Source organism: Chlorocebus sabaeus, chromosome 2, assembly GCF_047675955.1.
Source record: "Chlorocebus sabaeus isolate Y175 chromosome 2, mChlSab1.0.hap1, whole genome shotgun sequence".
Lineage (NCBI taxonomy): Eukaryota > Metazoa > Chordata > Mammalia > Primates > Cercopithecidae > Chlorocebus > Chlorocebus sabaeus.
Genome location: NC_132905.1, coordinates 59,479,493 through 59,623,671, shown reverse-complemented (window position 1 = coordinate 59,623,671; position 144,179 = coordinate 59,479,493). Strand labels below are relative to the sequence as shown.

General features: G+C 42.6%; 1 long non-coding RNA gene across 1 annotated transcript; it reads right to left on the bottom strand.

Annotated features, from left to right (window-relative positions):
- Positions 1-66,304: 66,304 nt before the first annotated feature.
- LOC140709576 (uncharacterized) lies at positions 66,305-114,224 on the bottom strand. The gene is made up of 4 exons (XR_012090075.1): positions 113,932-114,224; positions 69,872-70,005; positions 66,943-67,087; positions 66,305-66,810 (listed from the first exon to the last, which is right to left on the bottom strand). It is a non-coding gene; the product is annotated as an uncharacterized lncRNA (long non-coding RNA).
- Positions 114,225-144,179: the final 29,955 nt, after the last annotated feature.

Sequence of the window (144,179 nt, the reverse complement as noted above, 5' to 3'; positions counted from 1 at the left end):
TAGGTGGCCAGAAATAGAAGGGAGCAATGCTTCGGAGTTTCTTCGATCCACAGCCTTTTTGAGTCCCAAATCGCTTCCAAATGTGGCAGCCCAGCAAAGCGCCAAGAGATCGCACTGCCTGCAGCAACTGCACATTGGAGACATGATGAATTGGTGGGACCCCAAGGCAGGCTTTGTCAGTGGAGCCGGCCAAGAGGCTGTTACTGCCTGGGGGAGTTAGGAAACAGCGGGACAGGCTGGGTTTTCACACCATCTCAGCCCAGGCCGGCACTCTGCAGCACCGACAGCTTCCAGTGGGTGTTGCCTCCTGTCTGACTGGAGAGAAGCTACACAAGACCAAGTGTCTGAAACAAACAGTAGATGCAAGAGTGGGGAAGACGGGACAGGCATGAGCAGTAACCAGAGAGCAAATCCTACCAGCTGCCTGGGATTTGTTCTGCATCTGGGGTACCCTTCTCAGTTCAGGCCTTAGAAAAGTGTGTGTGAGTGGAGTTCAGATTGGCTGGCCTGAGACAGGATTTCTCAACAGGCTACAGGCATCCACATCTCTGCAGGTTTCAAGGAAGGGAGGGAGGCCTGGTGGCTGAGGCTACTGTGAGCTACAAGCCTCCACATGGGCTTCAGTCTCCTCTCTTGACCTCCCAGGCGTCTCATCTGCTGGGCAGATGACGGTCATTCTGTGTGCATTTGGTGGGTGGGCTACTTAACCTGTCCTGGGGGTTTTGAAAGCAGAATTATTATAATGCACCTTGGCTTCTTGAGAATCCAGAGCTGATTCCTTTAATGATTTCTTTCCTATGGAGGTGGCCGTCATCAAAACCAGCCCTGCAGGGGGAAGCAATGGTCTGGAACTGGGTGAAACCCCTGTCAGGCTCATTTTATTTCAATCTACACGTTTTGAGGGAGAGGCAGCCAGGTGGGGGGATACAGTGTTCCAGTCTCACTCCTGACACTTACTTCCAGCTGTCCCTGCAGTCCATTAACAACCTGGCACCTCCACTCCCTCATCTGCAAAATGGGAGTAATACAGTGACCACCCATGGATAAGGCGGTGGCAGTGAAGAATATGTAGGCTACCGAGTTTAAAAAATCATCATCATAAACCTAGTCTATTGACAGAACATGGGATTTTCTAAGTGAATTCATCTCAAACTCTTGAAAAGTAAATAAATGGAGTATATTTCAAAGACTTGAGTGCCTTTGCATGATGGTGACATGGACATATATTTATTTCATTTTGGTGACCCAAAGCTCTTAAGAATTCAATCTTTCTTTTTTTTTTTTTTTTTTTTTTTGGCTTTTTGTTTTTTGTTTTGTTTTGTTTTGTTTTTGAGATGGAGTCTCACTCTGCTGCCCAGGCTGGAATGCAGTGGCATGATCTGGGCTCACTGTAACTTCTGCCTCCTGGGTTCAAATGATTCTCCTGCCTCAGCCTCCTGAGTAGCTGGGATTACAGGCACACACCACCATGCCCGGCTAATATTTAGGATGTTTAATAGAGAAGGGGTTTCACTATGTTGACTAGGCTTGTCTCGAACTCCTGACCTCAGGTGATCCACCCACCTTGGCCTCTCAAAGTGGTGGGATTACAGACATAAGCCACCACTCCCAGCCCTTTCTTTTATTTTCAATAAATAAATCTATTTCCTTTCTCCTCCCATAAGCCTATATTATAAACCAGCCTATTCTTCTATTGTGCCCTAAAAAGACTGGGGAGACATTATTCTATACAGGTCCTAGAGAGCATACCACATCATTTTTCTCTACCCTGTTAAGTGGTGCATTCCGGAAACATTTTTAATCTATAGGAATGAACTAACCATTCCATCCTCGAGGCATACTAAGTCTCAGGGAAACACTTAACTTACATGCTGTCTGTGCCGCCACAGACCATGTCATACATGCTATCTGACATTGACAGAAACATTGTTACATAGCACATGACTGTATAGAAAATTGTTTAAACTGTGGAACAGTGGAGTAATATGCAACCAAAATTAACACGATATCAAAAAACTAACGTGGTAAAAAAATCAGAGCAGTCCTTTCTTGAGAGTGGAGTGGGGGTTTGACCAGGAAGAGACACGGGAGAACTTGTAGGTTGATGATAATGCTTTATATCTCGACAGGGGTGTGTATTACCCAGGTGTATGCATGTGTCAAAATTCTTCGAATTGTTTACTCAAGATTTGTGCATTTCAGTGTATGTAAATTTCCTTTAAGCAAAGAGCCAAAAACAAATATTGAGTTCTAGTTAATTGTGTGCATGCTGAAGTGTACTGGTTTCTGCAACTTACTTGAGGTTATGTTCTAAATGTATGTGTGCCCTGAACGTTCATGTATTGCAACCTGATCCCCAATGTGATAGTGTTGGAGAGTGGGGCCTTTGGGAGGTGATTAGGTCATCATGGGGTCCCTGCTGTCTGCTCTCATGAACAAGATTGGTGTCCTTGTATAGGAGAACCCAAAAAGACAGCTAACCCTTCTACCATGTGAGGACACAGCAAGAAGGTATCATTGATGGACCAGAAAGTAGGCCCTTACCAGACCCTGAATCTGCTGGCATTTTAATCTTGGACTTCCCAGCCTCTAAAACTGTAAGAAATAAATTTCTGTGGTTTGTAGGTGACCCAGTCGGTGGTATTTTGTTACAGCAGCCCGAACAGACTAAGACTTTTGAAATCTGTTAAACAGAAGATGGATTGATGGATGGATACAGTGATGGAGAAATGAATAGATATTTAATAAAATAAATGTAGCAAAAGATTAGTAATAGAATATAGGTGGTGGATATGCAGGTGTTCTCTGCCTCTAATTTCTGTCAACTTTCTGTGTTTGAAATTGTTATTAAAATATAAGGAACAGGATGACAGAGCATATTTAATGATATTTCTCCTGATATTTAAATATATTTCATTCCCTTTTTTGTGAAAATGTCAAAAGGGGTTATTTCTAAGTATTGGAATTAGAAATGGCTTGCTTATGTTCACATTCTGAGAAAATGTGTCATTTTGAATTAGAAGGTGCTTTTTATAACCTTGCTTCTCTCACTGCTCTAAGTGGAAATTGAGGCCAGTGTTGCCAGGGGGAGTAGACAGGTTCTGCACCTCCAGCCCACCCTGTAAGGGCCACTCAGGACCTCTCCCAAGTGTGGTTCAGTAGATTTTGTGATCACAACCACAAATAAATGTGTTTGTCATGCAGTTTCTAAAGCTCAGAGGTGTATTGCTCAATTATAAATTGAGGCCAAACTTTCTTTTCTTTGAGACCAAACTACAGATGGCTTGAAGATGACCATCAGAGGTGATGTGATAATCCACTTGGTTTCCAAACAGCTCCATGAAGTTGTAAATCAAATCCCAGTTCTGTTCTTTCCCCAATGCTTGCTATGGGACTGATAAAGCCTATTCAATGTGAAGGGAGGGGTGGATCCTAGAGCTATTGTGGCAAATGTGCTAAGTGAGTCTTATACCCTCACTATGTGGTGAGAAGTAGATCTCAGAATAATTTACCAACACATCATTTTTGATGAACTACTGAAGAGAACATTTGTATTATTTTCTGCCCTGACACTGTTAAGTAGACATGAAAGATTTATTTTCTTATGCCCTTTCATTCTAACTTTTGAAATTTTTCAATTTACATACAGTGAAATTCCATTTTCTTGGTATACAGTTCTATGAGTTTTGACAAATGCATAGTCATGTAACCACAACCCTAATCAGGATGTAATCTTTTCTCCCAAGAAGCACACATATAAATATTTGAGCCTCTGGCTGTGGCAATGGTTTGGAATGTTGTTTCAGTTCTTCATTTTTTTAGAGGTGGAGTCTCACTACGTAGCCCAGGCTGGTCTCAAACTCCAGGGCTCAAACAATCCTCCTGCTGCACTCTCCAAAGTAGCTGGGATTACAGGCGTGAACCACCACATCTGGCTCAGTTCACTTTATGCCTGGAGAAATAGAGGCTACATAAAGATTATGGAAACTCTTTGCTGAAAAATGGCGTTTGAACATTTTGAACATTTATCCTCTTCTTGAAATAAATCAGATTGTAGGAAAACTTGAGTATGGTGTGGAGTCGGGGGAACTCTGTATGAGTAAATAAGGTGACATTTTTTGCAACATGAGTTCAAAATCAAAACGTGGAGCATAGCTGGATGGTGCAGGAGCCAACGGTGATATTTAACTAGGGCATGGCTGCTGATGCCAAACTCCCTGGGCTCAAACCTTGCTCTGCCACTTGCTAGCTGTGTGACCTTGGACAAAATACTTCCTTGCTCTGTGCCTCAGTTTTCTCATCTGTAAAATGGGTCATAATAACATTAATCACATAAGGGCACTGTAAACGTTAAATGAGGATTTAGGTACATAGCAGGCAATTGATAAACTTTTATCACACAATCAGGAAATCCTATTTCTATGCATATAATTCTATTTCAAATGTATATGCTGGACCCAGTCACATGGAACACAAAACTGAAAAGGTTAGGAGAGGGGAATGTACCTCTGACTTCAGGCAGCTTTTTAATGGAAAATTCTACCAAGAGAGAAGGCTGGTGAAGAAAATCCCAAAAGCTTTTGTTCCAGGGAAGATGGGAAGCCAATTGGGAAGACATTCTCTTTAAAGTAATTGACAAGCCACACTTGCCCACTACACCTGCCCACAGTGCGCAAGACATGGGCTCAAGAACATCCCACATTGGGATGCCTTTCCCCACTGCATCAGACTGAAATGGGAAGGCTCTGGGGATGCCTCTTAGGCAGGGCACCTCTGCGTTGCCTAAAAACTCTGGCTTTGAACAAGAGCTGTCTGTGGTTTGTCAGGCAGGTCCGCCATCAACAGACACATTACACCCCTGCTCGGGCCTGCAGGCCTGCTCACCAGCACGCCGCTGTTGAGGAGATGAGGGGGATGTTGTAGTCCATCCTTATCATATTTCTGTAGACGGTGGAATCTCACATCTCACTGGGGATTCAAAAATAGTTCCAGGAAATGGCTCTTGGGGAGAAGAAGGCTCTCATCACCTGTGTTTGTGGAGTCACTGATTGGGCTGGCTTGAGCCTGTCCTGGTTCCCATCTCTTTCTGTCATGCTCTGAAGCCTGGTACTGTCCCTCCCACTCACCAGCCTTGCTTCCCACTACTCCCCAACCCCAGTGGCTACTCCAGTCCCGCTCTCCTGTCACCGTCACTCCACTCAGCTCGTGGCCCAGGACTCCAGCCTTGCCTTCTGAACTGGGTTTTCTTTCTGAAAATAGCTCCCCTCCTCTCTCGCCCTAGCATCCCACATGTCTCTTCCGTTCTACAATCCAATTACACGGTTGAACTGACAACTCAAGTCTCACCAGACCCTGTGTCCATTGAATCTCTCTAAAAACTGAAGAATAATGTAGGGAAAAGCACAGTGAAGAGTTCACCTGAGGGCAGAGAACTAGAGGCTACCCATGGGGAGCGGGGGACAGACTCTGGACGTGGCACGGCAGAGGTGCTGCTTCAGATGGGTCCAGTACTTTGTTTCTTTCTCCTAAATTCTGGTATTCGAAGAACTTCTACTGAGGAAGTCATATCAGACACAATCAATTCCCCAGAGCGCTAGCATTGAGAGAATTTATGACCTTGATGTGTGTGTGTGAGTGTGTGTGTTTGCTTTGCATTTCTGTTTACCAAATTCCTTTTTCAAAAAAATAAGGATTACCTTAAGGTAATCAGAAACTCTCCACAATGTGAAATTGTGACATTTTACTTTAATTTGAAAAAAACATTCAAACTGATTGCAACAGTCTAAGCAAGAATGGCCCCCAGTGAGGGACAGAGCAGCCAAGTTTTTGAGTGTTCTGTTAAAGGTAGATTGGCCTAAATTTGCAGATACACGTTGAGCATTGAGGGTTGAGGGAGGTTGAAGGCACTGGGTATATCATGAGGTTGAGAACACACTGGCAAGAACGATGCCATCCCTGCTCTTCTGTGATCCCACCCCAAAACTTAACAGTGCCAAAGAATACCCATCTGATTTCACCCAAGGTTTCTGTATGTCAAAGTGGTAAAAAGGGAGAGTGGTTGTCTCTGCCCCTCCATGTCTGAGGCCTCAGCTGGGGATACCTGACTGGGAGTGACTGCACCTGCTGGAATCATCTGGAGACATCTTTACTCATATCTGTGGTGCCCGGGCTGGGGTGACCAGAAGAATGAGCCTGCTGACTGGAGCGCCAACACAAGGCCCTGCACATGACTTGGGCTCCCTCACAACATGGTGGCCTCAGGATACTGGACTTCCTACATGCAGCTTAAGACTGAGATGTTCCAGTGTCCAAGTTGGAAGCTGCATGGCCTGTCATGACCTTGCTGCAGAAGTTCTGTGACATCACTTCTAAAAAAAAGTATATGTGCAAGTGTCCTTTGCTGGTGTGTTGCATATTCACTCCACTCAGATGTACAAGAAAATGCAACTTCTTTTTTTTTTTTTTTTTTTTTTTTGAGATGGAGTCTCCCATGCCCCCCAGGGCTGGAGTACAATAGTGTGATCTCAGCCCACTGCAACTTCTGCCTCCGGAGTTCAAGCAATTCTCCTGCCTCAGCCTCCTTAGTAGCTTGGATTACAGGTGCCTGCCACCACGCCCGGCTAACTTTTTGTATTTTTAGTAGAGATGGGGTTTCACTATGTTGGCCAGGCTGGTCTTGAACTCCTGACTTCATGATCTGCCTGCCTCGGCCTCTCAAAGTGCTGGGATTACAAGTGTGAGCCACCACGCCCAGGCCGAAAAATGCAGCTTCCTTACTTTCCGTCACTGCTTCCATCATTCTCTGGAGCCCCACACCCCCAGTGGGGAGACATAGGTTGCTAATTTACAGTATTTTTGCCTTCTTTGGTTTAATTAATTACCTTCTACTTAAAAGAGACTCCATCCATGAAATATTCAGTATGCTCAAATGGCAGCACCCTGCCTCCTTCCCAAGATGTCACCTGGCGCAACTGAGAGTCCCCCTGGACGTTGCAGCAGGACTCCCTGGACTCCTATCTATCCTCGTGGAGACATGGCTGACGGGCAGTGGGTCTGGTCTTTGAGTGTGTGCAGGCAGGGTTTAGCTGAGGTGTGGCTCATGTGAGTCTGTCCCGGGGAACCTCGCTGGTGATTTCTGCTGGCCTCTGCACCTGGAGAACGCATGGTCTTCTCTCAGCTCTCTAAGGGTCAGGTGATTTCCTTTATTGAGTCACAACACCATGGCTCTTACATGACATCATCACTGCAGAGCCCTCCCTGCTCCTAATTGGTCTTCAGCCTGGTTACCTTCCCTGGAGCGTTCAGATACTAGTATTTTCCCCTGGCCATGTGGTTCGGAAGCCACACTCTTAGACACGTTGTTAAAACATAGCTGCACATTCTTTAACATTGTTTCCATTGAGAAGTGGTGTTTCTGTACTTTCTATTTGAATCTGGAAGACTTGTGGATAATTTGACCAATAGATTATGACTGAAGTAAAGGTATATGACCTCTGAAGCTAAGGTGCAAAAGACTATGAAAGTTTCTGCCTTGTTTCACTGGAATGCTCTCTGTTAAAACTGTGAGCTGCCATGTTAGAAGTCAGCTGCCCTGTAGCGGTCTTGTTGAGAGGAAGCCCAAGCCACATGGAAAGGTCATATGTGGGTGCTCCAGTCAACAGGCTCAGCTGATCCATTCTCCAGGCATTCCAGTCCAAGGACCAACCATGATGTAAGGTGCTTTGAGATGATTCCAGCCCCCTGAAATTTGAATCTTCCTAACCGAGACTTCATTATGGAGCAAAGACAAGTCATTCCCACAGTGGCCTTTCTGGATTCCTGATCCACAGAATCATTGAGCATAATAATATGGTTGTTGTTTTTATACTACTAAGTTTTGAGATGGTTTTAGGGCAGCTAAATAAAGATAACTGAAGCCATTGTCATCCCTCTCAGGCATGTGGCTCCTTCTGTGCCACATGTGAACCATGAGGGGATCAGAATACTAACTCTGGTTCATCTGTCTGGCCACCTCTTTTCTTCTATCATGGCACCGTTCCTTCCTGCACTCATGGAGTCCACACATCACCCTGTGAGTGAGCTCCTCCTTCCAAGACTCAGAGCAAGCAAGGGCAATCAGTCCCCCTGATTTTACTTTTAACCCTTCAAAATATCCAACACATCCTTTGCAGGATTTTGGTTCAGAACCAGAAAACCAGAGCACATGCACATCTGACCACCTGCCTTTCCTGTTGTACCAAGTCCAGCAGGTACTTCATCCATTTATCTTTTTTCTAGGTGGCATGGGCTTCTCTTACTTCTTGTCTTGAGATTCCCTCTATTCCTGACTCATAGTAAACGTCTTGATATTGCCCACAGTGTTGGGCTTTTGATATTAGAAAATACTTTGGTCTCTCTCCAAAGCCTAGCTTCCAATATTAAAGTTGAGAACTAAAATAAAAAAATAAATAAAATTTTAAAAAGAAACTCCCTTTCTATCTCAAAAGTTAGGCATAGATTCTTGTCTTGGCATTCTTGTTGTAATGATCCTGTTCCTCCTGGAGGCAACTGGGGGGAAGCCACAAAGAGCAAAGACAGTAATATATTCACAAACATTGTCCCTAATACTTCAGTTATGCCTTAAGCATAGATGGATACTCAGACTGATCATGCGCTCTAATGACAATAATAGCAAGATCCTACATTGTGAATTGTACAGTTTGGAATGTAATTTCTTCGACAATAACTTATCGCATTTTCACAGCCATCTTGTGACGTAGCAGGGGCAAGTCTCACTACTGATGAAGAAACCAAGGCTCAGAGAGGTTCAAAGACTCTCCTTGGGACAGGCAGCAAATAATGTGAGCAAGGGAGCACATGGATTGCTTGAGGCCAGGAGCTTGAGACCCGTCTCGACACCATGACGTAAACCTGTCTCTACAAAAATATTAGCCAGGCATGGTGGTGCCTGCCTGCAGTTCCAACTATTCGAGAGGCTGAGGTGGGAGGATCACCTGAGTCCTGGAGATTGAAGCTACAGTCAGTCATGATTGGGCCACTGCTCTCCAGCCTGGGCAACAGAGTGAGACCCTGTCTCAAAATAAATAAATAAAAATAGATGATAAAGGTGTCTCTGAAATGTTACGGTGTTGAGTGGCCTTTCTTCTTAAGGGTGGCAGAGGATTCCCGAGTATAAAGAGGGGATACTGGAAGACATTGGCAAGGGTGGCACGATTTTTGAAGCCTTCCCATTGTACCCTTCACAACACACAGAAATATTAAAATGGAGAAACCAAAACCCCAGGAACCTGAAAAATACCAGCAGATAGAGATGAACCACCCAGTAGCTACAGGGTCAGCATGGGCTCTGCAAGGGGAAGGAGAGGGAGGTGGGGGGGGGGGGGCGCGATTGAAAACCCTCAACCCAGTTTTCTCCTCAGAGCCGGGAGGCATTTGCAACAGTGCTTAGTTAAGGTCTGAGGGGCTGGAGCAAGCAATATGCTCTCAAAACTGATCCCTCAAACTCTCTCAGAATAAACTGCAGAGATGAGAATTCAACCTGAACAGTTCGGGTGCAGAAGAGACAGCAGAAAGGAAAAGTCCAGAAAAATGTGGAAGAGGCACAGACCCAGAAGATCTCAATACCAGCCCCCAGGCTTGTTCACATTCACATGAATAAGGGAAGAGCCTTCGGGAACCATGACGTTAGAAAAGTATCTCAAAGTATGCTTCCCTTTTAAAAGCTCCAAAAGTCTAATTTCATGGAAAAGTAAGAACCAAAAAATAATTGAAGTCAAATTCGACAAAAAATTATTATAAGAAAAAAGAGAGGCTGGGCGCGGTGGCTCAAGCCTGTAATCCCAGCACTTTGGGAGGCCGAGACGGGCGGTTCACGAGGTCAGGAGATCGAGACCATCCTGGCGAACACGGTGAAACCCCGTCTCTACTAAAAATACAAAAAACTAGCCGGGCGAGGTGGCGGGCGCCTGTAGTCCCAGCTACTCCGGAGGCTGAGGCAGGAGAATGGCGTAAACCCGGGAGGCGGAGCTTGCAGTGAGCTGAGATCCGGCCACTGCACTCCAGCCTGGGCGACAGAGCCAGACTCCGTCTCAAAAAAAAAAAAAAAAAAGAAAAAAGAGAAGAAGGTAAAGAAAGAAAAGGGTACACACCAACAAAAACTCACACTTCAAAAAGTCTTTACAATGTAATTTACATCAATACAAATATAACTTTACAGTAATTCCTAATGATGTTCAAGTGATAATATATTTTAACAGCCTAAAACAGGATAAACAATAACTCCCAGGCATGTGGAATTTATCCTCGTAACCATGAGCAAGGCAGTCATCAGCAAAATTGTCCTCATGCTAGGCATGGTGACTCACGCCTGTAATCCCAGCACCATGGGAGGCTGAGGCTGGAGGATCACTTGAGCCCAGGAGTTTGAGACAAGGCTGGGAAACATAGTGAGATCTCAGCTCTACAAAAAAAAAAAAAAAAAAAAAAAAGGTATGGTAGCACATGCCTATAGTCACAGCAACTCAAGAGGCTGAGATGGGAGGATCACTTGAGCCCAAAATGTAAAGGCTGCAATGAGCCATGATTGTGCCACTGTACTCCAACCTGGGCAACAGAGAGAGAGAGAGACCCTGTCTTTTAAAAAAAAAAAAAAAAAAAAAAAAAAAAAGGGTTCTCAGTCCATCCTGCTTAGGACCACACTCACAGAGATGGGAGTCAAGTTCTGGCTTATGTCAGGACCCATGGAATCAAAGGGAGGTGTGAGTGTGTGTGTGAGAGTGTGTGAATGTGTATGTGTGGGGGTGTGTGTGTATATGTGTATGTGTGTGAGTGTGTGAATGTGCAAATGTGTGTGGGGGTGTATATGTGCATTGTGTGAGTGTGCAGTGTGTGAGTGTGTAAATGTGTGTGTATGTGTGTGTAAATGTGGGTGCAGGTGTAAATGTGTGTGTATGTGTGTGTAAATGTGTGTGGGTACATGTGTGGGAGTGTGTATGTGTGTGTGAGTGTGTAAATGTGTGTGAGTGCATGTATGTGTGGGAGTGTCTATGCCTGTGTGAGTGTGTAAATGTGTGTGAGTGCATGTGTGTGGGAGTGTGCGTGTGGGAGTGTGTAAATGTGTGTGTGTAAATGTGTGTGAGTGCATGTGTGTGGGAGTGTGTATTCGTGTGGGAGTGTGTAAATGTGTGTGTTGGTGTGAATGTATGTATATGTGGGGGGTGTAGTGTGTGTGTGTGTGTGTGTGTGTAGGAAGGAGGTTGGAAATCCAATAGACTGACCTTTGTGCTTATCAATAACACTCTTCTGAAAAATAAAACACAGATGATTCCCCAGTTTAAAACCTGTCCTGGGTGAATAGGGGTACCTTTGACAGTAGTGTAAGCAGATGGGAAGGGTCTCCAGGGACTTTAGAAATTTAATCAACTTAAGCAATCGGCCTGCCTTGCAGCTGGTTTTCTCCCAAACCTTGAGTGGAATGAGGTCACCTAGTCATTGGAACTAGCTCCTGACAGACCTCAGCAACTTACAGACAGACCCAAGTGAACTTTCCACATGATGCTAGCATCTCCGCCCTGGGAGGAGCCACAGCTTCATCACCATAACATGCGACCTATATGCTGGCGTGATGACTCGCTGCGTCTGTGCCACCGGGACCCCTCCTCCACATGCCATGACGCATTCTCTCCCTTCTCCATTGCCCCATAGAGCCCTCCTGTCTCTTTCTCTTGGGGAAGCACTCCTTTGGAAAGTATTCCTGTGCTCTCCTTAGGCATAAAAATCCTATTGATCAAGACCTGAATTCTCATGGAGAGTTGTTACTCATCAGGCAAACAAACCCCAGGTTTTGGGGGTAACACTAGTTCGGAGATGAATATGAAGTTTGGCTTTGGGCCTGTCGAATCTGAGAGATGACGGAAATGCAGGCAGAGCTGCCCTCCTGGCACCCAGAAACCTGAGACTGAGGCTGAAAGGAGTTGGCAGACCTGGAAGCTGCAAGAGGAACTCGTGCTTGTGGCTTATCGTTCTGCATTTGCCATCTTGAAATTCTCGTATTAATTTTGGATTTGTGTTTTGCAACTGAATCCCATGGGACAACCGGGCACAGGCCAGGTAGTTGGAGCCGCGTCTCACACATGGTCTTGCAGTCCAAAACCTCGGATGAGTTCTAGGCCGCCTGCTCCCTGCCCCCAACTCCCCACACCACCCCAGGCTTCCTCATGACCATGGCCACCCTCTGCTTGGGGCAGTGACCTGGTTACATCAGTAGGACAAAACTGTGTCCTGGCATTGCCCGCTGTCCCTAGTGAACACCTGAGTGAGACCAGCACAGGTTAGGATCAAGTGTTCACTGTGGAGTATCAGGGCAGGACAAGGCCATCCCCAACCCCCTGCAAGACTGGCAGCACCTACACATTCAGCCAGTGACTTGGCAGAAGGCATTTTGCCCATGACCAATCCAGATGCCTTGAGATGCCAGGGATGGTCTCCCAGCTGCAGCTGAAGTCAGAGGTGGGTCAGGGGAGACAGGCTGGGCTCCTGGACTTTTGGCGAATTAGGGGAATATTTTCAGTAGAGTGGAAGGACACACCACATTGGAAGGGGCTGTGGTGATATCAAAACAGAGGCATACCTAGAAGCAGAAGGAAGGAATGAGAGCAAGCATCAAGAAAAGGTTTCTTTGAGATGCAGACAACCTGGAGGAAGAAGACCTAGTAGCACAGGAGAATCAGAGAAAGGAGGGGTGTGGTGGACAGCAAGGCATGCTGACCCCATCTCCTTCCACACTGGCAGCCCTGCTGGGGAAAGCACTGCCTCCGGGAGCCTCCAGCCATCAGAGCCTTAGGGTCTGGATCAGAGAGTGCCCCAACCACACTGAAACCCCCTCCCAGGCTGTCCCAGGTCCCACGGCTGATTGCTATGGGAGTGGAGAGCTGGCTATCTTGACCAACTCAGGCCAACTCAGAAAGGCCCTCCTGCTGCAGAGCTCCCTATGGAGCTGGCCAAGGCTGTCCTTGGATGGGAATCACAGCTCCACTTCTCCCTCTGCCCTCTCCTGCCTCCTTCCCTCCCCTTCTACAGGTGCTGTCCCTGCTGCTTCATATACGGTCTGCACACTCCATGTCAGAGCCTGATTCCTGATGACCCTTCTTGTGGCGGGAGGGATCAAGGGCCTATGAGACTGTGGACAGAACAATAGGGACCTATGGGATCTCTGGGGCATGGGTGGAGAGGCCAGACTTCTAAGAGAAGCCTGAGATTCAAGCACCAAGCCATTGGTCCCACCCAGCCCACCAGCTCTGAACGACAACCCACTGAAGATCGACATCCCATGAATCCCATGGTTTGTGTGTGAGCAGCCCTCTTGAACCATCAGACCAGCAGGGTGGCACCTGAATTAGCTCTCAAGCCCCCCAGGCATTGGTCACATTCGTAGACCTGAAATACTTAGAAATAAATGCTGTATGTAATCAATTGTGTGATATTGGGCTTTTCAAGTTTAATTACACTGGAATTACACCCTAGAAGTATGGAATGATCCATGATAATGCCAAAATAATAACATGGGGAAAATAAGTATAAACAAGACAACTCCACTTAGAATCACATCCAAAACTCACATACCAGGCCTGGGAGCTCCCGATCCATCATTATCAATAAAAGACGGCATAGGACCTGCTCAAGCCAGTTGTCTGATGACGTGGCCCCTACAGAGCAAGTGTTTTGTTTTGTTTTGCTGTGGGTTTGTTTGTTTTTTGTTTTGTTTTGTTTTGTTTTTTGAGACAGTCTCACTCTGTCACCAAGGCTGGAGTGCAGTGGTGCCATCTCAGCTCACTGTAAGCTCTGCCTCCCGAGTTCATGCCATCCTCCTGCTTCAGCCTCTCGAGTAGCTGGGACTATAGGTGCCCACCACTATGCCCGTCTAATTTTTTATATTTTTAGTAGAGACGTGGTTTCACGATGTTAGCCAGGATAGTCTCGATCTCCTGACCTCATGATCCGCCCTCCTCAGCCTCCCAAAGTGCTGGGATTACAGGCGTGAGCCACTGCGCCTGGCCCAGGTAAGTTTTTATGCTCCTCTCCAACATCTTCCCTTCCTCTGAGACTGAAGAGCAGGAGAATTTTGGAGAAAGGGGATGCTTCCAAGTGAGTTTGTTAAAATGGACCTGCTTTCAACCGCTAGACACAGGAATCATTTCTTATGTTTTACTATCATTATAGAGGAAGGATAGGATGTAAGATGCTATGCAAAACACAGAATGAGTCTGCTTTTCCTTCTATTAGATTTATGCCCTAAATTTATTAATTCTAAAAATATAAGACATATACAAAAAATTCTCAAATCTGTGATAAAGAGACAAACCTCAGAGGGCAAAGGACATGAACAGGAAATATACCTGAGGAATACAGCTAATATGCAATGAAGTGTTCTAGCTTACAAACTGAAATAGCAATGTGACAGCCTTTTTCTTCTATCGTAACAGCAATACTTTAAAAAGGGATGCAACCCAGTGTCAAGGGTGGAGGGCAAAGTGTACTTTCGTACAATATGATGGGCATGTACTACCTTTCTGGAGATCAGGTTGGCAATATGTGTCCTAAGGAAAGGGTCATTCGTGACCTGTAAAGATTTGCCCACAGAGACATTCGTTGCAACACTGTTCGTAGTAGTGAAAACTAAAACCAACTGAAGTGTAATCACAGCATTGGTGAAATCAATCATAGTACATCTAAAACAGAATAATACAATGCAATCACAGAAAAAGAATGCAGTATATTTGGGGAGTGGAGGAGAGTAAAATAACAGTGATTAAAAGCGTAGGCTCCAGAATCATACTGCCTGGCTTTAAATCCTACCTGTTCACTCACAGCTGTGTTAATTGCTCTCAGCCTCAGCTTCCTCCTCCATTGGATGAGGACAATCACGGCATCTTCATAGGGTTGTGGCAAGAAGGCAATGAGACAATGCTTGAACATGCTTGGCAGAGGATTTGACGTAGAGTAAGTACTCAGTAAGTGTCATATAGTAATAGTAGTAGCACTGGTATTTACCAACATGGAAAGATGCTCACTGAAGGTAAGTGATTAAAAAGATACATAATGTACTAACTAGAATCAACGGACTGAGAGCTTATTAAACAGAAATAACTGAAAGAGAAAGGATAGCTGAAAATATACTTAAGTCTTGCATGACTGTCAAGTTATGTGGTGAAAACTGGAAGCCTTGTGGAACATTTTGGCACAAATAAAATCTTTTGTCTGGGTGATCTAAATGGGCGCTTTCTCGCTTTTTTTGTGTGTTTATTTTTTTTCTGAGACAGTCTCACTCCGTCACCCAGGCTGGAGTGCAGTGGTGCGGTCTCAGCTCACTGCAACTTCCATCTCCCCGGTTTCAGCGATTCTCCTGCCGCAGCCTCCCCCAGTAGCTGGGACTACAGGCACCCATCACTACGCCCAGCTAATTGTTTTTGTATTTTTAGTAGAGACAGGGTTTCACCCTGTTGGCCAGGTTGTCTCAAACTCCTGACCTCAAATGATCAGCCCACTTAGGCCTCCCAAAGTGCTGGGATTATAGGCATGAGCCACCGCACCCAGTCTCTCATTTTTTCGTGACAAAATATTCACTCTGCTATTCTTTGCCTCTGTTGGGGTTTCCTGCTGGTCGGGACCGGCTTACAGATTCTTAGAGGAATCTGTTGGTGACTTAGGTGAGATTTTCTGGAAGACGTGGTGTCTTAGACAAGCTTCTGATAAACAAGTTCCTTTGAGAAGCCTGTGAATCCGCCTGGCTGAGTAACCAGTGAACAGGAGAGAAGACAAACCTTGCAGGCAGTTTCATCCTCCCTGGGGGTCATGAACCTTATATGGGAAACAGCCTGGGGAAGGAAAAAGGAATTTTGGTTAAGAGGATAGTAGAGGAAACTCAAGTTCTTCAAGGTTACTGGCTGAGCTCATGAAGTAAACACCCAGATCTGAATCACTGCGGACAAAGGAAGTCAGTAAGCACACAGCAGAAAGGGTCGGGGGTGAGCACATCATTTTAAAACGAGTCCCAGTGTTTGTGGAGGTCACATGACACTGTGTTGCACAAAGGGTGGAGCTAGACCCTAATTCTACCCTCGCTGGAGCTTTTTTTCATCATCCCAAATCTGCATTTGTAGTATTTTTCTCCCTTTGGGGTGGATATTTTGCTCCCTACCTTCCAGTAGAATTGATAGAAGAAATACACCAATGGTAGTGAAGTCTGTGTGGGAAATGAAGATTGAGGGTTTATCAACATCTTTCCTGTTGTAATGCAAAGTGAACTCCCAAGTTCAGCTGCGCCTGCAGCTGCAATCCTGACCCCAGACCTGAACATGAAGGAGATCGTTGATAACGCTTAAAGGAAACTCAAGGTGGCTTGGATACCCCGGGACGTCGTATTGGGTAGGTAGGAGCTTCCAAGAGACCAGGTCAGCAGAAGCATTGCTCCCACATCCTCAGATACTCCTCTACACCCCTGGTTGCAGCAGGGGTCTGCTGAGTGCAAGGGAGCCCTTTGAAGAGATGGGATGGGGCTCCCCATGCGTGTTTGCCTCCTTAGGGTCAATCTGTTCAAAAAATGTTTCCCTATTGCCTACAGTGTGTAAGGAGTGAGCAGCCACATACAAGCTTCTCCCACAGGGCTTGCTATCCAGTGGACCTTCCGAGAGTGGTTAAATAGAATGGAACCAAAAGAAATCAGAAACTGCAGCTGGAAACACAAAGTACAGCTCTAAGCCCCAGACAGTGCCAGCCGAGCCAGTGCTATGCCCACCCTTAGGGTTCTCCTTTCCTGAGATTATAGAAACTTCAGGAAAATTTTAGCCTTTGAAATATTCCTGGTTAAACTGATCCCTCTTGGTCTTTGTACCACAAGAGGTGTTTGAACCACAGCATTTCAGCATTAACTTACTGACTGAGTTGAGAACCATGTTTCCTTATTTGAGGCTGCTGGTCAACCCAGGCTCACTGTTCTGATACTCTTCCATGAACTTGGAGTCAGACAAACCTGAATTTGAGCCCAGGCTCTGCCCAGCAATCTTACCACCTTTCATGTGTCCAGCATTTCTCCAAGTGTGAACGGGGTCCTGAGAATCTTTCAGGGGGCCTGTGTGGTCTAAAAATATTCATAGTAATATCAAGAAGTTATTTATTTTTTCCATTCTCCTTTTCTCACAAGTGTACACTGGAGTTTCTCAGAGGCTACAGGAAGTGTGTCATCTCAGCAGATCGAATGCAGAAGCAGTTATGAGAATCCAGCTATCTTCTATTAAGCCAGACATTAAAATAATTTGGGAAAGAAATGTAAAACTGCCACTTCACTCACTTCCCAGCCCTGGTTCTTACCACACTCATTGATTTTTTTTTGTTTTGGATAATAGTTATTTTTTAATACAATGAGTCATGCTAATATGTAATGGGATTAATACTCTTACTTTAAAAATGTATAATTAAATTTAATTTTTTTCAGTTAAAAAAATCAGTACATTTGGATAGAGATAACCCACACAAACAAAAACTCCTTGAGGTCCTCAATTTTTAAGAGAGTAATGGGGTCCTGAGACTAAAAAGTTTGAAAACAGCCCACCCTAGTTCATTCATTTTCCCACTCGAATACAGCGGCTTTGTTTCTTATTTCACGGAGACAGCAAAATCAATCAGAAGAAAGGATAACTGGCTGTGCAAGGTGGCTCACGCTTGTAATCCCAGCACTTTAAGAGGCCAAGGCAAGAGCCCAGGAGTTCAAGACCAGCCTGGACAACATAGGGAGACCTTGTCTCTACTAAAAAATAAAAATAAATTAGCTGGGCATGGTGGTGCACACCTGTAGTCCCACCTACTCGGGAGGCTGAGGTCAGAGTTCAACGCTACAGTGAGTTATGATCATACCACTGCACTCCAACCTAGGAGATAGAGTGAGACCCTGTCTCAAAAAAATGAGGGAGAACAGCCTCATATTCCCACTACTAACTTCCCAGCCCGGCTACATCTGTCCCCATGCAGCCTCCTTCCCTCCAGCTCCATACATAAATTGACCCATCTTCTATCCAAATTTAGTTCACCGCTCTTGCCCAGACCCCATCTCCTCTACCCCTTCCCAGGGATTCTTCCCTGTAATTCTCTCTCCTACATCATGGATTTCTTCTTGGACTACCCTCAGCAGCATGCAAACATGTTCCAGTTTCTCTGTCTTCAAAAGCTCCTCCCAGGACTCCACATTCTTCTCTACCTACTGAACCATTCCCCCATGTGCCCTCATAACAAAGCTCCTAGACATAGCCTGTTTTGATATCTCCATTGATTCACTTCTCTTTTTCTCTTTAATCCATGCCACTGAGCACATTCTTTGAGGTCATAATGGATCTTATTTTGCCAAATCCAATGGACAATGCCATATCTTTGTCTTATGCAAACTTTGAGCAACATTTGGAATAGTTGGTTACTCCCACCTCCTGAAAACACTTTCTTCACATATTTCTAAGAACCCACACCCTCCTCGTTCTCCCTACCCTACTGACCACTTCTTCACAGCCCTTTCTCCAGGCTCCTCCTTCTGCACTTCTAAGTCTTAGGGTACCTGAGGCTCAGCCTTGGGCTCTTCTCTTCTCTCTCTACCTCCTTCTCCTGGCGATCTCTGTCCCTTAGTTCCAAACACCATTTCTATGCTGATGACACCCATATGTATATTTCTGCCTCATATATCTTCCCTAAGTTCCAGATGCAGCCATCAATTATCTCCTTAGCATATCAATGTGGTTGTCAAATAGGCATTTAAAACTCAGTATGTCCAAGCAAAACTTTCTTTTTAACCCACCCCAAGCTCCTTCCTCCTGCAGTCTTACCCTCTTGGAATATGGCACAACCATCCACCCAGTGGCTCAGACAAAAAGCCTGGGAGTCATTTTTGACTCCTATTTACTTCTCACACCCCATATCCAATCCATCAATAAAGCCTGACTGCTTCTTGTCACCCCCATGGCTGACACTCTGTCCAAGCCACCATCATCTTACACAGGGACTACAGCAATAGCTCCTAACTGATCTTTCAGCCTTCAGCAGTTCACTTTCTACACCAAAAATCAGAATATATCACTGTACTCGAAGCTCAACCATGGCTTACTTACTATTGTACCTGGAATCACAGAACATGGTACAACTCCAAGGTTTTTGTGGTCTAGTCCATGCCTCCCTCTCCAGCCCTGGTTCTTAACCCATACTCACTCTTGCCATCTACCTTGCCCCTGTGACCTCATCTCCCACCTCCCTGTGCCCTAGACACATTGGTCTTCCTTCTTGCTGTCCTGGAACAAACCAATCTGTTCTTGTTCAATCTGCCAAGAATGTCCTTCCCTATTCTTTCACATGGCTCACTTCTTCACATCATTTAAATGTCACCTGCTCAGAGACCCTTCCCCAAACACTCTAAAATAATCTCTTCTATTAGTTAGGTTGCATTCAGCTGCAAGTAACTGCTTAAACAATATAGACATTTAATAATTAAACAATATATACATTTAATAATTAAACAATATGGACATTTAATAATTAACAAGGCCCATAAGAGAAATAAGCAAAAAATTTACATCACCTATGATCACACATTGTAAATAATTTTAGAAATCTCTCCCAGCTTTTTTCCTATGAAAATGTAACTATTTTAAATCTATTTGGGACCATTCTAGAAATATAGTATTATCTTAGATTTTAATTTTATATTAAATGATAAATGTTTTACCAAGTCTTGTGCAAACAAAATCACAAGCTCCTTGAACTGTAGGAAACCTTGGAAATTATTTAGTTCTGGCTCAGCATGCAAACTTTACAAGATGAGGCACCTGAGGGCTGAGTTGTTTGAGTTTCTCCAAAATGTTTTAATACCTCAGTGATTTTCAGTCTGATTAAGCTGAGGGAGAGCCAGAAAGCCTGGACCTATTGGTTGCTTTGTGTGCATAATCAACTAAGGGCATGTGTTTCTTTATCCCACAGAAACTGGGCTGCCAGCAGAGCACTGCTTATCCCTTAGTGATTTTGCTGACAAATATGTTATCCCTCTATACCTTTCTGTCAACAACTCTCCCTCAGGAGAGGTTCAAGACCTCGATAGGATCTGGGCACCAAAGCAAACCTGTCAGACCAGCATACATTGGGAGACAGCTGCCTGCTCCGCACCCTTCTTGGGGATCTAGGTGTTTTGTCCAGCTGGCACATTTGCACTTCAGAGGTGGGAGGGGCACATAGCACAGGGGAGTATGCCAGGGGAGAGAGCACAGCCAAGCCTTGGGCCATAAGACTGCTCATGGCAAGATGTATCTATGTTCTGTAATGGAATGCCATCACTCTCTATTTTGGAAACATGATGGCATGGAGCAACTGAAAGACTGTGGGATGGGTTAAAAACCACGTCCATTGCTTTATTGCTATGGAATCTGGAGCAAGTTCCTCTCTGGTCTTTAGTTACCTCCTTGGTAAAGACGGAATCATAGTTCCACCTTGTAGAGTTGTAACACCCCCAACATTTGTGTAGGTACTCAATAAGCAGCAGCTGTTATTAACAAACTTTCTTTTTCTCCTCTGTAACAGTCTAAGACACAGAGTAGGGGCTCAGTTAATATTTGTTGCATAAATATGGGACCCAAGCAAATAAGATCAGTTTACATATTTTGAGACTAAACTACTGAGTCTGCAAGAATAACGGTAATAATTGTTGCCTACACATGATTCTAGAAAAGCCAGAAGCCAGGTCTCTTGAAATAGACATTTTCATACCCTCTTATTCTATCAGGATTTCATTTTGTTCCCAAATCATTTTGACTTAATTAGAGAGAATATTTTTTTTTTACTTTATTTGCCTCCAAAGAATCAAAATAAATAGTACTCTTTCAGATTTTCTAAGTCATTATCTTATCATATAATACAATTGGTTAAGTTCTTTTCTTCACTACAAAAGTGACAGTTAATTATAGAAAATTTGAGAAGTACAAAAAAGAAAAAAGGGGCAAAAGTATCACCAATAGCTACAGAAATGTCACCGTATTTTCATGCACACTTAGTCAATTGTGATCCTACATTATATCCAATTTTATCTTCTGGCTTTTCTCCTTAACATGATGAAATGTAGTTTTCCAAAATATTCCCCTATTGTTCATTCTGTTACCAATTGTTCACAATTTTAAATAATGCAAAATGAATATAATTCTTAATTATATGCTGCAGTCAGGGAAACATTTCTTAAGCTAAGTTCCTAGAAGTGAAATTATTATTTTAAAAAATACAAACATTCTTTGGTACATACTATTAAAAAGTATTCAAAAATTATTGGAGAAATTTGTAATCTTTCACCAGTCCTGGATATTCTTATGATAATTGGGAAGAAATATTTCATTTTAAAAATTATCATCTATTTTTTCCCAATGAGGCTGAATGGCATAAAATATTAAATAACAGTATTTTCTCTTTGGTGAATTATCACATTTTGCTTTTGCCCATGAATTTTTGTGGGTGTGGTGTGATTTTTATTAAATTATATGACACTATATGTATTTTTTTTTACTGTACTTGAAGTTCTAGGGTACGTGTGCACAACGTGCATGTTAATTACATATGTATACACGTGCCACGTTGGTGTGCTGCACCCATTAACTCGTCATTTACATTAGGTATATCTCCTAATGCTATCCCTCCCCCCATTCCCCCTCCCTACAATAGGACCCGGTGTATAATGTTCCCCTTCCTGTGTCTAAGTGTTCTCATTGTTCAATTCCCACCTATGCGTGAGAACATGCGGTGTTTGGTTTTTTGTCCTTGCGATAGTTTGCTGAGAATGATGATTTCCAGCTTCATCCATGTCCCTACAAAGGACATGAACTCATCCTTTTTGATGGCTGCATAGTATTCCATGGTGTATATGTGCCACATTTTCTTAATCCATTCTATCATTGATGGACATTTGGGTTGGTTCCAAGTCTTTGCTATTGTGAATAGTGCCACAATAAACATACGTGTGCATGTGATATGACACTATATTTTAAGGATTAACGTTTTGTCAAATGTTATAATTTTTAAATGTCTTTCTGGATGCATTTTTATTTTGTTTATACACCCTTTTGGAAATTAAAGGGGTTTTAATTTCTGTTTGGACAATTTCTATTAATATTCTCATTTATGAGTTTCTTATTGGATTTATCCTTTGAATTACCTTTCCCATTTAAAGATCAGATAAACACTCACTATTATATTTTTAAATGCTTTAATCATTTATGTTTTTTGTGGATAGGGTTTGCTTTTACTATTTTTTAATTGTGGTGAAATATATATGATCAATATGATATATGTATGATCAATGGTATATTGCCATTTTACCATTTTTAAGTGTATAATTCAGTGCCATTAATTACATTATAATGTTGTACAACCATCGCCACTATTTCCAAAACTTTTTAACTCACCCAAACAGAAACTCTGTACCCAGTAAAAAACAACTCCTCAGCCCCCAGTCCCTGTGACCTCTAACCTATGTTCGTCTCTATGAGCTGCCTATTCTACATTCTTCGTATAAGTGGAGTCATGCAATATTTTTCCTCCTATGTCTAGCTTATTTTACTTTGCATAACGTTTTCAAGGCTTATCCATATTATATAGAGCATGTCAGAATTTCCTTTCTTTTATGGCTGAAGGTGTTTCAGTGCCATTAATTATGTGTATACCATATTTGTTTATCCATTCATCCATTGATGAACACTTGGTTCATTTTCACCTTTTGGCTATTGTGAATAATGCTACTATGAACACGGGTGTACAAATATCTGTCTTAGTTCCTGCTTTCAATTGACATGTAGATATACTGAGAAGTAGACTTACTGAATTAAGTAGTAATTCTATGTTTAATTTTTTTTTTAGTAACCGCATGCTGTTTTCCACAGTGGCTGCACCATTTTACATTTCCATCAGCAATGCACAGTGCTCCAATTTATCCACATCCAGGCCAACACTTGTTTTGTTTCGTTTTGTTTTGTTTTGTTTTTTTATAATAGCCATCCTAATGAGTGTGAAGTGGTATCTCATTGTGGTTTTGATTTGTATTTCCCTGATCAATAGTGATATTGAGTGTTTTCTTATATACTTGTTGGCTATTGGTATGTATTCTTTTGAGAACTGCCCATTCTTGCCCTTAGCCCGTGTATTGATGGGATTTTGTTGTTGTTGTTGTTGTTGATTTGAGTTCATTGTAGATTCTAGATATTAGTCCTTTGTCAGATGGATAGATTGTGAAGATTCTTTCCCACTCTGTAGGTTATCTGTAATTACTCTACTGACTATTCCTTTTGCCATGCAAAAGCTCTTTAGTTTAAGTCCCTGCAATTTGTCTTTGTTTTTATTGCATTTGCTTTTGGGTTTCTGGTCATGAAATCCTTGCCTAAACCAACGTCTAGAAGGGTTTTTCCAATGTTATCTTCTAGAATTTTCACAGTTTTGGGTCTTAGATTTAAGTCCTTAACCATCTTGAGTTGGTTTTTGTATAAAGTGAGAAGTGAGGATCCAGTTTTATTCTCCTACATGAATAAATTCTCCTACATGGGGTAATGGCTAGCCCATTACCCCAGCACTATTTGTTGAAAAGGATATCCTTTCCCCACTTTACATTTTTGTTTGCTTTGTTGAAGATCTGTTGATGTAAACATTTGAGTTTATTTCTGGATTCTCTGTTCCGTTCCATTGGTCTATGTGCCTATTTGTGTAAGCACCATGCAGTTTTGGTGACTATGGTCTTACATAGTATAGTTTGAAATCAGGTAGTATGATGCCTCCAGATTTTTTTTTCTTAGTCTTGCTGTTGCTATATGGGCTCTTTTTTGGTTCCATATGAATTTTAGAATTGTTTTTTCTAATTCTGTGAAGAATTATGGTGATATTTTGATGGGAATGTGTTGAATTTGTAGACTGCTTTTGGCAATATGGTCATTTTCACAAAATTGATTCTCCCCATCCATGATCATGGGATGTGTTTCCATTTGTTTGCATCCTCTATAAGTTCTCTCAGCAGTGTTTTGTAGTTTTCCTTGTAGAGGTCTTTTACCTCCTTGATTAGGTATATTCCTACTTTTTTTTGTTTTGTTTTGCAGCTATTATAAAAGGGGTTGAGTTCTTGATTTGATTTTCAGCTTGGTCGCTATTGGTGTATAGAAGAGCTACTGGTTTGTGTATATTAATTTTGTATCCAGAAACTTTGCTGAATTCTTTTATCAGTTCTAGGAGCTTTCTAGATGAGACTTTAGGGTTTTCTAGGTAAACAATCATATCACTGGCAAACAGTGACAGTTTGACTTCCTTTTTACTGATTTGGATGCCCTTATTTCTTTCTCTTGCCTGATTGCTGTGGCTAGGACTTCCAGTAATATGTTGAAGAAGAGTGGTGAGAGAGGGCATTCTTGTTTTGTTCCAGTTTTCAGAGGGAATGCTTTCAACTTTTCCCCATTCAGTATTATGCTGGCTGTGGGTTTGTCATAGATGGCTTTTATTATATTGAGATATGCCCCTTGTATTCAATTTTGCTGAGAGTTTTAATCATAAAGGTTGCTGGGTTTTATTGAATGCCTTTTCTGCATCTATTGAGATGATCATGTGATTTTTGTTTTTAGTTCTGTTTATGTGATATATCACATTTATTGACTTGCGTATGTTAAACCATCCCTGCATCCCTGGTATGAAACCCACTTGATCATGGTGGATTATCTTTTTGATATGTTGTTGGATTTGGTTAGCTAGCATTTTGTTAAGGATTTTTGCATCTATGTTCATCAGGAATATTGGACTGTAGTTTTCTTTTTTGGTTATGTCCTTTCCTGGTTTTGGTATTATTACAGGACCCCAACACTTACTCAAAGGTAGCCTTTGGGTCAGGGTTTCTGCACTATAGTGCCTTCTGTGGTAGCCAGAAATATGTCACAGGACTCCAACACTTACCCAAAAGTAGCATTTAGGAAGGGAGTTTCCACACTACAGTCCCTTCTGTAGTTGCCAGAAGGATGTTATAGGAAAGGGGTCCTGATCCAGACCCCAAGAGAGGGTTTTTGGATCTCACTCAAGAAAGAATTCAGGGCAAGTCCTTGGTACAAAGTAAAAACAAATTTATTAAGAAAGTAAAGTGGTGAAAGTACAGCTACTCCATACACAGAGTAGGACACTCCTGAAAGTAAGAGATGGAACGAATCCACCCTAGGCACGAGGCTTGTATATATGGGGAGATGTGTTTTGCTACAAGGGTCTGTGATAAAGGATTAATTTTCTTAACTACTGTATTTTGCAAGAATCAATATTATTGTCTTTAAAGCAAAATTAGGAATGCCTTTGTTCTCCAGATATTGGGATATCTGGACACTCCCACGTCTGGGTCTGTTTAGTAAACATTATTAATTTGTTCCCTTAACCGTAAACATCTAGAGGCTAGGAATGCCTAACTTTCTGAGAATGCAGCCCAGCAAGTCCCAGCCTCATTTTCCTAGCCCTCACTCAAGATGGAGTTGCTCTGGTTCAAATGCCTCTGATATATCTTCCCCCTCACTTTATGAGAAGACCCTCAATTCTAAGGGTTGCAGACGGATGAAGATCCATCTTCTGTAACTTCTGCAGGCTAAATAGGGGTGGTGATATTCCCGCCTATTAGGGTCTCTTGTGTCAGGGTAGAGAGAAGCTCAGTCGGAGAGTGTTGGTATAGTGGAGGTCATTACTAACTCCGAGTTCTGACAAAAGGTGATATCTGGAAGATTAATAAGTGTTCAATTTAAGAAAGCATTGAGTGAGTTTGTCTTGCATTTCTACACAAAGAGTACAACCACAATATATTCCACAACAGCAAAGCAAAATAAGTAAAATCGTTCCAAGTAAACTAAACAGGAAGGCTTTCCAAGAACTGGGCAGTTGCTGGAACCAAGCCAGTATAGGGTCAATTGCTAGCACATCAATGGCAAAGACCTGAGTGTCTAAAGCTTTCATAGCCTGAGTAATATCATGTGAATAGTCTGGAACATACACAAAATATCCAGTTTTGATCATACACAAGTTCCTCCTTGGGCCGCTGGTACATTAAAATGTCCACATATCCAACAGTTTGTCTGATTATGTAAAGAGGCTAAAGTCTATGGCCACTCAGTAAATAAGTTACTCTCTGCATGATTCCAACTTATACCCAAAAGTAGAATGCCAATCCATATCTTTATGTTACCTATCCCTCTCATTTCTTCTGAACAGGAGTCAGAGGTCACTGATTGGCTCACAGGAATAAATAGGATCAGTCTCTTGTGTTCCATTGACCTGTGGGACTTCATAAGAGACAGGTTTAATTCAAGATAAGTGGACCCAGCTGTTTATTCACAGAAGTTTAACTTCAGTTGGGGTACTAAGGAGAACTTGATAGGATTCATTCCATTTGGAGGAGAGGTGATCTGCTGGGGATCCTTCCTTCCAAGTTTTTAATAGGACCCAGTCTCCCGACTGGGTTGTAACAAGATTATCTTCCTTAGTGCGGGAAGGGAGACTTTGATTTCCATATTCAAGCAGTGCATTTTGCACTTGTCCTAAGTTGATCACATAATTCTGTAGCTTGAAACTATCTACGTCTATTAGGCGGTCTGTAGTTAAGAAAGGCCTTCCTTACATTATTTCAAAAGGGCTGAGCTGTAGGTTTCCCTTAGAGGTTATCTGAACCAGTAGTAAGGCTACAGGTAATAAAGACAACCAGGTTTCTGATGTTTCTTGGCATAGTTTAGCAAGAGTCATTTTTAGAGTTTGATTAGCTCTTTCTACTTTCCCTGAAGACTGTGGCCTCCATGCTTAGTGAAGGTGGTTCTGAATTCCTAGGGCTAAAGATATGTTTTGGGTAATTGTCGCTGTGAAAGATGGGCCATTATTACTCTGCAAGCTCTTAGGCAGACCAAATCTAGGAATTATTTCCTTTAGTAGGAGTTTAGAAACCTCAATTGCCTTTTCAGACCAGGTAGGAAAAGCTTCAATCCAACTAGTAAAGGTGTCAACAAATACTAATAAATATCTAAACCCTTTACATGGGGGCATCTGTGTGTAATCTATTTGCCAATCTTCAACAGGGTACGTTCCTTTATGCTGAACAGGTCTTACTGGAGGAGGAGGTAAAGATTGGTTATTTGGGTTATTCCGGGCACATAGTTCACAGGCCTGAGTTAACCACTTTACTGTTTTGAGAAAGTCTTTTCCTATAAAAAGGAGAGACATTAATTGAAACACAGAATCTCTTCCCAAATGACTAGAGTCACACAAATGCTTGACTATTTTCCACTGATTAGCACGTGGTAACAACAGTTTGTTGTCATTGATAAGCCAGCCAGAGGATCTTTTATCAAACTCTGACCTTTAGCCCATTCTTGTTCCTCTTTACTATATCTAGGGTCTGTCACTGAGGTGGCTGAGGGCACTAACATGCCAGTAAGTCCTATTGGCTCCTTTAGCACTGCTGCATCAGCAGCTGCATCTGCAAAGGAGTTTCCCTTAGCCGCACCAGTCTCCTCTTTGATATCCTCTACAATGGGTTATAGCTACTTCCTTGGGCAGCAAAACAGCATCCAATATGCTCCAAATTTCTAAGTAATGTTTTACAGGGGAACCGTTAGCAGTTAGGAGTCCCCATTCCTTCCAGATAACAGCATGAGCAGAAGTACCAGAAAGGCATACTTAGAATCAGTGTAAATGGTAAATGGTAATTCTTTGGTCCTTTCCCAATTGCAGGGCTCTAATAAGAGCTATTAATTCTGCCTTTTGAGCTGAGGTAGAAGCTGGTAAGGCCTGAGATTCAATTACCCCATGCTGACTGACAACAGCCCCAGCTTTCCAGTTTCCCTGGTGCACGAAGTTACTTCCATCTGTAAACCGTTCTACCTCAGGATTATCTAGAGGCTCATCCTTTAAATCCAGATGGCTGGAGTAAACTAGCTCTATAATTTGTATACAAGAATGATCTAGGGTGCCGGTTCAGGTAAATAGGTAGCTGGATTCAGTCTGGCATACTTTAAGAATTATATAAGGATGTTTAGCAACAAAGCCTGATATTTATTCTCAGGAAAGGAGAAGGAGCAATTTCTGTCTGCCTTGTGATTTATGAAAGATACTACTGTTTGCAGCTGAGTTAACAAATCCCTTCCCAGCAAGGTATGGGGCATTCAGGAGAAAACCAAAGTCCCTGATGAGCAGCTTAAAGGATTCATAAAATGGCATCTATGGGATTGTCCATCTATCCCCATGATTATACCGTTTTGGGGTGACAAAGGCCCATTATAATGGGTCAAAACAGAGTAAGCACTTCAGAAGGGAGTAATATTCTTACCTGCCCCGTCAAGGGTTACCCACAGCTTCTCTGGAGATATGACTAGTTGTTCAATGGGAGCTTCAGTGGAAGGTCTCAGGCCCCATCACCCTTGGGCTTGCCTGACTATTTCGGCCATCATTGGTTCAGGTCCCAGTGACTCCCTTCAGAACCGTAGGGAATTCCTCTTCCTATGGCCCGTTTTCTTACAGTGTGCACACTGATTTATGCCCAAGGCACGGTGACTCAGACTCCCAGCTTTGGGCTTCCCACCTTTCAGCTTCACTTGTCCAGGCCAAGAGCCAGGAGGGCAGCCCCACGTGGGAAGTAAGCTTGAGGCTGCAGTCAAGAGTAGCACCTTGTGGGAGGCCCTTCTTGCTCTTTCTGCTTCCTCTGCTTTGTCCCTGTTATTAAAAACTAAAGATGTCATACCAAAATGCTGTCCATAGGAGTTTGGGGACCTATGGCTGGTCTTTGTAGTTTCCTATGGATATCAGGGGCGAACTGGGTATAAAATGTACTCCCAGAGGGTTTGTCCTTCCTTTGAAGCAGGATCAGTATTAGTATATTTCCTGATTGCCTCAACCAAATGCCCTTGAAATAAAGCTGGATTCTCATCTTTGCCCTGAGAAACATCCTTAACCTTTCCATAGTTAATGGGATTTTTCATACATTTCTTCATCCCTTCCTACAAACAAGTGACCATATAATTCTCCTCCCCAAGTCCTCATTGGCCTTTGATAGTTCCATTCTGGATCTTGATCTGGGACTGCCATACCTCCTGCCTGATATATATTATAGTTCAGATTGTGAGCCAATACCTCATCTGCATGAGTCCCAGCTGTCCCCAAAATGCATTGTTTCTCTTCCACTGTACATCACAGAGAACACAAAACATGCAGATCTTGCCAAGTTAAACTATAGGTCAGAGTTAATTTCTCAAACTCATCTGTGAATTTTCCTGGATCTTCAGAGAAATGACCAAACTTCTTTTTACATAGAGCCAAATCAGACATAGAAAACAGAACATGTACTCTCACAGTGCCTTCTTCCCCATCTGCCACCTCCCTAAGTGAACAAAGATTTCCCTTTGGAGGCTGATAGGAGGCTTCACTATGAGTAGCACTTGCTGGGCTAAGTTCCTCAGGGAGTGGTGGGTATAGAGTGGACTAGACAGGTAAGGAGGAGGGGACAAAGTGCTCTCAGTTGAACTTTCAGGTGGACTGGAGAGAGAAAGGACCTCCACATCTGAACCATCAGAGCTGACAGAAGGAGGGTCTACTCCACCCAAAACTGCCTGCTGAATGGCCGGTGGGGTGGGGGGTGGGGGGGGGTGGGGAGGGGTGCATTAAAGAATCATCTAGTATATCTAGCTCTTTTTCTTCTTTCCTTCTTTTCCTCTCATCAAACATGATTCACATTATCCAAATAACGTAAGTGAGTCAAGCCATGAATCACAGATAAACCACAACATGGACTTCGACAAAAATGTCAAATAAGGCAAAGGAAATGAAGAGGATTTAGATGAGAATGACCAGAGCAAGCAGGTTCTGGGCAATAGCGGCAGTGTGGATTGAACAAGCAAAGCCAGTTTGCCCAAATCCAAGAAAGGAAAGTTTTTTAGTGTGCAAAAAAAACAACAAGGAGAAAAGTCCACTGATTTCCATCCTAGTGCTTCTCTATCACACCTCGTCAGGGTAGCGACAACCAAACGTAACCACATCTGTTTAATATTGCTTATAACTGTTAAATACCAAATCTCAATCAGTAATTTTAGAGACAGAGCTTTCAATACTTTTTGCTCCCAGTGTTTCACAAGTAAACAGACAGAAATCAGGAGGTACACAGGAGAAGAGTAAGTTAAAATCCCTAAGACCACTTAAATAAAGTCTCCTGAAAATGACAGCAAAACAGACAGCAACCAATAAATTGATTCATGCAGCAAGGAGAACAAGGCAGATTAAAACAAAGAGCATAGCCCGCGGTGCCAAACTCATTCTTAGCTGAGAGGGACTTTACTGAGAGGGGCCTACAGCCCCCTAAATCTTAGAAGGGACTTTAACCCTCCTAAGTCGGGCCTCTAACCCAAGGTGGTCAAGTGTCCTTGCCTTTCATTAAGAGGGGCCGCTAACCCACTCTGGCTTAGGAGAGACTCTAATTCCCCCAGTTGGGCCTCTAATCCAATCATTCTTTACCCAAGTACCCCACCACTTGCTCAAAGTTGTCCAATCAGTGCTACAGTCTATATCCTTAGGGTTGGGGAGTTTCTTCAGTATTGTCCATTCCATGGTTTGCCAGAAATGTGTTACAGGACCCCAACGCTTATCTAAAAGTAGTGTTTGGAAAGGAGATTTCCACACTATAGTTCCTTCTGTTGTCACCAGAAAGATGTTATAGGAAAGAGGTCCTGATCCAGGCCCCAAGAGAGGGTTTTTGGATATTGCACAAGAAAGAATTCAGGGCAAGTCTGCATTGCAAAGTAAAAACAAGTTTGTTAAGGAAATGAAGTGGTGAAAGTACAGCTACTCCATAGACAGTGTAGGACGTTCCTGAAAGTAAGAGGAGGAATGCATCCACCCTAGGTACAATGCTCCTATATATGGGGAGATGTGTTCTGCTGCAAGGGTTTGTGATAAAGGATTAATTCTCTTAATTACTATATTTTGCAAGAATCAATATTATTATCTTCAAAGCGAAATTAGGAATGCCTTTGTTCTCCAGATATTGGGATATCTGGACACTCCCAAGTCTGGGTCTGTTTAGTAAACATTATTAATTTGTTCTCTTAACCATAAACATCTGGAGGCTAGGAATGCCTAACTTTCTGAGAATGCAGCCCAGCAAGGCTCAGCCTCACTTTCCTAGCCCTCAATCAAGATGGAGTTGCTTTGGTTCCAATGCCTCTGACAGTATTAGGGTGATATTGGCTTCATAGAATGATTTAGGGAGGGTTCCCTCTTTCTCTATCTTGTGGAATAGTGTCAATAAGATTGGTACCAATTCTTTGAATGTCCGGTAGAATTCTGCTGTGAACTTGTCTGATCCTGAACGTTTTTTGTTGTTGGTAATTTTTTAATTACCATTTCAATCTCTCTGCTTGTTATTGATCTGTTCAGGATATCTAATTATTCCTGATTTAAGCTAAGAGGGTTGTATCTTTCCAGGAATTTATCCATCTCTTCCAGATTTTCTAGTTTGTGCACATAAAGGTGTTCACAGTAGCCTTGAATGATCGTTTGTATTTCTGTGGTGTCACTTGTAATATCTCCTGTTTCATTTCTTATTGAGCTTATTTGGATTTTATCTCTTATTTTTTTGGTTAATCTTGCTAATGGTCTATCAATTTTATTCATCTTTTCAAAGAACTGCTTTTTGTTTCATTTATCTTTTGTATTTTTCCTTTGTTTCAGTTCCATTTTGCTCTGATATTGGTTATTTCCTTTCTTCTGCTGGGTTTGGGCTTGCTTTTTTCTTGTTTCTCTAGTTCCTTGAGGTGTGACCTTAAATTGTCTGTCTGTGTTCTTTCAGACTTTCTGATGTAGGCATTTAGGGCTATGAACTTTCCACTTAGCCCTGCCTTTTCTGTGTCCCAGAGGTTTTTGATAGATTGTGTCACTATTGTTATTAAGTTTGAAGAGTTTTTTAATTCCATTTTTATTTCATTTTTGACTCAATGATCATTCAGGATCAGGTTATTTAATTTCCATGTATTAAATGTTGTATAAAATATTTAATATTTCATGTATTAATTGCATGGTCTTGAAGGTTCCTTTTGGAGTTGATTTCCAGTTTTATTCCACTGTGGTCTGAGAGAGTGCTTGTTATAATTTCAATTTTCTTAAATTTATTGAGGCTCATATGGTCTGTCTTGGAGAAAGTTCCATACACTGTTGAATGGAATGTATAATTGGTGGTTGGTGGATGGAATGTTCTGTATATATCTATTAAGTCCATTTGTTCCAGGGTATAGTTTAAATCCATTGTTTCTTTATTGACTTTCTGTCCTGATGACCTGTCTAGTGCTGTCAGTGGAATATTGAAGTCCCCCACTATTATTGTGTTGCTGTCTATCTCATTTCTCAGATCTATTAGTAATTGTTATAATAAATTTGGGAACTCCAGTTTTAGGTGCATATATGGTTAGGATTGTGATATTTTCCTGTTGGACAAGGCCTTTTATCAATATGTAATGTCCCTCTTGGTCTTTTTCAGCTGCTGTTGCTTTAAAGTCTAATTTTGCTGAAATAAGAATAGCTACTCCTGCTCAGTTTTGGTGTCCATTTGCCTGAAATGTCTTTTTCCACCCCTTTACCTTAAGTTTGTGCAAGTCCTTATGTGTTGGGTGAGTCTCTTGAAGGCAGCAGATAGTTGGTTGGTGAATTCTTATCCATTCCACAATTCTATATCTTTTAAGTGGAGCATTTAGGCCATTTACATTCAATGTTAGTATTGAGATGTAAGGTACCATTCCATTCATCATGCTATTTTTTGCCATTATACATTGGTTTTTTTGTTTTTGTTTTTTAAATTGTATTTTTGTTTTATAGGTCCTGTGAGATTTATGCTTTAAAGAGGTTCTGTTTTGATGTGTTTCCAGGATTTGTTTCAAGATTTAGAGCTCCTTTTAGCATTTCTTGTAGTGGTAGCTTGGTAGTGGCAAATTTTCTCAGCATTTGTTTATCTGAAAAAGACTGTCTTTCCTTCATATATGAAGCTTAGTTTCACTTGATGCAAAATTCTTGGCTGATAATTGTTTTGTGTGAGGTGACTGAAGACAGGACCCCAGTGCCTTCTAGCTTGTAGGATTTCTGCTGAGACATCTGCTGTTAATACAAAACATTTTCCTTTATAGTTTACTTGGCGCTTTTGTCTCACAGCTCTTAAGAGTCTTTCCTTTGTCTTAACTTTAGATAACCTGATGACAATATTCCCAGATGATGACCTTTTTGCAATGAATTTCCCAGGCGTTCTTTGTGCTTATTGTATTTGAATGTCCAGGTCTCTAGCAAGATTGAGGAAGTTTCCCTCAATTATTCCCCCAAATATGTTTTCCAAACTTTTAGATTCCTCTTCTTCCTCAGGAAAACCAATTATTCTTAGGTTTAATTGTTTAATATAATCCCAGACTTCTTGGATGCTTTGTTTGTATTTTCTTATTCTTTTTTCTCCGTCTTTGTTGGATTGGGATAATTCAATGACCTTGTCTTTGAGCTCTGAATTTCTTTTTTCTATTTGTTCAATTCTATCGCTGAGACTTTCCAGGGCATTTTGCATTTCTGTAAGTGTGTCTATTATTTCCTGAAGTTTTTATTGTTTTTTATTTATGCCATCTATTTTCTTGAATATTTCTCCCTTCACTTCTTGTATCATTTTTTGGATGTGCTTACACTGGGCTTCACCTTTCTCTGGTGCCTCCCTAATTAGCTTAATAACTAACCTCCTGAATTATTTTTCTGGTAAATCAGGGATTTCTTCTTGGTTTGGGTCCAGTACTGGTGAGCTAGTGTGATTTTTTGGAGGTGCTAAAGAACCTTGTTTGTCGTATTACCAGAGTTGGTTTTCTGATTCCTTCTCATTTGGGTAAGCTCTGTCAGAGGGAAAGTCTAGAGCTGAAGGCTGTTCTTCTGTTTCTTTTGTCCCACAGGGATTCTCTTAATGTAGTACTCTTTGTGGCTTCCTGAGAGCCCAGCTGTAGTGATTGTTATCTCTCTTCTGGATCTAGCCACCCAGAAAGTCTACCCAGGCTCCAGCCTTGTACTGGGGGTTGTCTGCAGAGTCCTGTGATGTGAACCATCTTTGGGTCTGTCAGCCATGGATAACAGCACAGTATTTAGGGTGTCTCCTGGGTTCTGCAGGAGCAATCCATTTCCTTCAGGGGGTCCGTGGGTCCTCTCAGCTTTTCTGATTTATTCCTCCAGTCTTCCTGGAGCAAAAATTCATGATACGAGCCTCCCCCTGCTTCTCTGTCCGTCCAAGTTGGAGTTGCAATCTAGTCCTGCTTCCCGTCCACCATGATCTCTAGTTTTTACATATAACATTGGTCAAAGCTCCAACTTCGTTCTTCTGCACATGGATATCCAGTTTTCCTAGTATTGCTTGTTAAATGCCTTCAACAAATGATAATAATTCTGCATTGAATAGTTTTGGCAACCTTGTCAAAAATCATTTAACCTTATATGTGGGGTTATGTATTCTTGGGCTCTCTTTTCTGTTCCATTGAGCTATATGTCTGTGTTTATGCCAGTACCACAGTTTTGATTACTGTAGCTTTGTAATGTATTTTAAAAATCAAGAAGTGTGAGACTTTCAACTTGGGTCTTTTTCAAAATTATTTTTGGCTATTTGGAACCCCTAGAGATTCCATGCAAATTTTTGGACAGATTTTTCTACTTCTGCAAAAGATGCCATTGTGATTTTGATAAGGATTGCATTAAGGCTGTAGATTGTTTTGTGTAGTGTTGTCATTTTAATAATATTAAGTCTTCTAATTCATGAACATAAATATCTTTCTTTTATTTATGTCTTCTTTAATTTCTTTCAGCAAATTTTTATCATTTTCTTTTATTTGTTTGTTTGTTTGTTTGTTTTTTGAGATGGATCTTGTTCTGTCACCCAGGCTGGAATGCAGTGGCACCATCTTGGCTCACTGCAACCTTGACCTCCCAGGTTCAAGCGACTCTCCTGCCTCAGCCTCCTGAGTAGCTGTGATTACAGGCACATGCCACCACACCTGGCTAATTTTTGTATTTTTAGTAGAGACAGGGTTTCACCATGTTGGCCAGGCTGGTCTTGAACTCCTGACCTCAGGTGATCCACCCACCTCAGCCTCCCAACGTGCTGGGATTACAAGTGTGAGCCACTTGCCCAGCCAGCTTTTTTATCATTTTTGGTGTAGAAGTCTTTCACTCTTTGGTTAAACTAATTCCTAAGTATTTTATTGTATTTGGTGCTATTGTAAATGGAATTGGTTCTTTTAATTTTATTTTTGAATTGTTCATTGTTAGTGTATGAAAATGCAATTAATTCTTGCATATTGGTTTTGTATTCTGTAACTTTGTTGAATTTGTTTATTAGTTTTAAGACTTTTTGTGGAACCTTCAGTGCTTTCTACATATAAGTTCATGTCATCTACAAACAGAGATATTTTTATTTTTTCCTTTCCTGTTTGGAGCCTTTTATTTGTTTTCCTTGCCTAATTGCTCTGGCTAGAACTGCCAATACTATGTTGAATAGAAGGGGTGAACATGGGCATCCTTTCCTTGTTCATGGTCTTCAAGGAATTTGTCAGCCTCCTACCATTGAGTATGATTCTAGCTGTGGATTTTTTATATATACCTTTATATTGTTGAGGTAGTTACCTTGAGCGTGTTTTTTTAATCATAAAAGGATGTTGACTTTTGTCAAATACTTTTTCTAAATCAATTGAAATGATCCTGTGGATTTTTTTTCTTTATTCTGTTAATGTGGTGTATATTACACTGACCAACTTTTTTATTCTAATAATATATTGTATTTAGCCCAATCGTATCCAAATACCATCCCAAATATTATCATTTTAACATGCAATCAATATAAAAAATGTTGAAATCATTTGCATTCTTTTTCACTCCAACTTGAGAATACCTTTATATTCACATATATTTTCTTGCTTTTTAAAAATGGCTTAAGCTCATTGGAGAAACAAAGCAAAATAAAGACAGATCCACACTGATCCATTTTTGCATATTGAACCATCCCTGCATTCCAGGAATAAACCACATTTTGTCATGGTGTATAAACCTTTTAGTGTGCCGCTGCATTTAGTTTGCCAGTGTTTTGTTGAGGATTTTTACATTAAAGTTTATCATGTATATTGGTCTGTAGTTTTCTTTTATTGTAATGTCTTCGTTTGGCTTGGTATCAGTCAACACCAGCCTCACAGAATTAGGTAGGAAGTGTTCCCACCTCTTCAATTTTTTGGCAGAGTTTGAGAAGGATAAATGTTAGTTCTTTAAATGCTTAAGAGAATTCACCAGGGAAGCCATCAGGTCCAGGGCTTTTCTTTGTCAGGAGGTTTTTGATTACTAATTCAGTCTGTTTACTAACTACAGGCCTATTCAGATTTTCAGTTTCTTCATGATTCAGATTTGGTAGGCTTTGTGTCTCTAATTTGTCACTTCGTCTAGGTTATTTAATTTGTGGGCATACAGTTGTTCATAGTGCTCTCTTATAATCTCCTTTATTTCTGTGGACCAGTTAGTAAAATAATGTTCCCACTTCCATTCCTGATTTTAGTTATTTGAGTCTTCTATCTTTTTTCTTAGCCAATCTAGCAAAATGTTTATCAATTTTGTTAACCTTTTTGAAGAGTGAACTTTTGGGTTTTTTAAAATCTCTATTATTTTTCTCTTCTCTAATTTATTATCTCTGCTTTAATCTTTATGATTTTCTTTCATCTGCTAACTTTGGGTTTAATGTGGGTTTTTTAGTTCCTTAGTTGTAAAGTTTGTTTGTTGACTTGAGACCTTTCTTCTTTTTTAATATGTTCACAACTTCATTTATTTTTTATTTTATTTTATTTATTTATTTATTTATTTTTTTTTTGAGATAGAGTGTTGCTCTCTCACCCAGGCTGGAGTACAGTGGCATGATCTCAGCTCACTGCAACCTCTGCCTCTCAGGTTCAAGCAATTCTCCTGCCTCAGCCTCCCAAGTGGCTGGGACTACAGGAATGAGTCACCATGCCCAGCCAATTTTTTGTATTTTTAGTAGAGACGGGGTTTCACCACGTTGGCCAGGCTGGTCTCAAACTCCTCACTTCAAGCTATCCACCTGCCTTGGCCTCTGAAAGTGCTAGGATTATAGGCATGAGCCACTACCTCTGGCCTAATGTGTTCACAGCTTTAAATCACTACTTTTACTGAATCCCATAGGTTTTGGTATGTTGTGTTTCTATTTTCATTCATCTTTAAGTATTTTCTCATTTCTTCTGTGATTCCTTCTTTGATCCTTTAATTGTGTAGTTTGATCCTCTAGCAGGTGTAAGACAGAGAAGAAACAATAATTCCTTCTACCTTAGAAATCTTAATGCAACCACAGCAAACCCCAGAAAAACAATCAAAGTGGATTTAAGCAGAGCATCCCACGAGAGGAAAATTATTCCTCTTAGGGAGCCTGAAGAAGCCTCCACACTAGGCACCTGTGGAATACACAATTAATTTCCATGAATTTGTGAACTTTACAGTTTTTCTTCCATTATTGATGTCTAAATTGACCCCATTGTGGTCGCAGATGATAGTTTGAATATATCTGTTTCTTAAAATCCACTGAAATTTCCTGCCTCAGCCTCCCGAGTAACTGGGACCATAGGCACCTGCCACCATGCCTGGCTAATTTTTTTTGTATTTTTAGTAGAGATGGGATTTCACCACGTTAGCCAGGATGGTCTCCATCTCCTGACCTCATGATGTGCCTGCCTCAGCCTCCCAAAGTGCTGGGATTACAGGTGTGAGCCACCGCGCCCAGCCAGGAGAACCTGGGAGGCTAAGGTTGCAGTGAGCCGAGATGGCGCCACTGTGATCCAGCTTGGGTGACAGAACGAAACTCCATCTCAAAAAAAAAAAAAAACCAAAAAGAAAATCCACTGAAATTTGATTTGTGGCCTGACATAAGGTCTGTCCTGGAGACTGTCCCTTGTTCACTTGAAAGGAAGTTGTTCTGTTGTTGCTAAGTAGAGTGTTCTGTATATATCTAGTTGCTTTACTGTGTTGGTCAAGTCCTCTGTTTCTTTATTTATCTTCTTTCTGGCTTTTCTGTCAATCGCTGAGATTGAGTTTTGGAGCCTCCAATTACCATTGTGGGGTTAACTAAGTAATATTTGTGATGAATGTTTATAAGTAGGAGTTTGTCACAGAACAACATGGAATGAGTCAGGGATGGGGAGCCGGTTACCTTCTCAGAAGAGAAGATAACACATACAAAGGAACTGAAGTATGGACTCATAGAGAATAGGTGTGTATGTTGTAGCAAGAGAAGTGCTCCTGGGATAAGTGAGCAGGGCTAGTCAGATGGTAAAAGGTCTTGCACGCCATGCTAAGGAGTTGGAATATCGCCCTGAAGGCAATGGATGTCCATGAGCTTATAACAATAACATGGTCAGAGTTTCATTTTAGAAAGATGATTATTATTCCAAGAGGGAGAACAAGTTGAAAAAGTGATGCAGGAAACAGGTATAGGAGACAAGACCACTGCCGTTATCCAGCTAAGGAAGGATGTGGGCCTGGGCTAAGGGTGGCAGTGGGGTGGAAGGTTAGGTTTTCCAGATAGGAAGTGAATGATCACCTTTAGCAGGTGTAAGACAGAGAAGAAACAATAATTCCTTCTACCTTAGAAATCTTAATGCAACCACAGCAAACCCCAGAAAAACAATCAAAGTGTATTTAAGCAGAGCATCCCACAAGAGGAAAATTATTCCTCTTAGGGAGCCTGAAGAAGCCTCCACACTAGGCACCTGTGGAATACACATCAATTGTGTTTGTGCTAATCCCAAGGATCTTGGAAAGCAACACAGATTACTGGTGTTCTGTTAGGTCAGAGAAGCCTCCTGTACGTCTTTCCTTCTCCTGTCTTTCCCCTCAGCCCCATCTTTCATTGTATTCCTAGGAGACAACTGTTTTCCTTCTCTCATCTTCTTCCCCCTTCCTGGGCTGCCCCAGGTTGACTGACAAGGGAGCCTTCAACCGTCATGCACATGAAGCCGAAATTTAAGTCCCTGCACAATGCTTACCCAAGCTCCTCCAAAAAACTTGTCTTTGCATGTTCGTAGTAGACAATAAGCTGTTTGTTTTGGCTAACACACACACACACCAAAAAATGCTGATGGAACCAAGCACACAACACTATATGGCAGGTTTATTGCCCTAAGTTTTAAGGTCAGTATGAAGCTGGGTTGGAGAGTACAAGGAGAAAGAGCAAAATTGGTTTTCTTTATCATTTTAGGAGAGGACTCATTATTTGCGTATTTTTATATGCCTGACATTCCCATGGTGACAACAGAGCAGTTATTAGGGGAGAAAATGCCACAAATGAAAAAATAAAATGCATCAATATACGGAATCTTGTTGCTTTTCATGAACATCTCAAGGTAACTTCTTTCATGCAGTCTCATATGAGTAAAACTATGTTGATTTTCAAAATGTATTGTTTTTATCTAGCCCATTCCTATGTAGTTCAAAAAAGTGACTATTAGACAATAATTTAGAATCTGATTGACACCATAACCTGGCCAGTATTTTGTGAAGGGTTCTGCTGTGACGTATTGCTGAAACTTGTTCACCTGCCTCTATTTCATTTCTCTGTTGATTTTACTGACTCGGGGTTGATTGTAAGATATTAACAAGCAAAATTTTTCCCAAAATTAGCTTATCTTATGAGACTCAAAAAGCCAATCTATTGATGGAAAGGCCTTTCATAATTTATTAAAAGTTTAGGTTTATAGATTTTTTTGAAGAAAGGAATATGCTTTTATTATCACTTCCAGCCTATTGCTGGAAGTAGGCTGGTAAAAAGATTATTGTCTAACAGGAGGCCTCAGGGAGCCCTATCAGATACCAACAGGTGATGCTCACATGTCCCCAGCACTGAGCTCATGTTACAGCATTCTCTCCTCTGGTCTTTTCGGTCACCCTGTGATGTAGGTACTGTGATTATTGCCCCATGCAGGTAAGGAAACTGAGGCACAGACAGTCGAAGTTATACAAGTTCACAAAGCAAAGACGTGGAGGAGCTGAGATCCATGCTCAGTGTTGAAAAGTTGGAGTTCTGGCTTTTTAACTATTTTGCTGCACAATGCCCAGAAAGACACCAGGAGCTGTAAAAGACACCAGGAGCTGTAAACTGCATATCCCTCAGGAGGGATTCATAGCATGGGTACCACAAGCCTATTTTAGGCCATACTGCCTACTCCTTGACCTTAAGGTTTTAAAAATACAGTTGGGGAATGGGGGAGAAACACTCCCAAAGAAAGCAACCAAGGCAATTACATGCTAAACACATAATCACATTCAACTCTATGTGAGTAAATCAAATCCTTGCTTCTAGGCTTTCTGTCACTGATTTTGTCTTAAGTCCTACAATTTGTTCTCTCAATCTGCTGAGCACTGCTCTTTCTTATCAAGGCTACAAAGACAAACTTCTGCCCAGTCCCCAGTCGAGTGATCACAAAAAGCAGGTTAATGGGGGCCTCTGAAGCAGTGAGAGTTTCTGTTTTTGGAAGTCAATCTAGAGGTGTCTTGGTTGGAAAAAAAGATACAAACTGTAAAAAGAAAACTGCTTGGGTCATCAGATCCATTTTAGTGTGTCACTACCAGCTTTAAAAAAAAACATGAGATATAATACAAAGTGAAAATTGTTTCATGAACTTTTAATTTCAATTACAAATTACACATTAAAATGTGTATACCGGATCATATTGTAAAATGTATTTTTTGTATAACTTGTGGTCAATAACATTTAAAGACATTGTTCTTAAAAAGCAAACCATTGCCCCCAAGTTGGGACATCGCTGGTCTTTTTATCCCAGTGGGGTTCTTCACAGTGTGCGTCTGTGCACATCACACCAAATAGAAGATGTACAGAACACCTGCAGTAATAGGGGTCAGGGGAGCTACAGGAGGCCACCTAGAGACTGTGATAGAGTCTTTATGGTGCCACCTTTTCTAATAAAGACTTGAGTCTAGAAAGTTCTGAAGGTTCGAAAGGTATTTATTCAAGAACAGGAATGTAGGATGAAACGTGTCAGACAAGTCAAGCCTTGTGAGTGCCTCTGAATCTGGTTTGCTGATGACATTCAGATTATCCACACTGATGGGGCTGCCCCTCCTGATGGGCCATAACCTGGTGCACAGGAATCCCCGCACTAATGTTTCTCACCATCAGCTCCTGGGTCCCCCCAGTCAACAACTGCTCTGGTTCGAGACCTCTCATCTGCTGGACCAATCAAAGTCCATCACAGCAACTCCTCCGATGCTTCCTCCACCTCCACAATATGTTTTCCCCAACAAGTTGGGTTCCTTCTCCCAAATTCTTTCCAAACTCCACAACTTCACCAAATCTTACTTGAGCAACCCAGCCTTATGCCAATCCCTGCCTCATCATCCTTCCATCACGTCTTTCTCATCCTCACAGCCTCCACATGTCCCCACAGTCAGTGCTTATGGGATGTTTGTGCCTGTGCTTGCTCATCCAACTGTTTGCACGTCTGTGCCTCCCTGCACCTTTCTGGGCTTGGACCACATGCCCAGGGTACGGTCAGCCCCTACCAGGGCAAGGAGCACCACGGGCATGTGTTTCACAACCCCATAGGCTGCACAGCATTTGGCATGTGCTCAGATGCAGCCTGGCTACTCCCAATGTACCTGGCTACTCCCATCTACCAAGAAGGTAGCTCTTCTAGCTCAGAGAGATGAAAAATCCTTGGAAATGGAGTCTGCACTAAGCCAGGCTGTTTTGAGAAGCTAGTGTCTGCATCACATACATTCAGACTTAAAGTACTTCTCTAGAGGTATTCTTCGACTTAAATCGCCTAGCTGCTTCTATCACCTTGACAGCTAGGCTGAACCACCCACCTTAGCAGGTGCTTCTTTGCTGGTCCGTTACTACCATCTATTGGCTCCTGGAGGAAACAAGAATGAGCCACATGTCAGAGGATAAGTGCTTCCATCTGAATTCCCAAAAGGCTTTCAGGGGTTGGAAAATGATCACCCGAGAAGCCACCAGGTAGGGAATTCGGTGCTTGCAGAATGCTTTCGCCATCCTGGCTCTGTCTTCCTGCCCTTCATCAAAGTTGGCTCAGGGAGTTCAAATATAGAACCAACATTTGTTTTAAAAACATAAAGATAGGTAAGCCCTACCCAATAAAAATTGACATAGAGAGGCAAACTACCCCACATTCAGAGAAAAACTACTATTCCAGGCTCACCTTCCCAAGCACCTTGCTTCTGCAGAATTTTTATCCACAAGGCATCTATTAGGTTACCTACCTTTGCCAGGGCCTAAAATCCGGCCCCTTAGCAAAGCAGAAACCACATCTAGATCTTTCTAAGATGAAAGACAATCCTGTCTCTTTACATAGTATCAGCATAAGGATGGCCACTGAAGCAGAATTTCACGTGATAAACTAAGCTATCTTTGGAAAACACAAGTATTTCCCAAAGTAGAATGTAGACTGTCACAACCCACCAAAAGTGGAAATTTTTGCATTCAAATTTCCTGGCTATGAGCCCAGACCACCGCCACTATGAAACAAAGTCTGGCTAGGATGGACTGCAGGGAGTGAAATTGATGCTGCTTTTCTCAGAAGGCCAGGGTTTAAAGTTGGGCTTTCCCTGGTTCCAATTCGTTGTCTGCCATTGCTCCAGGAAGAACATAGCCCAATTGTTCCTAATTTTGAAAAACATCAGAGCTGACCATTTGCCACAAGAAGTTAATTATCAATGAAAAGAGAGGCAAACTCTTTCAGTTACTTATTGCTGCATAAAAAACCACCTCAAAATGTAGCAGCTTGAAACAGTTTATTATTAAACTAAAACAAGTTATTAAAGCTACACCATGTCAGCCGTGGCCACTCCTGTGTTCGGCTGGGTGGGGCTAGATCCCCCCAGACAGCCTCTGTCAGGTGTCTGCACCTGGATGTTGCTGCATATGGCCGCTTCCTCCACGTAATGACGCGTCCTCCAGGGCCTCTTCCCACGGCATCACCCTACCAAGACAGCATGGATGTTCTTACAGGACGGCAGCCCACTTCCAGGAGGGCCAATACAGAAACTCCCAGATCTCTCAACCATCAGGCCTGGAACTGACACAGTGTCACTTCTGCTTCATTTACTGATCAAAGCAAGTCACAGACCAGCGCAGATTCAAGGGAGCAGGAAGCAGATTCCACTTGTCAACAGGAAGAGTGATAAAAGCTTATGTGGGGGGAGGACTGTAGGCACCACCTCTAAGACAAGCTAACACAGACCTTAACAGAAGAGAGAACCAGATTGGCCTCATTCTTCCACTGTCTATATGGAGGATCAATGGCTTTATCCATACAACGGCATTAACAATGACTACTTGGAGCATTGTGCAGATCCAAGGAGATAACGACAGTTAATGTTAGGCACATGGCATATGCTTGTGGCTCTCCAAGTGTAGCCAATTCCCATGAAATGTTGGGCTCCAACAGGAGCCTGTGAAGACCAAACCTAAGAGGAGGTGCCATTTTGGAAGCATTCAGGTTCAAAGCTGGCTGCAAACCACACCCTGCTGTGAGTTTGCCAGGGAATTTTCATGCTTTGGTTGACTTTTCTCACCTTCATTTTCTTCTCCGACCCATCTAAAAAGGCTCCAGATTTTTTTCTTTTGAAATCAAAGATTCAGAGGAGACTAGCTTCTCACTTGCAATAAGGATGCTACCATACCGAAGGGCACCCTGAGACCAGCACACAACAGGCCAGTGAGGCCGTGCATGCAGGACATGGAGCCTGCTGGCCCTCCTACAAGCAGCTCCACTTTTATCCATTTTATGTATTAGGGTTGTTCAACAAAAAATTGGGTGTGTGGTTGGAATCCCTGGTTTATTACAAAGTGCCACCTTGGCTAGCAGAATATTAGCAGACTGGAATACCAGATAGCCAAGTTTTGATGGGGACGAGAGAGATTTATACTTTAAGAGAAGTAGGCAAAGAGAAGATGCATGATTGAGGGAAGAGGGCATGCATAAAGTGAGCATCTTGGGAGGCAGCATTCAAGAGACAAACAGAGTATGAGTGTGTAATGGATGCATACAAAAGAGCCTTAACAAAGGAGGAAATCCTGCCTTTGCAACAACGTGAAGAAACCTGGAGGACACCATGCTGAGTGAAATAAGCCAGATACAGAAGGAAAATTACTGCATGGTACCACTTTCATGAGGAATCTAAAATAATTAAACTCATAGAAGCAAAGAGTAGAATGATGGTTGCCAGGAGCTGAGGGGAGGAGAAAAGAGAAAGGTATTAGTCAAAGGGCACAAGGTTTTGGTTATAAAGATGAGTAAGTCCTAGAGAGTTGCTATACATCAGAGTGTCCATAGCCAGCAATACTGTATTATGTACTTAAAAATTCGTTAAGAGGATAGATCTTGTGTTACATGTTCTTTTCACAAAAACAAATAAATAAAAAGGAGACAAGGACACTTTGGGAGGTGATAGATATGCTTATGGCCTTGATTGTGGTGATGGTTTCACCTTGTGTACTTATCTCCACACATACCAAGTTGCATGCATTAAATATGTACAGCCTTGTACCCATGAAAATTAAAACTAAAAACTTTTAATAATATATATACAGATTATTGTATGTTAATCATCCCTCAAAAAAGTGTTGTTTGTTTGAGTTTTTTAAGAGAGAGATGAAGCAGAGTTGGAGAGTGCTGTGACCTCTGAGCCAGTCTCTGCCAGGCCTGCCACATCTCCCACCGGGAACTGTCCCCGTGCTTATTTTTGTCTTCCAGAATCACTACGTCAGGTCATTCGCCCTGGAAGTGCTGGGGAGTTACCCCTAGTGAGAAACTCAGCAACGGACAGGCAGGAGTGGTGGTGAATACCGCAGCTTTCCGAGCCTGCCTTCTTATCTCTGGGGGTGGAGGGAGAATCCTCTAGTTTGTCCCCTTTGTCCTCACTTCCACTACTTGTCCACTTGACTACCGGTTTTAACCCATCCTAGCCACTCTTTCCATAGAGAGGGAGACAAAAATGAATGGAATTATTCAATGCCCTTGTAACTGCAAAGGGCAGAAACCAAACTTATATTAGCTCAAAGAAATAGGAGATTTATTGCTCACTTAACTAAAACTTCCAGCAGTCCTCTAGATTCAGGCACGATGGGAGTCAGGAGCTCAAATGATGCCATCTCCATCTCTCAGTTCTGCTTCCTTAGAGGGGTTGTATCCTTAGAGGGCTGAGATTGATGCCCACAGTGCCAGGATTAGTGGTCTCAGTGCAAGGACGACTCTTCTTCCTTGATGGTTCTAGTGTAAGTCTAGGATGCAGTTCTCACGAATCTGGCCTGATAATGGGCCAACCCTAAATCTATCATGGGTGCAGAGCAGCAAGAATGCTGTGGTTGGCCAACACCGATTTGTGTATGCACTGCAGGATTTAAGCAACATTGGCTCCACACAAAACACATAGAGGAAGGTTATTTTCTTTTTATTATTATTATTATACTTTAAGTTCTAGGGTACATGTGCACAACGTGCAGGTTTGCTACACAGGTGTACATGTGCCATGTTGGTTTGCTGCACCCATCAACTCATTATTTACATTAGGTATTTCTCCTAATGCTATCCCTCCCCCATCCCGCCACCCCGCAACAGGCCCCAGTGTGTGATGTTCCCCTCACTGTGTCCTTGTGTTCTCATTGTTCAACACCCACTTATGAGTGAGAACATGCAGTGTTTGGTTTTCTGTCCTTGTGATAGTTTGCTGAGAATGATGGTTTCCACCTTCATCCATGTCCCTGCGAAGGACATGAACTCATCCTTTTTTATGGCTGCATAGTATTCCATGGTGTATATGTGCCACATTTTCTTTATCCAATCTATTATTGGTGGACATTTGGGTTAGTTCCAAGTCTTTGCTATTATGAATAGTGCCACAATAAACATACCTGTGCATGTGTCTTTATAGTAGCATGATTTATAATCCTTTGGGTATATACTCAGTAATGGGATTGCTCGGTCAAATGGTATTTTTAGTTCTAGATCCTTGAGGAATCGCCACACTGTCTTCCATAATGGCTGAACTAATTTACTCTCCCACTAACAGTGTAAAAGTGTTCCTATTTCTCTACATCCCTTCCAGCATTTGTTGTTTCCTGACTTTTAAATGATCGCCATTCTAACTGGCATGAGATGGTATTTCATTGTGGTTTTGATTTGCATTTCTCTGATGACCAGTGATGATGAGCATCTTTTCATATGTTGGCTGCATAAATGTCTTCTTCTGAGAAGTGTCTGTTCATATCCTTTGCCCACTTTTTGATGGGGTTGTTTGTTTTTTTCTTGTAAATTTGTCTAAGTTCTTTGTAGATTCTGGATATTAGCCCCTTGTCAGATGGATAGGTTGCAAAACTTTTCTCCCATTCTGTAGATTGCCTGTTCACTCTGATAATAGTTTCTTTTGCTGTGCAGAAGCTCTTTAGTTTAATTAGATCCCATTTGTCTATTTTGGCTTTTGTTGCCATTGCTTTTGGTGTTTTAGTCATGAAGTGTTTGCCTATGCCTATGTCCTGAATGGTACTGCCTAGGTTTTCTTCCAGAGTTTTTATGATTTTAGGTCTTACATTTAAGTCTTTAGTCCATCTTGAATTAATTTTTGTATAGGGTGTAAGGAAGGGATCCAGTTTCAGCTTTCTACATACAGCTAGCCAGTTTTCCCAACACCATTTATTAAATAGGGAATCCTTTCCCCATTGCTTGCTTTTGTCAGGTTTGTCAAAGATCAGATGGTTGTAGATGTGTGGTGTTATTTCTGAGGCCTCTGTTCTATTCCATTAGTCTATATATCTATTTTTGTACCAGTACCACGTTGTTTTGGTTACTGTAGCCTTATAGTAGAGTTTGAAATCAGGTTTCATGATGCCTCCAGTTTTGTTTTTGTTTTGTTTTTTTTTTTTATGATTGCCTTGGCTATGCAGGCTCTTTTTTGGTTCCATATGAACTTTAAAGTAGTTTTTTCCAGTTCTGTGAAGAAAGTCAGTGGTAGCTTGATAGGGATACCATTAAATCTGTACATTACTTTGGGCAATATGGCCATTTTCACTATATTGATTATTTCTATCCATGAGCATGGAATGTTCTTCCATTTGTTCGTGTCCTCTTTTATTTCATTGAGAAGTGGTTTGTAGCTCTCCTTGAAGAGGTCCTTCACATCCCTTGTAAGTTGGATTCCTAGGTATTTTATTCTCTTTGTAGTAATTGTGAATGGGAATCCACTCATGATTTGGCTCTCTGTTTGTTATTTGTGTATATGAATGCTTGTGATTTTTGCACATTGATTTTGTATCCTGGGACTTTGCTGAAGTTGCTTATCAGCTTAAGGAGATTTTGGGCTGAGACAATGGGATTTTCTAAATATACAATCATGTCATCTGCAAAGAGAGACAATTTGACTGCCTCTTTTCCTAATCGAAACCCTTTATTTCTTTCTCTTGCCTGATTGCCCTGGCCAGAACTGAGGAAGGTGATTTTCTAAAGGAAATTCCAGGTACTGTCACCAGAACAAGAGGAAAATGGAGTTTGGTTGGGAAAAAACAACAGTTACCCACCTCAAGAACTAACAATGCTGAATATATATCATGGTTCTGCCACCTGCCAGGCTCTATTTATGTGCTATCATTAAATCCTCAGGGGTAGACATGATCCCCAATCCCCCCATTTTATAAAGGGGAATACTAAGGTCAAGAAGGTGAAGCCACTCGCCCAGTGCTGCACCATTAGAAGGGATGATTCGACCCGCATCCAGATTAGAAGTTATTTGCTTTTCTTCCTGAAGTTCCTGCCTCTACATTCTGTTGGATTTGGGTATGACAAGCTGGCCCACAAGTCTAGCTTTGTAGTTTGGTGATCATGCACTTCTCTGTCTGTTGGTCAAAGCTGGGATCCAAGAGCAAGTAGCCTGAGAGGCTTCACTAGCGCCTCCAGCTTCACATCTCTATTTCCCAGAATTCAAGAGGCAGATTCCTGGCTCTCCTAGCTCGTGACTCTGGGGATTTCCAATTCTTTTTTTTTTTTTTTTTTAGACGGAGTCTCGCTTTGTCACCCAGGCTAGAGTGCAGTGGCGTGATCTCAGCTCACTGCATCCTCCGCCTCCCGGGTTCCAGCGATTCTCCTGCCTCAGCCTCCCAAGTAGCTGGGATTACAGAATGCACCACCACACTCAGCCAATTTTTGTATTTTTAGTAGAGACAGAGTTTCACCATGTTGGCCAGGCTGGTCTCAAACTCCTGACCTCAGGTGATCTGCCCACCTCTGCCTCCCAAAGTGTTGAGATTACAGGCATAAGCCACTGCGCCCAGCAGGTTTTTCTAATTCTCAGCCTTATTTCAGAAGAGAAAAGAGGTGTCGCTTCCTCGACTTGACCTGCAGCTCAGTTTGTTTTTCACTTTTCTGGTATAATCAGGGCTACAACTCTGATACTTCATGCATATCTGTTCTGTTCCACATATGAATGCCCTTGGCATGTCTGTCTGTCATCCACCAATCTGGAGACACTGGGGAACAGTTCAGAGCCCCTTGAGGCCCTTGCCTTCCTACTGACTATCTCCATTTTCAGGAGAAGGACAGCAAAGGAAAAAATTTTGAGTAAGAAATCTACCTCATATCTTCAGCCAGGACCCAGCAAGAGCCCCTGAGAAGGGAAAGTTACTACCCAAAGCTCGAGTATCCAGAGCACTTCTGAACCATTTTTTGAACACAGGACACTTTTGGGAAAGCCCTTGAATCCCTTCTCAGAATGCTTGTAAGCACATTAAGTAAAATACACAGGAGTACAAAGGAAACCAGTTATACTGAACTATAATTATCAAAATATCTTACAACAAATGTATGATATGCTAATATCTGTGATTATTAATTGGCACACTAAATAGCAGGATCCAGCTGTATGTCTAATCATTAACATGATTCTGAAGTCACGATGAGTATAAAGAATGTTTTGAAATACCTATAAAACTGTAATGTAATATGAAAATATCTATGGCTTCTATTGATGACAGTCACAGGTACTACTAACACTGCCATGAGTTGTTGTCCACAGAATTGAAGGAAATGCTAAGTTGTGCATCACTTTCCATGACAATAAATGTGCAATTATATTTCTTATTTGAGTTTACAAATCTCTTGAATTCTACTCCCAGAATTTTGGGGGATTCTTAGCGGACCCCAGGCTAAGAATCAAATGACATTCTAGAGTGTCTGACATTAACAGCATCCATGTATGGGTGTCTACAGCCACCCTCTTGGCAGCCCTGTGAGTATTGTCATCTCCATTCTTCAGCTCAGGAAACCAACGCTGGAAAAGGCTAAACCATGGGAAGGCACAGGAGTGAGTGTACCCAGCTCTGGAGCCCATGCCCTTCCTGTTTTCCTGCTTCTGTCTAAGCAGCCTCATCTTGGTGAAGCCAGTTTGTCATGCCTCGTCTCCTGGAAGAGGGGCACTGAAGTGGAAAGTCCACACTCCCAACAGCAGGAACAAAACAAGCAACCCTGCAGCAATTTCTGCTTCCCACTTCCCATAAGCCATTCTCAGAGATGGAGAGAAATGTGGCTATACATGCAAGCCCTTTAGAGGGGAAATAAACATGTGAAAAATTCCACTCAACAAGGCTTGCAGTTAAATTGTGCCACCTCATGTGTAAACCCAAGCCTCCTGGGAGTTAATGCATTTGGGGCTTGTTAATATCAGCATGAGCAGTGTCCAAGGAGCACTGCTGAGGTCCTGCACACTTAGGATGTGAAGAACTGCCTCTTGCCTGCACAGGACATGCAGGCTCCTGAAGGCTGGGCCTTTGGAAATGAAGCATCAGGCTCAAGTCCTGCTGTCAGCTTCCCCATAGCCATTGAATGCAGGGAAGGGTAAAACTGCAGCCTCCTGGCCAAGGCCCAGCTCAGGAAATTGCTTTTTACCTACTGGGACTCCACATGCCTTTTCACTTTGCTGGCCTCTGTCCCAGCAGCCAGTGCAGTGAACATCTGCCAGCCATTGAGTCCACCTCACTGGCACCCAGGGCCTCGTCTCACATCTCAGCTATTCCTCATGGACAATACTCTCAGTCTGCATGGAACAGAGAGACCTCTGGGTTGGGAAGGCCCACTGCAGAGGTAAACTGGAAATAAAGACTTAACTCAGGCTGTAACAGAGGTATCTAGAGTTCCTGTCAGCTCTGTTGGAGTGTGAGGTTGACAACTCAGCTACCAGGCTTACCCAGCTTAGCTGAAATCTGTTCCAGAGGTGGACTATGCCATCCAGGTTCAATTCTCCTATGCAATAGCGTCCCCAGGGTTGAAGCAAATTGAGAGCAGATTTCATTCAGTTTGAAGCCTTTAAAGGGACTTTGGTTTTTTATTAATCTGAATCTCCTCATGAGGAAACAATCAGACAAATCCAAAATGAGGGACATTCCAAAAATAACAGCCTGGGGTTTTCAAAATTGTCAGTGTCATGGGGGAAGAAAGGGCTGAGGAACTGTTCTAGAATAGAGGAAGCTAAAGAGATAAGTCAGCAAATGCAATGTGTGAACCTGGGCTAGATCCTGGAGCAAAAATACAGGAAAACAGTTATAAAGGACACATACTGGACATTTGGGGAAATTTGAATATACACCATATTAGGTAATAGTGTTGTTCCAATGCAAAATTTCCTGATTTTGATGTAGGCAAAGATCCTTGGTCTTAGAGCATCTGCAGATCAAAGGTTATGTGTGCATAACTGCATCTCAAATGGGTTCAGAAAAGATTAGATAGAGAGAGAGAAACAAAGATAGATAGATGATAGATGGATAGATAGATAGATAGATAGATAGATAGATACAAATTGAGCAAAATGTTAACAATTGGTGAATCTAAATGAGGAGTAAATGGGTATCTATTGTACTATTTTGCAACTTTCTATAGGTTTAAAAATTTTCAAAACAAAAATGTGGAAGGAAACTCTTTAGAAAAGGAAGAAGGAAAAATAAATTTTGTACTTCCAAATAATGTAATCTAGTAGTTACCTTCCAGGGAAGGTAAGTTAATGGAATGAGGGAGATACATACAGTTAATTTCAACAGCTTTAGTAATGTACACTTTCTTAAGGTGGATGGTGGGTTCAATGTTTATTTTAATACAATGCTTCATCAATACATATGAAATATATTAGAGTCTTTCATATGTATCAATTATTACATAGAAATACATATTTTACCAAATAATTACCTTGCAAAAATGTTTTCATTAATATTTTTCTTTTTTCTTTCTTTTTTTTTTTTTTTTTTTTTTTTGGAAACAGGGTCTCACTGTCACCCAGACTGGAGTTCAATGAGCTGTGATCGTGCAGTGGCATAATCACTGCTCACTGCAGCCTTGACCTCCGGGATCAAAGAATCCTCACACCTCTGCCTCCCAAGTAGCTGGGACCATAGGTGCATGCCATCATACTAAGCTAATTTTTAATTTTTCTGTAGAGATTGGGGTCTCACTACATTGTCCAAGCTGGTCTCAGACTCCTGGGCTCAAGCCATCCTCCCACCTTGGCCTCCCAAAATGTTGAGATTACAGGTGTGAGCCACTGCACCCAGTCAATATTTCTTTATATTTTTTATTTATTTGTCCTCAGAGGTAGATCAATGAAAGTGTTTTTGAGGATGTCCTGAAATTCCATGTGTCTTGTTATTGGCCAAAAAAGCCCACCTCAGCTGGTAGAAGGATAGAGGGTCTTTATTTATAACAACAGAACTGCTTGGCTGTTGATGACTTGCTGATGCTTGTTGGTGCTTGTTGGTGCTTGTTGCCAAAGATTTTCAGGACCACCTTCCGAAGTGATCACCAGCTCCCTGCTTTGATGGTTGGTTCACTGCTGGCAGGGATGAAGAGCACTTCTTTTGGCCTTAGGAGTTTTGCCCTGACTCTTTTTTCCCTACAGCCACCCCCACCCCAATGCCATCCCCAATGCCTAAAGTTGGTTAGGGGTGGCAGGCAAGTGCTGGAACCACAGGTGGAGAGGGGGATCCCCCAGGTGTGTGATTTCTCCCAGCAACTTGCTATTAATGGAAACAAAGCCTGGGGAGCCACCAGACACAAAACCATGTAACAATGGCCACACCAAGAGTACAAACCAGACGGAGCAGCCCCTGCTTAGACCTGTCCAGTGTCTTCCCAACGCACTCAAATGAACATCAGTCTCCTTGTTGTGACCTTTAAGGACCAGAAGGGCCCCCTAAGCCTCTGTATCCTCATCTTCTACAACATCCTCTCCCTACCTTTTGCTCACAGCGTGGCGGCTGCGCTGGTTTGCTCTGCCCCTCATACGCACACACCTCAATACCCTTTGGGGATTTTGCATTTGCTCTTCCCATCTCCTGGGATGCTTTTCCCCACAATCCTCACATGGCTGATTCTTCTGGTCGTTCAGGTCTCAGTGCCAATATCACCTCCTCAGAAAGCCCCTTCCTGACCGCTTAGTGTGAGACAGCCCCATCTTACAGGTACTTGCTTACTTTTTGCATAGTATTTTTTCTATAGTTGTCTGGTTTACTTATTAACTTCTTTATTTTTCATTTCCCACCAGTGGGATATAATGGCTTGTTCGTTGCTGAAGCCCCAGCACCCAGCCAGTGACATCCTAAGGACCTCATTCACACATCCACTCATGTGTGACTTAGGCAGTTATTCTCCCTGCCAGCTTCAGTTTCTTGCTCCATAGAAAAAATCCTAACACCTACAGCACCATATCAATGTGAAGAGAATATACATCAAGGGCAGGTACCACCATAGCTACCGTGCACCTGCTACTGGGTGGGCGCTCTACAAATGCTGGTTTCCTTCCTGTCTCTCAGCTCCTTACAAAGCAGTTTTGACCTATGCCGTACCATTTGCCCTTTGTCAAACCTTTTAGTTAAGCTGTGTTAAACCTTTTGCGGTAGCTAGGGAAGCGATTATTACCCCTATTCCATAGACGAGGAAATGAAAACTCAGAGAGATGAAATTACACAGAATCACACAGTCAGGGGTAACATGGGCTACTCTTGAATCCAGTTTTCCTGTTTCAAAATTTTGAACCCGTGTTCCTTACACTCCCTCACAATACAATGTGGTTACTTACGGACACACAAAGATAGAAATGAGACATGATGATGATGATAGGAGGTATTCACCAGCTTTCCAGATGGTGGGAGAGAGAGACGGGGAAGTGCGGCCCTCCTTCACACATGTTTGTAGAGTTTGCTCTACTTACAGCCAGACCTTTCTTTCTCAGTTGTTGTGGCCCTGGGGTCTGATTAGGAGAATGAACTTTTGTCCTAGAGCCCTTTTGTCTAGAGCCCTTGCTGGTCTGGACCGGGGGAGATGATCCCCGACACATCCTTAGGAGCTCACATTTCTAAAAGAGCATCCAGAACAATCTCTGCATCTCCAGACCTCAGCACCAGGGATGAGCTCAGACAGGTCCAGTTTCCCTACCCACCAGGAGACCAGGTTACTGCCCAATGTTCCCAGGTTAGAAATGACTGACTTTCTCATTGTCATTATTCATTGAACAAAGCTGTGTTGCCTTGGTCTATCGGCACCATTGCTTCCACATGGGTTATCTCTAATCTTTCTCCACGAGCTGAAGATTTGCCTCATCTCCAAGACCAGAAAGCTTCTTCTTTTCCCAGCCACGGGAATGGACAGGATCCCCAAATCTGGCCTCAACCATCACGCATGCCTGGGCATAACCTCTCCTGCTGGTGTTACCAAAACACTAGGGTTTCGGTCTAGGTCCCATTGCTTGCAGCACAGAAAGCCAATCACTGAGATGAGTATTGCCAAGAAAGAAGGCTTTAATTCAGTGCTGCAGCTGAGGAAATGGGAAATCAATCTCAAATCCATCTCCTCAACTGACTTAAATTAGGGGTTTATATAGGAGGGAAGAAATGTAACCATGTGTGGGAAAATAGGTATTAGGGAGGGTAGGGGACAGGAATTGGTCCACAGGAAGCAGGTGGCCGGTTAGGCAGTCATGACAGGTGGGGGGTCTGGCATCTCATTGTCCAGAGGCAGTGATCTGATGAGTTTCAGGTCCTTGATATAATCTGGGAGGCCTGATTATTGCTTTCCTGAGAAATAAACTCAGGTAAGACATATGTAATTTTCTCAAGTTTTAAGACTGGGAGAGCCAATTTCTATGTTTGTTCAAAAGACACCATAAACATTAGTTATATGGGACAATTGGGCCAGTGTCGATGTGAGCAATTCCTGGCAAGCCACGAGTAAGTAAGAGGGGAGCCCAGGTGCAAGTTAATTAAATGATGTGTACCAGGGACTCAGTTTTGCTGCTCTGACTCAAACACCAACTCTGTGCATAGCAAGCTCTATGGCAGTAACATCAGCTCACAATGATGCTGATGACATGTGTAACAATAGCCTTTACTCTGCACTTCAGCTGTGCCAGGCATGATACACATTTCCCCCTGTGCACACTCACCCAGATAAAATCGAGGCTTAGAGAGATTAAATGACTAGCCCAGAGTTGAAAGAACTTTTAAAACTTCTAATAGTTTCTATTTTTAGCAAATTTACAAATACATACTGTTTAAAGAGCCTAACAATTCAAGTTTTGTTATAAAATATCATTGCCCCTAATCATTAGCCCCCGTCTCAGATCTTAGCTGATTGTTTTGGCATAGGCTGCCTTTGCTTGAACAACATGTTTTTATTGCCACATCTTGACTTTTATATCACCCCTCTGTACACACACGCCACTTTCCCATAACCCTGGCTTCTCCCAACATAATTATTTCAAAATTTGTAGTTAGAGACAAATCATCAGTGTTTGAATTATTATGAATATGTAAATACTCCTCAGAGCTTATTATGATTTAATTTTGTAGTTATTAATACTCCAAAGTTAATAATTGTTTTCTTTTGATTTCCTAAGGTTTTGTGTATTCATCATTCATTCAATCACAAATGCTATCAATTGTCTAAATTTCTTCATAATGCATGAGGCTTTCTATTGATTTTAATTTCCTAAGGAAATCTCCCCAGGAGCCTTCAGAGGGGCTCTAAATTGTCCTGATTTCTATTTCTATGTCACCCACAGAGAAAATGAAAAGAATGGCATGCCCAGAAGTTGAGCAGTGTACATCCTGCACAGCCAAATGCAACAGGTCTTTTCCAGAGTCTGCTGCCACTCAATTACCCCCTGTGCTGGATCTTCTCATTCCTATACCTCTTGTCTTCCTCTTTTTGGATTTCCTCTGCAATTTTGATGGAACACATCCTTGAATAGCTTTTGGAGACCTTGCTTATATGCAAATGTCTTTTATCTACTCTCAGTCAATTGGCGGTGGTTCAGTTGGGAGTAGAATTCTAGTTGGAAATCATTTTTCTTCACTAGTTTGAAAGCATGCTTCATTGCCTTCTAGGTGGCATTGAGAACTTCAAAGCCTTCCTAATTCTAGGTTCTTTATAAGCCTCTCTATAGATAGATATAGATATAGATATAGATACAGATAGATATATAGATATACCTCTTCTTTTTGACCCCAGTGATGATGTGCCTTGTCATGGGCCTATTATCACCCATTATGATAGAAACTTGGGGCACCCTTCCAATCTGAAAACTTATGTACTAAAAAACTTGGAAAGTTTTTTGACTTTTTCCCATTTATTCTTTTATCCCATAAGTTTTCTTTAATCCTATTTCTGCAACTTCTGTTAATCAGATGTTGGGTCTCTTGGACTGGTTCTCTAATTTTCTCTTCTAGTTTTTATCTCTTTTTCTTTTTGCTCTGTTTTTTGTAAGAATATCTCAACTTTATCTGGAAACTTATTCTGAGGTTTTCTTTGCTGCTCTGTTATTTTCATTTCCAAGACTTATTTGCATTCTCTGAATGTTTTTTGTAACATCTTGTTCTCTTTTGACTATTGCAGTTTATTTTCTTATCTCCCTAAAGCAGGGGCCCCCAATCCCTGGGCTGCAAACCAGGGGCCATAAGCCAGGTCCATGCCCTGTTAGGAACCAGGCTACGCAGCAGAAGGTGAGAGGCTGGTGAATGAGGATTACTGCCTGAGCTCCACCTCCCATCAGATCACCAGCAGCATTAGATTTTCACAGGAGTGTGAACCCTATTGTGAACTGCATATGCAAGGGATCTAGGTTGTGTACCCCTTAGGAGAATCTAAAGCCTGATGATCTGAGGTGGAACAGTTTCATCCCAAAACCATCCCCACTCCCAACCTCCTCAACCCCCATCATGGAAAAATTGTCTTCCATGAAACCGATCCCTGGTGTAAGAAAGATTGGGGACCACTGCCGTAAAGTATTAACAGTCTGTTTCTGGAGTGTCTTCTTCCTATTCTATGCTGCTTCTGTCTGATTACTTTCACCTTTATTTTACTCTAAGTCAGTCTTTCTCAACTAGGTTCTTCTTTTGAACCACAGATCATAGAAAGTTATTTGTGACTATTTTCTTAATTCTGCCCCCTCAAAATGGTACATAATAGTATGATTCTAGTATGTCTGGATGCCTTAGGCTTACTTCTTTCAAGGAAATCCTGATTATTCATGAGACAATTGTGATACCTGAATAATGGGCTCCCCATATCCTAATCTCCAGGACTTGTATATAACAAAAGGAACTTTTCAGACCAAATTAAGAATCTTGAGATGAGGAGATTATCCTGCATTATCTCAGCAAGCCTTAAATGTAATTACCAGGGTCCTTAAAAGAAGGAGGCAAGATCAACAGAGAGAGAAAGCCATGTGACAACAGAAGCAAAAATTGGAGTGAAGGGGCCATAAGCCAAGAAATCTAAGCACCTCCAGAAGCTGGAAAAGGAAAGGGAACACATTCCTTGGATTCTCTAGCAGGAACCAGCCTGGCCAATACCTTGCCTTCACCCAGTGAAATTGATTTCAGACTTCTAGCCTCCAGACCTGCAAGAAAATAAATGTGTGTTGTTTCAAGTCCCAAGTTGGTGGTAATTCACTACAGTATTCATAGGAAATGTGTCCCATAAGTAACTCTTAGTTCTCTGCTAGCATTTCAGAGTAAGGAACTAAATGCCAATTGGAAGATCAGAGTGCAAGAACCGCACACGGCATCTGCAGCTCCACTGTAGGAGACTCCGGATGGGCCATGTTCCTGGGAAACTGCTAATTTCAGTACCTTTAATGCTTTCTTCTTCAGCTGGACAGACTCCCGAGAGAACACTCTCCAGGTCTCCTGACTGGAAGGTGAAGACTGACTGCAGCATCCTGGGAGCCAGGTCAGGAAAGCGGGCTGAGGCTCGTCAGCATACAGCTGCCCCTCATCGCACTGCTGCAGTGCATAGCCCAGGTGTCCAAAGACCATGCCTTACCCTCTCCAGCCAGTCTTTGCTGAGAGGGGTGGGCAGTGGCCTGGCTGCCCACAGTAGGGTGCAGACATAGAGATTGGAGTGCTTAATAAACAAATCCTCCTTATTTGAGTCTTTCTGCCTTACCCCCAATTTCAGAGGTACCTGCTGCCCCTAGTTCCCGAGGTTTGTGGAATTTGCCGCACACATCTGCTATTTTAAAATTTTCCCCACTATGGCCTTCTGAGCTTTGTTTTCTTTCATCAGTTACCAGTCATCTATCTGTATTCTGACTCCCAAACCATGTTGTCATTTCTTCTCCCATTTTTTCCATTGTAGTGGGTTTTGCCTTTTTCAAAACTATCCATTCCAGTGGGGCTTCAGGAGGAGAAAAACGCAGACACATACGTTCAATCAGCAAACTTCACCTACAAAGTTTTTAATTCACTTATCCATCTTATGTCTCATTCGTTTTTGTTTTTGTTTTAATTTAGAAACAGAGTCTCACTCTGTCACCTGGGCAAATACGGTGGTGTGATCACAGCCCATTGCAACCTCAAATTCCCAGGCTCAAGAGAACCTCCCACCTCAGCTTCCTAAGTAGCTACAGGTGCACGCCACCAAACTCAGCTAAGTTTTTTATTTTTTGTAGAGATGGAGTCTTGCTTTGTTACTCAGGCTGGTTTTGAACTCATGGCCTCCAGCTATCACCCCACCTTGGCCTCTCAAAGTGCTGGGAGTACAGGTGTCAGCCACTACCCCCAGACTTATGACTCATTTCTGTCTTAATAACATCTATGTAAGATGAGTGAAGACCATATTCCATATTCTCATTCCCATTTCATGAAAAGTGAGCCTCAAAGAAGTCATGTGCTTTATCCAAGGATAAGAAGTCTAGGGCTCTGAGTCCTGGTCTGGGATTCCATGGGCCAAGAGGTGCTATCAGTCACATTCTGTCACTGTCACAGGAACCTGCAATACCCCAGAACAGGCATGGGGAAGATCAGAACATAGAGACGGAGGCAGTGAAAACAGTTGAGGATGCTAAATTGTCTCAGAAGATTCATTGAGGCCAAATTGCAGAAAGAAACAAAGAAAGAAAAGAAACAAGACATGGGGATAGAGAGGGAGGGAGGAAGGAAGAAAGAAAGGAGAAAATCAGAAAGAGAAAGGAAGGAAGGAAGGAACGAAGGAAGGAAGGAAGGAAGGAAGGAAGGAAGGAAGGAAGGAAGGAAGGAAGGAAGGGGAAGGGGAAGGGGAAGGGAAGGAAGGGAAGGAAAGGAAGGAAGGGAGAGACAGAAGGAGGGAGGAAGGAAGGGAGGGAGGGAGGAAGGAAGGAAAAAGGAAAGAAAGGAGGGGGAAAAGGAAGGAAGAAAAAAAGAAGGAAGGAAGCAAAGAAGGAACGAAGGAAGGAAAGAAAGAGAGAGAGAGAGAGAATCTGGCACAAATGAGAATTCCGCAGTGAGAAAGCAATCCTAGGAATGTCAATAAATTTTTGAATGAAAGTCAAAGCTTGAAATTTTATTGCATGTAAATTTATTCAGTCACTCAAAAATATCTATTGAACAATTTGCCAGTTATTGAGCTATTATCTGTAAGCTCCAAACTTATCCTTTTCTACCCAGCTTTGTAATGCCAGGGCTAGAACTCTGCATCCACCATTCTGCCCAGCCAGCTGCTACCTGTTGGGATCCACCAAAAGGGGGCAGTAAAGGGAGACCCTGAGGCTGGGGAAGGGAAAGTGGCCCTCTTCTTCCTGTTCCTGAGTACTTCCTGCTCCTGAATACTTCCTGTTCCTAAGTACTTCCTGTTTCTGATTAGCTCCTATTCCTGAATACTTCCTTTTATTGTCTGCATCACTTCCTCAGTGATAACCCAGGCACTGGAAGTTCTTTCCTGTATCAGTGACTCCATCCAGTTTGCAGTTTTTACAGTATACACAGACCTAGTTTCAGTGTGGCCCCTCTCAGATATCTGAGTCCCAGCTCCATGGGGCCCCTCCTCTGAGCTTCTACATTTTAATAATTTTCTGTTCTTCCTTCTATTTCCTCACCACTAGGGGAAGTAGCTATTTCCTGCAGTTGCCACCACCAGGATTTCTTAGAGTTCTCTTTTTGCCTTTCTGCGAAAGAACCCAGTTAATAATTTTATATAAAATTATGCCTGTTAAAAGGTGTGGTTTTTATCTCCTGACTGATTCAAGCACTCACTATGAAACACCACTAAATCTCTATATTAGGTACAAATCTGGAAGGAAAGAGTCCCCCCTACATAAATGCCGACACATTGCCAAAGGATGAGAAGGTGGCTTTCCTAGATGAATCAGGCTTTGTAGTTATGCTGCATTGACCAAATGTTTGGACCAGTGCAGTTTGTGGTTCCCATTGGGTAGTGTCCCTTAACTCCAAGAAAATGACTTCAGATATCAAGTCCCCCGGGGCTGTCTCTGATGTGCCAGGAGACAGCATGAATCTTGGACAATGGTGCTATCAATTTTCTGTAAGTCAGCCGGGATGACGGCTTTGCTCAGTAAACAGATTTCTATTTGAGCACTTTCAAAAGCCAGATTCATTATTTCAGATTCATTATTTCAGGCATGGTCAGTATATGTTTCTGTGCTAGGCAGGTTATTTTATAGCTGCAGAACGAACAGAACATTTCAGATCTCATCAGAGTTCCCTGGACGATTGTAAAATGTCTTCCTTAAATGTCCTCAGGATCCACATGTGAGACTGAATCAGTTTTTCAGGTTGGGAAAGGCAGTGCTGGAAAGGAAGAGGCAGTTTCGGGCAGCCACAGTTACTCAGAGCTCAGTTCCGGCCTCTGAAAGCTATCTCCTTCTCTTCCTGGGTCAGACTTACGGGTCATCTTGTTAAGACATATTAATCCCCATGGCTGGTTTTGTCTGTGTCTCCTTCCCACCCTGTCTCCACCAGAATGAACTTCTTGAAAACAAGGCTAGAGTCTTGTTTATGTCTTGGGACTGCAGCATGGTACCTAGAGCCTAGCTGATGCTCTTGTTTTTCTTGAGCTGGAACGAGCTGAATTGACTATGATAATTCCTAGTGGAAGTTTTAAGCACTATGTAGGAACATGACTCCATGCTCTGATGACCACACTCTATAATTTTTTATGGGTACATACATAGTAGGTGTATATATTTATGGGGAACATGAGATATTTTTATATAGGTATACAATGTGTAACAATCACATCAGGGTAAATGGGGTACCCATCACCTCAAACATTTATCTTTTCTTCATGTTATAAACATTCCAGTTATACTCTTTTAGTTATTTTTAAATGTGTAATCAAATTATTATTGACAAGTTACCCTATTGTGCTACCAAATATGAGATCTTATTCATTCTATCAATTATCCAATTGACAGAATATCATTCATTCAATTATATTTTGGTACCCATTAACCATGCCCACTTCCCCTCCCCGCCACCCCACCCCCACCACCACTACTCTTCCCAGCCTCTGGCAACCATCCTTCTACTCTGTCTCCATGAGTTCAACTGATTTAATTTCTAGCTCCTACAAATAAGTGAGAACATGTGAAGTTTGTCTTTCTGTGCCTGGTTTGTTTCACTTAATGTAACCACCTCCAGTTCAATCCATGATGTTGCAAATGATAGAATCTCATATTTTTATGGCTGCATAGTACTCTATTGTGTATATGTACCACATTTTCTTTATCCATTCATCTGTTTATGGACACTTGGGTTGTTTCCAAATCTTGGCTATTGTGAATAGTGCTGTAATAAACATGGGAGTGCAGGTTCCTCTTCAATATACTGATTTCCTTTCTTTCAGGTATATACCTAGCAGTGGGATTGCTGGATCATATGGTAGTTCTATTTTCAGTTTTTTGAGGAACCTCCAAACTGTTCTCTCTAGTGACTGTACTAATCTACCTTCCCACCAACAGTGTACAAGAGTTCCCTTTTCTCCACATCCCTGCCAGCATTCGTTACTGCCTGTCATTTGGATATAAGCCATTTTAACTAACGTGAGATGATATCTCATTGTAGTTTTGATTTGCATTTCTCTGATGATCAATGATGTTGAGCACCTTTTCATATACCTGTTTGCCATTTGTATATTTTTCTTTTAAGAAACATCTATTCAGGTCTTTTGCCTATTTTTAATTGAATTACTAGATTTTTTCCTTTTGAGTTGTTTGAACTCCTTATATATTCTGGTTATTAATCCCTTGTCAGATGGATACTTTGCAAATATTTTTCCCATTCTGTGGGTTGTCTCTTCACTTTGTTGACTGTTTCCTTTGCTGTGCAGAAACTTTTTTTTTTTTTTTTTTTTTTTGACAGAATCTCACTCTGTTGCCCAGGCTGGAGTATAGTAGAGCAATCGCAGTTCACTGCAACCTCCGTCTCCCCAAGTTCAAGTGATTCTCCTGTCTCAGCCTCCTGAGTAGCTGGGATTATAGGCATGTACCACTACACCTGGCTTATTTTTGTATTTTTAGTAGAGATGGAGTTTCGCCATGTTGGCCAGGCTGGTTTCGAACTCCTGACCTCAGACGATCCACCCGTCTTGGCCTCCCAAAGTGCTAGAATTAAAAGCGTGAGCCACCACACTGGGCCAGAAGCTTTTTAACTTGATATAATCCCATTTTTCCATTTTTGTTTTAGTTGCCTGTACTTTTAGAGTATTACTCAAGAAATTTTTGCCCAGACCAATATCCTGGGGAACTTCCCCAGTATTTTTTTGTTTCTTTGTTTGTTTCTGGTAGTTTCGTAGTTTGAGGTCTTACATTTGTCTTTAATCCATTTTGGTTTGATTTTTGTGGGTAGAAAGTGACAGGGGTCTAGTCTCATTCTTCTGCACATGGATAGCCAGTTTTCCAAGCACCATTTATTGAAGAGACTGTTCTTTCCCCAGTGTATGTTCTTGGTACCTTTGTCGAAAATGAGTTCACTGACGATGTCTGGATTTATTTCTGGGTTCTCTATTCTGTTCCATTTGTCTATGTGTCTGTTTTTATACCGGTATGATGCTGTTTTGTTTACTATAGCCCTGTAGTATAATTTGAAGTCAGGTTATGTGATTCCTCCAGGATTGTTCTTTTGCTCAGGACAACTTTAGCTATTTTGGTCTTTTGTGGTTCCACATACATTTTAGGATTATATTTTCTGCTTCTCTAAAGAATGTCATAGGTATTTTGACAGAGATTTCATTGAATGTATACATTGCTTTGGATAGTGTAGGCTACAACCTATAATTGGTTTTGCCCTTTCCACTTCTGCCTCCCCTCCTTTTAATCAGAAGAGGGAGAGAGAATGGGCTGGACATTCTTTCCCATCCATGGCCTCAATGAAATGAAAATGTCCCCAGGAAGAGTTGAGGATAAGAGTACAAGGGCCACCAGTGATCCCAGAAATAGATAGAGGCAGCCCAAGATGAAAGACACTTTCAGGCGAGAACACACTTCTCTATCCGCTTCTCTCTGTGTTATAATTGAGCCCTTCTGACTTTCCTAATAATAAAAATGCAAATTTTTAAAGATCATAAATTGTCTTTTTCATCTATGAGATTGACAGTTACTTATTAGTATTATTAACAGTAATAGTAACTAATAGTATTATTAACAGTCAATGTATATTGAGATTGACTTTTTAAATTCACCTATAACATTTACAAAGATTAAAAAAGGGAGGCACTGAACATATTTTGAAATGGGTTTAAAAAAAACAACCTGGCAATATCAAGCACTGGCAAGGATGCAGAGCAACTGAAACTCTCAGGAATTGCTGGTGAAATGCAGACTGGCTTGGCTGCTCTGGAAAAGGCTTGACAGCTTTTAAAAAGTGAAACATACACTTAGTGTGTGACTCAGTAATCCCACTCCTAGGCACCTACCCAAGAGAAATGAAAACTTATGCTCACACAAGAAAACTCTATACATAAATTTTTATGCAGCTCTATTCATAATCAACAAAAACTGGACACAACCCATTTGTCTTAGTGGGTAAATGCATAAGCAAACTGTGGATCATCCGCACGATGGAATACCTACCACTCAGCAATAAAAAGGAACAAACTATTGATGCATGCAACAGCTGAATCTCAAAGGCATTATGCTAAAGGAAAGTAGAAGTCAGACTCAAAAGGCTGCATATTATGTGATCTCATTTTTGTAACGTTCTGGAAGAAGTAAAACTATAAAGACAGAGCTAAGATCAGCAGCTGTCAGGGATAAAGGACGTGTTTGACCACAAACAGGAAGCACAAAGTAGTTTCTGGGCATGAAACTGTATCTTTTCTCCCCAGTTTTACTGAGGTATAGCTGACAATTAAAAATTATATATATTTAAAGTGTGTAACTTGATGATTTGGAGTTGTTCTGTATCTCAATTAGAGTAGTGACTTCACAAACCTATACCTGTACAACTACACAAAAAAGTCAACTTTATTTCATATAAATTTTAAAACTAATAATAATGAGATATTAAATATGAATAAATATATAAACAACGATGGGAGGGCTCTTGGAGAAATGGCTGATGCCAGACCTGAGGCAAGGAAAGTGCAAGATGAACCTGGAGCATCTCGTGCCAGAGAGCAGAGAGGGGCTCAGAGGACACAGGTCCATCTTGAAGGGGCTGCCACTTGCCAAATTTGGGATAATCTGGCTGTCAAAATGGATAGCGACAGAAATACACTGGATTGAGAAAGAAGCCAGGAGTACAATCTGATACTAAAAAAGTTGAGGGGTAGAATAAGAAGCTTTTCTTTATAGAAAAGTGATAACTTTTTTTAAAAGTAGAAAGAATGGGAAATGAAATAGCACTTTATAGTCAGGAAAGCAGCAATTGATCCAGGCAAGGATGATCAATAGATTCTAAAATCACTGGGTAAGAGATTGTTGGGAAGCAAGACATTCTGTCTCAAAGTATCACCCAGTAGGTCACTTAATAATCACAGAAGATCAGGGTACATTTCCAATGGAGAAATAGAGCAGGCGCTCACTTAACTGAGTGATCAAAGTTAATGTCACAAATTGTGGACAAATTGGCATCTTGTTGTTCCTCCTGATATGATGCCCTGAGAAGGAAGCAACAGCATCTGTATAATATACCTGCCAACAATATTTATGCTAAATCTAATCCTGAGGCACAATCAGATAAATCCAGGCCTAAGTACACTCCATAAAACTCTTCAAAATGCCAGTGTCATGAGAGACCACAAAAAGGCTGGAGATCTGTTCTGGATTCAAGAGACATGACTGGGAAACAGTATGTGACCCTTGATTCCATTCTGGATCAAGACAAAATCTGTTAAGTACAGACAGTCCACAACTTACAATTGTTCAACTTACAATTCTTCAGTTTTACAATGGTGCAAAAGTGATAGGCATTCAGTGGAAACCGTACAGTGAGAACCCATACCATTCTGTTTTTCACTTTCAGTACAGTATTTCATACATTACATGACATATCTAACACTTTATTATAAAATAGGCTTTGTGTTGGATAATTTTGTCCAACCGTACGTGAATGTAAGTGTTCTGAGCACATTTAATGTAGGCAAAGCTCTTATAATGTTCAGCAGATTTAGTGTGTTAAATGCATTTTTACTTACATTTTTTCAACTTATGATGGGTTTATTGGGATGTAATCTCATTTTAAGTCAAGAAGTGTCTTTATTCAATGACTTGATATGAATTTTGTATTAGAAAACTGTATTTTAGCAATTCCCAAGTATACCGATTATATTATGCTTACATAAGGGTGTGCTTTTGTTCTTAAGAGACACATGATGAAGTATTTAGGCATCAAGTGTTATGATGTCTATAGATAACTCCAGTTTGATAAAAAACTAACAGATGTGGCAAAATGTTAACACCGGGTGGATCTACATTGGGTGAAGCACTTACAAGCGCACATTGCACTTGTTCCTACAATTTTTTCAAAGGCTATTTTGTTTTTCTAAAGAAAAATAGAGAGAAAAAAACTGATGAGGAAGCCTAGTATTGGCAAGGTCGTGGGGCACTGGAAAGTCTCCTGTACAGCTGGTGGGAGTGTAAGCCAGCACATGCTGCCTGGAGGGAAGTCAGGCACACAGTAAAGCATAAATTGAGCATACACTTTGACCCACAAACCCCACACCCTACCACATTCAAATTAACTTAGAGAGAACACACTAAGGTGCAAATATGTATATGCCCTAAAGTTTCACTGCAATCTTATTTTTTATACCAGAAAAGTAGGAAATAGCTTCATGTCCATCAACGGAAAACTGGTAAGTAAATTATGCTTCATTTCTAGCCTACTGGTCAAGATCCTGGGCTCTGAGGTCAGATACCCTGGCAATGCTGATCGATTTTCTTGTGCCACAGCCTCTTCATCTGCTTAATGGGCATAATACAAACCCCTGTTCGGTAGAGTTGCTATGAGATTATGCAAGATCATCCATGTGCCTGGCATGTAGCAGGTATCAAATCAATATTACATACCGTTAGCTTTATGCAATTGATTTAAAAACAAAACTATGAGGCCAACCTTTGTTTATTGACCTGGAAAGATGCTTCTGTCATAGTGTTGAATGAAAAAGCAGGCTATGGGATAGAAAAGCACAAGGTCTGATTGCACTTATGTGAAAGTGCATTTTTAATTTCCATTTGGATATATTTGTAGCAAGATGTCTGGAAGATTGGCCACCTAAAGCGTTAATAATGGGTCCCTAAGGTGAGGACGCTTCCAATCTTTCATTTTCTTCTTTGTACATTTCTATATTGTTTGTTTTTTCTTTTTTTCTCACAACACATGTAACAGTTTTACAATCAGATTCTTTTTAATTGGGAAAATATTAATAAATCAGATCCATAGATCTTGCCTGCTCAGACCTGACTTTGTCTGAGGGGTTGACCAGATGCCCTGCTGATTGGTTCCCCAGAGGCTACTTCCTTATCTGTGGTACAAGTTACTGTCCCCTTTTCTCAGCCTGAGTGTTCTCTCTGCCAGGCATGCCGGAGGTATTTCCATGTTCGGCTCTTTGTTCTCTCCACGGGATTATGTGTTCCCCACATTTCTACCTCATTTTCATGCAGCCTACAGCGTGTGCGTGAAGTGTGTGTTTGGCTCAGGGGATGACAACACACCTACAGAGGATTCACTGAAACCTACCTTGGGTGGCACTCAGCTCTTTTCTTGGTGTTTTCTAAAGGCATCCACACTGTCCCGCAGAAATCCAGTTTGCAGCACCATTTCCTCCCCAAGCCCGGTTTTCTGCAGCCTGGACTCTCACCAAGGTGCCAGGATCGAGCTGACCACGAGATGGCAGTCTTTCCTCGCATCAGAGTGGCCGAAGCCCGCATCCCCAGACCTGCCTGCTTCTGAATCCAGCTTCTGTGCTGCCCGAAGCAATTTCAGCAGAGATTATTTACTAAAGAGACCTTCACTAAAAAAGAGAACAGTAGGATTAAATATTCGGAAACAGAAGAACTCGAAGAAGAAAATACAATTTCCCAATGTCACATGCTCACCCATCCTTCTCCTCTTCAACAAAAGTCGCAACAGTTTTGTGTCCATTTGCAGTCTGGGGTAGAATTAGAATTGCCAAGCATCCCAGTGAGGTCTGAATCCACATTCCTTTATTTCTTTGTGCCACTCAAAGCCAGATATTGATGTCTGAAAACAAGATACATAAGCTTCATTATTTAAGTGTCTCTTCCTTAAACAAGACCGCTTTAATACTTAACAAGGTAGGGAAGCTACATAATTTAAAATCTATGCGACAAGAAATAAGAAATTATTTGTAGCGGGCTCCACTTTTACACCCACCAACAAAGAAAGACATTCACAATTTTTTGCCTTCCCAGGGCCCCAAAATACAACACAGGCCTGTTCTCCTGCTCCGGGCAGAAGCCGCAGCTGAAACTGTTCTTTATCAGCTTTTCTTTCTCAATATTTACCAACCAATAAATCTTTTTTCCCCGAAGACAACTGACATTCGAATCCTGTTCATGTGGATGCTTGTTATCCAAATAATATTAAATAAACTGCTTCATTTTCCACTGAAAAAGTATTAAGATGGATTTTTGTTTCTTTGCTGGTCAATATTGAAGAAGAGAGGGGCTGCTCTCATCCATGGGAAGGGCAGCTGCCTGCCTGCAACGAGCACATCTCAATCTCCGAGCCTCCTGCAGAGGTGCCTCCTCTCTGTCCTGTCCTGGGGCCATGAAAGCTCATTGTCAGGCTCCCACAGTCCCTGCTCTGTGGCACCAGCAGGGTCGAGCCTGTCTGTACCATTGTCACGGTCATAACTGAGGACTCCATAGAATTTTGCCAGAGCTGCAGGAGTATTTTGCCCATTTTCCAAAGTGGGATAAGTCAGTCTTTTGAGAAAAATTCCAATTCTGTTGTTCCACAAGCCAATTCCAGCTTCCTTTTTTTATTATTATTATTTTTTTTATTTTTAGACAAGGTCTCACTCCAACACGCAGACTGGAGTGCAGTTGCGTGATCACGTCTCACTACAGTCCCAGGTGATCTTCCCACCTCAGCCTCTCAGGTAGCTTGGGATTACAGGCACACATCTCCAGGCCCAGCTAATTTTTTATATTTTTTTGTAGAGATGGGCTTTTACCATGTTGCCCAGGCTGGTCTTGAACTCCTGGGCTTAAGCAACCCTCCTGCCTCAGCCTCCCGAAGTGCTGGGATTCCAAGCATGAGCCAGGGCACCCAGCTCAACTCCTGCTCTTTCCTGTCAGAAGAGTGTGTGGTACCAATGGTCACAGAGCTGGCCAGAGGGGTCAGGAGGGAGGAGGTCTGGGCTAGCTCTTCTGCTGACTTCCTGGGAGGACCAGCAATGAGACTTGCATTTCTGGGCCTCAGTTTCTCCATTCATACAACGAAATGTTGGACCTGACTTTCTTTTAAACCTTCCCGTAATGCTACTTATCAAGGATCTGAAATAAAAGAGTAGGCTTTGGAGCTGGCTTGATCTTAGTGGAAATTAAACATCTGAGTCCCTAAAGAAACTTCCAAGGAAGAAAAAAAGAAAAGCTTTTGAAGATTAATAGTAGCAGATAATATTTACGTGGAGATGTCTCTGTCCTAGGTGCCATTGTAAAGGTTTGATCATATGATTTAATTTAACTCCAACAATACCCCCCTATTCTTATACCCACTTGACACTCAAGGGAGCTGAAGCACTGAGGGATGCATGACTTCCCCAGGGATCACATCGCTTGGAAGGATCGGAAGAATGGGAAGCCAGGTGGCTTGGTTTCAGGGTTCATTCTCTCAACTTCCTAACCCCACAGCTGGCAGCAAGCCCAGGAAACCTCTGAGGGTTGCCGCAGCCCGGTGGGTTGTGGGGTGGAGCTGTAGCTGGAGGCTCTGGCAGTTGGAGTCATGGGCCCTGGCCTTGAGCACTACTCTGTGAGTGCTCTTGTCTCTTTCTCTTATCTCTGTTTGGCCTTTACTCAGATAGACATTGCCAGGGGTGATAGTCATGCTCATCAGTGTACCCGGATTTCTGACATGATTTTATTACTACATAAATAAGACATGAGTAATGTTTCCTCATTTAAAAAAAAAAAAAAAAAAAAAAAAAAAAAAAAAAAAAAAAAAAAAAAAAAACCTCCAAGAATTACAAGTAAGGCTAAAAATCCCCTTTGAGCACCACCACTCTCGGTTTCCTCCTCTCCTACTACAGGAGATACTGTCATCGTTTTGGATGGTGAACTACAAATTATTTTCTATGAGGTATGTACCCTTAGAAAACCTGTGGTCATGCTTTATAGTGTATGAGGTTCTGTTTCCTTCAGCAATGCTATCATGCTGCGTGTATTATCTGGAAATTGCTTTCCTCGGTCAGCAGTGCATCTTGAGACCCTTCCATGTTCTCACTTACAGATATGTCTCGTGCTTTTTACCGCCGGAGAGTATCCCATTGTGTGAATGAATCTGAGTTTATCTGTCCATCTCCCTTTTGATGGCTATTTAGGGCATTTCTAAATTTGTATTTTTCCAGAAATTGCCATAACGTATGTCCTTTCACATACTGCCTCGTGCATGTGTACAAATATTCCTTTGGTCTAAATGATGAAAGTGAAATTGCTGGGTATCATCATATTGTACTAAACTGGCATAAATGTCATATGAGATTTTTATGAATGCTCCCCCAAAAAATGTTGGGATTTGAAACTCTGTAATAACGCCAAACTGCTATAAGTGGTAACAAAACATGAGCAAGATTTGAGGGCTATGAGATGCAATAATGGTGAGAAACGACATGGGTGATGCCTCTGAATTGTAAGGCTATGCTTTTCCCTTCCACCCAAGAAAGCACAGCAGAATGCAAGATGGGTGAAAATGACATGAATCATGAAAACTCTTAAATGCATTAGAATTGGAAATTTTTAAGTAACATACTTGCAAACATGGCCGAGATCTGCTGTGATTTACCTGCAGGGTCCGTCCTTCTGCACAACCCATGCTGCCAACCAGGAGCTATTCTGTCCCCGCCAACTCAATAAGGCAGCAACCGGTTCTGTACATGTAGATTCCAAGGGATCCCAGATGACATGTTAGAACAGACACTATCCAAGAAGGAAAGGACATATCTGTCAGTCATGCTACAAGTGTCATGCCACCATGGAAGTTGATTGCTAGATACTGGGCTGACATACACCACATACACATACACACACACACACACACACACACACACACACACCCTGAAGCAGCCTCAGAATTCTTGCAACTCCAAGGTTCAAACGTCCAAGAAGAATACCATGGGGTGAGGACTGTGTGCTTGGCCAGGCTCTTTGGAGCCTACTTGGTGTCTCTGAAGGACTGGAAATAGAATCTGCTTTTAATTAAGGGAGCCCTAATACCAGTCTCTGCCAGAATGCCAGAAGTTACAAATCCGCGTGCCCTGTGCACCCTCTCTCCAGTGGAGACTCTTATCTGATCTAAAGATCAACCTCAGGCTAAAAAACAAAGAGTGAACAAAGTCAGTCTGTATGGAACCCTAACATTCTCTGTCTTGGCGCTTCCCCTGCTGAAGACAGCCCACTTCTCTTACTTCTTACACCTGGGTCCCACAGATTTGATGGCTTTTTTCCTTCGCACCTTTCCCATTCCAACCCTGCCTTCCTGAAAATAGCTTCTGTTTGCTCTCTAGACCTGTGCTAGTCGGTGGATGGTCCTGGGCACCTGAGCTGGTGCACTGAGGATTTGTGCTGATCTGCAGTGAGATCGGTGGAGATTTGGAGGGCAACCACTTAGAGACTTTGATACCTAATTAAGCAGAGTAACTTTAGGTCTGTTAAATCTAATAATAATTTTAGGCTTGAATTTTAGTGTATATTTTTATTTCATTTTCTTAGTAATTCATTGTTATTGCATTGTATTTTTATTTTTATTGTTTTAGAGACAGAGTCACTCTGTAACCCAGGTTGAAGTGCAGGGTTGCCATCATAGCTCACTGCAGTCTCAAACTCCTGATCTCAAGTGATCCCCTCTCCTTGGCCTCCAAAGCACTGGCATTACAGGAGTAAGCCACCACACTCAACCTGTTATTGTATTTTATGAAAATGCTCACCTATGGTAGATTGGAAATGCTTTAAACGTGTATTTTTAAGTCAAGATGTCCTCTCTCTGTCTCTTAACTGTCCATGACTTGACTAGCAGGCACATTCACGTAACTTCATGTAGCATGAAGCAGATGGAACAGGTGACTCTCCATTCTAGAGATCCCTGGCTGTAAGGGGCTGTCCCCTTTGCTAGTGTGGGAGGTCAGTGTGCCTTGCAGAATGAACCATACGGATTCAAAGACTAATCCCAAATATGCCAGGATTGTCACTTTCATTTCATTAGACTTTCTAAGCCCAAGGAAAGTGTTGTTTATGCTGGATGGCTGTGTTCCCTACACCTGGTAGAAAAGAAGCCAAGTTCATGGAAAGGCAGGACAGCAGGTGGTTTGTATGATCGTGTGTTTAGATAAAGCCACCTGCCTGCAAAGAGGCACCTCGGATCCTTTGGATTTTTCCTCTCCAGTGTTCCAGGAGGAGTGCAATTTTTTAAAAGTCCACATGTGAAGACTTTGCCTTTTGAATAAGACCTCCAAGAGTAACCAAGATTTCCCAAGGTTTGTCTCAGCCCTTAAGGGCAAACGTGATCAAACATTTGCTTGAACTGATGCTCCAATTGTCTGTTGCTGGGTACCAAACCTCCACAAAACTTGGTGGCTTAAGCCAACAGCAAGTTTGTTTGGTTCCTGAAGATGCTATTTGCATAGGGCTCTGTAGGAAGAGTGCATCTCTGCTCTATCAGGCATCAGCTGGGCAGCCCAAAGGCTGGAATGGAGTCATCAGAAAGCCCATCGATCATGGCTGGTGCCAGCCCTGGGGAGATGCAAACAGCTGGGGCTGGACCAGCAGGGGCTCATCCCTGACCTCAGCATCTCTCTCTGTCCTTGTGTGGTCTCTCCACACAACTTCAGGACAGTTGGACTTCCATGTGTGCCAGGCTCCCAAGGCACTTGACCCAAAGAGAGAGCCATGAGGAAACACTACCACCTTCCATGGCATAGCCCCAAGGTCACACATTCTATTCACCAAGGTAGTCAACAAAGTCCTACCCTGGTGCAAGGGGAGGGAAACAGACTCCACCTCTTGGTTGAAATGAGGCAAGGTTCTGGAAGAGCATGTGGAACAAAAATACTGATGCAACTGCCTTTAAAAAATACAGTCAATCACCACAGATACACAGCTACAGAAGAAAAATGTGCAAGTAGTTCACTCAGAGTGTCGAGCAAGGCTAGGTGTGAAGGTGCTTGAGTGGTGGTCATCTCTGTTTCTCCAGCTTTGATGCCTGCAGTGGCCCAGATGTAGCTGAGAATCCCCCAACCCCTGTGGTCATGGCAGGCACTTGAAGCCACCTCTTCAAAGAAGAATGAATTGATGGGACCCTTTGCTCTTTCCCACACATTCCACATGCATGTCTGGAGTCAGAGTCATTGATACCAAGCCCAGCTAAAGTGTTCCACCCTGATCTGGTGGAGTTATCCAGATCAAGAGCCTCTGCCTCCATGCAGGCCTCCTTGATCCTCCTCCTCTGGCCGCATGCAACATTCCATCTTTTGTGCCACAGCTGGACCCTCCCATAAGCTCCCTACCCAAGTGTGTTAGCACATCAGTGCCCTGAGTCATTGGCTTGTGTTCCCTGAAGAGCCCATAAGTCCCTCAAGGCCTGAGGCCACATCAGTTGTTTGTCATATGTCTCACCGTGCCTGGCACAGTGACTAGCACACATGGGCCGTGGACTTTTGACATGTATGACAAGGAAAGAACGGGCGAAATCCCAGAGATTTCAAGCTGTTTGTTTCGTTTCCATAAAGACAAGTTGAAATTTCATTCGGTTTATATTTGCTTCATTGGGAAACCCACTTATATACACACTCTTATATGTAACCTTGATTGTGGTGAACATGCATTTGTATGTGAGTGTGTATGTCTGTGTGTAAATGTGTGCATATATATGTGCATATTTTGTGTAAGAATAAGTCTGCAATTGTGTGTGTTAAGGATATAAAAAGTGTGTATGTCTGTATAATGTGCTTGTGTGGGTGTGGGGATATTTATGTGCCTGAGTGTGCACGTTTGTGTGTGTCTGCATTGGTTGTTCATGTGTGCTTGTGTGTAAATGTATGTTTGTATGTCTGTGTGCATATGTATTTATGTTTATGTCTGTGAGTACATATATGAATGCATGAATATATGTATGCTTGCATGTGTGTCTACATATGTGCATGTGTATTTGTGTGTGTGTGTTTCTGTCTAAGAGCATGCACAAAACCACTCATCCAAGAGGCTGGCAATGGGTCTGCAGGCCTGGGCCAGGAGGCGTCGTGCCTTCATTGACAATTCCTCCAGCATCCCAGGGAAGCCATCCTCACTTCCTCTCTGGGACGAGGAGCTAAGCAGAGGTCAAGTGACTTGCCCCAGACCCCACAGCAAGTCGGTGGCGGCTCTGCGAGGGTCTGATTGCCAGGCTCACGCCCCTCTGCAGGCCGAGCTGCCTCGCTGTGGCATGTTGGCACCCGGCCCAGGCTGCGCCGCCCGGCTCTGAGAGCTCCCATTGTGGCCAAGAAGTGGCCGAGTGCCATGGCCCGGCATCCGCAGGTGACGGCTGAGGGAGGAGTGACTCCCGAGGCAACAGGAAAAGGGCACCCCTCATTTTGTGTGGCTAAAGGGTTGGAAATAACAGACATGTAAAAGAGGGAGGGGGAGAGAGGAAACCAAAGCTAATGAGGAATAAAGAAGACGTGGAGAGGAACACACATGGAGAACGGTGGGAGCCGTGGGCAACGCGGGAGCCCCGCACTCACACAGCAACAGGAAGCAGAGCCAGCCGGAGGCCACCGGCTCAGGAAACGTTTTGTTTCCTCCTTTAATTGGTGACCCCGCTCAGAGTTGCTGGAAATGGGCACAGCCCGAGAGACTCGAGTGTGGCTGTGGCAAACAATGGGCTGCTGAATGGCCTGGAAAGGCAGCCAAGAGTGGGTGCAGTCCCAGCGCCAGTGGATCTTAGAGTGGCTCTGCTGGGCACAGAAAGAAGGCTCTGAAACTCTCCCGAATTGTGCTCCCAGCTGGGCTCTCCTGGAAAGCCACCTGCACAGAGGTGCCCATGGATGAGAGAGCTCTCCGTGAGAGATGCCCAAACGCCACTGGAAATAGAGTCACATGAAGAAAACTGCATTCAGCAGAGCATGTCTCATCTAGTGTGGGCAAAGGAGATTTTTTAAAATAAGCTTCCAGGGGTAGGGAATCAGAGTTCCCAGGGGTCAAGCTTAGGTAACTACTGGTGGTTAATGAACTTCTACCTAGAGCAGCTGGTGCTGGCTAAGAACCAGCTTTTGTTTGATGGACTGGGGCCTGTGAGTTAGGGACTGGGCACAGTCACCTGGGACAGCCAGGGACCCACCACGCCACCACCAGCCGTTGCTGCCCAGCACCCCTCCTAGACACCTCTCCTCAAATGAACAAATATTGAAACATCAGCTGAAAGGAACACCAAATTATTTCCCATAACTGGGCTTGGTCAAAATTGCAGGACTTGTTCTAATACCAGGAAAATTAACCCAAAGTAGAACTCTCAAAAAAGGGCAAATTGTAGATAGAGACAGGACATACTATTTGTCTTCTTCTTCTCCTAAGACACCTTGAACATGGAGGAATCAAGGAATAAAATCTCTTAAGAGCAAAGGATAGCAGTAGGGAAACCAAAAAGCAAAGGATGAGAGGTTTCTAAAAAATAACGCTAGGGCCTGAGTGGCCGGAGCGGATTGATGAACAAGCCTGTGTGAGGGAAACTGTGGCTCAGAAGGCACAGGAGGGGACCGTAGGGAAAGGGCCACCCTGCCAACAGGACACAGGCTCCGCAGCCAGCAGACCAGGACTGAGCAATTGAGGAAAAGGGACTGCAAAATAGGAGAGGAATTAAAAACCTACTCCCAACCTACTGCACCATTCATTTCTTACACCCTGCCCTACTTTTCCTCCAAGTCTGAGCACAAAAAGGGCAGGCTGCCCACCCAGCTTGTTCCTCTAGCTCCTGGGGAAGAGAAAGACAATGGCGACAACAAAGCTTTCTCTTCTAAATTGAACACGCTTTCTAGGAGTTAGGAGCCAGGACTCCTAGAGTGTGTACCAGCACCCATGGCCGTGCCCTCCTAGTTCTGGCGTTTGGGGGTCCCCAGGCCCAAAGCCTCCTTCCCTGCCTCTTCTCCCTAATGTGAAGCCTATCCAGTCAGTTAGCCCTGCCCTCATGCAGGTGCCTCACCCAAACCACACAACTAATAGCAGCAAAAGTGCACACCAGCTACCTAGTAAAATGGATCCATGTCTTCCTTCTTAAAAACACCGAAACAGATCACCAGGAATATAGAGAATACTAACTACTACATGAAGCAGAAGCACCAAACAAACAGAACTAAACAACACCAAAGGAAACAAACACAATTCAGGCAACCAAAGAAGAAATTAAGAAAAAAAAAAAAAAAACTCTAATTAATGACCTCAGAAGGATTTGAGATTATATCACATCTACAAAACCAGAATGAAATGCCCTAAAAATTGAACAAAAAATAAGAAAGAGCTCTGGGAAATTAAAAATAGGTTTTCTGGTTTTGAAAATCTGATGTAAATGTTGAGAAATAATGTCAAGGTAATTTCCTAGAATGCAAAGCAAATATACAATGGTCAAAATCATAATAGAGAAGGTACAATGCACAGAGAATCAATTAAGGAAAATGATCTGAGCATTAGCAGTTTCAGATGAAATGCAGGGGCACAGGGGTAGTAGAGAGAGGATTATCAAAGACATGCAATAAGAGAAGAAAGGCTGCCAGAGAATTTAATCTGAATCTGCATCTTTAAGTGGCCCACAGCACGCCAGCAAAATGAGTGAAAAAGGATTCAGAACTGTGTACATAGTTATGAAATATCAGATTCCCAAGGATATAATGAAAATATAAAATGCTTAAAGACAGAAAACTTAAGGCATATACAAAGGATTGAGGCTCATACTAAGATCAACAATACTGGGTGTTATTAGCCAATGCAGAAAAGTACTCAAGTTTCTATCAGAAAATTAATTTACAATAATTTTATACTCAAATTAATGTATGCAAGAATTTTATACCCAACCAAACTATTATTAAATCTAAGATAAAATAAACACATTTTTAATAATTCAAGGACTCAGAAAATAAATCTCCTAATATCTTTTTCACAGAAATTACTTAAGACTGTGCCACAACAAAAGAAGAATAAAAATTAATAGACTGAAAGAGTCGCATACAAAAAACAGTAGAATGAGCCCTAAAGTGCAGCTAGAAGAAATGCAAGAGTGAGAGTTGTAAAGTAGGTCTATAAAGCAAAAATCCAAATTGGAATAGAAAATACGTAGGCTCCACAAAGAATATATTCATGAAAGACTGGGATGAAACCAACTGATAGAATCAGTAAGAAGTTTAAAAATAGCTGTGACGTGGTGACATCTCTACAAGAAAAAAAATATATAGTCGTTTTTCCTTATTCTCAGGGAATATGTTCCAAGAACCCCAGTGGATACCTGAATCCACAGATGGTACTAAACCCAATGTAAACTGTTGCTTCTATACATACCTATAATAAAGCTTAATTTATAAATTAGGGACAGTAAAAGATTGACAACAAAAACTAATAATAAAATAGAAAAAGGATAACTATATATTGTAATAAAAATTAGGTAAGTGTGTACGTGTGTTCTCTTTCTTTCTCAAAATATAAAAACAGTTGACTGTGGGTAACTGACTGCAGAAAGCAAAACCTGGGATAAGAGGAGGAGTACTAGGGAAACAAAATTGCGCAAGAGAATCAAGCTTCCGCTGCAAAACAGACTACACTGTGACATGATTGTGAGAAATCAATGGTGGGTAAAAAGGGAACTCTATTTGCCCTCAGTGCTAGAAACATCCTCCTTTGAGTGATGTAGGATTCTTGGCATGGAACTCATGAAGAAGAAAAGGCAAATCCACTTGGTCCTGCAATTCAAGGTAGATATAAAGGCATAATAATGTATACTTAGTTTTTGGTTTTCAACTTTTAGAACCAACTTACAGGGGGAAAAAAAAACCCAAGGTTATTCAAATGTTATTACAGAATGTAAATGTTAGCAACGTAAACACTGTAAAAGTGAAGACAGAACTAGAAATACATGTAGAAAAATAGAGAAAAGGTGGAAGAGAAAGAAGGTGAAATATCTGATCTTAGACTGAAAAGAATCAGAAATACAAACTACCATCAGAGAATACTATAAACACCTCTACGCAAATAAACTAGAACATCTAAAAGAAACGGATAAATTCCTGGACACATACACCCTCCCAAGACTAAACCAGGTAGAAGTCAGATCCCTGAATAGACCGATAACAAGTTCTGAATAGTTCAACCATTGTGGAAGACAGTGTGGCGATTCCTCAAGGATCTAGAGCCAGAAATACCACTTGACCCAGCAATCACATTACTGGGTATATACCCAAAGAAATATAAACCATTTTACTAAAGACACATGCACACATATGTTTATTGCAGCAATATTCACAATAGCAAAGACATGGAACCAACCCAAATGTCCATCAATGATAGACTGGATAAAGAAAATGTGGCACATATACACCATGGAATACTATGCAGCCATAAAAAGAATAAGATCATGTCCTTTGCAGGGACATGGATAAAGCTGGAAACCATCATCCTCAGCAAAATAACACAAGAACAAAAAATCAAATACCACATGTTCTTACTCATAAGTGGGAGTTGAACAATGAGAACACATGGATACAGGGAGGGGAACAACACACACTGGGGCCTGTCGGGGGATGGAGGGCAAGGGAAGTGAGAGCATTAGGACAAATATCTAATCCATGCAGGGCTTAAAACTTAGATGATGGGTTTATAGGTGCAGCAAACACCATGCCACATGTATACCTATGTAACAAACCTGCATGTTCTACACATATATCCCAGAACTTAAAGTAAAATAAAATTTAAAAAGTATTAGGATATAGTGTCTGTACTTGATGGAACAAGAAATAGAAATACAAATATTTTGCTTAAAATTAACTATAAATGTAAAACTAAATCTTTGTTTGGGCTAACCCAGAAGCAGATTCTAAATTAAAGATTCAGCCACAGGTGGTTTATTTGGAAGGTGAAGAAAACATCGGTAGAGGAATAGGGAGGCGGGATAGGGAACAGAAGCAACCTTGAAAGGGCCTGTGATCAAGTCTACCATCCCTGAGGGTGATCGCTGCACAGGTGGGAAGTCAAGTTAAGATCAATAAATGCAGGTGCAGCCAGCTGGAAATCAGGTCAGTGTGCTCCCAAAGTGGTAAGGGCAGTGGCATATGGGTGTGGCATCAACAGCTGCCATGTATGTCTATTGCAAGTTAGAAAGGGAGACACATTTCCAAGTAGGCATGTGCCGTGCCATAGTCTAGGACATATCTAGGTAATAGGTGATGCCAAAGCAGAGGAGGGTGAAACTAAATGCTTAGAAGAGGAGATAGAGGAGATAAGCTGATTCACCCTGAGAAACTAGTTCAGGCTAAGGGATTGGAGGAGCAGCTGTTAAAGAAAGGGGTTGAGGTCTAAAGATCTCATGAAGAAGGTGGAAAACTTCAGAGGGGAGCTGACTGAGTTCTGTTTAAGGAGCAGCCAGAATGCTGAGGGGAGGGAAAGGGAAATGGAGTCAGAGTGGAGTGGGAAGGGATTGGGGCTGTCTTTCTGTTTCCCTGGAATTAGGGCTACCTTCCTCTTTTCCCAGCAGTAATTCTAATTCGGATTTGCAACCACTTACAGCCACTTCTGATGCTGAAATTCCTACCTCTGGCTAAGAGTAAGCACTCAATCAATATTTGCTGAATGGCTGAATGAATGAATGTGAACCCTGTCAGAGTATAACCAGGTATTTCAACTGCAAAACACCTTCTATGAACTGAAGCTGGTGGCATCTTGTGAGGTGCCTGGTTGAGACATTTTGTTTTACCATAGCCATTCTGCTGTTAATAATAACCACAAACATACAATAAACCCCATGTCTTAGATCTGAGGCAAGGATTGGAGTGTAAGTAGTTATTTGGGAGATGACTTCAAGAAACATGGGTAGGGGAGTGAGGAAATAAGGCAGGGAAGAGTGCCAATGAGCAAGTTAGTGCTATGAGCAATGGAGGCACAGTCCTTCCAGCTTGGGAATTTGGGGAGATGGTGTAGAACATGAAGGTGGATTATTGATCCACAAATGTCCGTCCATCATGCTTGAGAGCTGCTCCCAATGGATCAACCCTTTCCTTCTCCCCCCGCCCCACTCCACCTAATCCCCACCTCCAGCTCTCCCTACCCACAGTACAGCTTGCTTCCCAAGCCCCAGGAAACCCCAGGTAGAGATGTGCATATATGCTTGAGGAGGAAGCCATTGACAGTGAATGCTAAGGGGATATGAATGGGGCACTGACTGCTTTTGCTACAGATTACTGAATGCCAGGCACATTGAACAATAAAAAGAAAAAGAAAAGAGCTAACTGGGCTAAAAAACTGAATGAAGGCCAATATACCAAGAATATAATGAACAAGAGGGAGAATGGTAAGATTAAGCCAGGAAAGCGGTAAGAATCAGGGAGGGCCCTGTCAGCCAAGTGTATTAATTGGGATTGGCTACACTATGCCAACCAGTAAAAATTGGGAGGAAGAAAAAAGAGCACAAATATCAGGGAATAGAAAAAATCTTGGAGTCATAGTGGACCCTAAGCTCAATAAAAGTTATAAAGAAAGCATGTGAGGATGATGCCCTTAGGAGCACCTGCACATGTGTGAAATGTGGGGGTCAAGGATCAGCCTTTTGTGTTAAGCAGGTTTGATTGAGCTCTAATTGTGTCTAGATTTAGTCTTCTCACTTTAAAGTGTGTGTGGAAAAAAACAGTTGAGGAGATTTGGCAAAGAGCAATGAAGAAAGTTGAGTTTGCATAATAAGCCCAGAAAAAGAAAGACAAAATAGCTATCTACAAGCTTATCGATGTTTATTGTGAAAGGAACCCTAGCCAGAGGTTGCTTCATTCACAGGAGAGATGGTGAATAGAACCCTGAAGTCTGATTAGCTCTGTCCTCAGAATCCCCATGATGCAGTCCATGCCACCTTGATCATCATCTCGGTGTTCAGGGTTCCCCTGCATTGGTCCAGGGTACCTTACTGGACCAACAATTCAGTTCAAACTTCCTTCAGCTTCCCCATGAAGTCATGGGAGATTTTTAGGGTCTTCCCTGCCCCTAGAAGAATAAGTTGCAGCTCCTCCCCTCTAAAAGCTCTGATAGCAGGATAAAATACCACGTTTGAGTAGTTTGCATGTTTGCCAATCTAAAGATGAGGAATTGGTAAGACAGGAACATGGAACCCTTTCTGTTTTTATAATTCCATGGGCACTAAACTGTAGTCATGAGTCAGAATCCTACTTTTTTCATTAAGGGTCTGTAGAGAAATCTCCAAAAAGATTTCTGTCTTCTGACTTTTTCGGTCCAGTATCCAAATATCTTTATCCGTAGTCAGGAGGGAAGAATGCAGTTTAAACAATGAGAATAATATTAGTAATAATAATCACTGTGAGCTTTCACCAAGTACTACTAAACAGCAGATGCTGTGCTTCACGTCTGTTCCCACATATCTACTGTGGCATAAATAAACCACTCAAAAACTTGGTGGCTTTTAAAAAACGTCATTTATTTAGTTTATGAATCTGGCACGTCAACCTGTACCAGTGGGGAACATCATCTTTGCTTCATGTGGTGTCAACTGGGGAAGCTCAAATGGAGTCTAGGAGTTCATTTCCAGGATTGTTCAGATCTGTGGCTGGTGAATTGGTGCTGGCTGAGAGCTCAAGCAGGGTGGGGGGCCAGGATTCTCAGTTTCTTTCTTTTCTTTTCTTTTTTTTTTTTTTTTAAGACAGAGTCTTGCTCTTGTTGCCCAGGCTGGAGTGCAATGGCACGATCTCAACTCACTGTAACCTCCGCCTTCTGGGTTCAAGCGATTCTACTGCCTCAGCTTCCTGAGTAGCTGGGATTACAGGTGCTTGCCACATTTTTGTATTTTTAGTAGAGACAAGGTTTAGTAGAAAAATTCCATGTTGGCCAGGCTGGTCTCGAACTCCTGACCTTGTGATCAGTCTACCTTGGACTCCCAAAGTGCTGGGATTACAGGCATAAGCCACCACACCTGGTTTCTCAGTTTCTTTCTATGTGGGCCTCTCCATGAGTTGCTTGGGCTTCCTCACAATATGGTGGCTGGTTTCAAAAGCAAACAGGGCAAGAGGACCAGGTAAGAACTGTATCATCTTTTATGACCTAGCCATAGATGTCACATAGTGCCATTTCCATCATACATGCAAGTTCAGATTTAAGATGGTGGAACACAAAGTTCATCTCTTGATGGGAAAAGTATCAAAATCACATTGTAAGGCAAACATGGGGATTTAAAATATTGTTGTGGCCATTTTTAGAAAACACAATCTTCCACAGAGGCATTATTCCATTTAATTCTCATGGCATACCTCTTAGGCAGATAGTGTTAGCCTTCCCTTTACCAATGAAGAGACAAAGATCTTTTGTTACTTGCCACTGATCAAAGCACTATCATGTGAAGACCTAATCCCAATTCTCTGTGGCCCCAATCCTTCCTCCTTAAATGCTATTCTATGCCATCTTCCACAAAACAGCTACAACTTCTGACTTGGAGCAGTGGAATCAGCCAACTCTGTCACTTAGCTTTGTGATTTTGAGTCAATTCTCCACATGTCTTTGGTTCTCAATTGCCTTTTATATAAAATGGGAGCTAAGAATACCCTTGTTAATAACTCTCTGTTTCATGATTAGATGAGATAACACAAGTAAAGAGTGATGCATAGCCTAATAGGTGATCTTAAATATTTAGAGATATTAAATCTCATGTAGTTAGTATTACTTAACATTCAGTAGAACACTTAGAGTGACCACCATTCTGATGATTTCAATTAGTACCCATCTGTATCAGTTAGGTTGACTTTGGACTTTTAGTCAGAGACACAAAATAATAGTGGTTCAAAGAGATGAGCTGTTTGTTATCACTCACATTAAGGTTTTGGAGATATTCCATGACTGATTTGAAGGTTCCCCCATATAATCAATCCTAGGTTACTGCTGTTTTTTTTTCTGCCATCTGTAGACTACAGCCTCCATTTTCAAGTCATCTCATGGTCACAAGATGGCTTCTGAAGCCATCCACTATATCCAAGTCCATGAACAGGAAAAGGAGAAAGGGGCAAGAACGAAAAGGTAACTCCCAGTTGAATAATCCCTTTAGTGATCTTTCCCCAGAAGTTCCACCCAGTAACTCCTACTCATGTCACATTGGCCTACTTTCTTCTCAAGGGAGGTTGGAAAACATAGTTTTCCAGGTGGATTCATTGTTGTAGAGATTCTACTAGTAAACAGGGGACCATGATAGTGGACATTGTAGGTGACGTGTCAGCTACAATAGCCTGTCACTACTCTGTCCTCCTCAAGTGTTGTCCTACTCTACCCTATCCTGCTCCACTTTTGCATTAAAAATAACTCCAAAAACTAGTGGCTTAAAGCAACATTTATTTTTCTTACAAATCTGCATTTGGGGCAGTGTTTGGTGGGGATGTCTCATCTCTGCTGCATACCGTATCAGCTGGGGTAATTCAGTGGACCACTGGAGGATCGACTCACTAACATGCTTGTTAGCTGAGATCCCAGCTAGGTCGAAGGCTGACCTCCTTGGCTCCCCTCTATGGAGGCCTCTCTATGGGGGTTCTTTACAACATGGTGGCTGGGTTCTAAGGACAAGGATCCTGAGAGAGAGCCAGGCGAAAGTTGTATAACCTTTTACTTCCCAGCCTTGAAAGATGCATAGCACCATTCTCACTATGCTTAATTCATTGAGGCCATTGCAAAGGCCCACCTGAGGGGATGAAAATGCTACTTGTTGATGGGGGAGTGGCACAGTGCTGAAAGAGCATGTGAAATGGAAAATATTGTTGCAGTCATTTTTAGAAAATAACATTTTCTGTGATTTAAAAAAATCAAAATGACAAATACAGTTTTCTCCTACACTAGGCCATATCATCTCAAAATTTCAATCAAAGAAACACCCCTCCAACATGACAATTTAATACCATCCTGAGATTCATTTAAATTTGAAGGTAACAATTCCACTGGAAATCGTGCTTGTCCTTAGATGGGTTCTAGTTTGAAATTCGCTGAGATATGGCCTAATTTACAATCAAAACTCATGAAACAAGTGATATGAGATCGAATTTTCAATAGCTACATGCAAGTGGTAGTCTTCCTAGGATAGCATAGTGTAGGATTGAGCTAGGATAGAAAAGTGAAAGGTTTATGTGGACAAACAAAAATGCCCAGTGACCAAGAACCATTTACCTTCTTCATCAACCCACTGAGAAAATTTTCCAAAAGCCCTCAGATTAGGGCATGTCCTACACCACTAAATTGAATTTGATTCAACTGGTTGGAAAGGCAAACATCAAAAATTCTCTAGCTAAGTTCAATAATTTTTAGCAAAAGCATGACCTTCAAATGTTGTTGGACATACTCTGCAGTAAGAAATGAGATTTATATCACAATGCAATACACATATGCTTTTAATATGATATAAAACAATTTTATAAAATAATTTTTACACTTATCATATATAACAACACTCATATTTTCTATTTTGTTCTAGTCTGTTCAATTTCATTAGTTAAAAAATCAAAACTGCCCATAATCCAATGAACTGATTTCACAGCCTACTAATGATGGAAATCACTTGAAAAATACTGAGCTAAGCTAGGCATGGTGGCTCACACCTGCAGTCCCAGCTACTCAGGAGGCTGAGGTGGTGAAACTGGCCCAATTGTCCCATAGAATTGATGCCTTCACTGGGTTTTTTGTTGTTGTTGTTTTGCTTTGTTTTGTTTTGTTTTGTTTTTTGGATAAACATAGATATAGACTTTCTTGGTCTTAAAGCTTGAAACGCGTTTGTCTTATCTGAGTTCCTCCCTCAGAAAACCAATGGTCAGACCTGCCAGATGGTATCAAGGAACTGAAACTCACCAGATCACGGCATCTAGACAATGAGACACCAGACCCTTCACCCATCATGATTGCCTAATTGACCACCTGCTTCCTGTAGACCAACTCTTCTTCCTTACCCCTCCATAATTCCTGTTTTCCCACACTTAGTTACATTCCTACTCTATGGTATAAACCCCCAATTGTAGTGGTCAGTGACATAGATTTGAGACTGAGCTCCCATCTCTTTGGCTGCAGCACCTGATTAAAGCCTTCTTCCTTGGCAATACTCATTGTCTCAGCAATTGGCTTTCTGTGCAGCAAGCACCAGCACCTAGAACAAACCCCTGGTGTTTTGGTAACAGCAGGAGGATCACCTGAGTCCAGGAGTGAAAGACAAACCTGGGCAACAAAGAAAAATGCTGTTTCTGAAAAAAGAAAAGAAAAAAAGAGAGAGAGAAAGAAAGAGAGAAAGAAAGAGAAAAAGAAAGAAAGAAAGAAAGAAAGAAAGAAAGAAAGAAAGAAAGAAAGAAAGAAAGAAAGAAAGAAAGAAAGAGAGAAAGAGAGAAAGAGAGAAAGAGAGAAAGAGAGAAAGAGAGAAAGAGAGAGAGAGAGAGAAAGAAAGAAAGAGAGAAAGAAAGGAGGGAGGGAAGGAGGGAGGGAGGGAGGAAGGAAGGGAGGAAAGAAGGAAGGAAGGAAGACATTCCGAGCTGTTTTGTTTCTTATTACACCAAACTAAACCTCACTCCCCACTTGGATTTCACCAATTCTTAGTAAATGGTGCACCCATACAATGAAGACAAGTCACACAATGATTAAAGCAGTAGAATTTTAACAATAGTTTGCTCTGCCCAGATGCAAAGTATATATATACTTTTTTCTTTTTTCTGGTCATAAAACATAGGAAACTTCCAGTTAATCCTGGAAGGTTAAACAAAAGCACTTATCAGTGCTCCTTCCTCAAACCCTTCTAAAATGATTTAAAGTGGGGTGGGGTGGGGCAGGAAGGATTAAAAAGAGACAAGGAGAACAGGAGAGTAGATTGCAGCGACACATGGGAGGACAGGTGTCCATACTACAAATAGTTCATTCTATGGAATTTCCATACTGAGTATTGGAACCCTCAAACCTATTTACCCCCAGACTCACTGGTCAATAAATATACTACCCAAAAGAAAATGAGAAGATTATTCTCTGGGAAATTCGACCAATACAAGAGAAAGGACCTAGATCCTGACATGAAGAGCTCTCCTACGATGACCTGAAAAGATTACCACACAGTGGAACCCATAAGTGATGAGCCTCAACTATATGCACAAAATTTCCAGTCTGCTTTTCAGTGCTCCACTTTTAAATTTGAGCCGCTAAGGATCCCCAGACTTATAAGAAAAGCTCTAGCATGAAGTAGATCCCCCCTAAGAAAAAACAGAAAAAAGTAAATTAGAGGAAACAGAGCCCATGTAGAAAGACAAAAATTATACCAAAAAAGTGTCATTAATATTTTCAGAGAAATCAAAAGAAGCTACTATATCAATGAATCTAAAACAATATTCTGTACAAAGGGAACAGTCAGAGAACAAAACACGAGCTCTTAAGAATTAAAAGATATGCTGGCATGGTGGTACATGCCTGTAGTCCCAGCTACTGCGGAGACTGAGGCAGAAAGACCACCTGAGGCCGGGAGTCCAAGGCAGCAGTGCACTGTGTGATCAAACCTGTGAATAGCCTCTGCACTCCACCTTGGTAGCGCTCCACCTGGGTAGCGCTCCACCTGGGTAGCACTCCACCTGGGTAGCATAGCAAGCCTCTGTCTCTTAAAAGAGTAATTAAAAATATGATAGTAGAAAACTCAGCAGAAGTTTGGGAAGTATAGTTAACAAAAGCTCTTTAAAAAAAAAAAAATAAGAGACATAGAATTTAAACTTTAAAATACCTTTAATATTAGAAGATCAGTCCAGGAGGTTCAATAACCACCAATGAAAGTTCAGGAGTGAAAACATAGAGAGGAGAATATTCTTTTTTCAAGTAAATAAATAACTCAATAAGGTTTACCAGAACTGAAAGACATGAGTCTCCAGGTTGCAATCCCCTATCAAATATTCTTCAAAATAGGTGAAAATAGATTTATACCAAGGCTTATTATTTGGTAATTTTAGAGTATTGAAAACAAAGAGAAGACTCTAAACATTTCCATAAAGAAAATAAAATTGTGTACACAAAGGATTAAGAATCAAAATGTTTTTGGACTTCTCAACACCACCACCAAAGCTAGAGAAAAAGTGTTTCCAACCTGAAATTCTGTATTCAGCAAGCTGTCAACAAGCACAAGGATAAAATAAAGCCATTTTCCAACTTTTCAGGCCAAACTTTTGGGTCTCTTTTAGGCTCCCTTTTGCAGAAAGCAACTTGAGAGGTGCCTCCCCATGTGGATTTTACCAGTTCCTGGTGAACGGTGCACCCACACAATGAAGACAAGGCACAGAAAAATTTAAGTAGTGAAATTTGAAAATATAGGTTTCTCTACCCTAATAGAAAAAAAAACTTTATTTTTTTTTTCTGGTCATAAAATATAGGGAACTTCAGGTTAAACCTGGAAGATCAAATACAAGTATTGATCACTGTTCCTTCCTCAAACCTTTCTAAAATGATTTAAAGGAGCAGAAATTGAAAAGAGGCAAGCAAATGGCAGGGGTGGAGGCAGTAAATCAAGAAAGAAAGATGTGGTATCCAGAAAACATTCTTTTGAGGTGAGATCCATCCCAAAAGAAAAGCAGAAAGAACCAGATGCTGACAGTTCGGGGAGCTTCCAGGGTGGCCGGGGGAAGCAGGTCGGGAGAGAGGCCTGCAATCTTGGGACAAGAGGATGGGGACACCCAGGAGGGGTGTCATCAAGATGATAAAGCTGCTTCCAAAATACTTGAATATCCTTGAAGTAGGAGACTGGCAGGACTTATTTTCGAGTCACAACCCCACTGATGGAAGCAGGATCTAGCCAGAACAGGATGCAGGGAAGAAGCCACCCAAAACCAACAGACAGCAACGAAAGCAACCTCCAGTTGGCCTCACTGCTCATTACCATGAAGACACTTCCACTAGTGCCATGACAGCCTGTAAACGCCATGGCAACAGGCCATGGCAACAGCCTGGAAGTTAACTTAAATGATTCCTGAAACTTCCCGCCTCTTTTCCAGAAACTTCTCAATAACCCACCTGTTAATTAGCATGTGATTCAAAGTGGGTATAAATACAGTTGCCAGTGTACACTGCTGATGCTGGGCACACTGTTTATGAGCCAAGCACTGCTTTTTAAAAGTTACTTTCTCTCACCACTGACCTTGAATTGTTTCCTGGGTGAAGCCAATAACCCTCCCATACTAAGTCCCAATTTTGAACCTCCCCTGCCCTGTGTCGTCTTGAGAAGAAACAAGATTCCAGCAGAAAGCTTGAAAATGAATGACTAGGCCCGGCGCGGTGGCTCAAGCCTGTAATCCCAGCACTTTGGGAGGCCGAAACGGGTGAATCACGAGGTCAGGAGATCGAGACCATCCTGGCTAACACGGTGAAACCCCGTCTCTACTAAAAAATACAAAAAACTAGCCGGGCGAGGTGGCAGGCGCCTGTAGTCCCAGCTACTCGGGAGGCTGAGGCAGGAGAACGGTGTGAACCCGGGAGGCGGAGCTTGCAGTGAGCTGAGATCCGGCCACTGCACTCCAGCCTGGGCCACAGAGCGAGACTCCGTCTCAAAAAAAAAAAAAAAGAAAGAAAATGAATGACTGATTTTCTTTTAATAACAAGCAAAAGTTTTTTAAAAAGAGACTGTTACCAACTTTGGAGGAGAGATTGTACATGAATGGAAATGTAAGTCTACACAGCACATGGTGTGGCTTGGCTGCAAATGGTATTGACCTAGAGTCATAATACTGCGCATATCTCACATTGACTAATGAAATGACCACAGTGGAATGATGAGGGATGAAAGGAAGGTACAGAAGGGGTCTGAATCCTCATCTTCCACAGCAGGAAGTCAATATATAATATCTAAAACCAAGCAATAACAAATAACAGTAAAACCACTCAATTTGAGATGGAGTAATAAATATCAAACCTGGCTCTGCTCTTCATTAGCTGTTACTAAATCTCTATGAATCCCAGTCTCCTAATCCCTAAAACGGTGCTCTATAAGAGTTCAGAGTTGTTGCCTTCTAATACTGGTGAGGGTGAGGGAGGTGACAAGGTAGATTATCTCTCTTATTACCAGCCTTATGGGATAGTACGATTTTTTAAACAATATACCTGTATGACTTTGTATTTGTGTAAAATATATATTTAAAGAAACCATTTGCATTTATAAAATTTAAATTTAAAAACTAATAAAAGGAATTCAGGCATATGTAAAATAGAATGAAGAAGCTTTTGCGAAACTCTTACCCCCAGAGATATCAACTAACTGCTTAATACATGTTCCTTCATCTTCTTTTCTGAACACTATTAAACTAAAACGGTATCACATTAAACCATATTGCAAAAATCCATTATTCTCAAAGAACAATATCTCTTGGATATCTCTCTTTGTCGATACATATGGGCAATCTCAAAAACACTATTGTGAGGACAATATTAATGACTGCCGAGCAGAGCCATTTTGGGGATTAAATGCTTATGAGACACTGAATGTGGAATCACTATGTAAATTATAAAGCAAGATAAGTAGTGTTGGTTATAGCTATAATTATAGTTAAAAATATAGAAAATTTGATCTGCAGCCAAAGTGCTTGATTAAGTGGTGTACTCCATGATCAACAGATATTCTCATTCATCATACCCAGAGATCACAGAAATCACGGGAGAAGCTGCTGGGTTTTCAGAGTACACCTGAATTAGAGCATGCCATGCATTATTTAAAACCAGGAGAAACAGTCTAACAGATGTTCTAGATAATGGCTGTTTGTCACCGATATTATCTCCTTTGTCTGGGAACATGTACTCATGTTTATAGAAGGCCTCTTGGGTTCCACATACTGAATAATGATGGAAATGATTGTTTAAAATGCAGCTGCTGGACTATATTTTTTCAACTGAGAATCTAGTGTGACCAAAACACTGCTTTGGGCTCACAAGCCAACTGGTCGGCCTGATGTGGTGCAAGAAGCAGTGTGCAAACTGGCTGTGCTCCTTACTAGCTGTTACTAAATCTCCATGAACCCCAGTATCTTGATCCCTAAAGTGGTACTAACAAGGCTTTCCTTCAGATTTGTTATGCATATAAGAGACAATATGCATGATGTGCCCAGCATACTGGAGGCATTTACTAAATCAAATCTATTACTACTTTGTATGTACTTATGTGGAAGTAGTGCTAAGAGATAACTTCATTTGCTTAAGCTAAAGCAGTGAAAACAATTCCTAGACCCGTCAAACTGAATTTGAATTCATCCAATATTAATTTTACATGTGTACACCTAACGGTGACCAAAATCTATAGCAAGTAGGCCATTTACTTTGGTGTCCAACCCAGGTCTGAGTCCAGGCTCAGCAAACTTAGAAACAAGAGGCCTTGGGCAAATTACCTAATACCCTGAAGCTCGGTTTCCTCATCTGTAAAACAGGGATAATAATAGACACCTTAGAGTATTGTTATAAAGACATAGTGAGGGCATACTTGTAAAGTATCTATCATAGTACCTGCTTAATTTTAAGTGATCCATCAAACATAGCTATTGTTATTATAGAACTCAGATCCTCTTAATATCGCTCACTAGCAGGAAGACTCTAGTGCAGGCGTTTCCCAAGTGGAAACATACTTGCAGACTAGTAGATATTAAAGAGTTTACACGCTTTTATAATGAGAAAATAACAGAGGTTTTGTGTCAATATCAGTGTGCTGATGCATTATACTCCGCAGGTATTAAAAGACTGTAAGTAACTTTCTTTTAGGGCTTTAACAGGTTTAAAATGAAAAGGGTCTGACAGCAAATTGTTTTTATGTTAAGTAAATTAACCAAAACAAAAGCAGCAAGAAGGAATAAAGGAAAAAGAAGTTTGTAAACCTTAGAATCCAGCCTTGACTCTGTTCTAATTCACTGAATGACCTTGGACAGGCCCAAGTCTTTGTTTCTTTGCTTGTAAAATGAAAGTGTCCCTCTGTCCTTGCGAGAATTCAGCATTTTCTTGGAGGTCTTAGTCAATGCAATGAGATGAGGAAAAGAAGTTAAAGGTGCAAGAATGTTAAACAATGGGTCAACATTGTGATTATTTTGCAGACAATATAATTATCTACATAAAAAAATTCTAGAAGATGTGCAGACTATTAGAATTAATAAAAGAGTTCAAGAAGATTTTCATATGCAAGACACATTAAAAATTACGAATGTTCTTTTGTACCAGTAATGACCTATTCTTGGAATCAGAAAAGAAAAAAATCTCTCTATCATAGCAAAACACTACAAGACGCCCAGGAATAAATTTAACAAAAGATGCACACAACTTTCTTTTTTTTTTTTTTTTTTTTTGAGACGGAGTCTTGCTCTGTAGCCCGGGCTGGAGTGCAGTGGCCGGATCTCAGCTCACTGCAAACTCCGCCTCCCGGGTTCACGCCATTCTCCTGCCTCAGCCTCCGCATTAGCTGGGACTACAGGCGCCTGCCACCTCGCCCGGCTAGTTTTTTGTATTTTTAGTAGAGACGGGGTTTCTCCGTGTTAGCCAGGATGGTCTCGATCTCCTGACCTCGTGATCCACCTGTCTCGGCCTCCCTAAGTGCTGGGATTACAGGCTTGAGCCACCGCGCCCGGCCTGCACACAACTTTCATGAGGAAAATTATAAAATGTTATTAAAAGATATGAAATGAGATTGAGAAGATGTTGAGGTGAAATGGGTCCATGTTTGAGAAGACTCAGTATTATAATGATAGTGATTCTTCCCAAAACTAATTTATAAATTTGACAGGGTTTCAATCAACAGTCAGACCAAACTGTTTCTGAAATTTGATATACTGACTCTACAATTTATACAGAATTATAGTTTATAACCAATGGTGATTTTTGGCCCCAGTTGACATTTGGCAATGTCTGAAGTCTAGGTACAGAGATCAGAGATGTTGTTCATCATCTAGAGCACACAGGACAGACCCTACCACAAAGAATAATCTAGACCCAAGTACCAATGATGCCAAAGTTGGGAGACCCTAATATAAACAAGCAAAGGCTCTGGAATGGATAAAGACTAATTTGAAAAATAACACAGAGGGAGACTTGCCTGCAGTTATCAGAACTTAATATAAAATGTTAGTAAATATTAATAAAACTATGTGGAAGTAGTGCAGGGGTAGACACATTTGTAAATGCAGAAAAATAGAAAGCCCAGCCCACACATAGATGGGATATGAAAGAGGACAGCTGGACAGCCACTAGCTATGTGGCCTTGAGCAAGTCACTTAACCTCTCTGTGCTTCTTTCATTCCCTAACTGCAAAATGAAGATAAAAGTACTACCTCCCTCATAACTGGTGGGAAGATTTGATTAGTTAACCCAGGCAATGTGTGAGAACACAACCAGAACTCTGAGAAGGCTGGCTATTGATGATATTGTTGTCTTCCTGACCGGGCGTGGTGGCTCACACTTGCAATCCCAGCACATTGGGAAGCCAAGGCGGGTGGATCACTTGAGCTCAGGAGTTCAAGACCACCCTGGGCAACATAATCAGACTCTATCTCTACAAAAAATATAAAAAAATTAGCCAAGTACAGTGTCGCCTGCCTGGGGTCCCAGCTACTCAGGAGGCTGAGGTGGGAGGATTGCTCAAACCTGGGAGGCAGAGGTTGCAATGAGCTGAGATCACGCCACTGCACTCCAGCCTGGATGACAAAGAGAGATCCTGTCTCAAAAAAAAATTGTCTTCCTAGCCGGGCAAGGTGGCTCACGCCTGTAATCCCAGCACTTTGGGAGGCCGGGGTGGGCGGATCACAAGGTCTGGAGATGGTGACCATCCTAGCTAACACGGTGAAACTCTGTCTCTATTAAAAATACAAAAAAATTAGCCGAGCATGGTGGCAGGTGCCTGTAGTCCCAGCTACTCGGGAGGCTGAGACAGGAGAATGGCGTGAACCTGGGAGGCGGAGCTTGCAGTGAGCTGAGTTTGTGCCACTGCACTCCAGCCTGGGCGACAGAGTGAAACTCCGTCTCAAAAAAAAAAAAAAAAAAAAAAAAGAAGTCTTCCTTATGAATGCTACATGTCCTAATCACCTAAAGGATTAATTAAATTGGAGAGGAAAAAAACTAGTCGATTCTCAATTATCCATACTATTGGAAACAAGCAGTAACACAGAATATACGTACTACAACTAAGGACAACCTAAAACTGCACTATCCAAGACAATAGCCACTAGCCACGTGAAACTATTTAAGTGTTAAAGTTAAATAAAATTTAAAATTCAGTTCCTCAGTAGCACCAGCCACATTCCACAAGCTCAATGTTACATGCAGCCACCACTACCATACTGAACAGAACTGAAGATAAACAGGCATATCATCAGAACAGTAAGCCCTGTTGGACAATGTTGATCTAAAAGCCATATGTGAAAAATGTACCTTCCTACTTCTATATGAAAAAAATATTCATTCTCTAAGAACAGATAAGTAGGTTTTGGGGAGGAAGATAGGTCGAAGGTGAGGGGTCTTGGGTTACCATTACACATAGCAAATCACATATTCCTAAGTAATCTACTTTGGATTTTTCTTCATTTAAAAATATTTTATTTTACATTTTTAAAACTTACTTCAATGGAACAGCCCTTTAAGATGCAAATCTGGAAGTCAGGCACAGTGGCTTACGCCTGTAATCCTGTAATCCCAGCACTTTGGGAGGCAGAGGTGGGAGGACTGCTTAAGCCCAGGAGATCAAGACTTGCCTGGGCAACATGGTGAGACCTCGTCCCTATAAAAAATCAAAAAAATAACCAAGTGTGATGATGCATGCTTATAGTCCCAGCTATTCTGGAGGCTGAGGTGGGAGGATTGCTTGAACCCAGGAGTTCAAGTAAGCCATGATCATATCACTGCACTCCAGACTGGGTGACAGAGCAAGACCCTGTCTCAAAACAAAAAGAGAAAAAAATAAAAATAAAAACTCATTTCTGTGGGGGAAAAAAAAAATCCAGTTTAAGACATCTGGGTAACTCAGCATTACCAATTAAGATGCCACTATGGGTGGCACTGTAACTCATAAGAGAGGGTCATGCTGCTGGGCTATTTGCACATGAATATCCTGGTCTGAAGTCATTACAAATCCAGTATGTTTGCGACTCAGTAAGATGTCCTTACTTAGTTTTTCTATTACTGTTATCACGGTGGATCAAAACTGATAGATGCATTTACTGGTTCCCCTCTAACGATAATAAAAAGAAACAGTTTATAAAATCAGATTATATGAAAAATTGCCTAATGATAATAATTTATAAGCTCATTGTGGAATAATGATGTATTCAAGAGTTGTCGTTATATGATGAAAGAAAGGTAATATGAAAGATTTTCTCTGTGAAGAATGATTACAGATGAATTGCGCTGAGATACAATTCTCTGATAAGGGACAATAAGAACCTCTAGAACACTTCATAATAGACTACTCAGGGTGAATTGAGGATTGCAATAAAAGCCCATAAATTAAAAAGTTTCCATATGATTTCTGATAAAAGACATGCCAAGGTGAAATAAAGAATCATTGGAATCAACTGATATCCTGCCTGTAGCCAGCAGGTCATAAAGGTAAATTTTCTGGGAAACTATATAAAATATAATTTCTTAAGCTCGGAATTTTCAAAACCTGGTTTTCAGCTACATCTTCTTAGAATTCTTTTGCTAGGGAAAAGAAAATTTTAGAAAAGAAGAAAGAAGCTTTCAGTGCAATTCAAACTGCATCGATTCTCATATCAAGACCCAGGGAAAATGGGTAGATGGTGTCTACAGTATAAGCACATCGTATTAATCTGTCGGAAGTGGATGACTTCAACAAGCTCACAATTTTTTTTTAACAGATGAAGAACCAGGCCACAAATGAGAAAAACAGGCAACAGGGAAGCTAAGTAAAGGGTCCAAGGTCACATATTTACAAAGGGTGAAGCCACAATTTCAACCCCAGCAGGCTGACAGCAGGTTGAGAGCTTGTGATCACCGCTCTGTAGTTGCCTGAATGCAGCATATCTGTCCCAAGCCACACTACGCAGCAGCCAATAGGATGAGGTGAAGCCAGACATTCCTGGGTATAAAGTTCTTCAAGACGCATCAAGCTAAAAGAAAAAGAAAGTGTGGGAGGGGGGATGGAGAAAGGAAGTTGCAAAATAATGCATATGATCACAAGGATTAGACAAATCCTGAAAACAAGACCATGCTTTGTCTACATGCATGTTTGCACATGTAAACACATAGAAAATATATGCACACCAAATATCTAGAATATACACCAGAATGTAACTGCAGGTACCTTTGGGAAGGGCGATGGGGTTGAAAGTGAAGAGGGAGAGGGGTTTAAATGGCATTTTCACTTTTTTGTCTGCGTACTTCTTTATTGTCTGATGTTTTCTATGATGATAATATATTCTTGAATTATCTAAAAATTAAATAGCCGATATGTGCATAAATATATAACACCTCCCCACACAGAAATATTTCTAGACAAAATGACTACCTTAAAGCCATAAAATCTTTCAAAACATTACCAATTTGGATAAAAGAAACAAATGCCATTCTATTACTTGCTAGGACTTACAAGTCATTCAGTCAGGTTATTAGTGATTTTTTTCCAAACAGACGTCCTACGAAAGGAAGAGTGTGGGAGTCCAGGAAAGCATGGACTAGAACAAACCCAAGCTTGTGTCAAGACAAGCATACATCCATGTCCTTCTCTGCAGAGTAAGGATCAATAATCTCGCCCCTGACCAGGAGGGCTTCTGGCATCTAGTCCTTAAAGGCATGGGATGGCAGCATCAGAAAGATTCCTGGAGCAGTCTGGGTTGTGCTTATGCATTTCACCAAGCTCTCTGCTTTCCCAAAGATCCTGTACACTATCTGATATAGTTTCAGAAAACCAGCCAGGTATGGTGGCTCATGCCTGTAATCCTAGCACTTTTTTTTTTTCTTTGAGATGGAGTTTCACTCTTGTTTCCCAAGAGTGATGGAATGCAGTGGTATGATCTTGGCCCACTGCAACCTCCGCCTCCTGGGTTCAAGCGATTCTCCTGCCTCAGCCTCCCCAGTAGCTGGCTTACAGGCACCCGCCACCACGCCTGGCTAATTTTTTGTATTTTTAGTAGAAACAGGGTTTCACCAAGTTAACCAGGCTGGTATTGAACCCCTGACCTCAGGTGATCCATCTGCCTCGGCTTCCCAAAGTGTTGGGATTACAGGCATGAGCTACCTCGCCTGACCCAAACCTAGCACTTTGAGAGTCCAAGGCAGGCAGATCACTTGAGCACAGGAGTTCGAGACCAGCCTGGGCAACAGGGCTAAACCTCCTCTCTATTAAAATTACAAAAAATTAGCTGAGTGTGATGGTCTCAGCTACTTGGGAGGCTGAGTTGCGAGGATCCCCCGAACACAGTGAGCCAAGATTGTGCCATTGCATTCCAGACTGAGCTATGGGAGTGAAATCCTGTCTCAAAAAAAAGAAAGAAAGAAATCCATAAATCCGAGTTTCTTAACCTCAGCACCATTGACAGTTTTGGCTGGGGGACTCGTTACTGTCGGTGCTGTCCTGTGCACTCTAGGATGCCGAGCAGTGTCCCCGTCCTCTACCCACTCGATGCCAAAAGCGCCTACCTCAATTTTGATTACCCAAGTCTCCAGATATTCCCAAATGTCTCCTGGGGGACAAAGTCACCTCTGTTTGAGAACCATTGCCCTAAGTTATTATACTAACTAAAGCTGATATAACTCCATCATCATGGGACCTTCTGAATAGACAACCCCTATTTTATATACTCCGACAAATAATTATAAAACTGCTTCAAAGTAGAAGTACGTGGAAAATAAAAATAAAATTTAAAAAATACAGTAAGGCAACTGTAGTTAACAATAATATAATGTATATTTCAAAATAACTAGAAGAGAGGTTTCTGATTGTTCTCATCACAAAGAAATTAGAAATGCATGAAGTGACAGATATGATAATTACCCTGATTTGATCATTACACAAGGTATGCATGTAATAAAACATCATATTGTACCCATAAATGCGTACAATTATTACGTGTCAATTTTCAAAATAAAACAACACAAAAAGAAGCATTTGTGTAATGAGATATATCCACTGAAGTTCAATTTTAGGAGACATAAGTCATCACATCTTATTTTTTAGCAGAGAGTATTTAATTGGTGGGCTGAGTGCTTACAAAATCTTTGGAAGAGTGGGAGGAGCAGATTGTAGGTTAGACTTCCAGTTACTCTCAGCAATACCATGGGCCTGTTCCTCAAGGACAACCACCAACCATGGGACCATCAGGGAGACAGAGAATCAAGAGGCTCTGGGAACATACCACCTTTTCCGTGATCCAAAGATCAGTAAGGAAACCATTATCATCTCAACCATTGGTCTAAACCACAGCACACCAGACAGATACACAGGGCAAAATAATGAGTGACCTTCCCTCCATGGATCTCTTGACACTACAAAACTTGACTGCTGGAAAGGAACCACAGAACAACCCCACATCTCCAGGTCTGCTTGCCAGAAATGCACAGGAATGCAGAAAGCACAAAGTGGAAAAATCAGAAGGAAGGCTCCACTCCACCTGTGCTACAGAGACACTTTCCAATGACGTCTCAAAAAGAAGAAAGAAAGAAATCCATAAATCCCAGTCCCACGGGAGTCTGGAAAATGTGTTTTTCTGCTGAAAAGCCTCTTGAGGAGCACTGGGCAGGCCTGTCCACCAACGCCCCCTCAGCATGTGGCAGCGGGACTTGCGCTCACCAGGATGCCAGAGCAAGCCTTTCTGAGAAAAGCGTGCTTAGATGAGATCTGATGGCTGAGGAGGAGTTATCTAGGCAGATCCTAGAAGTCTTCTAGAAAAGGCAATAATGGTGAGATACTAAAGAGCCACGGCCCAGTGCAAACCGATGAGGAACACAGTGTTTATGGCTGGTGCAGAGAGGTAGTCATGGTTTAGACAGTGCACGAAGAAGGGAACCTGGTATGGTCTGCATAGCAGTCCCTGCAGGTGCCCTGCCCAAGTCCCTCAGTGCTGCCCTTGCACACCAAAGGCTGCTTCCTGTGTACTCTGGAATGCACTGACCACAAGCCCGCAGGGTAAGCCAGGCGTCCTGGCGATCTGATGCTTCCGGACGCAGCTCTTACCCAGCCACAGAAAGGGATTGGGAGCACGAGGACCTCAGCTTCTTGGCCTCTTCCTTGCGAGCTCGCCACCATCTCCCATAGTTTCCTAGAGGAACTGTGCTCCCGTTGCTGGTGTAAATGGCTTCCCTTCCCTGTCGCACTGCCCCATCCCCTGAGGATGTTTATCCAGATCATCACTCGAATCTTTGTCTCAGGATCTGATTCTGGGGAAATCCAAACTAAAATACCCTGAAATAGAAGTTGTCTTCTTAGCCCTATCTACTCAAGGGTTATAAGTCAATGTGAGGCAGATGTGGGGAAGCGTCTGAGGGAGTCCAGCCATGACTGGCTTTTGTAGTCAGGCTTTTGTAGTCAAGACTCTGGTGCTGTCCAAAGGACTCCAAGAATAATACCCAACACAGCTGACAGCAGAGGTGCCTAACTTTACAGGTCTGGCTCTAGTGAGAACTGTAGACAGATAATGCTGCATTTTTTCACGTCTACTCTTAGACAAAACATTTGCTAACTTAGCAGGGGCCTCAGACTTTGAGCAAGTCATGGGACTTTTAGAAGCACCTTCAGAGCTTGGAAGCGTCCTCAGCCCACCTCCCAACTACTGGATGCATCCAATTAACCTGCTCTGACTTGGACATTTCCAATATTCTTCACAAATATTAAACATTCCTCTTTAAGTGCATCAAGAGTTCACCTACTCACAAGTGTCATCAGTAAATTCTGGTGGCTTAGTTTAGGTAACTGGCAGAGTGGCTCTGAGGAAGTGCATGGCCATTTTTTTAGGGCTGCTTACAATGTAAATCCCATTCCCTCTGCAATAGGGAAAACAGCACTGGACTGAGTCTGTAAAGCAATAGCCACTTGGTCTACATGACTTCTTTCTGCAGTGCTATAAAGGAAAACCCCAAACTTTCTACTCCAAAACAATCTTCTAATAAAAACGGCACCAATATAATAATCGGAAAGCAAGAGTTAATTCATATATGTGAAGTTCTAGAAAAGGCAAAACAATAGTCCCAGAAAATGGGTCAGTGTTTACCAGGTGCTGGAGTTGCAAGGACGGGTTGAATACATAGCAGCCTGGAGAGTTTTTGGAGTAACAGAAATGTCCTATGTCTTGATTGTGAAGATGGTTACATGACTGTGTACATTTGCCAGACTAATCAAGCTATCCAACAAAAGTCTACAGATTCTATTCTATGTAAATTATACCTCAATAAAGCTAATTGAACTACTTTTATAATTTATGAAAAACCATTCAGTAGTTGTCCCAATTATATGTTTTTATCTGTTGATAATATAGTAATATATGTTACCTATTCAATAGATCATCTGTAGTTAATAATAATACTATAAATATAAGATAAGTCACTTTTGTTAAGTGTATTCTTTATTCTCTGGAAATTTTAAAAACTACCTGACTGAAATTCTCCATCCTCTAAGAGAATGAAAGGAGACAATAAAGATCACTGGTTTTGGAATCAAACAGATATGGGTTCAAATATTGCCTCTGTTGTTTTTCTAGCTGTATGACTTTGGGAATTTTACTTAATATTTGGTCAACCTCAACGACCACAGCTAGCTGCAAGGGAATCTGGAAAATGTCCTATTTGTTCTATGCAACCATCTTTCCAGCTATAAATTTCTATAGAAGAAAAAGCAAGCAGATTTGGGTGAGAAAATGGGATGCAGCTAGCCATATCCATCACAGGGTGCATTTCCTTTAACACACATTGACCTTTGGGAATAACCCCACCAAAAGCAAATTCTGTTTCTTTAAAAAAAAAAAAATACCTGTCCTTCTACTCCACCACTCACACCAAACACAAGAGCCCCATTGACTCGTGAGCATCGGGAAGCATGATCCCTCTGTGCCCATACAGGGAACCTCTCTGAGGAAGGCTTTCTCCCAAGTCACCCATGTTAGAATGGGATCCGCCTCCCGTGTTAGCAGCCAGCAGCCATGGTGCAGTTCCTAGCCCAGAGACCACCATTTTGGACAATCTTTCCCTTTGTTCTATTTGATTTCTCTCCTCAACCAGATGCAACAATGCCCATCTATGCTCAGCTCACAAGCAACCACCAATATGGTCACCCTTGTCAACCTAAGTCCCTTGGAAATACAGTGGGTACCTGTGCCATGTCTACTTGTGAAATCAGAAAATGAGGCAAAAGAGAGGAAAAGATTATTTCAACGTGAAAGAACAACATATTACATTTCCTATGTCATCAACCCAGACAGTGGCTTTAAAATCAGAACAGCACTGGGGGTGACTCCAGCCCCTTGCCATTTTGTGGGGTCCCCAGGGAAGATGGAAGGACAGACAGTAGTAACACAAGAGGCAAAGCATTAAATATGAGGATCTCGCATCCTTTCGGTGCCAGCAATAGCCATGTTTGCTCACGGCTAACCAGTCAGGGAAGGAGGATGATTTATTATAAGCTGTTGCAGAATATATTATGCAGGGTAGAGGCATGGAAAGGTCTTTGATATGTATCTGAAAGAGCTTCAAACCCATAAAAGAGATAAATTTTGTATGAAGAGTGTCACTGAGAGGCCGGGAAGAATCTCCAACACATCTTCATATCACAGGGAATAATGAAGGGCTGCTCTAAGCACACAATCCGGGCATTAATTTCACTTAAAGAGGCCGTCATTAGCATATCGATGCACACAACTTCACACTATAAGCCGTCTGTGCAATCGGGAAACACAGCTAAAGACTTCACGGTCAAGGCCTTGATCCATGGTCAAGGCCTGGAATGTGTGTTTTCTCAATTGTTTCGCCTTGAAATGCTGACCCGATGTCTGGTTCCTTTCTTCTAATCCTCCAAAACCACAATTTAAGAGAAGTAAACTGTCTTCCTTTTCTTTTCCCTTAACTCCCAGCTCCTGTGTAATTCCCAGCTTCTGATCAAAGCCTCCTGGAATACAAGCTCCCCTGGTCTGTGGGCTTGTTCAAGGGCTTGTTCTCTGAGGGGGCTACCAGCACGGCCCTGGCTCCCCACGGCCTGTCTCCTTCAACCCGGCCTCCCCGGTCTGTCCAGGCTTTAGAGAAAGCAGGTAAGAGCTCTTCTGAAGCGGCTCACAGCACCCTGGCACACAACCAGTTACTAGGCAGACAACATAATATTTGTCGAGAACGCCTCTTGTTCTTGAATTATGGTTTCCTGCTCCAAGCTGCTGCTGTTTGAATTGGGCTGCACCTAATTATGGTTTTATTTGCTTTAATAAAGAGATATCCAAGTGTGCGGAGAGTTGCACACAAAACAATAATAACAATAATAATAGTAAAGTATCTCTCTAAACATCTGCAATTAAGGCATTTGTTGTTAATTGCATTAATTAACCTCCCCCATGAAGCAGCTGGTGAGGTTTCCACAACAAGGAAAAGAGAAAGCCAGTTCCCAGAAGTATTGGGTTGGCAGCTTCTGGAGAGCCCATCCCCTGGGTTACCAGCTCCCTGTGCTTTCGGATGGAGGTACATTCCCACTGAGCTGCCCGTCACCCTGGGACCAGGGACCAAAGAGCCCTTCAGCTGGAGCATCATGGCCAAGCTCTTGCAGGCCACTGAAGCCCGATGGGATGGCTGGAGTTTACAGAGAGCCAGTCCTAGTGAAATACCAATCATCGCAACATGAATAATAATAAGAGTGACACTGATTCAGCCCAGTTCTCAAGTCTCCAAAGCAGGGTGACCCAATAGAGCAGCCCCTCCCACTATGGTCCAAGGGGTGGTGTCCTGCCCTCTGCAAGACAAAACAGAAGAATTTGGTGGAATCTTGATCCTAAACATGATTGCCCCTTCCACAGTGGACTAATGTGATTTTACCGTTTTGCAGAGACACATAAGTATTATCCTATTCTCACAAGTCCTGGAGACCCTAGGGGCATGTGACTGTCCCATTCTGCAAACAAGAATAACAGCATAACCAGGAGGCATTCACCCTTAATAGCCAGGCTCCAGGTCTCCTGCCCCTGCTCTGTAAGCCACAGAGCATGTGACCACTGTCCAAATTTTTTTAAAAACTGAGGTGACATGAGTGAGCCTATTTCTCGCCCAAGGAACTAGATGTCCCAGATTTATCAAAATATTTTCAAAAATCTGAACCACAGCTATTACAGTAATTCTCCAATTTTGGTACCTTGGCTAACATTAATTGCCTTCCATTAAAAAATTAGGAATATGTAAAGAACGAAATTTCATGTATTCAGTCAGCAAACAGTTGTGTGTCTAATACGTGTCAGTCATTTCACTAGGTGTTGAAGATCCAACAAAGGCAAAGGAAAAAAATACTGTCATGAAGCTTCCACGAGGAAGAGGACATTAATCAAAGATGCTCACAGTGAAATGTAAAAGTGTGGCCATGCTAAGTATCTGAAAGGAGAGGCATGTGGTGTCATAAGACACATAACATGAGGGAGGCATTCGCAGGACAAGTTGTGCATATGGGGAGGCCTGGGCAGACAAGGAGAGGGGCAAGGGCTTCCTGAAGAGGGAAGAGCATGGGCAGAGGTCAGCAGTGAGAGGAACCAAGCCATGATGGGCTGGTGAGGTTGGAGAACAGAGAGTGGTGGGGTCGGGGGGTAGAGAGAGGGGCCTGAAGAAGTGGGCAGGGGCCTGACCCAGAAGATCCTTGCAATCCCTGCAAAGACAGAAGACACTGGAAATCCACTGGCCAGTGTAGGCAGGGGAGCATCAGAACCAGGCTAGTGTTTTGAGAACAGAACTCTGGCTGCTGGGTGGAGAATGCATGTTGGGAGGGTGTCAAGAGGGTGGGAGACCCAGCTAGATATGAACCCTGACTATGGCGGTGGAGAGAAGCAGAAGTCGGCATCAAGACAAAATTGTGAGAAGCAAAATCGATACAATTTAGCAGTGGAGGAGGGGCGAGTGATGCCCCCTTAACAGTAATGCCACTCCCTGTGCTGGGGGAATCGTAGAGGAAGACGCTGTGGTTTGAACATGGTTTGTTTCCACCAAATCTCCTGTTGAAGTCGATTCCAGTGTGTCAGTGCTGGGAAGTGGGGACTAGTGGGAGGTGTTGGGGTCATGGGGTAGATCCCCCATGAATAGAGCAATGCCCTCCCATGGGAGTGAGTGAGTTCTCACTCTATTAGTTCCAGCAAGAGTTGCTTGTTAAAAAGAGCCTGGCACCTCCCCACTCTCTTTTGCTTCCTCTCTCACACCAGCGATCTCTGCGAGTCGGGGTTCCCCTTTCACTGTGAGTGGAAGCAGCCTGAAGCTCTCACCAGACGCAGAGACGCAATCATGAACTCTCCAACCATCAGAATCGTGAGTCAAACAAACCTTTTTTTCTTTATAAATTACCCAGCTTCAGATATTCCATTCTAGCAACACAAAATGGACTAAGACAGAGAACAAGTGTGAAGAGGAAAGATTGAGTCAGGTTTTGGACATGAACATGTCAGGTGCTTCTGGACCATCCAAGAAGGAGCGCTGAGCTGGAATACAGGCCTAGAGCTGCAGGAGAGATGCCAGGCAGCATGCGGATGTGAGGGTTGTGGGTAGGGGGGCGGAAATGGAAACCACAGAAGAGGATGAGATCAATGTCTGTGAAAATATGGAGTCAGAAAAAAAGTGTGCAATTGCTGAGCCCTAAGAAATTCCAATACTTAATCTCAGATGAGAAAATGGCAAAGGAGACTTCAATGAGAGAAAGAATGTGGCCAGAGGGCTGTGGGGAAAGCCCAGGGAGCGTCACACCCTGCAAGTCAGGCAAGGGAATGTGTCCAGAGGAAAGGAGCTTGAGGTGCCACCGAGGGCTAAGGAGAGTGACAACTAGAAAATATCCCTTGATTTGGTGACACAGAAGGAATTGGTAACCTCAGTGAAGATGCCAGGATGGGTAGGGAATGGGCCAGATGGGTGCAGGGAGAGGCTGGAGGGAAGAAACGGGGACAGTGCTGTCAAAAAGTCTGATTGGAAATGATGAGGAGCAACTCGGGGCAGTAGCTGATTGGGCCTGAGGTGAGGGCAGATTTGGCTTGATTTTCTAATAGAAGAGATTAGCAGATGCATTAAAAGCCAATGGGGGAAACTTGCCCAATGCTACATGTGAGAATTATGCATTTCACTGTAAATTTTTACTTAACAGAAAAGAAACAAAAATGAATCTTGAAATCTGGTCAGTGGTGTGCAGGCTGAAGTGTTTAGGAAGTGAGTGCAAAATGTCTGCAACTTGCTTTGAAACGCATTTTTTTAAAGTCTTGGTGGGTGGTTAGAAGAATGGACAGAAGAGCAAATGTGTGATCCGGCACATACAGCAAATGCCAATCGTGGCATCTGGGTGGTAAGTGTGTGATGTTCTCTGTACAATTCTTTCAACTTTTGCAACATTGGTGAAAAAGAAAACAAGAAGGGTCCAGTTGACAGAAAAAGACTATTCAAAAGCAAAAAGAAAACAGATGTGGTAAGTTTCCCAAGGAGCTGGAAGGAGATGGGGTTGATGAAGACATCTGGCTGAGATAGGAAGGTGAGGAACTTCACAGAAACAAAAGAAAAAGGAAAATGACAGCAACTCTCCCTACTCAGCCATGATTAATCAAGCGATAATCCACAATGGCCCTCCCCTGGCATCACTAACAGGCTTTTTTTCTTTTTTTTTTTTTTTTTTTTTTTTTTTTTTACATTGATAATGAACGTGCAAAAATCCCCATGATTTAAGGTCAACTCTACAAGGTGATTCCAAACACACTGCTAACCAGGCTAAAGTTCTTTGAACTTCCAGTCAGATGCTCTGTCAGCCTGATGACTCCCACCACCCATGTCTTGAGAAAAGTGAAATGAGTTCTTGCCACATCCAAGCCACTGCGAGTTCTATCGTCTCTTGAGCCTCAACAAGCACAAGCTTTGGGATCCACAGACTTGAGCTCGAGAGTCCCAGCTGGATCCTTCACTAGCTCAGGGAACTCAGTCTCCTCCCCTGTAAAATGGGGGCAAGAACCACTCCTGCCTCTCCCAATCACTGAAAGGGTTTCATGAATGAGGTCCTGCACACATAAAACCTCTAGGCCCACACTGGGTCCATAGTAACCAGAAAACACAGATTGTCATTTTCCAAAAATACGAAGTTTAAGTGCAATTCATGCACAAGGATGCACTGTTGTCACTCAGAAGACACTTTATAATGTCGAGAGAGCGGCAGTGCTCATCTTTTGAAATCTCTTTTGCTCTCTACTCACATCTCAAGCTGCATAAAAAGTGTCCTTTCTGGTGTCCCTGGTGCCTTAGGTCATGTTGCTCGTCCACATAAAAGCCCATTCGAGAATCATTATCACCCAAGCGGCTTCCAGATTGGCGGCTCATCACTTCTGAACGGTCCCAAGGCGGCCACAGAGAAGTGCCCCAAAGCCTTGTTTGTTTCCTTGGGCCAAAGGTCCACCTGTGGTAATTAGCAAGATTGGTGCTGGACCAGACCGAGTTGGTAAAGCTACAAGACCAAACAATGCCCTTCAACATGCTGCATGGGAAAAGTGTCTCTGATTATCTGCTCCCAGATCTGAAAAACTACCTTCCGTGAGCTCAGTGGAAAACTCCGATTCATTAACCGATTTCAACAGAAAAGACAATCTCAAAAGGCTTGTTGACAACCACTGTAGCCATGGTGTAACCTTATCCTTATCTTTCATTATTCTGCTTTTATTAGGAAAAGAAAAAAAGGCATTTGTTTTCATGGACATAACCTCACAGAAAGCTTTCACACACAAGATGCACAAGATGAAAAAAATACACTTATTGGAGGAACGCTCGATATACTTGAAAGTGCTAGGAACATCTTCATTCTCTCTGTAGAAGTCACATTTCCTTTAGGACTGTGTAGCCTCAGATATAAAAATATTGTTAATTCAATTCATATGAACCCTTACAATATCCCACTGAAGGTAGACTTTGTAACCATCTGCAGCTCAGCCCTGCCCTCAGTATAGACAAGACTCACCCACAGTAGCAGAGCTTTCTCCAAACAGAAATATGTGGCAGACAATGTTAATGGGTCCAAGCAACAACACATAGAATGAGTAAGGGGGTCACCTGCACCTGCCGTCAGCCTCTCACCTGTATCCCAGCTGACCAGGCACCTAGGAACATAGTAGCTCATGTTTATTATGCCTGTTTCATTTGCTTGTACAATGGTTAGGGATTTTCGATTTTTTAGTTAGCTGTTTATATTTTTAAATCCTGACATTTCTAATATAAAAAAAAAAAAAAAAAACCTGGATTTCCAGCTTTCTCATGAAATACCAGGAACTCTGACAAAATGGAGTCCCAGAGGTAGCACTAAGGGAAGACACAGGAAGCCCTAGACCTCCCAGTACCCTTCAGCACCCCAAATTCACCCTCCAAATAAACAGAAAATCTCGGTCTGCAACCTCCTCTTCCAGAGACATCCCTGGCCACACTCATACAGATGCCATCATGGGCCCCTCCCAAGTAAAAATCATGGGGCCCCAACCCCTGCCAAGCTTGCAAGAGGAGAGGAGCTGCTGCCTCCTTTGGACAAGGCCAGTGACCTCTGTTCCACCTGAGTCACCACCGGACCCTTGCACTGCCCACCTGACCCCTGGGAGGAATCACTTTTGAGACCTGGACCGCGGTGAATGGACGAACTGGAAAAGGACATTGTTTTTAAATGGCAATTAACTCAAGATGCAGGCAACCCTTATTATTTGTGGATTCCATATTTGCAAATTCAGCTACTCGATAAAATTTATTCGTTATCCCAAAATCAATATTCCCAGCAATTTCCTGGTCACTCAAAGACGCCGGCAGAGTGGAGAGAAATTTGAATCACCCAGTGCTGAGGAAGAACACAATGACATCCTACCTTCTGGTTCCAGTTCTCATACTGCAAATAAGCATTCTTTCTGTGGTCTATTTAGTGCCACGATTTTCACATTTTTGTGGGGTTTCTTTGGTGATTTCACATTTATAATGGCCCCAGGCATCATGTTGCAGTGCTGGCTAGAGTTCCCAGGCACGAGAGGCTGTGAGGTGCCTTACAGAGGAAATTCATGTGCTAGAAAAGCTTCCTTCAGGCCTGAGTTACAGCGTTGCTGGTCCTAAGTTCAGTGCTAATGGGTTCGCACTATACCTCAAACGAGGCATCTGTCAACAGAAACATACATAGAACGAGGTTATGTACTGATCAGCTGACAAAACATGACCAGAGGCTAGCAGGAATCTAACTCTATGCTTCTCCTAGGAGCAACGATTCAGCATCTACTAGTTCAGTGTTCATGGCAGCTTTATAGAACACAACTACCATGAGTGATGAGACTTGAAGTCACTGCTGCCACAGGGGGCCACCAAGAAAGGGTTTACAACAGGAGTGATTTCCCTATGTGGTTTCAGGGATGCCAAGTTGCAGGGATGATTCAAAGAAAGGGTTAAGAGGAATGAACTGTTTCTTCCAACTCTGGGTACAGAAGGGAGCAGAAGTACCCCCTGGTCCCAGCCTTGGGGTCAACTTTGAGGCTGCCCTGCCCTTTGACTAGGGCCCCCTTTTCCCCCATTCTACCTGCACCAGGCCCTGTTTTACTGTGTCTGGAACCCCATGCAGAGCCCACTTCCCTGCGACTGGTGTTCCCTCCTTCCATGGATGGAGTCTGAAGAACCAGGTCTTTGCACCTACAGGGAGCCCCCAGATCAGAGCCGCCGGGGAAGATCTCAGTGTCTGCAGGAGGGAGAGGTGCAGGAGTGAAGAGATTGTTTTTTATGTCTTCAGGCTTTTTGAGCTTTTTAAAAGACACTAACTCTACATATAAAATGCATTATCTCCGTATACCTGCTAGCAAACAGCCTTCCGTAAACAAATCAACCTATCCAGGGCTGGAGTATACAGCTGCCCAGGCTGGGCACTGCACAACCCCAGGAAGGAAGAATGCCAATTCACATCGGAGTCTATGTGCAGCACAGAGTCCTGACAGAGTGGGACATACTGTGAAGCTACATCTTCCACTGCATAATGTTCTCCTTTGGGAACATGAATCTAAGTATCTGCCTTCCCCACCCAAGTCAATGGGAAGTGGTTTCATTGGCCACCAGATTTCACAGAAAATAAAATGGGAGTGTTTTCCCTTTCCTCCAGAAAGACTTTTTATCACCAAGTCACCATCTTACTCCAGTGTTTCTGGAACTCGCTACTCTTTTTGTTGGTTTCCAAGCAGCAGCTGGAGACCTCCCTGGGTCAACCAGCAGCTGGATGCAAACCCAACTCAGGTTAGAGCTTAACTCCAGCAAGCACAGCGCTGCCTCCTACAAGCCCCCACATAGCATTTGCCTCCAAAACTACAGTTAAGCAGGATCCCATAGGCCTCCCTGTAACAATCTCTCCATGGAAAGGAAGGGAGGAAGGAAAGGAGGGAGGGAGGGAGGGAGGGAAGGAGGAATCTGCCCCAAAGCTGTTCTTGACCATTTTTTGAGTGACTTCACATTATTTTAAGCTTTATGCAGGAAGTACAATTTATTAATATTTGTATCTTGCTATTTCATATTCACTGCAATTCAATGTGTAAAAGCTGCCACGGTGACACTAAGTGGTAAAGAGTTAGTGGTCTTGCCATCCACTAAGTGCATGGAACCGGAACAGAACAGGGCCCTGATTCCCACTGCCCGAGGCCAAGTTTCCATCCTCCTATGGACTTCTCTTCCCTGTTTTTCTCATCATTAAAAGAGAGAGTGACCATGCCTACTTCAGAGGAAGGTTATAGAGATTAAACAACATTATTCAACCTGTCTCAAGGCGCCATTGGGGAAAGTTTTCGATCTATAATAATTGCGTTTCAGTAACCTCACAAGCTAAGAAAACCATCAATGTGGACAGATGAATCCTGAATTCACAAACAACACCTTCCAGGTAGCAGGAAGACAGGTGAAAGCTAGCTTCCCTCCAGGAACTCTTTGCTCCTCCCACTTCTTTAAGTAAATGCTTGGGCCAGGTGTAGTGGCTCAGGCCTATAATCCTAACACTTTGGGAGACCAAGGCGGGAGGATCTCCTGAGGTTAGGAGTTGGAGACCAGCCTGGGCAACATAGTGAGATACCTGTCTTTACAAAATATTTTTTTAATTAACCAGGCAACTCAGGAGGCTGAGGCCGGAGGATCGCTTGAGCCCAGGCATTCGAGGCTGCAGTAAGCTGTGATGGCACCACTGCACTCCAACCTGGAAAAATGCCTGAGCTATCTCGGTTATTAACCACCAACCAAAAGCTGAAGTCAAATACATTTTTAGTTCTATTTCTTTATTTCCCTCCAAAATGTGATGGAGCTTTTTCCCTGGGGTGCTGGAAGAAGCAAGGGCAGAGAGACAATAGCAACTGAAAGTGGAGATGCTGAAAAGCATGCTTGGCGTGGATGGAAATTTGGCCTCGGGCAGTGGGAATCAGGGCCCTGTTCTATTCCAGTTCCATGCACTTAGTGGATGGCAAGACCATTAACTCTTTACCACTTAGTGTCCCTGTGGCAACTTTTACACATTGAATTGCAGCAAATATGAAATAGCAAGATACAAATATTCATAAAATTGTACTTTCTTCATAAAACTTAAAATAATATGAAATCACTCCAAAAAATTGTCGAGAACAGCTTTGGGGCAGATTGCATTTTCTCTTTCTTCCCTTTCTTCTGTTAATTTTGCATGTTAATTTTCTTCTTAACTGTTTACGATGTGCTATGATTTGATGACACAATTTTCAAGAGAAACAAGAGACTAGGAAATGTTTCCTGGTGTGGCCACCAGCTACGAAGACAGCTGGTGCCACAAGAGCATGTGTAGGGTAAGTTCATGTGCCCGAGGGTTGACCTGCTGGAGCAGGCAGCCATGCACCCATGCCAGACTCAAGGAGCACATCACACATGGAGGGGGCAGCACAGGCCAGGATGTAAAGCTGGGAAAGTGCAGGGCTTGCCTGGGGGCATCCAGCTGGAGTGGCTGTTTGAGAATTGCTTGTGCTATCGGAGGGAGAGGTCATGCACATGGAACGAGAGAGGATCACGGGTCACAAACTGGGAGCCAGAGCACCAGAGCCCATGGAGGGAGGAGCACAACACCCAGGCCCCTTGCCACATTCATCCCAGTGAGGTAAAGTCCCTCTGGAATGGCTTGTGCACCTGGCTTGTGGACAGGAGTGGGATGGCGTGGCTGAGACAGAGATAGGAGGAAAGCAAGGGGAATGGGAAGATGTCAGCCTCTTCCCATTCCCTTTGGGCCTCCCAAAGGAAGGAGAGCAGGATGAAAAAAAAAAACCCAAATCCATGTAATGCCCTAAAGTGCACTGGGGCCAGCTAAGGCAATGCAGATTGAGGAAGAGGCTCTAAGTCAGTAAGACCAGCACCCAAGATTCCTCTAAAGAAAGGTGCTAAAACTCATCAGTGTTTGAAAAGGTATTTGACTGCACTCGTACTTTAACATGTCCCATAACGCGCCCTGAGATACCATTTTTCACTTATCCAGTTGGCAAATAACATAACACTCAATGACTCCAGGGCTGGTAGAGGTGAAGCGAATCACACAAGTGTACAAACTGGCAAGGCTTCCACAGACGGCGACTTGCAGTTCTTTTCAAAAAACACTCTGAGCCAGGAATTCCACTACCAGGACTATATCCTACATGTGTCCCCACACATGCACATAGTGACAGTTGTACAAGGCTACTCATTGTGGCACTGTTGTCATAGAAAAGATTGGAACCAACCAAGGTGTCCTTCAGGTGGGGACTGGTTAAATAAATAACAGCTCATCCACATAACGGAATGCTAGGCAAAGGGAATGAAGAAATCTGATTCTTCGTAATGACATAATCTCCCATTATTTAATGAGAAAAGGGGGCAGGCTATGTATATCAGGTACAATTATTGGTGGTTTCTGAAGGGAAAACAAGAAAGAGAAAGAAAGCTTTATTGTTGTTGTTGTTGTTTTGTTTTGTTTTTTGTTTTTTTGCTTATGCATGAACTATCTCTGAAAGGATGCACAAGACACCGATTACTTTGGTTGGCTCTGTGGAGGAGAATGATGTGGCTGGAAGACAGAAGGATGAGGAAAATGAGATCTAACACCTTTCTGTTGTTGAATTTTGAACCAGATTAAAGTTTTATCTATTTTCTAAATAAATATAAAAACAAAAACCCCAGGGCCTGAATACAGCTTTAGGTGAAAACAATGCTCCCACTTCCCACCCCTCACCCATATCCAGCCTCCTCTCTCCCTCTCAGCCACGCCATCAAACACTTCCCACCCCTCACCCATATCCAGCCTCCTCTCTCCCTCTTGGCCACGCCATCCCACACTTCCCACCCCTCACCCACACCCAGCCTCCTAGCTCCCTCTCAGCCACGCCATGCCACTCCTGTCCAGCCTTTTCCTTCCATTCCAAGTTTATGAAACTTCCCTTCACTTCACTCCTTTGGCGGGATGATTTCTAACACCTCAGAGTTTTACAAGCTTTTGCATTTCAGATTTGAGTCTCTGACTTAAATGAAAAACTAGAAGTGTTTCTTATAGAAAAATTCACATAGATTTACAAAGTATTCTTGTAATGGAAGATAAATGAAAGTCATTTAAATGGCCATCTGTAGGGGAGAAAAATCAAACCAGTCAGGTTATTTCCACACTGCACAACACCATGCAGCAGTGACACAGTCAGATCACTGCTGTTTAAAAACCTCAGGCTGGGTATTGGCTCACACCTGTAATTCCAGCACTTTGGGAGGCCAAGACGGGAGGATTGCTTGAACCCAGTAATTCAAGACTAGCCTGAGCATCACAGGGAGACTCTGTCTCTACAAAAAATTAGCCAGGCATGGCAACTTGCACCTGTAGTCCTAGCCACTTTGGAGGCTGAGGTGGGAGGATCCCTTGAGCCCAGGAGTTCAGGGCTTCAGTGAACTGTGCCATTGCGCTCCAGCCTGGGCAACAGAAAGTGTCTCAAAATAAATAAATAAAAATAAAAATAAACCTTATACAATATATTTTCAGACTTTATATAGTACATAAAAATATATTATCAATATAAGCATAAACTTTATATAAACATATTGTATAAAGTATATAATTAAATGTATTATATTTTTATATATTTATATAAAGTTTTAAAATTTTTTACACTTGTAAATATAAAATAGATATACATATATGCCATACAAAATATATTTTATGCTTATGTATAAGTACATAAGCATATGTGCACATGTATGTTTCTAAATGTCTACATCTCTGTGTAACATATAGAAACGAATATATAATATACATATATATCATTTGTAAATGCATAGGAAAGGAATGGAAATGTTCTCTCGGGTGTAATAAGATTGGGATGATAAAAGGAAATGCAGGAAAGCTTGAGATTGTTACTGTATAAACCTGCATGAGCTTCTGTGATGTTTTTAAACAATAAAAATTAAACTAACCATCTTTTGGTGCCTGGCATGACAAGTATCTACCACTAGAGGGCACTGGAGATCGCTAAATATTTCCCAGGATTCTCTTTGAGGGAGGGGCACGGGTGCAGGGGATTTGAAGGAGGTTCCTTTACCTCTTCTCTAAGGGTCCCTTTTCACGCTCGGGGACTGGGCCCTGAACCTGAACTTTCAGTGAGGGTAAAGCTTGACTGGAAGCCCGCAGCCCTTCTCTCTCCACTCCCCTGAATGCACCCCTGCGGCCATCTGGGGTGGGAGTCCTTTATCCAGCCCACCGCATTTTCACCCACCACAGTTTTGCCCACCAGCCCTGGCCTGCGGGACGCTGTTGCGGTGTGGAAGGTGGAATGCACCTGGCGTCGGGAGCATTTCAGTGAGCTCACCGTCACTCCTTATTCCACATGAGTGTTCAACGGGGAGCTCTGAGACATTCAAGGGGGCCGTTTGTGATTGCTCAATTACAGTGAAGACATCTTCGCATTTGGAGGAAGGAAGAGGGAAGCTAGAATTTCTGAAATGCTCAAAATTCAGCCCGAAATGCATGTCGATGAACAACCAGTTGGTAATTATCTACCGTAGACCCTAAATCTCTGACATGTAATCATAGAGCATTATTGCCTGGTACTCAGTATGAGCGGAATATGCAGAAACGCAGAGTCAGTCAACGTGTGTTGTTGTGTCCAGAAGTTTACTGAGCGTTTTTCACCAGTATGGAAAACCACGGCACCATGTCTCCAAGGCGGTGGTGTCTGAGTCACTGGTCCTGTGCTCCAGGCTTGGCCTGGCTCTGGGACTGTGGGGATCACATTCTTACAGCACAAACACCTGGATACTTTATTATGTCTTCTAGAGAACTTGTACCCAAGCATTCACCTATCGAATATGTGTGTGGGGGGGGGTGTGTGTGTGTATGTGTGGGTGTTTGTGTGTCTGTTTACCAAAAGTTACCTTTTTCAACTTCTCTTTTTTCCTCCTTTATATTACAGAAAGAACTTTTTTTAATGATGCGTGTAAGTAGATTATACAGTCTGTGAATTTCATTTCAAGATAGGACAGGAAGCATTACAAAATATTCGTGGTCTCCAAAATGATTCTGACACCTCATGATGACTAAGACCTTTGGTTGCCGTTGCCTGAAATAATTTCCTCCCAGAGCAGCAGTTCTTCACCTCGGCTACACATTGAACTATGTGGGAAGCTATTAAAAATACAGATGCCTGAACCCCATAGCCTTCATCATCTTGTGAGCATCTGGGCCAAGTTCAGGGCTGGTGCTCTCGTTCAGATGGATGTAGCTGGTGGTGCAGAGATCCGTGAGCTTGCTTTTAGGTGACTTTCTGCTGTTGTTGGTCTGGGATGCAGTCAGGATACTAGGGCTTGTTTAAAGCTCCCCAGTTGACTCTAATGCAGCCAAATGTGAGAACCATTCTCTACTCAATACCTTCAAAAATGGAAAACTAACGACCTCTTACTCAGTGCCACCCCAGGTATGATGTGCAACCAGCAACATCGGCATACCTGGGAGCTTGTTAGAAATTCAGAATTGGGGACCTGTCCCAGACCAGCTAAATCCAAATCTTGGGAACTGGGGCCCAGGTACCTGTATTCCACTCCATGCCTCCACAACATTGGCTTACTTTTAATTTAGCTTTATATTGCAATTTTAAAATGGAATTAACCAGAAGGCAAGGGTATAGGGGAAATTTTTTTTTAAGCACTTCTCATGTAAACTCAAGTCTTTTATTCCTTTTTCCAGGTTAAAACAGGCTCTTCCGTTTACAAGGTTATTCGTGAGTTTCAAAAATTCCCACCCTTCCTCCATGCTTTTGTAATTCCTACATTCCCGCATTTAAACTTGGTGGCCACAATCAAACAGAAATCATGAGGGCCCTTTCCTCTTGCATCTGTAGTGGCAGCCTTTGCAGCAGAGAGTAACTGCTCCAGATCTGTCAAATAAATGCAAGTATCTGTATTTCTAAATCGCCTCCCAGGAATACTTTTGCATACTGGAGTTTTTACTTTGGCATGCCCTAATCCTTACACGAGCACGAATTCCTCTAAATCCCAGCCTGAATTTGTTTAACTTACCAGAGAAGCCTTGCCCATTGAAGACTGGTTCTTCAGCCACTGCTTTTCATTCTCATACCAAACAAGTGCATTTTTAAGAACTTGCAAGAGTCTTGCCACTCTTCAACAGAGAAAGTCATCTCCAAATTAATCCACAGTCAGGAGCACTTCATGCTGCTCTTATATATCATTAAAGTCCTGCAAAAGCAAGCTCACAGATCTCTGCACCACCAGCTAAATCTATCTGAACGAGAGCACCAGCCCTGAACTTGGCCCAGATGCTCACAAGATGATGAAGGGCACCCCCTCCTCCAGCCTGTTCTTGTCCACTCTCCCAGGGAGGCTCAGTCTTTTGGCACAAAAGCAGTGGTGGCCATTCATTCCTTGCCCTAGTGAAGCCAACTTCCTCCACATTCATTCTGCCCATCAGCATCTGATGCCCCCACAATGGCAAACACTGCAGGGGGCCAAAGTCTGACTCCACAAGGAGGCAGAATGCCAGGTCTTCTGCAGTGGTGCCCGCGAATGGCCATCTCTCACTGCCCAGGGTTAGCCTACATTGAGATCAATGATTAGCAGGTAACTTGTGAAGCCTACCCCTAAAAGTCCCATTGCTCCAATTTAGCTTATTTGGGAAAACAGTTTTTCCAACACTTTTTACATAAACTCAAATGTTACATTCTTTCTTTGGATTTCACAAATAGGACTAACAATTGATCCACTCGTGTAAATATGAATACAGTGAATTGCACATAGTAGGCACTAGATCATTTGTTAAAATGTTGAATTAGGCCAGACACAGTCGCTCACACCTGTAATCCCAGCACTTTGGGAGGCCAAGGAGGGCAGATCACTTGAAGTCAGGAGTTCAAAACCAGTCTAGCCAACATGGCGAAACACTGTCTCTACTAAAAATACAAAAACAAACAAACAAACAAAAAACTAGCCAGGCATGGTGGTGGTACACATCTGTAATTCCAGCTACTAGAGAGGCTGAGGCACAAGAATTGCTTGAACTCAGGAGGCAGAGGTTGCAGTTGCAGTGAGCCGAGATCACACCACTGCACTCCAGCCTGGGTGACAGACTGAGACTCTGTTTCAAAAAAGAAAAAATGTTGAATTAATACATCTATGTGAATATGCTATATGTATGTGTACATATGCATCTATCTATAGCTGTATCTCCATCTATATGTTCATGGATCTGTGTATCTGTATATCTACAGATAGACTGCCCCACCTGACCCAACAAGCAGTCCAATAAATGAGCCCTTATTCCGTGCTGCCAACCAGACATCACAGCATTCCTGACATGTCTCACTGAGTCCTCACACAAAGCCAAGAAATAGGTATTATTCCTGAGGCCTCATAAAGCCATTTGAGAAATGTGTAGCAGAGAATCAAAGCCATGTATAGCAAAAAAAAAAAAAAAAAAAAAAAAATACTGGTGCAAAGATTTCCAGAAGTACTGGAGGAGCCATGGACCACCTGAGAACTATTGATATTGATTTCACAAGCTCAGATGCAAGGGAGAGAAATTACCTGGTGTAGGGGAAGATTAGACCTTGGCCACCTGGATTGAGTTTCCAGTTTGCCGGGGCCTCAGCAAGTTCTTCCTTTTGTGCACCTGTTTCCTGGTAAACTCCCTGCAGCAGAGAAGCTGGTGGGGCCTGGAGGAAACTGTGAAAAACAGGGACAATGAAAACAGTCCTTTGTATGACACATTTGGCCCTTGTCAAGAAATATAAACGGGGAACCTAGCTTAGGAAAAGCAAGTTGTCTTCATTCATTTCCTAAAGGAAGTGGCCCTTGCCTATGACTGCTATGAGTCGGTTTCCAAAGAGCTCAATATTAGGCTCTGATTGCTCCCTAGCAGAAACGGCTGCTTTCATTTATTCTTGCCCATCTGGCACAAAAGCAGTACGCAGAGCTCTAAAGAGGTACGCAGAGGTGGCACGGTAAACATCGGCCTCCATTTCATTTCAGTGGGGGTGGGTCATGGATCTGCGGGAACAAACGCTGAATCCTTGCTCCAGGTGCGTGAAAGGCCACATCCAATTTTGCCTCCCGTTGCTTCCCCAGTATCCAGTGTGCCTGCCCTACAATAGATGCTCAATAAACACTTGACTGAATAATTAAATTATTAATATATAATCATGAATGTTGTTACCAAATATTAAACACCTTTTATAGACCAAGCTCAGGGCGAATTGATTTACATTATCACTGTTTCATTTACTCCTCCTGACATCTGAAAGAGGTGGAGGGACCATTAGCAAACCCACATGGTAGATAAGGACATTGAGAACTCAGAGGAGTAGAGACTGGCACAGGATTGCACAGCCTGTCCTCAGCGCCAAAATCCATACAGAGACGGTCTGACTCCAAAGCTTGTTTTAGGGAAGGTTTTGTCATGTAAGTTTGTAATGTATTATGTAGTTTTTGTAAAATTGTAATTTATGTGATTTTTCTCTATTTGTAATTTTAAATTTTTTAATTATGTGGTTGTAATTTTACATGATTATAATTTATTACAATTGACATTTTATGTAATTGTGTAAATTTTAATGTAATTTGGAAGATGGCCCTTTTTAGGTAATGAAGTTGCACATGTATACATTTCACAAAATATTTAAGTGAGAAATAATGCCAATCTTTTAGACTCTCAGAAAATGGAAGAAGGTATATTCTTCAACTCATTTTTGAGACTAACATAGACTTGAAACCTTAATTCATAGTAGAAGGGAGATGAAAGATTAATATTATGTATGACCGTAGATGCAAAAAATCTAAACAACAGCAGTCTGAATCCGAGGATATGAAATAGGAGGATACTTCATTACTAAATTTAGTTTATCTCAAAGACACAAAGTTGGCTTAATGTTAAAAAAATCAATCAGTGTAATTCATCACACTGAGAATATAAAGCAAAAACGTGATTGTTTCACAGATGCAAAAAAGCAACTATAAGGCATAACACTCATTTATTATTTAAAATAAACACCATCAACAAACTAGAAAAAAGAAGGGGACTTATTAATGTGATATTGTTTACCTACAATAAATCTTCAGCAAACATCAAACTTAATAATGAAATATTAAATACTTTCCTCTGGAAATCATGATAAGGACAAAGATGCCCATAATAACCACTTCCCTCCAACATTTAGAGTAGAAGTTTCAGCCAATAGAGTAAGACAAGAAAAATATACTAAAAAGCATAAAGATTTAAAAATGAAAGAGCAAAACTATTGTTATTTTGAAGTTAATGATTGACTACATAGAAAACAGAATAAGATATTAGAAATTATGAGTTTTACAAGGCTACTCAATATACAACAATCAACTACATTTCTCTGTTAGTAACAAACAGCTAGAATATTAATTTAAAAGAAAAATATATCATTTACATTTGTGTTGAAAGGAATATCAAGTACCTAGGAATAAATCTAACAAAACATTTCAAGACCTGTATGCAGAAAACTGTAAATTTTTCTTAAGGAAGACCTAAATAAAAGAGAAACAACACCGTATTCATGCACTGAAAGATTCAATGTCATAAAAATACCAATCCTACATGAACTTGGTGTATAGATTTACTGTAGTCACAACTGAAATCCCAACAAGCAGATTCTAAAATGTATATGGAAATGAAAAGACCAAAAGTAGTTAAGCTATTCCTGAAGAACAAAGAAGAGAGCGGATTTGCTCTGCCCGGTATCAAGACTTAAAATAACACTACATTAATTAAAGTAGCCTAGTATTTGTTCAAGGACAGATAATAGATTAATGGAATAGGATAGAGTGTTCTTAAAGAGACCCAGATATATATGGACACTTGATTCATGACAAACATAAAACTGAAGGAGGATAGAGAGAAAACTATTTTAAAAATGTATGTGGCTGGGACAATTGAGTATCCACAACGAAAACAGGAAATGAGGCCCCTACCGCAAACCGTATACAAAATTCAATTCCAGGCGGAGTATATGTGAAAAGCAAGTTGAAAAGATCAAGAAAAAAAAAAAAAGCTTTTAGAAGGTTAAACAAAACTGATAAATTTGAGTACATTAAATATAAGAATTTTGTTCATCAAAAGACAGCATTAAGAGAGTGAGAAGGCAAGCCACAGAGTGGAAGAAAATAGTAGGGGCACATAAAACTGACAGAGAGCTCAAACTACATAAAGAATGTCTATAAATAAGTAAGGAATAAACAAAACATAGAAAAATGGGCCCCCAAAAACCCTGATAGGCGTTTCAGAAAAGGGAATCCAAATAGCCAACAGACATATGAAGGATGCCCAACCCTGTTAGTAACCAAGGAAATGCAACTAACATAATGTTCCTATTAGCCCAAATCTGGAACAACTCCAGTGTTCATGAACTGTAGAATGGATAAATAAATTGAGGTATAGTCATATAATACAATACCATACAAACAATAAAAATAAATAAACTTCCCAGGCACGGTGGCTCATGCCTGAGTAGCTGGGATTACGGGAGTGCACCACCACGCCTGGCTAATTTTGTATTTTTAGTAGAGAAGGAGTTTCACCGTGTTGGTCAGGCTGGTCTTGAACTCCTGACTTCAAGTGATCCACCCACCTCAGCCTCCTAAAGTGCTGGGATTACAGGCATGAGCCACTGTGCCTGGCCTATTTCCACCTTCTTAATGTAAGGATTTTTGGGGCTCATCAGCAGCCCTCATCAAATACCTGTGGACTCTTTTAGCAGTGGGATTTATGTATTGTAGAAGAACCAGTAATAGCTAATATCAAGCCCTCTTCTAAGTGCTTTAATTGTTTTCATTCATTTAATCCTCATAACCACCTTTCGAGTCAGTGATCTACCAAGGGCAGGTCCTTGGGGGCATTGTCTGTAGAAAATCCTGATAAAAGTTTTCTACTTTTTATTATCATGGTCCAGCAATTCTTAAAGAGATCAGGAATAAAATCCTCCTCTCTAAAAAAAAAAGTATTTTGTTGATCAAAGGTCTAAATAATTCATGATGATTACTGATGAGTTATAATTTTATATAAATAAAAGTAAGTTTCAAACTAGCATATTTTTATTACAGATTAACATTGCATCCTACCCGGAAGTTAATTCAGAGAATTCTCAGTTCTACAGCCAGCGCCTGACCCATGTGGACTCAGGCTGTTTCAAAAGTGGGTTTCTATGGCTGTCTGAGCTGCCTTTTCTTCAGGTGCAATCACAAGACAAGCCCTGGGATGCCGCAGATTCACCATGAACGGTGGATTCCTGATAAACAATGATAGCAGGATGCCTAGAGAGGCGAAGATGCAAACTTTGAGTTATTTTAGTTCTGTCTCCATGAGACCTCTTGGAGTTTTGTGTTTAAAATTCCAAACGATGAAACAGAATGCAAACTATGAGATGACTAATTTAATACGAAATGGGCAAAACTGAGTTTGTATCTGAAACAAATGGTACTGCATTTGAATAATATCTTTAAAATTAAAGTGTAAACCAGGCATTCTCCTTCCCCCTCGTAGCGCTCTGGCTCTGCAGGAGCCTCTGCACAGAGCAGAGAGCCTGGACATTGCACTCCTGATGGCCCTGGACGCACACCCGCGGGCACGGTCCCAGACCCCGTGGGGCACAGGCATACTTGCCTACCGGGCAGTGTTTTGTGCCAGTGAACTCAAGGGGAAGTAACTTAAATAAACACTGACCATGGCTAAAATGCCTCGGTGTGAGAACAGGAGGTCAGAGTCCAACAGGGCACATGGTGAAGTGCAGTCGACTGGAAACCTGGGGCAGAGCCTGGGTGTTTTCTGGCACTCAGCCCTGGAAAGACTCCATTAAACCAGAGTCCCTGGGGGACAAGCACCCTGTCCTTCCTACACATTATCCCCTGTCATTCGCACAGGTGTTTCCCCCAGATCATCCCATTCCACAGGTTCCCCTCTATTGACCTTGCCACCGCCCACCCATCCAGCTCCTCGAGCTTGAAATGCTGGTCTTCAGCATCTCCACGCTAAAACAGTCGCTCTCTCCTCAAAGTCGCTTGAGTCTCTTTTTTCCTTCCTTTTTTTCCCAGTGTAAACACCCAGGAAAGGCCTCCACTGCCTGCCATCTGGGCTCTCCAGCCCCTTTCTTGGGTTCCCTATGTCATCTCTGCTCTGAGCCTCTCCTGCATTTCACACTTTGTCTGTCACACGTCTGCTTCAGGAGCTGACTTCCTGCCTGAATTAAGCCAAATCCAAAACTCTTTTTTCTGGATTCAGTCAACTCCTGCATATTCTCTCCATCCTGCACCCTCAGTCCTCGCCAGCTCGCCAGTGTCATTTCTTCCTCTTTTCCACCTGAGATCCTTCCTCCACAAAGACTTTTGCAATTCTCCACAAAACTGAGCCCATCAAAAGCAATAGACATTCTGGTGGGTCAGGCACAGTGATTCATGCCTGTAATCGCAGCACTTTGTGAGGCTGAGGCAGGCAGATCACTTGATGTCAGGAGTTCGAGACCAGCCTGGCCAACATGGCGAAACCCCATCTTTACTAAAAATACAAAAATTAGTTGGGCATGTTGGCGTGCGCCTGTAGTCCCAGCTATTCAGGAGGCTGAGGCAGGAGGATTGCTTGAACCCAGGAGGCTGAGGTTGCATGCACCTGTAGTCCCTGCTATTCAGGAGGCAGGAGGATCGCTTGAACCTGGGAGGTTGAGGTTGCAGTGAGCTGAGATCATGCCACTGTACTCCAGCCTGGGCAACAGAATGAAACCCCATCTCCAGAAAAAAAGAAAAGAAAAGAAAGCAACAGACATTCTGTAATTCTATTCTAACCATCCCACTGCTTGTTTGTATTTTTGGGTTTCGTGCTTATCTTTAATGGTTGTCTTCACCCCGCTCATCGTCTCTCCTGAAGCCATCATCTGTCTCTCTGTTTGGGGTTTAAAGGTGCATAAGATCTTTCCCATCATGCAAATAAAGAGAGACTGCATGACTTCTCCAAGCTATCATAGAACTTGGCTTTCAACTTCTAGTCTTCTGGATTCAAGTCCAGTGTTCCTTCCCCTACACCAGGGATACTTAATAGCACACAAGGTAACTTTAGCTGGCACTCAGAAGAAATTTTTATCAATTCTATATTGATTTTAATGTGTATTAGAAAAACGAAAAACCATCACATCCTCGGCTCAAGTTGCCACCTCCCAAGTCTAGTAATAACTTCTCTAATGCACCACCATTCTCAACAGAAAAACTGTCCACAGTCTTGTTTACTGCCATTTCATAAATGAGAAGTAGCAGAGAACAAGAGTTTGTTTAAGCTAGTGGTTCTGTCAACCTTGGCTTCCATGAGAATTATTTGGAGAAACATTTTTTTAAAACACCAATGACTGGATCCCCTTCCCCTCCCTGCCTTGGTAAAAATTGATTGGGAGTAGAGTCTAGATAGTGTAAAATACCCCAGGTGATTCAAATTGAAATCAGGGTCGAGATCTTCTGGTTTACGTCAGTGACTGCACAGCTGGACCTGAGGATTGCATTTCTTTCTTCTTGTTCCTTTCCTTTTTTTTTTTTCTTAGAGATAACGTCTCACTGTGTCTCCAAGGCTAGAGTGTAATGGCACAATCATGGGCCACTGCTCAAGCAATCCTCCTCCCTCCACCTCCCAAGTTGCTGGGACCACAGATGCAGGCCACCACATCAGCTAATTTTTAAATTGTTTGTAGAGATGGGGTCTTGCTATGTTGCCCAGGCTGTTCTCAAACTTCTGGCCTCAAGCTATCTTTCCACCTTGGCCTCCCAAAGTTTTGGGATTACAGGCATGACCCACCCCACCCAGCCATGAATTGCATTTCTAAAAGCCCCCGTGTGATGTTGATGCTTCCCATTCAATCTAGGGAACACACTTTGATCACCACTGATGCAGATGAATTTGGGAGGACCACTGTGGGTTTTTTCCTTCCCAGCATACTTTTGTTCTCTAGTAATAGCTCCTGACAACATGCTTTGGAGAGCCACGCCTCATCAACTCTTAGGTGTAGCTGATACCTCACCACTCAGGAGCAGGAACCACACCCAAGTCTGGCCAATGCCCAGAATCTGTATCTGCTCCAGTGAGTAATGGGTTCAGCGATGGGTGCTTAATACAGTCCAGTGAGAGTCAGTGCTGGGAATTTTGCTGAAACCCTTGAGAAGAGGTGCTAAGTTGGCAAGACATAGGCCTGGAGCTGCTGGTGACTGTTTTGCCTTTGCCTGGGAGGAATCTGCCTGAGGGTGGAGCAGGCAGGTGAAAGCAAAGGAGACTGACAGACCAAGAAGATGGCACCCTTTTACTCCCTGGATCCAGCCAAACCTGAATCCAGACATACATTTTTCAGTCACATGAGCTAATAAGTTTCCTTTCTTGCTCAAGCCAGTTTGAGGTGGATTTTTGTCAAGTGCAGTTCAGAAAGTGCTGATACATGAAACATCACAGTGCACCTGCCACCCCGCAGAGGGGGCTTCCAGCCTCTCTTCGGGAGGCTGCCTCCATCAGGCAACTATCTTCAAAAAGGCCCCAGGATGGAGCAACAGAACCCTTAGATGTCAGTCAGTGTCATCACCTCCCTGCTTATTGGGAAGACTGGGGGACAAAGACAGGTGAGGAATTGCCCCCAAGTTGTGCCTTCAACAAAGCCAGCTAGGATTTCAGTCCTTGGCTCTATCAGCAGGCACACCCACACCAGGGGGCGGGTGACAGCCAGCAGGCAGTGCCACCATGTTGCTCAGGTCTCCTTCGCAAGGACACCCTCTGTAGGGAGAGGGTCTCACCGCTTCACGAAAAGTGGCTTTATTATTGCCCACTTCTCAATGTCACAATGTTTCTAATTGCAATCTAACAAACACATACATTTTTTTTTTTTTTTTTTGAAACAGGATCTCACTCTGTCGCCCAGGCTGGAGTGCAGCGGTGCACTCTCAGCTCACTGCAACCTCCACCTCCCAGGTTCAAGCGATTCTCCTGCCTCAGTCTCCCAAAGCTGGGATGACAGGCTCCCACAACCATGCCTGGCTAATTTTTGTATTTTTAGTAGAGATGGGGTTTTGCCATGTTGGCCAGGCTGGTCTTGAACTCCTGACCTCAGGTGATCCATTCACCTCGGCCTCCCAAAGGCTGGAATTACAGGCGTGAGCCACCACCCCCAGCCAACACACACCTTTTTAAAAAGCCATATCAAATCCATGATTCCTGGGATACTATTGCTTAGCAAAGTAGTTGTCAAACTGTAGCCCTCTAATTAGCAATATCAGAATCACCTGAGAAATCGATAAAATGCAAATTATCAGCCCCTCCCCAGACCTACTGCACCCTGAGAGAGAGATCCAGCCATATAGCATTGAACAAGACCTCCAGGTGATTCTGATACGTGTTCAACTTTGAAAGCCACTGGCTATGGCTAAGTAAATTTTTTAAATGGGTTTAAAGTCTATTTAATGAAAATTACAAAGTAAATGTAAATGATTTGTGAATATAGCAAAAATGTAGGAAGCTATACGGAAGTGATTAAACATGAAGAAGTGCCGTCCTATAACATTGAAGCCTCTAGGAGTGCGAAGGAAGGAAGGTCTACCCCAACCCAGGGAGATTAAGCCCACCCTTAAACATTGCAAGAGTCCCCCTATGCTGGCAAAGGGGGCTTTGTCACTTGTTTATTTGTGTTTTGCTGAGGGACAGAGAGTTTACCTGTTTAACTCCGACCATTTATCCCTCACTATTTGGAAAACTATAAAATAGAAGAGTCCTCTCTTAAGATGATCTACCCAGATGACTTGGGGACTTTCCCTTTGTTACAGATAGAGAAACAGGTTTTGGCCCTAAGGCTTTGAACATTTCCCAGTGAATAACAGTCACTGCTGGTTATACAAACCCAGCTCACCTTGAACACACGAGACCCAGTGAAACCATCCCGTCACGTGGGAAGGGTGGGCCTGAAAGAGCCTTCACAATCACAGAGCATCCATAACGACCTTGAACATAGATTCTTAAGAAGGACCAGGGATGCACGTGGTTTCCTTGATAATGAGAGCGTGGATTTCAGGCGGGGCCTCAGAATGCTTGAACCCGGCCCCACCAGGGGCTGCAATCCCTCGTGAATCTGACGCATCTGTTCACAACAGCCTTGAACCACGTCCATGAAAATCATTGTCGCCACCGTTGGACCCACCTCCCCACTGAATAGGTGAGCAGAGTGCTTTGTTGAGACCCCTTTCCTAAAGGGTTCGTATATTTCTTTAACCATGTTTATGTGGGATTCTCTGACATTCAAAAGATGGCAGTCTCGCATTTAATGTCTTTCTAGCATAGCACTGTGTGTACCCTCGGTTCCAAATGCAAAATGTAACTCATGAGCATAAAAGCTCTAAAGAAACCTTGGTCACTCATGAGACTGGCATAAAATCCAGAGGTGCTGTCTCAAGACGGGGTTCATCTGTCCCTGAAATGAAGACACAGTGGTGGTCTTAAATCAGAAGACAGCCCCAGGGATTAGCTGGTGTGAGAATGATGAAAAACAGCATTTTGTTTCTTTGTAGTCTATTTCTTTTTGTTGTTATTTTTGATTTTTTTAAATTGGGATAAAATACATATAACATAAAAGCAACCATCTGAACCATTCTTAACCATGCAGGCGTTAACACACATTGTTGTGCAGTCATCACCACCATCCACCTCCACAGCTCCTTTCATTTTGCAAAACTGAAACTCTATGAGTGAAACAACTCCCCGTTTCTCCCTCCTCCAGCCCCTGGCAACCACCATTCTACCTTCCGTCTCTCTGAATTTGACCATAGTCTATTTCTGAGTGAGACCTTTACCTGACTCGTTACTGGGTAAATCCTAATGAGAGTAAAATTGTCTCAGCCCGTCAGCGAGCAAGTTTTGGATTCAGGCATCTCTGGGATACTCAGTATGACCATAAAGCAGAACTCACAGAATGTGGTCATAAGTGGGGATTATCTGTTCAGTATTTTGCTCTGGATTTGTTTATGTGAACATCCCTGGGGTAGCAACAGGCACATTGGATTTAGATTCAGAAGAACTGGGATTGAAAACCCAATGCTTCATTATCTTGGAGAAGCCACCTCCTCTCTCTAAATAAATCTCTTAGATTGGTTCTCATTTTAATTTTAATTTTAATTTTATTTTATTTTATTTTTTGAGACAGAGTCTCACTCTGTCGCCAGGCTGGAGTGCAGTGGCACGATCTCGGCTCACTGCAACCTCCGCCTCCCAGGTTCAAGAGATTCTCCTGCCTCAGCCTCCTGAGTAGCTGGGATTACAGGCATGTGCCACCACACCCTGATAATTTTTGTATTTTCAGTAGAAATTGGGTTTCACCATGTTGTCCAGGCTTGGCTCAAACCCCTGACCTCAAGCAATCTGCCTGCCTTGGCCTCCCACAGTGCTGGGATTACAGGTGTGAACCGTTGAGCCTGGTCTGGTTTTTATTTTTAAAAATCAGAAGATTTCATGTAAAAATCTCAATTTCTGGACTCTCTTGAAAAAAATCAAAAATCAAAACAAGCACCCATTTTTTTTAATGTCCAAAAACTTCAACTAGACACTTTACCAAAGGAAGATATACAAGAAGTCAATATGCCTAAACAAAGATGCTCAACGTCATTAGTCATCAGGGAAATGCAAATTAAAATCACAGTGAGATAGGCCGGGTAACATGACTCACGCCTGTAATCCCAGTACTTTAGGGGGCTGAGGAGGGTGAATCATGAGGTCAGGAGGTCGAGACCAGCCTGAACAACATGATGAAAGCCCGTCTCTACTAAAAATACAAAAATTATCCAGGCTTGGTGGCACACGCCTGTAATCCCAGCCACTCAGGAGGTTGAGGCAGGAGAATCACTTGAACCCGGGAGGCGGAGGTTGCAGTGAGCCGAGATTGCGCCACTGCACTCAGCCTGGGCGACAGAGTGAGACTCCATCTCAAAAAAAAAAAAAAAAAAAAAAAAAATCACAATGAGATACCACTTGGAATGACTTAATCAGTAAAGCTGATAATAACCAAGTGCTGGAAAAGGCACAGAACAACTGGAATCTGCATCCATAAGCAGCCTGAAAACTTCTTACAAAGTTAAACATACACTTAACACATGTCCTCTCCTGGGTATGTACCCTAGAGAAATGAAAAATTATCTTCCCACAAAAATACACACCCAAATGTCTATAGCAGGTTTATTCGTAATTATCCCAAAATAATGCAAATGTTCTTCAACAGGTGAATGGAGAGAAGTACTTGTCCGTCCATGTCCTGGGAAACCACTCAGTAATAAAAGGAACACATGAGTGGTACGACCAACATGAGTGAATCTCAAATGCCTCATGCAATGGAAAAGAAGCCAGACTCCAAAGACTGTCCACTGTCTGATTCCCTTTTCATGACTTACTGGAAAAGGCTAAACTGCAGGTCAATGGCCACCAGGGCCTGGGTTGGGGAGGGTGTTGCTTGAAATGAGCATGAAGGAATTTTGTGGGGAGTGCCAGAACTGCTCTGTATCTTGATCTTGGTGGTGGCTACACAACTATTGTATTTATTTGCTGAAAACTCATAGAATTGCACACTAAAGAGTGAATTGTGCTACCAATAAATCAGACCTCCGTAAACTTGACCACTGCACCTCACCCTAAAAAAAAAAATCTAGCACTCCTGGGCCCACCTTCCTGCACAGCCACAGTTGGCTAAACAGGAGAGAGTTAGACAGTTAGGCAACCTGCGCTCACCTCCTTGCTTAGCTTGGGTTCCCTCAGATGCGGTTCCTGTGCTCAGGACAGGCAGCTCACCTGTGACGGGGTGTCAGAAAGCAAGAGTGGTGGAAAAGAGTAGATAAAGGGCGCATTGATGGTTTGGTTCATCTGATCGGGGAGTAGTCACCCTGAGGCACTTTGCAGAACCAGCCCCCGCATCCTCCGTGTTCCTAGTTCGCAGGTCAGGAGGCTACCACACTTACCTGGTCACATTCCTCGTTGTTGGCGTCACTCTCCATGCCATGAGCAGCCCCCGCCATTGTGCTGGGTTAACAAAAGCTCCTGCAACTTGGGAGAAAGCTAGTTTCCAAAATGTGGGGCCGTGCAGCAAGCTCTGCAAGGTCGGAACTGAGTATGGCAGGTGTGGCCAAGAGCAGCGATGCCACTGGAGGATGACACAGGCTGCAAAGCATGCCCCCCACCCACCTCCATGAGGAACCCCACCCTCAGCCCTGCGCCCACTTGTGTCCTGGGGCCAGTCCAGGAAGGGGTATGAGCTCATCACTCTGCTAGGCGTGATAAAGCGACTGCTTATAAACAACAATCAGGGAGTGGATGGGGAGTGGAGACCATGAGGCTGAAAATGAGTAAACCTGGTTTCTATTTCTGGTTCTTCCAACAACCAGTTCTGAGACCTTGAGCAAATCATGTCCCTATAATGGACCTCAGTTTTCTTCTGTGTCAAATGAAGACAGACAGAATTAGGTAAGCTCTCTAGTCCCTGCCATCCCTTAAAAAGCTATCATTCCATCATGTCTCCAAGAAGTGTCTCTCTCTGCAAAGTAGTCACTTTAGGAAGCCATGGTACGTGGTACAGTTCACTGGAATTGTTCAAAACATGTCAAGGCTTAGAACACATGCTTTTGGTTATATCCAAAAGTGAAGAGCTCCCAGGTCTGGGGGACGGATTATATTTTGAAATTTCAATGTTTATGAACCATATGGGGATCAACCTGGAAAAAGCTTGATCCAAAACCAGGTATACAGCAGTGCTTCCAAAACGTGGTCTGAGGACAGCCTGTATCAGGGGCACTCAGGTGCTTGTTACAAAGCAAATGTGCAACAGACCCAAAGTGAAGGACCTTCTACAAAATAACTGACCAGTACTCTTCAAGACTGCCAAAGTAATCAAAGACTAAGAAAGACGGAGGAACCATCACAGATGGGAGGATACTACAGAGACATGACTGTGAATGCAATGTGGGGTCCTGGATTCATTCCATCTGAGAACAGGGAAAGAACATAGCAGAAGAGCTGAGGGAATCCAGATAAAACCTGGAGTTCAGTCACTAGCATTGCCTCCGTGGTAAGTTCCTGGTTTTGACCATTGCACTGATTGCATAAAACGATAACAGAGTGGGGTGAGCTGAGTGAGGGGTAAATAGAGCTCTCTGTACTGTTTTTGCAACTCCTCTGTAAGTCTAAAATTACTACAAGATACAAAGGATTTACAAAAAAAGAAAAATATATTGCTGCAACTACTGTTACAGTTCCTACTAAAAGCTAACACTTCTTGAAGGTTTACAATCCACCAGGAGAAAGAGTAGATGTGGATCACCTCTCTACCACTACCATCCTATTAAATCCATTTCCTGGACTTGGAACTCAGAACCTTCCTTTTCACAGTTTATCCAGGGGATTCTAACACAAGCTAAAGTTTAAGAACACAAGCAGTAAAATAATAAAAAAAAAAAAACTGTGTGTGTGTGAGCGTGTGTGTGTGTGTGTGAGAGAGAGAGAGAGAGAAAGAGAATGGGAGATCCGAAGACAAGACAGGGGGAATATTAACATCAGTCAGATTAAGCTGGTGGGTACATGGGTATCAATCATTTTCTGTTTGGGTAAAATATGAAATCCTTTTTTAAGTTAAAAAAATGTTAAATTAATAAATTTTTCTGAACTGATATGGCCTCTCAACTTTTCCAACCTTCAGCTCATCACGTGCGCTCAAGCTGCAGGCCTGAGAAACACGTCTGGGAGTCGTCATCACAGGGGAAAGGAAAGGGCATGAGGGCAGTCTTGAGCGTTGCCATGTATCCTAACTCAGGACTCAGAAGGATTAGCAAAGGGAAGGAAGGAAGGAAGGAAAGAAGGAAGGAAGGAAGGAAGGAAGGAAGGAAGGAAGGAAGGAAGGAAGGAAGGAAGGAAGGAAGGAGGGAAGGAGGGAAGGAGGGAAGGAGGGAAGGAGGGAAGGAGGGAAGGAGGGAAGGAGGGAAGGAGGGAAGGAGGGAGGGAGGGAGGGAGGGAGGGAGGGAGGGAAGGAAGGAAGGAAGGAAGGAAGGAAGGAAGGAAGGAAGGAAGGAGGGAGGGAAGGAGGGAAGGAAGGAAGGAAGGAGGGAGGGAAGGAAGGAAGGAAACAGGGATAAGAAAACAAGGCTAAGGAAGTCAAAGAAACCTCCACTGAACTGAGCACGATGACTGGGGTTGAAAACACAGTGTTTTGTGTAGATATATGTGTGGATTGTACCGGTCTACCCAAAGTTTCTACTTCTTTGTGGATAGACAAACTTTTTGTGGCTTTATGTCCTGTACCTAATGTCAAAAGCCATCCTAATTTGTTCCAACTGTGGGCCCCGAGGGCCAGGGCTGAGCGACCAGGAGGGGAGTTTTCACAATTTGTTTTGTTCTGAATTGGCAGTCATTTCCAACGACAGGCAGAAAGGAATAGGATGAAGACTCACAAAAACTCAAATGCCGTCTTCTTTTACTCCCTCTGTCTCTTAAACTCAACTCTGTAATCATGGGGAGAGCCAAACATTCCACATTGCCATCCTTTCAGCAAGCTCGTTCACTCTGAAAATGTCAGCTCAAGGTCAAAATCACTTGAGTCCTCAAACACTCAATCCCAAAAGCCCGGTCTTCTAAGAGCAGGAGATCCCGAGTAGAAAGAAAAGACCACCCAGCCTCCCCTCTAAGTGCACAGTCTAGCTCCTGGACCACCTGCCCTGGTGGCCCACCAAGTCCCTGGGCTGCCTGCACTGGACCAATGCCAGGGCGTTGGAACAAACCCTCCTTTGAACAAAAAGATGCCTAACAGTACCATTGAACAGACACACTGCTAGGGTCCCTGCATCCACTTCCTGTGAAAATTACTAGGATGTTTGCATCAAAATCACAACAGTATTTAACTGGAGAGAAGGGGCAGAAAAAACAAATACGACAGTTCAATTGTCTTTTATTCTCTATTTCTTGCATTTCAGAACCAGAGAAAGTGGCGAGGAAAATAAGAAGCACTTGTATATGCAGCTTAAACTTTAAAGATCATATTATTCAAGACACAGCTTTATTGGGGGAAAAAATAAGGGTAAAACAAAGCCAGATGAACTTAACGCGAATGGGATGCTTTTATAGAATCAGCAACGTTTCCATTGTTCAGCCTGAATTGCCCATATTTTTGTATTCACTGCAGACAATGAGTTCTTGTGACATTCTGGCATACATTATACTGGGGGAAGAAAACCCAACCTGCTTTATTTGTTCCATTTTCTGCTTTTAGACGTAATGGAAATGTTAACATGCTTAACATCCGTGGCCTCTCTTCCAGCCTCGCTTCACTTTTCGTAGTTATCATGAGTCTTGGTGAGGGTATGCGGTGCTTCCAGACAAGAGGTGGTGCATGCTAATGTGAGCTCAAAGCCAGCCTGCTCTATATCCTTCACCGTGCAAACTCTCTCGCTCATTCTTTTAAAGACTTTCACAGCATATAGTCTCCATTATGATTAAAATGATCTCAACCGTCCTTCAGAAAAGAATGTAAGGCTTTTGACTACGTGAACCAGTTCAAGGAAAATCTCCCAGGAGTCCAGGACATGAAGATCACATTGTTGAACCTCTTTTATAAGCATTCAATTCCACCTGGTTTTATAGCTGCCTCACTCCCCTCGCTGGATGGGTTTCTCTTACATTAATTGATAACACTATGTTTAATTTGAAGTTCACGCCTAAGGTAGGAGCTATATAAATAAACTATTTCGGCTTCATGAGAGTAGGAGAAGGCAAAAGTGCCCTTATTTTTTTTTAATCCTGTACAGGACTAGAATGACCATTCTATCTCAGTTGCCTGCTTTTCCAAAGAGGTGTGCATAAATTTCTTTCTTTAAAAAAAAGTGTGCAGATGGGCGTGGTGGTTCACGCCTATAATCCCTCAGGTGGATCACCTGAGGTCAGGAGTTCTAGACCAGCCTGGCCAACATGGTGAAACCCTGTCTCTACTAAAAATACAAAAATTAGCTGGGTGTGGTGGTGGGTGCCTGTAATCTCAGCTACTGGGAAGGCTGAGGCAGGAGAATTGCTTGTCCCCAGCAGGCAGAGGTTGCAGTGACCCAAGATTGCACCACTGCACTCCAGCCTGAGAGACAGAGTGAGACTCCATCTCAAAAAAAAAAAGAAGTGTTCAAACTCTACACTTTTTTTTTGAGACAGGATTGCCCAGGCTAGAATGCAGTGGTACAATCATAGCTCCTGGCTCAAGCGACCCTCCCACCTCAGCCTCCTGAGTAGGTGGGACAGGTGCATGCTACCATGCCCAGCTAATTTCTTGTATTTTTTATAGAGATGGGATCTCACTATGTTGCCCAGGCTAGTCTTGAACTCCTAAGGTCAAGCAATCCTTCCACCTCAGTCTCTCAAAGTGCTGGAATTACAGGTGTGAGCCACTGTACCCAGCCTACATTTTTTTAAAAGCGGAATTTTCACCAGGTAATAGACATTTTACTGTATGGTTACCCTTTGTGCCTGTCTTTACTATTTCCATACTGTCACAAATCCCACCACCAACTCCCTGCAAAAACAGGGAGAGAACCTATTATATGGAGAAAGAGATTTGACTTCTGAAAAGCTCTGAGTAAGTGGAAGGACACTTCCCAGCCCACCAAACCCTCCTCAGATGAATCAGGAGAGGCCTCCTGGTCTCCTTTGGGGACCTGAGAGGGATGGAAGGGGAGGGCAGTGAGGTAGGCCCTGCAGCTCAATCCCATGAGGTTTTCCCAGGTGGGTTCATCTTAGGTTGGGTCCCCAACACAATGCTGGCACCTCCATGAACATAGAAGCCTCATAAGTCCCCAAAGGGGGCTGCAAGAGTAAACAGAATATGATTCAGCCTTAAAAAGGAAGGAAATTCTGACGCATGCTACAACATGCACAAATCTTGAACACATGAGTGAAATAAGCCCATCACAGAAGGACAAATCCTGTAGGATTCCACTTATATGAGGTACCTAGAATGGCCACATTCATAGAGACAGAGCCTCCATTCATAGCACGGAGTTTGCCGGAGGTGGAATGGACCAGGGAATGGGGAGTGATTGTTCAGTGGATACGGAGTTTCCATTCTGGAGGATGAAAGGTTCTGGAGATGGACGGTAGCCATGGTTGCACAATATGGATGTGCTTAGTGCCACTGCACTGTACACTTAGTAATGGTTAAGATGGGAAATTTTATGTTATGTATATTCTACCACACACACACACACACACACACACACACACACACACACACATTTTTTTCAAGCAAGCAAGAGTAGCAGACAGCCACTAGACCGTGTTTTCACTGGTACTTCCCAAGACATCTTAATTTCCAACCATGACCATTTGTTCTGTGGGGTGGCCCATAGATCCAGCCTCAGAAGTCACCCACACCTTTACAGTAGCCAGAGTCTGGAAAAATGCCACCTTTGTGGATGAGGCTGGATGGTGCTGGCTGCCCCACCACGGTCTCGTGGCCCCTCGAAGGCCCCTCTAAGACTCCAAGGGAGACGCTCCTTCCTAGATTTCACTACAGGCTTCTCTAGACCCACCAAAGCCCATAGCTTCCTTCTCATCCATTCATAAGAACCATGATCCAGCAAGTAGAAGAAAGAGACAGGATAATATTCTTTTTTGCTTGGTTTTGCTGTGGGTGCTTTATACAAAACACTAATTTAATATGATAATAATAGTAAAATACATTAAGCACATTTTTTAAAAATCCAGTTACATTAACAACAAAATAAATGAAAATTAAAATAATAAACCAAGACAGCACAAAAATTTCAAATGATGCCCTGTGTTGTCAAAAGGGCAGAAAAACCAACACTTCTCATAAACTCTTTCTGGAAAACAATTTGGTTAATATACATAAAAAAATCTTTAACATTTGCACTTACTTTAACCCAATAATTTTATCTTTTAAATTGTTTTATTTTATTTTACTTTCAGTTCTGGGATACATGTGCAGAACATGCAGGTTTGTTACATAGGTATACATGTGCCATGGTGGTTTGCTGCACCTATCAACCCATCATCTACGTTTTAAGCCCCGCATGCATTACATATTTGTCCTAATGCTCTCCCTCCCCTTGCCCCCACCCCTTGACAGGCCCCAGTGTGTGATGTTCCCCTCCCTGTGTCCATGTGTTCTCATTGTTAACTTCCCATTTATGAGTGAGAACATGCAGTGTTTGGTTTTCTGTTCTTATGTTAGTTTGCTGAGGATGATGGTTTCCAGCTTCATCCATGTCTCTGCAAAGGACATGAACTCATTTGTTTTATGGCTGCAAAGTATTCCATGAAAACCCAATAATTTTAAAGAAATAGCTTTTAGGCTCTGGGCATGGTGGATCACACCTGTAATCCCAGCACTTTAGGAGGCCAAGGCAGGTAAATTGCTTGAGCCCAAGGAGTTCGAGAGAAGCCTGGGCAATATGACACAACCACGTCTACAAAACATGCAAAAATTAGCTTGGCATGGTTGCTTGCCCCTACTGTAGTCCAGCTACTTGGGGGTGGTGAGAGAAGAGAATCACTTGAACCCAGGAGGTTGAGACTTCAGTGAACTATGATGATGCCACTGCACTCCAGCCTGGGTGACAGAGTAAGACCCTGTCACAGGAGAAAAAAAAAAGAAAGAAAGAAAAAAAGAAAAGAAAAGAAAAAGAAAGAAAGAAAGAAAGAACTTATAGGAATTTACAGTGAGAAAATTATCACTGGATTTATATTTCTGCCACCAAGCACAGTGCACAGTGCATGGCACACAGAGGTGCTCAATAATGTTTGCACAATGAATATTATTTACAAATAATATACATTTTATATTTGTAACTTACAACTTCTAATAGCTGTGTTAGAAGTTGAAAATGGCTTGCAAAGGAGGAACATCTACTATCTTTACTTAGCAAATATTATTTATCCAAAGAAAAGCAACTACATAATGCATCACAGTTTTGTTTTTCTTGTGTTGTTTTTTGAGACAGAGTCTCTCAATGTTGCCCAGGTTGGCCTCAAATTCCTGGACTCATGCGATCCTCCAGCCTCAGGCTCCCACATAGCTGAGTACATAACAGTTTTCAAAGCAGTTTCATATGCATCACTTCCTTGGCCCTCACAGCAACAATGAGGATATTACCACCCCATTTTATAGAGGAGGAAACTAAGGCCTCGGAGAGATTAAGTGACTTGTGAAACCATTTGAAATTGAAGAGTCCTTGAAACAATGTGTTCCTTCAGTCCAAGCTCCCCAGCTTCTGGACAGCCTGGGTGGTAGGTTTTCTCCACCTCTTCCTTAAGTCAGCTCCAGCTCTCTAGATTAAACCAGCAAGCACCTAATTTCCATTCTGACTCCCAGCCACTGTCTCTTCTTTGCTTCTTGTGGAAATGATGTAGGAGTGGCTGCCTTGAGCACTCACTGTAGCTTTAGATGTGCTTCCTCTCTGCGGCACGAGCTACTGGGCCTTACTATTCCCCGTACTTAATTTGAGAATATTTGTTCAATTTGAGTATGTTTTTGACCTGCCAGGTATCTGTGAAACAAAATAACTCCTACTGATAGCTTCTTATCAAGAGTAATTTAAAACATCCATCATCTACTGCTGAATGTCAAAATAAAGGTTGAGAGAAATTCCCGTTTCCCTAAATATGTTTTCTTTTCACTCTTGTCAGCATCATTGTCAATCCTGAAATTATAGTGTGCCATGGAAGACCTCAGAAATTGAGGCTTCAGCAATTGTTACAATGAGAACATACAAATCAGCCTATGGTTCCCAGAGGCCCTGGACACAGTCGCCCCGGCAGAGGAGCCTGGGACCCGCCTGTGCCAGGATCCAAACACAAAATGAGCACCCTGGAGGGGCGACTGTCCCTCCTTGCAGTCCTGGCTGGAAGTTTATATCACTCAATGAGTTATTCTAGAGCCTTGTCAGTGTGCAGACTATGCTACTACCGTCCTGACAATGATTAAGCAGAAGGAGGGAGGAAACGACAAATCTATATTAATAGCCCCCTCTGTTTAAACAACTCTGTGATTTTCATCATGTGGAGGTTGGAGATTGTGTTTTTTCAGTTCTTTCTGTCACCAACTCAGCTACTGGATGTACCTGGGTACACACCTGCCAACAGAGACCCAGCAAGGGATGGAGGCTGGAGGGAGAGGCATGAGCTTAAAGCACCAGCCATAACAGAGAACTTACCGAAAGATAATGTCGTTCTCTGTTATCTAGAAGAAAACTCCAGTGTTCCTAAGATCCAGCTGAAGTGCTCCCATTCTCCATTCCCAAGGTTCACCTGTGGAACAGTCTGGAACTGTCTTTAGAAGAAAAGAATTCAATCACTTCAGAAAATCAGCAAATATATATTAACCACAAACAAAATTCAAGGTATGGTGTATCTGCAAATAGATCGAGATACACAAATTTTCCCATCTTTAAGGGATTTATCATTGCAAAGGAAGTTATTAGGAGTAAGACCTGGGACGTGGATGGTAGCCATGGGCTAGCTGTTCAGAGGGCTATGCACAAGCATTCCCTGCCACAAGGGTGGAGCTCCATTTCCAGCTTGTGACTGCTGGAGAGACAGTGGTGTGTGGAGGGGGGACATTATGTGGATGTGCGCCCCTTTAAGAAGGTTTTGATGGGCGTGGCGCAGTGGCTCACACTCGTAATCCTAGCACTTTGGGAGGCCAAGGAGGGTGGATCACTTGAGGTCAGGAGTTTGAGACCAGACTGGCAGACATGGTGAAAGCCCATCTCTACTAAAAACACAAAAACTAGCTGGGCGTGGCAGCAGGTGCCTGTAATCCCAGCTACTCAGGAGGCTGAGGCAGGAGAATTGCTTGAACCGGGGAGGCAGAGGTTGCAGTGAGCGGAGATCGCACCACTGTACTCCAGCCTGGGGTGACAAAGTGAGACTCTGTCTCAACACAAAAAAAAAAAAAAAGAAGAAGGTTTTGATGACTAACTGCAGTAGCCTTGTTAACTGCCTGAGCAAGCCCACTCCAAAAATACCCTCTTCTCCCCCAGCCACTTTGCAGCTAGCAGTGGTCATAGGGCAGGGTTCTGGTTTGGGCCAGTGAGATGTCTGCTAGGAGAGGCTTCCAGAAAAGCTTCGCATTCCAGATGAACACGCAGACTCAGCTGGTACATTTGTTTGCCGTTTAGTGTGCCCCCACCCTTCTCCCTACCTGGAAAGCAATTGTGAGGCCTGCAGGAATGGGGGACAGTAGCCATTTAGCCTCCACGAGGCAATATGAATGCGTTCATATTCCAAAGCCCTAGGGATGGTGGAATTGTTTCAATTCCTCTACCCAACCTCAACTACCTACTCAAGACTTCTTGTTATGCAGAAGGAAAAAAGTCCCTGTTAATATCTTCCCCAGCAGTCAGGTGTTTTGTGGTTTGCAGCCAACTTCACCACTAACAGAGATACCAACACGCTTAAGTTATGCAACCAATAGACACAGAAGAAGAAAGCCATTGCAAGAAATTTCCATTGTCTTGATCTTGAACTGACCTCAACAAGAATCTCTTCAGCTTTGAAACTTCTGACCAATGGAAGGGGATTTGCAGATTCTCAGGGCAAAACCAGATGAAATGGTTGGCAACTGTAAGGTTTTGATTTTATGGCAGGCGGCATTTAAGGCCCTGAGCTGAGTGGGCGCCTACGCTGCAACGGAGTTGAAACAAATGGCATAAAGTAAGTCCTCTAGTCACCGTGGAGTGGCTTACTAACTCAACTGCTCCAACCAACAGGCTGCATTTGGGCTTTTCTAAGACAGGAACCCTATCTTCCCCAGATATTTACTTTCCTCCTTTTTTTTTTTAATTATTATTTTTTTTGAGACAGAGTCTCGCTCTGTTGCCAGGCTGGAGTGCAGTGGTGCAATCTCGGCTCACTGCACCCTCCACCTCCCAGGTCCAAGCAATTCTCCTGCCTCAGCCTCCCTAGTAGCTGGGACTACAGGCGCGTGCCACCACGCCCAGTTAATTTTTGTATTTTTAGTAGAGATGGGGTTTCACCATGTTGGCCAGGATGGTCTGGATCTCTTGACCTGATGATCTGCCTGCCTCAGCCTCCCAAAGTACTTAGATTACAGGCCTGAGCCACCGTGTCCAGCCTTACTTTCCTCTTTCAAAGGGTCTCCTGATTCTGTTCTAACTGGGAAGCAAGGCTTCCCGAACTAAAGGCACAGAAGTAGTCCATGGCTGGGAACTGCACTCCGGGATAAGACCTATGAATGAATGCACTACGTTTTTTTTTTTTTTCCCTTGATCAAGTTTTTTTTTTTTTTTTTTTTTTTTTCATGTTTAAATTTTTAACTGTGGTTAAAAAAACATAAAAATATACCTTTTTAACCATTTTTAAGTGTACAGTTTGTAGGGTTAAGTATATCTACATTATTGTGCAGATCTCCAGAGATCTTTCATCTTGCAAAACTGAAACTCTGTGCCCACTGAACAACAGCTCCCCATTCTTCCTCCCCAGACCCTGGCAACCATCATTCTACCTTTGGTTTTTATGAATTTTTCACTCTAGGTAGCTTGTATAAGCAGTCATACAGTATTTGTCTTTTAGCAACTGATGTATTTCACTTAGCATAATGTCCTCGAGGTTCATCTATGTTGCGGCATGTGACAGAATTTCCCTTCTTCTTTAAACTGAATCATATTTCATTGCATGTGTCTATATACCACATTTCCTTATCCATTCATCTGTTGGTAGACATTTGGGTTTGCTTCCTTGATCATGTTTTTATTTCTTTTATCTTTCAATCATCAATCGCTCCTGCAAATATCATTTAGAGTGCCTTCACTTGGATAAAAATTATTGGTTTCCATCTGTTATTTCTACTTGAGCGTAATCATTCCAAAGGGAAAAGCCTAGGCATTTGAGTGTTCAGGATTATATTTTAGCCACCACAGGCCAAAAATAGGATGTATAGAGGTAAGAATACCATGAATAGCAGCTATGAACATTCTAAAGAAATTACCCACAGACCACCAAAAAATTAATCCAACATTTCAAGATGATATTTGAGACAATCCCTAGACTATTCTCTGCCCTGTTCTGTGAGGTTAAACGCATGCTTTACAGTAAATGGAAGGTTTTTAAAAACATAGCTGTAATGTCATGCAGCTCCTCCCATCAAAAAGTTAAGTCTATTTCCCCATCCCTCAAGTCAGCTGGCTTTGAGCCACAGACCGTGGCATGGTCCAGAGCTTAGGCCGCAAGGGAACTTACAGCTTTCACCCTTGCCCCTTGGAACACTCTTGGATGATGCTGAAAGCTACTCTGTAAGGAAGTAGGTGAAACCTCCTGGAGGGCAAGGGCCACGTGGAGAGTCTACTCCAGCTGACAGTTCCAAGTGCCAGCATTGAGTGAGGCCATGCAGACCTTCCTGTCCCACTGACTTCAACTTGAATACAACCACAGAGGAAAGCCCTGGAGAAGCCAACAAAGGAAACACCCAGCCAATCCACACCATCCCAAAAAGTAGTAAACCACTGCTGTTTTAAGTCACTATGTTTTGGGGGTGGATTCTTACGCAGCAACAGTTGATTGACACTCTGTGTAGGCACTGAGTTACCTCAGGGCCCATATTACATCCTTAAGTTGCTTGTTTTGTTGAGTAAAAAACAATTTGAAAAAAAAAAGGACAAATAGGAAAAAAAAACCCTTTAATTCTACCAAGAACTATTAACTGATGTTAATGTTTTATTATTAATATCCTTTCCTCTGTACGGAATTTATTTTTACTTTCATTGAGATATAAGCCACCCAAAAAATGTGTTTTTTTTTTTAGAAACTAACATGTGCTTGAGGCAATTTGTTCAATCAACTAGTATTTACTGAGCATAATTTTAAAAAATCAAAATTAAATTGTCCCAGTTACAAGCTTTGGAATCTGACAACCTGGACCCATTGATTCACTGCATTTACCGGAACCTGAACAACTTATCTGGCTGAGTCTCAGTTTCCTTATCTGTAAAAGGGGGATAATGTTACCTGACTTGCAGAATTGCAATGAAACGATAAGTGTGATTGTGTGGGGAAGGCATGGAGCTGAGCCCCTGGAACAGAAGAGGCATGTGATAAAGAACATCTTCCACACTAGGGAGAAAGGCCAGCCCCAGCAATTATACAGAGTATCTCAGCCAGGCGACCCTGAGCTGAATTCTTTTTTTTTTTTTTTTTTTTTTTTTGAGATGGAGTCTCGCTCTGTCGCCCAGGCTGGAGTGCAGTGGCCGGATCTCAGCTCACTGCAAGCTCCGCCTCCCGGGCTTACACCATTCTCCTGCCTCAGCCTCCCGAGTAGCTGCGACTACAGGCGCCCGCCACCTCGCCCGGCTAGTTTTTTTTTTTTTTTTTAGTACAGACGGAGTTTCAACGTGTTAGCCAGGATGGTCTCGATCTCCTGACCTCGTGATCCGCCCGTCTCGGTCTCCCAAAGTGCTGGGATTACAGGCTTGAGCCACCGCGTCCGGCCCCTGAGCTGAATTCTTAGAGTAACAGGGGATTTACTGCCTGCAGGCATCTCTGGACAGATATTTCTATTCAGAAGTTTTTCCTAACACAAAGTTAAAATCTATCCTGCTCTAATTTTCAGCGATCTATCGTCATTGTTTCAACCCTCACATCTAAATAAAGCATGGAGATAGTAAATTATCTCCCAAGTGGGAGCCTTTCCAGCACTTTCCAATGGAACTTCCAGTGACGATGGAAATATTCCACATCTGTGCATCCAGTAACAAAGCTACTAGGCACCTGCGGCAGTTGATCACTGGGAATGTGACTACTGCAACTAAGAAACTGAATTTTTATTTTATTTTATTTTAACTAGCTTTAAATAGTCCCATATGGCTAATGGCTTTCAGATTGGTCATAAGTGTTGGACATTTAAAAAAAGCAACAAGAGTCCCCTCTCTTATTCACTAAATCAAACATCATCCATTCCTTTACACATCATCTCTATGTAATCATCTGAGTCCTTCACATCCCAGTTCTGTCCTCAGGGATTCATTCTAATTTTCCACATCCCCATGAAAGGGTAGTATCAGAACTGAACCCCTCTGCAGGTATCCCACGAAGGAATACCAAATTCTGATTAATAGAGACAGAGCAGCATCTCCAGGGCTGGCCTTGTATCCTTCGTTTCTGTATTCCTAGCATCCACTCCAGGAGATAGCTCATTCATAATTGATGAGTGGATGAATACATTTTCTCAGCAGGGTGGAATACAGTGGAACTCTCACTTCCTTTGTTCCAGATGAAAATTTCCATGACCAGAATCTAAGAACACATCCTCTTTTTTTAAGTTAATTTGGTGGGGGGAGACATCTTGACCTATATTGATCTTACTGTCAACTAAAGCCCCTCTTTTCCATATTATCTCTCCTCCAACCTTGTGCTGTTGGGTGTGGCTTTCCAAATGCAAGCCTTTACATTCCACTCTGTGATATGGTTTGGATATTTGTCCCTGCCAAAATCTCATGTTGAATTGTAATCCCCCGTACTGGAGGCAGGGCCTGGTGGGAGGTGATGGGACCATGGTTTAGCACCATCCCCTTGTTGCTGTTCTCACGATAGTGAGTGAATTCTCCCGAGATCTTATTGTTCAACAGTGTGTGGCACCTCCTTACTCTCTCTCTTGCTCCTGCTCTCACCATGTGAAGTGCCTGATCCCCTTTGCCTCCTGCTATGATTGTAAGCTTCCTGAGGCCTCCCTAGAAGCCAAGCAGATGCCATCACCATGCTTCCTGTAAAGCCTGCAGAACTGTGGGCCAATTAAACCTTTTATATATACATTACCCAGTCTGTAATTGCTCATTATAAAATAATGCAAGAACGGCCTAACACACTCTGAATATCTTTTTCTCTGATGTCCCACTTATGAAGACCATGAGGACTCTGATTCACATGTCCACAAGTATCTATGGGCCTCCCTGCCAACTGGAGATGGCTGCCCCTCTGGCTGGACAGCTCATGGCTTGACCATGGATAGCCACCTCTCTGGGAGGATTTGGAAAAAGCACTCACTCTGCTGGGGAACAGCCATGCCGGTTTGCTGAGCAAATCCCATGTCTGTGAGAATAAACAGTTATCCCTACTCTCAATGGATGCCCAGGTCCCTAGACAGCTGGACTTGGGAATAGGAGCAGGGGCTGAGTCCTGGCTCCCTCCCCACAGCCCTTCTGTTCCAATCCATCTGATAGTCCATCCAGTATAGATGGTCCCTGACATATGATCGTTGGACTTATGACTTATCAACTTTACAATGGGTTTGTTGGGGGATAGCCCCATGATAAGAGGGGAAGCATGTGTACATTGCTCCCTAATTTAACACCCTTATTTTCTATAATAGCACTATACAAACTATCTGAGGGTAAGAACCAGGGTTTTCTAAATTTTTAATCATCCTCACTCAGATTCACACTTTTGCAAAATATAATAAAAATAAATTATCAGAAAAATAAAATTTTAAAAATACAAGCCCAAACTTTATTTGTAGGTTAATCAGATGGAACATTACATTTCAGTAAAAACAAACATAATGAGAAAAAAGAATTGTAAAAACTGGACACGCTCCTTTGAGAAGATATGTATAGGCAATTATCATATAAAATTGCAATTACACTCATAGTTTTTTGCTGCTCAGCAGTTAAAATTGTGGGACAGTTAATCTGGGCAATACCTCCTTTAACAGTCCTCCCATGGGAGGTGGGCTATGTCCCCTCCCCTTGAATCTGGACAGGTTCTGTGACCACACTGACCAATGAAATGTGGGAGAATCATGGTTTACCACTTTCTGGACTTGCACCTCAAGAGGCTGGGAATTTCTACTTCCTGTCTCTTGGAATCCTACAACATCAAGTAGAAAATCTAGAGACCTTGTTGGAGCGACCACAAAGAGAAACCCTGATTCTATCTGGGGTACAGCCCAGTCTTCCAGCCATCCCCTCCAAGGCTCCAGCCAGTGAGCAAAAATTTCTTAGACCTTCCAGACCAGAGTAGCCACTGGCTGAATAATACCCAGGGATCCCAGCCAATGCCAGGTAAAGCAGAATTGCCCGTTGAGCCATGTCTGAATTCCTAACATAAAATATCACTAGATATAATAAAATGGGCCAGGCATGGTGACTCAAACCTGTAATCTCAGCACTTTGGGAGGCCATGGTGGGAGGATCACTTGAGCCCAGGCATTCAAGACCAGCCTGGGCAACATAGCAAGAACCTGTCTCTAAAAAAAAAAAAAAATTAGCAAGGTATGGTGGCATGTGCTTGTAGTTCCAGTTACTCAGGAGGCTGAGGATGGGGGATTGCTTGAGCCCAGGAGGTTGAGGCTGCAATGAGCCATGAGCCATGATTGCATCACTGCACTCTAGCTTGGGTGACAGACTGAGACCCTGTATCAAAAAAAAAAAAAAGATAATAAAATGGTTCTTGTATTTAAGCCATTAAGTGTTGAGGATAGTTTGTTCTATAGCAATGCATAACCAAAAAGAGAACTAAAGAAAAATATGTAAAGTTTTTAACACAACAAACGAGTCTTCTCATTGCTTGTTAACATATATAACCCAGATTGGATTGACAACAGTTCTGCTCACAGGGCATAATATACAGTTAAACCGTTTCTAGTTTGGCTTGAATAACACAGTAGAGAAACACATCCACAAAGGTACCTTTTTAGGAACTTCTTTAAACAATTTCAATAAATTTATAATATTCAATAAATGTATAATACTCACTTTAAATTTTTTTTTTTTTTTTTTGAGACGGAGTCTTGCTGTGTCGCCCAGGCTGGAGTGCAGTGGCACCATCTCCACTCACTGCAAGCTCCGCCTTCTGGGTTCACGCCATTCTCCTGCCTCAGCCCCCCGTGTAGCTGGGACTACAGGCACCTGCTACCACTCCCGGCTAATTTTTGTATTTTTAGTAGAGACGGTGTTTCACCATGTTAGCCAGGATGGTCTCGATCTCCTGACCTCGTGTCTGCCCGTCTTGGCCTCCCAAAATGCTGGGATTGCAGGTGTGAGCCACCGCGCCCGGCCTAAATTTTTATTCCAAGTGAAGTAAGACTGTATTTTCAAAATTCATCTTCAACTCTTCATCAGAGGCCAGTTACAAAACTTTATCCTGTAAAGTTACAGGATATAGCAAAGATGATGAGATGCTTCTTCTGTGATTAGATTACATAAGGTTGTGACTCCGTTTTGCTAGTAGACTCTTTTCCTTGTCAGTTCTGATGAAGCAAATTGCCATATTGAGGAGGCCAGCCTGGTGAGAACTGTGGGTGGCCTCCAGCCAATAGCCAGCTAGGAGCTGGAGCCGTCAATTCAATAATCCAGAAGGAACTGAATCCTACTTGTGTGCCAGGATGTCGACGCTCCCCTGGTGGAGCCTTCAGATGAGACCCAAGCCCCAGTCTGTACTTTGATTCAGCCTTGTGAGAAACCCTAGAGCAGATAATCCAGGTGGGCCATGCCTGAATCCCCAACCTTCAAAAACTGTGAACAGCCTGGGCATGGTGGCTCATGCCTGTAATTCCAGCACTTTGGGAGACTGAGGAGTGAGGATTGCTTGAGACCAGAAGTTTCAGACCAGCCTGAGCAACAATGTGATACCCTCCTTATCTTTACCAAAAAAATAAAAATTAGCTGGGTGTGGTGACACGTACCTGTACTACCAGCTACTTGGGAGGCTGAGGCAGGATTGTTTGAGCCCAGGAGATGGAGACCAGCCTGGGCAACAAAGTGAAACCCTGTCACAATACAATACAATACAATACAATACAATACAATACAATACAATACAATACAATACAATACAATACAATACAATACAAAAACCAAAAAGCTGTGAGGAAATAAACGTGTTCTTTTAGGCTGCTAAGTTTACTATAATTGGTTATGCAGCAATAGAAAACCAGTATAGATTTTGGTACCTGAAAGTGGGGTGCTTCCATGACAAATTAAAATGAGAGAGTGGCTCTGGAACTAGGCAGTGACAGCAGCGGGAAGGATTTTGAGTGGCATCATAGAAAAAGTCTAAAGACTAGTTAGTAGCAATCTGGACTTTGAGGGTGCCGCCAGTGAGGGCTCAAAAGGAAGTAAAGAGCATGTTCCTAGAAGCTGTAGGAAAGGGATCCTTGTTATGAAGTGACAGAAAGTTTAGCAAAGTTGTCATCTGCAGCTACGTAGAAAGCATAATATGCATCTGATGAACCTGTTTGTCTAAAGAGATTTCCAAGAAA